This window comes from Sitophilus oryzae, unplaced genomic scaffold (assembly GCF_002938485.1).
Source record: "Sitophilus oryzae breed Bouriz unplaced genomic scaffold, Soryzae_2.0 scaffold_1062_pilon_pilon, whole genome shotgun sequence".
Taxonomy (NCBI): domain Eukaryota; kingdom Metazoa; phylum Arthropoda; class Insecta; order Coleoptera; family Curculionidae; genus Sitophilus; species Sitophilus oryzae.
The window spans coordinates 1,280,535-1,424,713 of record NW_022145685.1 but is presented as its reverse complement, the minus strand read 5'-3'; the positions used below and the strand labels follow the sequence as shown (position 1 = coordinate 1,424,713).

General features: G+C 33.8%; 5 protein-coding genes and 1 long non-coding RNA gene across 7 annotated transcripts in view; 2 read left to right on the top strand and 4 right to left on the bottom strand.

The window, feature by feature from the left end:
• Window positions 1-7,948: 7,948 nt before the first annotated feature.
• On the bottom strand, window positions 7,949-9,144 carry LOC115878269 (mitochondrial inner membrane protease subunit 1). The gene is made up of 3 exons (XM_030894713.1): window positions 8,872-9,144; window positions 8,578-8,739; window positions 7,949-8,261 (listed from the first exon to the last, which is right to left on the bottom strand). Exons 1-3 carry the CDS (start codon window positions 8,971-8,973, stop codon window positions 8,073-8,075), a joined length of 453 nt encoding a protein of 150 aa, XP_030750573.1. The 5' UTR covers window positions 8,974-9,144; the 3' UTR covers window positions 7,949-8,072.
• Window positions 9,145-19,728: 10,584 nt separating this feature from the next.
• On the bottom strand, window positions 19,729-20,036 carry LOC115877720. The gene is made up of 2 exons (XR_004049394.1): window positions 19,889-20,036; window positions 19,729-19,827 (listed from the first exon to the last, which is right to left on the bottom strand). It is a non-coding gene; the product is annotated as an uncharacterized LOC115877720 (long non-coding RNA).
• A 4,327-nt stretch (window positions 20,037-24,363) lies between these two features.
• On the bottom strand, window positions 24,364-28,231 carry LOC115878262 (general transcription factor II-I repeat domain-containing protein 2-like). The gene is made up of 2 exons (XM_030894700.1): window positions 28,014-28,231; window positions 24,364-26,813 (listed from the first exon to the last, which is right to left on the bottom strand). The coding sequence occupies exon 2, from the start codon at window positions 26,644-26,646 to the stop codon at window positions 24,802-24,804; it is 1,845 nt and encodes a 614-aa protein (XP_030750560.1). The 5' UTR covers window positions 26,647-26,813; window positions 28,014-28,231; the 3' UTR covers window positions 24,364-24,801.
• Window positions 28,232-28,350: 119 nt separating this feature from the next.
• LOC115878259 (NEDD8 ultimate buster 1-like) lies at window positions 28,351-86,047 on the top strand. The gene is made up of 10 exons (XM_030894687.1): window positions 28,351-28,594; window positions 28,686-28,945; window positions 29,032-29,233; window positions 67,501-67,658; window positions 71,528-71,724; window positions 71,785-71,946; window positions 72,073-72,211; window positions 82,243-82,474; window positions 82,544-82,676; window positions 85,797-86,047. Exons 1-10 carry the CDS (start codon window positions 28,469-28,471, stop codon window positions 85,973-85,975), a joined length of 1,788 nt encoding a protein of 595 aa, XP_030750547.1. The 5' UTR covers window positions 28,351-28,468; the 3' UTR covers window positions 85,976-86,047.
• Window positions 86,048-90,666: 4,619 nt separating this feature from the next.
• LOC115878135 (cilia- and flagella-associated protein 44) overlaps window positions 90,667-144,179 on the bottom strand; it is a 202,647-nt gene continuing 149,134 nt past the window's right edge. Inside the window, exons 25-35 of one of the 2 annotated variants that reach the window (XM_030894520.1) lie at window positions 142,007-142,187; window positions 140,393-140,564; window positions 140,063-140,201; window positions 130,512-130,702; window positions 117,200-117,476; window positions 113,706-113,973; window positions 111,541-111,733; window positions 98,749-98,998; window positions 97,751-97,916; window positions 90,986-91,161; window positions 90,667-90,889 (exon numbers count right to left, since the gene is read on the bottom strand). In XM_030894520.1, the coding sequence (XP_030750380.1) occupies window positions 90,986-91,161; window positions 97,751-97,916; window positions 98,749-98,998; window positions 111,541-111,733; window positions 113,706-113,973; window positions 117,200-117,476; window positions 130,512-130,702; window positions 140,063-140,201; window positions 140,393-140,564; window positions 142,007-142,187 (2,013 nt within the window). In that variant the 3' untranslated portion in view covers window positions 90,667-90,889. Of the gene's footprint in view, window positions 91,162-97,750; window positions 97,917-98,748; window positions 98,999-111,540; window positions 111,734-113,705; window positions 113,974-117,199; window positions 117,477-130,511; window positions 130,703-140,062; window positions 140,202-140,392; window positions 140,565-142,006; window positions 142,188-144,179 lie in introns of both variants that reach the window. The other variant, XM_030894513.1, reaches the window with a different exon arrangement.
• On the top strand, window positions 101,574-104,561 carry LOC115878148 (protein FAM200A-like). The gene is made up of 2 exons (XM_030894533.1): window positions 101,574-102,009; window positions 102,116-104,561. The coding sequence occupies exon 2, from the start codon at window positions 102,125-102,127 to the stop codon at window positions 104,225-104,227; it is 2,103 nt and encodes a 700-aa protein (XP_030750393.1). The 5' UTR covers window positions 101,574-102,009; window positions 102,116-102,124; the 3' UTR covers window positions 104,228-104,561.

Sequence of the window (144,179 nt, the reverse complement as noted above, 5' to 3'; positions counted from 1 at the left end):
AGCTCGCTTATTCGGGCTATTTTCCAATCGTCCTTCAGCTTCTGCACTGGCTTTGTCCAGATCGACGACATCGGTTGGCGGTGTGTCAGCCAGAAAATGTTGGGAAACCAATAATCTGGAACTTGGTCCATGACGTAACACATTTGGTATGTGAACCAACTCTCGAAAGGATTGTGATTAAATGCGGTCCATGTTTTTTCTTGTTCAGCAGTAACAGTTGCTCAAGCTCCAGCTGTCTCTCTCTCTCTTTAAAATATTCAGAAGGCGGCTCGACATTTGTTGATACATTTCCATTTGAATCTCCAACACACTCCGACGGAACAATGTCTTCTCTTCAATTCCTTTTCGTTCTGAAGGCACTCACAAATTGATTGTTTTATTGTTTATTTTTCCTTTAACGATCACTAATACACAGGAGAAATTATTCTTCTGATAGATCAAAATCGGTATCGTCAGAAATTGGCACATTTCGTCATGTTACGCAATACTGTCTTAATGTTCAAAAACTTCACTTTTCACTACTTTTGGGCAAACTAGGGCATAATCCCACTTCTGATGTTAGATTAGGGACAGATAATTAGTCTTTTTAATTAAATTAAACCACTGTATTCCTCAAAAATACGTTTTATTCCGCTTAAAAGTATGTGAACAGTTCGAAAGACGATCTTAACTGACTAAACTTATAAGAATGATGCAACATTCGCAATATTGCTCCAGCTTTGTTTTTCAAAGAAGGGCTACGCTGCGGCGGTCTCGGAGATCAGGTGTTGTAGCTGACGTAATTTAGACGACGCCAGCTATCATTTATGAAAAGAAAAAATACAAAATACATTTGAACTGAAAGAGGGCACGCCATTGAATAACTGGAAACGGAAATGAAAATTAAGCCATCATGTCCTTATCATGTCAACCTGTCAATTGGAAAATTAGTTCTCCAGACGACAACGAAGGCTTTCGGTGGCGTATCGTGTTTCCACGATTTAACACAGAGTTGACACTTCTTTCTAGTTAATTATTTTATGTTGCCATCTCGTCTTTTCCTGCTACTCGTGTCCTGTTCAGTATTCATATTTAACCATAATTACAAATTAGTACGCAACAAAAACGATACTAAAATTAAACCTTAAAAACTCTCAAAACGATAATATATCGAAAAACTCTGAAAACACACTTTAAAAGGGCAAAAATGTAAGAAAACAACTAATCAGATTTGTATTTGTTTATGTTTAAGCCTGATTGATTAGCACAGCTGATTAGCGTCCTAAAATCATAGGTTAGAATCTTTGTTAGAATAAATAAAATAGGCAGTTGTCAGATTTTCAGATTTTATCTGTTTATCTTTAAGATCGATCAACTTAGTAAAGCTACATTCTAAATCAATTCGCTGGCCGAGTCGTACTTTCGCACGCAAGCTTATCTTATGTACAGGGACATCATTTTAAGTGTCTCACTCGATTTATAATTTTCCTGTTTGGTATTTAAAGATAGTAGAAAGATTTTCTAAAGTAATTTTTCGCGAGGATGCCGATTCTCTACACCAAAATTTTTTAAAACGGCAATTTTGACAGATACGACGCCATCTTGATTTTTTTTAAATGGAAACCCCCACATATTTTAGCATGGTCCGGTAGACATATTTTAGCTAATTTCAAATATATATAGTTTAGTATACTTTTGCTCTTACTGTTTGGGATATACAGTGGATTTAAAATGAATTGTTCCAGAATCATTTTAAGTGTCTCATCCCAATTTAAAATTTTTCCTCTTTCCTATTTTTTAAGATAGTAAAAAGATATTGTAATGTAATTTTTTCGCGAGGATGTCGATTTTCTACACCAAATTTTTTAAATCGTCAATTTTGACAGATACGACGCTATCTTGATTTTTTTTTTAAATGGAACCCCACATATTTTAGCATGGTCCGGTAGACATATTTTAGCTAATTTCAAAATATATAGTTTAGTATACTCAGTGCCCTTACCGTTTTTTGAGATATACAATGGATTTAAAAATGAATTGTTCCAGAATCATTTTAAGTGTCTCACCCAATTTAAAATTTTCTCTTTTTCTATTTTAAGATAGTAAAAAGATATTTTAATGTAATTTTTCGCGAGGATGCCGATTTTCTACACCAAAATTTTTTAAATCGTCAATTTTGACAGATACGACGCCATCTTGATTTTTTTTTAAATGGATATCTCCACTTATTTTAGCATGGTCCGATAGACATATTTTAGCTAATTTCAAAAATATATAGTTTAGTATACTTTGCACTTACTGTTTTCGATATTGGTGGATTTAAAAATGAATTGTTCCAGAAATCATTTTATGTCTCACCCAATTTAAAATTTTCCTCTTTTCTATTTTAAGATAGTAAAAAGATATTTTAATGTAATTTTTTCGATGATTTTCTACACCAAAATTTTTTAAATCGTCAATTTTGACAGATACGACGCCATCTTGATTTTTTTTAAATGGAAACCCCCACTTATTTTAGCATGGTCCGGTAGACATATTTTAGCTAATTTCAAAAATATATAGTTTAGTATACTTTGCTGTTACCGTTTTCTATATACAGTGGATTTAAAAATGAATTGTTCCAGAATCATTTTAAGTGTCTCACCCAATTTAAAATTTTCCTCTTTTCTATTTTAAGATAGTAAAAAGATATTTCAATGTAATTTTTCGCGAGGATACCGATTGTCTACACCAAAATTTTTTAAAACGTCAATTTTGACAGATACGACGCCATCTTGATTTTTTTAATGGAAACCCACACATATTTTAGCATGGTCCGGTAGACATATTTTAGCTAATTTCAAAAATATATAGTTTTGTATACTTTGCACTTACCGTTTTCGATATACAGTGGATTTAAGAATGAATTGTTCCAGAATCATTTTAAGTGTCTCACCCAATTTAAAATTTTCCTCTTTTCTATTTTAAGATAGTAAAAAGATATTTCAATGTAATTTTTCGCGAGGATGCCGATTTTCTACACCAAAATTTTTTAAATCGTCAATTTTGACAGATACGACGCCATCTTGATTTTTTTAAAATGGAAACCCCCACTTATTTTAGCATGGTCCGGTAGACATATTTTAGCTAATTTCAAATATATATAGTTTAGTATACTTTGCTCTTACCGTTTTCTATATACAGGGGATTTAAAAATGAATTGTTCCAGAATCATTTTAAGTGTCTCAATCTAATTTAAAATTTTCCTTCCTATATTTTAAGATAGTAAAAGATATTGTTGTAATTTTTCATGAGGATGTCGATTTTCTACACCAAAATTTTTAAATCGTCAATTTTGACAGATGACGCCATCTTGATTTTTTTAAATGGAAACCCCCACTTATTTTAGCATGGTCCGGTAGACATATTTTAGCTAATTTCAAAAAATATATAGTTTAGTATACTCTTTGCACTTACTGTTTTCGATATACAGTGGATTTAAAATGAATTGTTCCAGAATCATTTTAAGTGTCTCACCCAATTTAAAATTTTCCTCTTTTTATTTTAAGATAGTAAAATATATTTTAATGTAATTTTTCGCGAGGATGCCGATTTTCTACACTGTAACTTTTTAAATCGTCACTTTTGACAGATACGACGCCATCTTGATTTTTTTAAATAGAAACCACATCACTTATTTTAGCATGGTCCGCAGACATTTTAGCTAATTTCAAAATAGGTAGTTTAGTATACTTGCACCTTCGTTTCGATATACAGTGGATTTAAAATGAATTGTTCCAGAATCATTTTAAGTGTCTCACCCAATTTAAAATTTTCCTCTTTTTATTTTAAGATAGTAAAATATATTTTAATGTAATTTTCGCGAGGATGCCGATTTTCTACACCAAACTTTTTAAATCGTCAATTTTGACAGATACGACGCTATCTTGATTTTTTAAACCACATCAAATTTTAACACTGCCCGGTAGACAAATTTTAGCGCTAATTTCAAAATATATAGTTTAGTATACTTTGCATTTACCGTTTTCTATATACAGGAGGTTGAAATCAAGAATTTCTAATTTTTATGCGTATTTGAATATGAATGCCATTCACTTACAACTGAGTGGTATTTGTATCAAATGCATGAAATTTACGTAAATTGAGCTATCTTATGATAAATGACTAGCAGTTTAAAACTAAATTTTCATTTTTTTTATATACAGGGTGGTCCGAACTGTATTCTGGAAACTTCGGCAGCATACTCTGCAGATAAAAATAAGTAAAAAAGTTCGTATAAATATATGTCCTACAATACTTACTTTCGGAGATACAGGGTGTAGAAGTTTCATATTTATTTCGATTTTTTCGAATTAATTTCTGAAGTAACGTCAATATTTGGCTGAAAATTCGTGTCTGGGAGTTTTTTGACATGAGAAACTTGATTCTGATGTCAATATGACTCTTATTTGTAGGGGGCGCCACCTACATGTGTTTTAACTGTTTTGAAAAGTAATAAATTTTCGCCCATACCTGTATAAAACTACTGGGTAAAAAATATACATTTTCTTGACTTTTTACGTAAAAAATGTATCTTGGTAAAAATCACTACGAGCAACCTTTCTCAAGATATTTGGAATGGAAATAGTCAATACATGTCATTATTGACAAAAAAATAAACACGTTGAGTAGAATAGATATTTGGCTGAAATAATAAATGTGGGAAATTTTATTTTTTTTAAATTAATTATAATTTTTTCTGCGGAAAAATGATGATAAAACAGTTTCTGTTGAACTTTTGGCATAAAAACATTTCAAATTTATGATTTCAGTCTAGTAACTCTACATGTTTAATATATGTCAATGATGACAGGTATTGATAATTTCGATTCCCAGTATCTCGAGAACCATTACTCGTAACAATTTTTACCAACAGACCTTTTTTACGTAAAAATCGTTATAAATGAATATTTTTTCACTCAGTAGTACGTATACTCAGTTACGTACGGACGGACGAAAAGTTATTACTCTTCAGAACAGTTAAAACACGTGTATGTGGTGCCCCCTAGAAATTGGATTTATATTGACATCAAAATCAAATTTCTCATTATCAAAAATCTCGACACCAATTTTCATCAAAGTACCGTATGATCGAGAAAAAACGGCGTCAGCGATGGCTATGGAATGAAGATCGCTGTCATTTTATATGTAAATTTATATGGTAATTGTCATCGATGTTCATTTCCCAGCCAATTGGGCGCCGTTTTTTTTCGATCATACGGTATTAACGTTACTTCACAAATTATTTGGAAAAAATCGAAATAAAAATGATACTTCTACACCCTGTATCTCTGAAACTAAGCATGTTAGGACATTTATACGAACTTTTTTACTTATTTTTATCTGCAAAATATGCTGCCAAAGTTTCCGGAATCACCCCGTATGTAAAGGTCATATTGAAGAAGAATCAAAGTATAAATAAATAAAAAAATTTAAGCGTCGTAATTGTCAAATTTGACATTTCTCAAGAATTTTAAAATTGAAAATTGTAAACTCGATGAGTCACTTTAAAATAATTCTAAAGATTTCATTTTTAAATGCACTGTATATCGAAAACGGTAAGTGCCAAGTATACTAAACTATATATTTTTGAAATTAGCTAAAATATGTCTACCGGACCATGCTAAAATATGTGGGGGTTTCCATTTAAAAAAAATCAAGATGGCGTCGTATCTGTCAAAATTGACGTTTTAAAAAATTTTGGTGTAGACAATCGGTATCCTCGCGAAAAATTACATTACAATATCTTTTTACTATCTTAAAATAGGAAAGCGGAAAATTTTAAATTGGGTGAGACACTTAAAATGATTCTGGAACAATTCATTTTTAAATCCACTGTATATCGAAAACGGTAAGTGCAAAGTATACTAAACTATATATTTTTGAAAATAGCTAAAATATGTCTACCGGACCATGCTAAAATATGTGGGGGTTTCCATTTAAAAAAAATCAAGATGGCGTCGTATCTGTCAAAATTGACGTTTTAAAAATTTTGGTGTAGACAATCGGTATCCTCGCGAAAAATTACATTACAATATATTTTACTATCTTAAAATAGGAAAGAGGAAAATTTTAAACTGGGTGAGACACTTAAAATGATTCTGGAACAATTCATTTTTAAATCCACTGTATATCGAAAACGGTAAGTGCAAAGTATACTAAACTATATATTTTTGAAATTAGCTAAAATATGTCTACCGGACCATGCTAAAATATGATGGTGTTTCCATTTTAAAAAAATCAAGATGGCGTCGTATCTGTCAAAATTGACGTTGTAAAAAAATTTAATGTAGAAAATCGGCATCCTCGCGAAAAATTACATTGAAATATCTTTTTACTATCTTAAAATAGAGAAGAGGAAAATTTTAAATTGGGTGAGATCCTTAAAATGATTCTGGAACAATTCATTTTTAAATCCACTGTATATAGAAAACGGTAAGTGCAAAGTATACTAAACTATATATTTTTGAAATTAGCTAAAATATGTCTACCGGACCATGCTAAAATATGTGGGGGTTTCCATTTAAAAAAAATCAAGATGGCGTCGTATCTGTCAAAATTGACGTTTTAAAAAATTTTGGTGTAGACAATCGGTATCCTCGCGAAAAATTACATTACAATATCTTTTTACTATCTTAAAATAGGAAAGCGGAAAATTTTAAATTGGGTGAGACACTTAAAATGATTCTGAACAATTCATTTTTAAATCCACTGTATATCGAAACGGTAAGTGCAAAGTATACTAAACTATATATTTTGAAATTAGCTAAAATATGTCTACTGGACCATGCTAAAATATGTGAGGTTTCCATTAAAAAAATCAAGATGGCGTCGTATCTGTCAAAATTGACGTTTTAAAAAATTTTGGTGTAGACAATCGGTATCCTCGCGAAAAATTACATTAGGAAATCTTTCTATTATCTTTAAATATCAAACAGGAAAATTATAAATCGAGTGAGACACTTAAAATGATGTCCCTGTACTTCAGTGTACTCATTCACAACAAAATTCGACGCCAGAGTGCAAGTTGAAGTTGGATTGAAAGCTTGCAAGCTGCAAACTTCCACTTTAGCACGGAATTTTGGTTTGACAATTATGACAAATTTGACATTTAAATTTTAATAATTATTTTGTTTGTGTCGTTGTTACAAGCCATTTTTCTGTGAAAAGTAAATAATTATTAAAAGAAAAATGAGTGAAGGACGCTATTCTTATTTTATTAGAACTTGTGGCTTTGCTGTTAAAAAAACGGCAATTATTATTGCAGCTCAATAATTAGCTTGACCGAAAACCAAGGGGTTTACCAAAACCCAAAAAATGAGGTGTCCAACCCATATTAATGGCGAGAAAAAGTTTTGGGTGCTTGAACATATTTTAGAAAAAGTAAACCGCTAACAGTATCGACACTTTCATAACATCTTTACGACATCCTTAATGCGAGTCAGGAGTGGCAACTTTCCAAAAGAAAAAACTACTTTTCTTCTACAATGTTTGTAGCATTTTAATTTTATAGCGGTTTCTGATCTAGGGACTTTAGTTTCCGTCAGGAGAACGTTTAAACACGCATGCGCAAAATTCGAATTGAAATTTGTTGTGAATGGTTAATTTCGTGCCGACTTTAACGTCGAAGTGCCACTCGGCCAGCGAATTGATTTCGAATGTAGCTTAATTCTGTTTCTTTGATATTATCAGTACATTGTGAAAAAAGAACCTAAACCAACCTAAACTAAAAATTTATATTTCCGTATTAACATACGTTACTTATATCCTTCTTATATTATTAATTTATTTTCAGAAAACCTTGTTTATTTTTCAAAGAAATATACTTGGCAACAGACAAAATGGGACTTGATGGCAAACTTGATGGGACCTTTAAATTTTAATATATCTGCGTCTCTCCCGCGAAATTCGACTTCTTTGTTCACTGTCGTCTCTTGTCTTATCTACTCTTTGACTAGACTTAATATGTAAAATAATTTTATATGATATATGACCTAAACAATCATATCAATTAACAATTTCTAGAAATGTTTTAATTTTCTAATATACTAACATCAACTACTCAACATAGATATACTTTTCGGCGGCCAGACTTTGCAAACTGCTCTACTTCTAATGAGCCCTAAAGGTACTGGTCCATAACTTCTACTGTCTGTTGAATTATTTTTATTATCACCTTGCAACCATACATGACCAATAGGAACTATTTGATAACTTGCAAAGCCAGTTTTAATTTTTTCACCCTTAAAATGATGAATGTTGGATGAGTGTTAGCCCTGAATAATAGTAATGTGAGATGACATTTATTTCATATTTACAAAGAGATGTCAGAAAACACAGATATTCTATCTATAGTACTATTATTATTATTAATTTATTAAAAATAAGAACATTCTTTCTATGATGCTTTAGAAAATACATTTAATTACATAATTATGTACTGTATAAGAACTGTATTCCTATAGAACATTTTGAAGCTTTACAGCATACAAGAAATTGTAGAAATACTAGAATGATTAGCTTAGTATAGAATGTATTTTATTACGATTTAACTTTTACCTGTATTGCAACAACTCTTTTGCATATTTGCTGTTTCGGATTAGTTGGGCACTTAGCAATTATTATATCACCTTTACTAATACTTTGTGTAAGAGGAGATATGTGTTCAGTGAATAGAACATCATCCGAAAATATTGTTGGTTCCATAGATGGTCCAGAACACTAGAAAGAACACTTTTTTTAAATCTTTTTTAGAGTACCTATTTTATGTAGTATTTTCCAGAATTATTAATTAATTGGCATGCAAATTACTCGAAAATAAAATAATAAATTACTATTGAAAGAGCGACCTACCAGAACAAAATCTCCTATGTATTCAAAAGTACAATGAGCAATGCACCCATACTGAATTACTACACCAATAGAGCTAAATAGTTTTAATATATGTGATTTCATTTCAATATATTACCCTATTATTTTTATTTGGCTAGATTTGCATCCAGTGCCATACTGGCCATACTATAATCTGCTATAATTATGGACACAAGATATTTTTTAATTTAAATTTATTTCTTCTACAGACTACAGGGGCTACAGTTTAGGTTAGGAACATTCAACATGTTTGTCACAGATATGGAGGTTAAAAGCAGGGTTCGGAAAACTACATGTTACTTTTAAAAACTACATAAACTACATCACATGTAGTTAATGTAGTTTATGTAGAAGGTGTAGTTTATGTAATCTATGTATGTAACTTTCAAATGTCAAAGGTTTGAGGTGAGGTTATAATAAGTTGAAGCTTTAAAAACACATAATGTATTTAAGAAAACAGAAGAAATATGGCTTTAAATATAATATCTACATCATATTATCTCTATTACACCTCATACAAAGGAAAAATATTCATAATATCAATACATAGTTTATTAACGTAGTTTTCATGTAGTTAATGAACGGGAAAAGACGTAGTTTTTGAAGAAAAACTACACGTAGTTAATCAGGTAAATTACGTCTTAGTTAACTACTTCCGAACCCTGGTTAAAAGTCACAGACAGGGTTCGGAAAACTACATGTTACTTTTAAAAACTACATAAACTACATTACATGTAGTTAATGTAGTTATGTAGAGGATGTAGTTTATGTAACCTATGTATGTAACTTTCAAATATCAAAGGTTTGAGGCTTTGAATAAGAAGACTAAGGAAGGAGCATAATGCTATCCATGTATTCATGCATGGTGGGCGGAAAAAGCTCTCTAGGGTGGGGATCCTCGACAGTTCTGTTTGACGATTCATTTGACACATTTGAATTTGATTTGAAATTTTGTGGATTTATCAGTCTTTACGGAGCTTATTTTATGTTATTTATTATTTATCCTACTACTTATAGTTGTATAAAGGTAATAAATCTAGATGGAAATTGTGGCAGTACTTAAATCAACAGTGACACTATCGCGATTTATCAATAAGACTCTAAAATAGTTGGTTGTGTAGCGTGCGGTAGATCTCGGCAAAAATTGAGTGAAATAATGGAACAACTTTTCGCTAGTAAGTGTAGTAAACCGATCATTTATGAAATTCACTTAAATTAACTAAATTATATATTTTTCTTGCATTTTAGCTTTTATTTATTACTTGTCAAAGATTAGATGTCAAAGAATTTAGATACGTTAATTTAAGGATTTGACTTACCTGCTTCAGTAGCGTATCGGATGTTTGTGTTTATAAATAGGTACTTATTATAACTTATCTATTTTTATTAGAATTATATATTTTTATAACAATTTTAATAACTACCAACATTTATTCAGAACGTAAAATAAAACAACAAATTATTGAGTCTACCCCACGTCTACCCTACATCATAGTTTTACATTTTTTAAATAAAATTAGAACGACACTGATAAACCGGAATTTAAGTTGGCCATATTTGAGGCCTATCGCGGTGTACCTAAGATTTTGATATGCTCCTTCCTTAGTCTTCTTATTCAAAGGTTTGAGGTGAGGTTATAATAAGTTGAAGCTTTAAAAACACATAATGTATTTAAGAAAACAGAAGAAATATGGCTTTAAATATAATATTTACATCATATTATCTCTATTTCATCTCATACAAAGGAAAATTATTCAGAATATCAATACATAGTTTATTAATGTAGTTTTCATGTAGTTAATGAACGGGAAAAGTCGTAGTTTTTGAAGAAAAACTACACGTAGTTAATCAGGTAAATTACGTCTTAATTAACTACTTTCGAACCCTGGTCACAGATACAGAAGATACAGATATGTCGAATGACCTCTATCTTTAATGTCTTTAATCATCTTTAATCAGTATGAGGAAGCAGTACATATTGGTCGCGTTCATCAGGACGTAGCGCTATCGCCACAGCTACCGCAGCGATCACTAATTTTCTGCTGAACGCGCCGATTAGTTGTGAGCGCTCTGGGATCAGTCGCCATTTTTTCCATAGTCGCGTTCATCAGGACAAGTTGATCAGTGAGCGATGTACCATCGATTGGTTGTCCTGCTGAACGTGCTTTTTAGATCAAAATCATAAGTAATACATATTAAATTGTTTTCACCCATTTTTGGCACAAATCGAGGGGATTAGTCAACCGAGAACAATAAACAAAATGCTTTGTTTTCGTTTTCCAAAACATTTTGTGACATTTGGCGTATGTGACGTTTAATCCATTATCATGCATCGGTAGCGTAGCGTATTTTAAATCTGATGGAAAAAATGGCGACTGATCCCAGAGCGCTCACAACTAATCGGCGCGTTCAGCAGAAAATTAGATAACTTGCAATCTGGCAACATCGAAGATGTGCGTATGCGTAGTGTCTGTGACTATATGCAGCAAAAACTCGTTTCAAGGTCAGCCACCGGATCCACACCAAATCCACACCATTAGGCGTTTACGAAAATTATACCTTCGGTATTTACCGTTACCCAGCGGTAAACATATGTTTTATGTCAAATATGAATCTGGTAGAATATTTTTAAAACGAACTGGTTAATATCTTAAGATTAAATTTAGGTAATGGTGTGGATCCGGTGGCTGACCTTGAAACGAGTTTTTGCTGTATATAGTCACAGACACTACGCAGGCGCACTTCTTCGATGTTGCCAGATTGCAAGTTATTTTGGAATTATTTTCAGTAGAAAACAAATATGTGCTTTTCAGTGTGTTTTGTCAATATATACAGTATGATCGAATAAACAGCGTCTAGTTGGCTAGGAAATGACGATTGAGGACATTTCCCATATAAAATGACAGCGATCTTCATTTCATAGTCATCGCTGACGCTATTTTTTTCAATCATAGTACGCGGTATATTATTTCTATAATAATTTTAATATTTCGCACAACACATGAAACGTGAATGCTTATTATGTATTTTCATAGTCAATAAAATTAAATAGAAATAAAATTCTAGATTCCTATAATTAATCTAATTGCTCTAGATTATAATGCTACGTTTAAAAAGTGCTTTATTCAAAAATTGGGGAAATTAAAAGGGACGTGTCCAAGTTTTTTCTTTTTTTTTAAATTTTTAAATGCTGTAGCTCCATGTCATGTTCATAATAGTTTTTTTAACATTCCATCAAAACTACGGAGGCCTTAAAAGGCATTTTAGCCTCCGTAATTAAAATTGTAGAATCAGCTTCAGCAACATTTACAGTTACCTTGTTTAATCTCTGCTTATACATATATTGCATTATTTTTCTGCTACCTAAGGATTTCTCTATTCTTACACCTAATTTATGTGATTTTCTCTTAGCATAATATGATTTATAGACCATATTTTTCCTAATGGAAGGATGGAATAGGATATGCAAAATTAAGATATTTTAACATTTATTTTCCAGACAAAGCATAATATAGTATTAAGATTAAGACATAACAAATATTATAAGAAAGATCTTAATATAAATCACAAACTAATTACAAACTAATCTTAATTTGGTCTCTGTATAAACACAGGTATAAAACTAATAAGATCAAAACTCAACCTTCACCATATTGTCAAGATTTGGCATTATAGCAAACAAGAAATTACAGTAAATTAAGAAAAGAATGTCAAAGTACACGATATTAAATGCTGTAATGTATTCTTACACACAAACCATCTCCTTCTAAAGAGAAAAAGATAAAACATAAAGCTTATTTTAATCTTATCAACACACTCTTCGATAAAATATATGTCTAAAATTGCTATTAATCCACTAACTTGATATTTTTAAGAAATTATGATACAAACATTACAATCAAAGTATATTATATTAGTAACATTATAGATAAGATGTTACCTCTATCTCCCATTGACATGTATTGTTCTATAAGACTCGTCATGGTAGTACTGCATGATCGAAAAAAACGGCGTCCAGTTGGCTTGGAAATGACGATCCATGCCATTCCCTGTATAATTTTACATATAAAATGACAGCGATCTTCATTTCATAGCCATCGTTGACGTTGTTTTTATCGATTATACGGTATTTCAAAACATCAATACATATAATCAAAACTATTGTTGCCTGTAAATAACTAGAAATTAAATAACTTGAAAGAAATAAAATATTTCTAATAAGTTTAAAACGATCAAGAAAAAATCCGTACATGATAATTTTTAATTCTAATGTAAATATATAAATAAATGTTATTATTATTACAATTTTATATATTCATAATACTGTATTATCACAGTCTTCATTATCCTTCTTACCTTAATTTTGGATATCAAGATAAATCTGAAATTATAAAATTAATTATAGAATTTGTATTATAATTGATTAACACTCAAAAAAAAAATTTTTCAACTGCAAATAATTCGAAAATAAACTGCAATTTGGCAACATCGACCATGTGCGCTTGCGTAGTATCGATGATCAAATGCAGCAAATATGGGCTTCAAGGTCAGCCACCGGATCCACACCTTTACCCGGTTGACTAATCCCCTCGATTTGTGCCAAAAATGGGTGAAAACAATTTAATATGTATTACTTATGATTTTGATCACAGAACAGATTTTGATCACATTTTGATCCAAATATTTGATCTAAAAAGCACGTTCAGCAGGACAACCAATCGATGGTACATCGCCAGAGTACATCGCTCCATAAAATAATTAACTAGAAAGAAGTGTCAACTCTGTGTTAAATCGTGGTAAAGTCCCTAGATATATAAAGTACCGCAATTACCGCCATTTTGGCGCCAAAACTAGCGGCAAATTTAAAAAGGAGGCCAACATTTCACTGTTTCGGCTTTTTAAGCAGCTGGTCGGTCCGGCGCCAATATGGCCGACCAACATTGACAGGCGAGCCGTAAAATAAAATATTTATTAATTGTAATAGAATTACGTTTATTATCTACAGTTTACCTTCATTTTGAACGTAATATCAGGTAGTATATTAATATTCAATTTCATAAATTTAATTTTTTAGGCCTATATATGTTAAGAGGTTGTTACGAATGGTTTCCGTACAAGTGTTTTTCATTTGTATTAGCATTTATTTTATGTTACCTTTTAGCGCAAAGTACGCCAACAGAAGTAAGTTAATAGGTAAGAAGAAATAAAGTTGGAATAACATTTAGCATTTTAGTACTTAATTCAGTCGAAACAATTGGAAAAACTTTGTTTGTTGATGAGAACGAGATACCTAAACCATAAGTAAACTTTCCCTATTATACCAAACTTTCCCTATTATACCAGTTATGCTTGTAGTTAGTTTTGACAAATAAGCATGATTTGCAACGAAAGTCTTTGATACTATGAATAAGCTACAAACTTAAATTTGAAGGCCGGCTTTTATACGAGAAAATTTTGAACCATTGTTGAAACAACTAAATGTAATAATTAAATTGATATGATACATACCTGCTATTTTTGAAATATATTAATATATTGATAGAAAGATTGTTTTAATTAGTATTAGTTCAGGTAGTTTCGGCATTTTAGGTATGTAATTGTGCACTTAATTTAAAATAACTTAGAAAAGAAGTTTGAAATGCATAGGAGCTCTTTTATGTATGCTGTATAATTAAGGTTTGTATGTTATGGAGTGATTTTATACAACAAATTTATTATTAGTTGAATAAAAGCAAGTTAATACCACATAATACAATTAAAATATATTTTGCTCTGCAATTTAATGTTATATTTTTAAAACAAGTGTCATAATGTTTAAGTATCATTATTATAAAAAAGTTATACTGCTATAAATTTAACATTGAAATAAATTAAGTAGGCATAATTTTATCTCGACAATATGTAAAACTTCAAATGAATCTTAACAAATTTATGTCATGTATAAAAATCAAATTTAAATAACACACTTTTATTTATAACTGACAGTATAAGACCAAATTTTTAAATATAACTTTACATGCTGACATTATATTGTTTACTTTTTATTAGTAATTACAATATGAACCCAAAAATATTAATTACTATCAATAAATACATAAAAACTAATCTATTTAAGTCCATGAAAATAACTAGATAGTTAGCATATGCATAAACAACATTCTTGTTATTAGGATCAAATTTATTTGAGCTTTTTTTCATTGTTTTGATTAATATCCCTGTTAGCCCTGACTGGTAAAACCACCTAAAGCGATGTCATCCAAATCTATATAATATGTATCATAACAACTTATTCTTTTAAATGATTATCCTTCCTTTGGTCTGATGATAATATATTGTAGATTTATCTAAACTTCTTACTGCAAAATGTTGAAAACTAAACTACACTAAACATTTTAGGGAATGATTACGTAGAGATTTCACTTACACTCGGCATCCTTTTTAAAAGATATGTATGGTAGTTTGCAAGTAGTGATGGGCAAAACTGTTATTTTTAGATAACAGTTGAAACTGTTATAGTTATTTATAAAAAACAGCTTAAAATAACAGCTTAAAAATAACAGGTTTCTTTATTTTACTACTAAATATCTGAAAGAGTATGAGACGGTCATCGCCAGGCGTATTAACGCAGTTGCAAGTTGCAACAATGACGTGCTCGGTGGTAGTATTTCCAGGGTGTCAAAACATTTCTAAATATCGATTGTTATCTAAAATACCTCTAAAAACGGTGGTTATTTACAAATAAGCGCTGTTTACAAATTGCGATATAAAAAGCCAAAATTCGGCCACTCGTCTATAGTATATACCTACGCCCTGCCCCTCGATCCGCGTAGATCCTGAATTGCGTAGCAGTGTACAGGGTGCATCTCACTCGACGGGCGAGAAGCTCTTAGTTATGATTTTACCATTTGCGGTCAAAAAATAGCAATATAAGAAAATGTGTAGTATATTCTTCATAAGTAAACCAACTACACACTAGAGTTCGAATTAATTTTACACTTAAACTAGCGTGTACCCGCGACTTCGTTCGCGTCGAATTAATAATTTCTAATGGTGATGATAAAGCAAAACAAGAATTTCCATTAACATACAAACTGGATAAAATTTTCTCACATTTGCCAAAAATAAGCTTAACGTCGAGCAGTTTAAGCAGAATCGTGGTTAATCAATTACTCAACTTTTGGAACACCCTGTATGATTTTTTTAAAATTTCAAAATATGTAAAAAAACAAAATAAATTATGCGTGTCCAGGCGTTTTCCCCGAAAGACTCAACTGTTTTTTAAATAACAAATATTGTAATATTTGAGGGCGTTTTCACCCTGTTGGAATTTGAGATTCGAGAAACCCTCCTTATCGAACCTCAACCCCACAGTCAATCCGTTTGCAAAAATCAGCTTTAAACGTCCAGCAGTTTAAGCAGAATAGTGATTACTCAATGGTTTCCGCATATTTATGAAACACCCTGTATATATTTTTAAAAATCTTAAAATATGTTAAACAACATATTAAAATATACGTGTTTTAAGAGTTTTTCCGAAAAACTCACCGGTTTTTAAATAAAAATATTCTAATATTTCAGAGTAGTTACACTCCCCTTAGAATTCGAGTTTCGAAAAATCCTTCTTATCGAACCTCTACACACTAAAGTCAATCCGTTTTCCAAAAATCAGCTTTTTACGTCAAGGGCTTTAAGCAGAATCGTGATTAATCAATGACCAGATTTTTCAAAACACCCTGTATACATTTTTAAAAAATCTTAAAATATTATTCTGAAACTTTTTCAGAATAAATATATACCTAAATATTGAAACTTAATAAGTAAGTACTGAAACATAGAGCGCCATAATATCTCGACCTCCGTCCGTTATTCTCGTAACAGGTTGAAACAGAATGTATCTAAAACAACTGATGCGTTATTCCCCCCAACCTGTTTCGAACCTCCATCGACAATCGACCGATGCAGCAGCGTTCCTTTCCCACACCTATTATCTCGTCCGCCGCCCTGTTATGCTTGTAACAGGTTGAAAAACAACATATCTAAAATGACTGCTTCTCCAACCCGTTGCGAGCCTCCCATCGACAATCGACCGATGCAGCAGCGTTCCTTTCCCCACTCCTTAAGTTATCTCCCCACGCCAGGCGTTATGCCCGCAAATTGTTTCAAAAACCTGCTTCTTTATATCCTATTATTTTAAGCTGTTGTAAATACGACCATTGACGGTATCGACCGAAGACAGCTACGTTCGCCGTAGCGCTTTCCCCACCCGTTGTCTCGCCGCCTGTATCGATGGAGCCGACGAAATAATATGTTTTCCATCCATATTAGTTGTTTTTTGAATTGTTTCGAGCAGCATAGAATTTCGTGGTGATGCAGAGCGCCGACTTCGTTTTTCCTTTCACGAGCGGCCGATCTCTACGTGTCGTTATTTTATATCTGTTATTTTTTAAAAGTAGTAACGGTTGCGTTATGTTATTTATAAATAATTGTTATAAAATAACAGATAGTTAAATAACAACCCATCACTATTTGCAAGTAAGGTCTTTGGCTTGTTCTAGATTAGATTTCTAGAGGTGGATCTCGGCCTAACCCACTGCGACGTTCTCAGATCTATTCTGGTCTTGTCTTGTTCTATAATGAAGTTTTATGTACCAATAGGTTATACTATAAATAAGATTGTTAAAAATATTCACTGGAGAGCAAATAGAATTCAACTAATTACCTAACGTGTATTGAATATCGACGAGTTTATGTACCAATAGGTTACAATTATAAATAAGATTGTTAAAAATATTCACTGAGCATAAATAAATCCAATCCACTACCTAACGTGTATTGAATATCGACGATGTTAGAAAACACATCAAATGTCGGCCTTTTCTTGTAATATACATTTCTTCACTAAATATATCGACGCCTATACATTATTAACTAATAAATTTGTAGCATTTTAGTGGCTTTATAATTATTTTAAAATATGTGGATAAATATTTTTATTCTTAAATTGACAGTTTCTCAACATTTGACATGACAAATTTAGACAAATGTGACATTTAAACAGTCCTACCACTACAGTTTTTCCAGAAATACCCCATAAATCCGCCATTTTGGCGCCAATAACATTGAACTATGGAGTCTAAAAGGAGGAGGCGAATCGAACGCAAAAATTATGGGCCCAGTTTTTGAGATCTAAATGAAGTTCGAAAATCGCCGTTAGGGGCGCTTGTGATGATTGGGATACTAGAAATACACAGCTTCTTATGGCAAGAATAACTATTTTGTTATAAATTATAGAGCCAAGTTAATATTTGGGCATGTATTTTACCAGAGTTAGCTTTTAGAAACGTGGTTTTTTCTAATTGAGCAAATGTGCGTGGCTAAAATTATTGAATACAAAACCTTAAATTTGAGTTTGAAAAGTTAGTTAGGTTATACTAGGATGCCGGTTTAATATATCCTTTTCCTAAGTTGATATTATGAAAAATGTTTCTATTATGTGGTTCTTTTTTAGTGCATACACGACCAGAAGAAACATATAAGCTGCTAAAATAAATCTTCCCTAGAACTGTTGTACAAAAAAAGATAGAAGTTCCAGCAAATAAATTTATCACCAGTTCAACCTTTGATTTGATGTAAACAGTAAATTGTTTCTTGATGAAATGCGAATGAAATAGTTTATGGTGTGATTGTGTTAGTGTTTTTATTAATAGTTTTGTTGATGCAGTTTAAAGGTTCATAGTTTTTCATTAAAACATTTGAAATTGACATGTTTATGCAGTTTAGTGTGATACCATTTTAATAAACATTAAAATCTTTCGAACTAGTAGTGGTTTTATGGCGATTGACAGATTGAATAACGAAAATTAAGAGTATTTTATCAGGAATAACTTAATCATAAAATGGAAACTGAAGACGAACGTTACCATTGCACCCCCTTTGATCGGTGTTATCTATTCCATAACTTTTTATAGCTGAAACTAGAGAGTAGGTATATTGAGCTGAAACGTTTCCTGTGTTCAAAAGCGTTTTTCTTAGCGTTGAATTGTAAGTTTTAATGTCATTAGCAAAGTTTTGCAAATTGTCACTGTTTTCGTAGACAATTAAATTCAAGATATATTATATTCAATGTCACCTAATAATTGTAAAGGTTTTTCTATTGATATTCACTTTATTAATATAAGGTAGGTTTGTAAATAAAATATTAATGAATAAATAATGTACTCAGTTTATTTCAAAAGCCTTTAATGCTGTCATTAGCAAAGTTCTTGCAAATTGTCACTGTTTCGTAGACAATTAAACCAAGATATATTATACTAATGTCACCCAATAATTGTAAAGGTTTTCATTGATATTCAATTTTATTAATATAAGGTAGGTTTGTAAATAAAATATTAATGAATAAATAATGTACTCAGTTTATTTCAAAAGCACAAAAATACAGAGTTGTGAATATGTATATACGCTGACTTATTTCATCATATAAATATTTATATATATTATTATATATATTTATATAAGCTGTTATTTTGAGAATACGATCTTGAAGTATAAATATTTAATATTCACTTTCAATAGCACTGTTCAAACTGTGGTTAATATAGGTACATGTCAACAGGTAATTTTAGCACCTAGTAAGTATTAAATTATTTTAATTTTATAACAAGGCCTCCTAGGTTATGTTATACACATGTTGATTTTAGGCTATATTTCCTATTAATTTGGTTTATAATTTAATCTGTACACTGACAGTATATAATTTTAATGTTTTTCTTAACATCTATCCATAATTTTTATAAATAAATAGTCATACTACTTACATTAGGAGCTTTGAAAAGGCTTGGGTTTCTTTCACCCCGTTCTTTATTTGCCTTGTTTTTATTGGGATTCCCACTTGTACAGCCAGGTACAAAGCAATTTCTACCACGACTCATTGTTGTACTGCTAAAAATTCAGTAAATTAACTATAAATTTTATTAAAAACACAATTAAATCGTATACTAACAATGAAAATGTAGTATCCCAGTCGATCGCAGTGCCTCTGCTGTCAAACCGAGGAAGCTGCTTAAAAGTGGGGACAGAAATTTCAAATTTGCCCATTGCCGATAAATCTCCTTTTTTAAGCCCTCCATACATTGAACAAACCAATGACTAAAGAATATAAGGACATGTAACGCCCCTGTACGGGCTGTAGTAGGATTTGTGACGTTAGACGCCATTCGTTTGATGCCAAACAGTGAGTCATCATCCAGTCACCAGCGACAATTTTAGCGATTTTTAATAGTTTGTTGTGTGTAGTGAACTTTGTATAAACTTTGTTACAATGGTGAATTGTGTAGCTTTCAAGTGTAAAAGCCACAGCGACAAGAAAGAGCCAGGGAGTTACGTTTCATAGGTAAATAAACAGTCCACTCCAACTTTTTAGCGTTTTCTTATTGAATTCGATAATTATTCTTCAATTTCAGTTAACATCTATATGTACTTGATATGTGCTATACGTCGATACTAGTTTTGTATCTTTTGTTAACATTTTAGTACGTTTTTTTCGTAATTAGTTAGGATCAGGGGGGTGACAGTGAAATAGGAAAATTGGAAACAGTCATTAGTGTCATTCCTGTCATTCTCCTCACGACAAGTATGGCCGCCTAGACAAGGACAGCATTGTTTTTGTCTAACTATTGTCTAACTTCACAGTTTAGAATTGACAGATTTCAGTTTCAGAGACAACTTCAGATTTGTTCTAGAACAAATTCGAAAATATCTGACGCCATTTTAATTCATTCCGTTTAGTTTCGTTTTGGAAGTTCAATTTAATATTTCGGCTGAAATTTATAAATATAAAGGTAATAAAGTATATAAAATATATATTACATGAAGAATCCTGAGAGAAAATGACGTTTCTGCAGTAGTAGGTATGTCCCATGTATATGAAAAATAGGTAGTAAATAAACACTGTTTTTACATTTTTTTAGATGCAAGAAAATGGTGTGATAATCTCTTGATCGGCGATTTTTTTGAAAAATGGAAACAATTTACAGCAAGGTAAGATCATTTTTAACTATTGCCAACATTAGTTATCTCCAGTATGTGCGATTTATTGTCAATAATGCAATAAATCGGACTGATAATCTGATTATCCGACTAAAAAGTCTCTTTTTGCTTCTTTTTAAATTTATAAGCCAGGTCTCTTTTGGGAATAATGGACGCTTTTTTAAACAGTATATTTATATTTTATACCTATTTATATTTTTACATTGTTAATTTTAGTATAAAAAAAATTTGTTTTTCTGTTTTCAGGTTTTTGTATAAGGCTCCCGTTTTCATGTCCCTGTGTCCGTTTTCTGTCCTTGAAGTCTGCGAATACGTGTGTTTATTTACAAATTACTGTAAGTCATGCTTATACCTTAACTAATTTACGTTAAAAGTACATATAATTAACTAATTGGTATTGAAACAATACAATCCTCTATATTTTTATATTTATTTAGTCACGTTGTTCCATATTTCAAATAAATATATGTGAATAAATTATTTTTTTGGTTTTATTTATGAAAAGAAAAAATACAAAATACATTTGAACTGAAGGAGGGCCCGCCATTGAATAACCGGAAACGGAAATGAAAATTAAGCCATCATGTCCTTATCATGTCAACCTGTCAATTGGAAAATTAGTTCTCCAGACGACAACGAAGGCTTTCGGTGGCGTATCTTGTTTCCACGATTTAAAGTCCCTAGATATATAAAGTACCGCAATTGGTTTGTTCCAATGACTAAAGAATCCAAGGACAAATAACACCCGACAGCAAATTGTGACGCTGGCATCAAACAGTGCCGTGGCACATATTTTTCTTAACCTAGCTGTTTGAAGCAATATTTATATTTTTTGATAATTGTTTTGACTACGCCTATGGTGTATCATCCTAACCATAAAATAATTAACTAGAAAGAAGTGTCAACTCTGTGTTAAATCGTGGAAACACGATACGCCACCGAAAGCCTTAGTTGTCGTCTGGAGAACTAATTTTCCAATTGACAGGTTGACATGATAAGGACATGATGGCTTAATTTTCATTTCCGTTTCCGGTTATTCAATGGCGGGCCCTCTTTCAGTTCAAATGTATTTTGTATTTTATCTTTTCATAAATAAAACCAAAAAATAATTTATTCACATATATTTATTTGAAATATGGAACAACGTGACTAAATAAATATAAAAATATAGAGGATTGTATTGTTTCAATACCAATTAGTTAATTATATGTACTTTTAACGTAAATTAGTTAAGGTATAAGCATGACTTACAGTAATTTGTAAATAAACACACGGGTAACACACGTATTCGCAGACTTCAAGGACAGAAAACGGACACAGGGACATGAAAAGCGGGAGCCTTATACAAAATAGTCCTGGGTATACTAAAACCTGAAAACAGAAAAAACAAATTTTTATACTAAAATTAACAATGTAAAAAATATCAATATTAAATTTATTTAATATTGATATATTGGGTATAAAAATATAAATATACCTGTTTAAAAAAAAGCGTCCATTATTCCCAAAGAGACCTGGCTTATAAATCAAAAAAAAAGAAGCAAAAGAGACTTTTAGTCGGATAACATAATCAGATTATCAGTCCGATTTGTTGCATTATTGACAATAAATCGCACATACTGGAGATAACTAATGTTGGCTATAGTTAAAAATAATCTTTTAATCTTGCTGTAAATTGTTTCCATTTTTCAAAAAAATCGCCGATCAAAGAGATTATAACACCATTTTCTTGCATCTAAAAAATGTAAAAACTGTTTATTTACTACCTATTTTCATATATACATGGGACATACCTATTACTGCAGAAACGTCATTTTCTCCAGGATTCTTCATGTAATACATATTTTATATACTTTATTACCTTTATAATTATAAATTTCAGCCGAAATATTAAATTGAACTTTCAAAACGAAACTAAACGGAATGAATTAAAATGGCGTCGAATATTTTCGAATTTGTTCTAGAACAAATCTGAAGTTGTCTCTGAAACTGAAATCTGTCAATTCTAAACTGTGAAGTTAGACAAGAGTTAGACAAAAACAATGCTGTCCTTGTCTAGGCGGCCATACTTGTCGTGAGGAGAATGACAGGAATGGCACTAATGACTGTTTCCAATTTTCCTATTTCACTGTCACCCCCCTGCATCGCTCACTGATCAACTTCATGGTACAAAGAATACAAGGTATGATCGATAGCGGCTCCAATTTCGTTCAGTTCGCGCATACCACCTGTGACGTCACCAGGAAAATAATGAATAAATAAAAAATAAAGAAAGTTGACAGGAGATCTGCATTTTTTGGGGTTATGGCTCTGGTTATGGTTAAGAATTGTTTATTTTAAGACTTTTTAGTTCGTTTAATTTAATAATTACTAAAACCAGCAGTTCCAAAAATATATTTAAAAAATAATAATTATCTATTAACATGGATTTGGACGATAGGTAAGAATACTAAATTTATTTCTATATTCGGTATAAAAATTGTTTCATTAGGTTTTAGTTTGCGATGTTTATGGTAAATAATTTTCATTTTCATTGCCTCTGAATTCACATGAGGACAGAGTTGAGGATATCTATGGAAAAGTAACCACAAGAGGAATTGTTGGCATCATTTAAAAAATGTTGGGAAGTTTATTGTTTCACATCGAAAAGTAGAAAATGCCAATGCAGATGAACGTATTGTAATTGTGATAGAAGTAATTCTAAGGGTGAAGTTTATTATAATTAGTGGAAGTAATACACCAAGGGTGAAATTTATTATAATTAGTGACCTGTGCTTCTTTTTATATGTAGATGTTTCTGGTTTTGAGAATAAATCGGTTGAACGACACCCAAAATTTAAAGGAAGTATTTGCATACCCAGAATATGCCCATCAAGGATTATATAGCTCAAATTTCCTTTAATGGTAGGCAATTATTCAATGCAAATTAACTTTTTAAGTGACTGAAATATTAAATAATTTACAATATGGTATATCACTAAAAAATATATTACTTTAGTACAATTAGGGCCCGATATATTTCAAAAGTAGAATATTATTTTATATTAAATGAGGTATTGTACTAACAATCAATTTATATTAATAACGGAGATTAAAAATAACGGAATAAATAGTTCTTTTTTATACTACAAAAAATAAACTATAGAATACAACAGTATTTAAAAAAAATAAATAAAAAGTTATGTCCCGGTGCCGAGATTCGAACTCGGGTCTCTCGCTTCCCTAGCCCGACTCCTCTTACGCACTGCTCCACAGTAACTTGTTTGCAGGATAATTCAATGACGGTATATAAACAAAAAAACAGGTTTATAACAATATCTTGACGATTTGAACTGGCGCGCGGAGCGTGCTGACCAATAGCGCCTGTTATCACCTGTGACGTAGCGACCAACCTGCGCAATATCATACCTTGTATTCTTTGTACCATGGATCAACTTATCCTGATGAACGCGACCTATGTGTCCATCATCTATATCAGCGGTCGCCAACCTCTTCAATGTGTTGAGCTACTATGTTAATTTTGGAATAAACAGTGAGCTACCCACACGGAAGCCACGTAACGCAACGTAAATGAAATAATCCAGAGTTAATTTATCATTATATGTATTTATTTTACTATTTAACTGGTAATACATAATACATGTCATAGGTACTAATAATAAACTAATAACAAAACAACTAATATTACTAGTACGTACTTGTTCATAGCTACATTCCTACCTACCAAACGAAGGTGTTTGAAAAATAAACACAAACTTTTATCCAGCCACAACGGCATGTCACGTAAGATTTAAAAATTGTTATTAATATCAACAAAAAAGTAACGCACTATCATAAACATAAACATTGAGAAATAAAAAAGCACGTTCAATGGGAAGGCTGACACTCAGACTCATCGATAATTTTTTTAATGTTTGCAGTATAATTTGATACAGCCATTCGAATACAATTATCCAAATGTTCATCTGTAAGTCGATTGCGATATTTGTTCTTAATAAACTTCATATTGGAAAAAGAAGATTCACACAAATAGGTTGAACTGAATAATGCTTTCACTTTCAAGGCAACACGGCATAGAACTGAATATTTGTCTTTGCTTACAATAGACCAGATACATTTGGTACTTGAGACTAACGATTTTAAGGCTAAATCATTTTGAAACTCAATTACTTCCATTTCTGTTGCAGCGATGTCTTCGCCAAAGTTCTGCATAACACAAGTTGCAAACTGTTGGATATCAATTTCCATAAAGGGTGAACCAACAAACTGCGCTACTAAAGCCATTTCGTCGAAGTCCTTAAAACGATTTTTGAAGTTATTCTTCAAGGTAGAAACTATTTCTACATGATATTTGCTGTCATAGGGTTCTAATGGATTTTGAGATATCTTTTCTGAAAGAATAGGAAAATGCTTGGCATCGCTGTTAATTAGGTTTTGTTCCCAAAACTCCAGCTTTCTGATAAATGCTTTTATATCAGAAATCATTTCCGCTAGTTCTTTGTCTCTCCCCTGAAGCTGCAAATTAAGTTCGTTTAATTTCTCTGTAATGTCCACGAGAAAACCAAAATCCCGAAGCCAGATTGAATTTTCTAGTTCCGGAATCGGTTCATCGCGTTGTTTGAAAAATTGAACTATGCCAGATAGGACATCATTAAAACGTTTCAGCACTCGTCCTCTACTTAGCCATCGGACTCCAGAGTGAAGGAGTAGGTCCCCGTATTGACAGTCGACTTCATCGGCCAAAGTTTTGAATAATCTTCTTTGTAATGCTTGAGCTCTAATCTTGTTCACAATTTTTACCACCAGTTTCATAACGTTGTTTAGTTTCAGAAAATTTCCACATAATGCTTGCTGATGGATAATGCAGTGGTAAGAGAGAAATTGCGGAAAAGTTTCATCTTTACGACATAACGCCACCAGACCCTTATCACAACCCACCATAGCTGGAGCGCCATCGGTTGTCAAGCCTACCATTTTCGATATTGGAATTTTCTCGGAAGAAATAATATTTTTTAAATGAGAAAACAACTCCTGTCCAGTAGTGTATCCTTTCAGTGGAATAAACTTCAAAAGATCTTCTTTAATCGTAAAATCACTAAAAACCATCCTGACGAACACGGCCATCTGGGCAGTCTCAACCACATCTGTTGATTCATCCAGTTGAAGTGAAAAATAAACACAGTTATCTAAGTCAGTTCTTAACTGTAAAAAAATATCATTGCTCATTACTTCTACACGTCTCATCACTGTATTAGCAGAAAGTTGCATAGATTTTATAGCTGAAAGTATCTCGTCTTTATTTCTAAAGTTGGCAAATAACGAATCAGCAGCTTCTAAAAACGCCTGTTTTATCATTTCCCCGTCTTCATAAGGTTTCTTTTTTTGTGCAATTATCTGGGACACACGGTACGATGCTTCAGTTGCAGCCTTATTTTTGTCGACTGTTCTTAAAAATATTGATTGTTGTCCGATTAACTGATTTTTTAACTGTTTCAGTTTCTCCTTTCTGGCGACAGAATGTAGTGGGAATGATTTTTCAAAATTAGAATGTACAGTTGTATGATGTCTCTCAATATTTCCTTTTTTAGCAACGGAGACCGAAGTATTACATAACAAACACACATTTTTACCTTTAACTTCTGTAAAAAAGTACTGTTCTTCCCATTCCGAATGAAAGTGGTATGTCTTTACCTTCTTACTACTGCTTGCCATAATATTCTTTTTTGTTGTTCTCTACTAACCCAACCGCTGGACGTTGGTTATGCGTTCAGGTTCAGTTTTAAACTAAGCGCAATGTCGCCGCACCGTGCGTATTTATACCGTTCAAAGCAATCCAGACCGTTCTCTCTCGAACACTAACGCGCTGGTCCGGCCGGTCGGTTCTAGCCAGGGGGGTGACAGTGAAATAGGAAAATTGGAAACAGTCATTAGTGTCATTCCTGTCATTCTCCTCACGACAAGTATGGCCGCCTAGACAAGGACAGCATTGTTTTTGTCTAACTATTGTCTAACTTCACAGTTTAGAATTGACAGATTTCAGTTTCAGAGACAACTTCAGATTTGTTCTAGAACAAATTCGAAAATATTCGACGCCATTTTAATTCATTCCGTTTAGTTTCGTTTAGGAAGTTCAGTTTAATATTTCGGCTGAAATTTATAAATATAAAGGTAATAAAGTATATAAAATATGTATTACATGAAGAATCCTGGAGAAAATGACGTTTATGCAGTATGTATGTCCCATGTATATGAAAAATAGGTAAGTAAATAAACACTGCTTTTACATTTTTAGATGCAAGAAAATGGTGTTATAATCTCTTTGATCGGCGATTTTTTTGAAAATGGAAACAATTTACAGCAAGGTAAGATCATTTTTAACTATAGCCAACATTAGTTATCTCCAGTATGTGCGATTTATTGTCAATAATGCAATAAATCGGACTGATAATCTCATTATCTTATCCGACTAAAGTCTCTTTGCATCTTTTTTGATTTATAAGCCAGGTTCTTTGGGAATAATGGACGCTTTTTTTAAACAGTATATTTATATTTTATACCTATTGATATTTTTACATTGTTAATTTTAGTATAAAAAAATTGTTTTTCTGTTTTCAGGTTTTTGTATAAGGCTCCCGTTTTCATATTCCTGTGTCCGTTTTCTGTCCTTGAAGTTTGCGAATGCGTGTGTTTATTTACAAATTACTGTAAGTCATCACCAACTTAACTAATTTACGTTAAAAGTGCATATAATTAACTAATTGGTATTGAAACAATATAATCCTCTATATTTTTATATTTATTTAGTTACGTTGTTCCATATTTCAAATAAATATATGTGAATAAATTATTTTTTGGTTTTATTTATGAAAAGAAAAAATACAAAATACATTTGAACCGAAAGAGGGCCCGCCATTGAATAACCGGAAACGGAAATGAAAATTAAGCCATCATGTCCTTATCATGTCAACCTGTCAATTGGAAAGTTAGTTCTCCAGACGACAACGAAGGCTTTCGGTGGCGTATCGTGTTTCCACGATTTAACACAGAGTTGACACTTCTTTCTAGTTAATTATTTTATGGTTCTAGCCGCTTCTAGCTTGATGGCGTCAGCGGCATCGCTCACCGCAACGTTGCCGCTGTTTATGTTTAATATTATGACAATTACATTTTTTTGTGGAATTTTCGGAAGCTTCTCTGATTTTTGCAGTTTGTGTTTTTAAAATTGTGAGAGCTACCAGAATTGCATCCGCGAGCTACCGGTAGCTCGCGATCGACAGGTTGGCGACCGCTGATCTATATAAACGCTCAACCGTAGGTAGTTAATTCTACCATCCGGCCGGATAGCCCTGGCAGCTGTGGCCATTAAACTAATATACTACTACTACTTAACCTGGCATTTTTCTTTGTTTACTTCAGGTTTACTTATTTAAATTCTGTTAATCATTGTATGATCATTGTTTTGTCTGTTATGTAGAATTTGTGTATGGAATGATATTCAGTTTTACAAATTCGGCCAAAATTTCGCTTTAGAAACATGAATAATTCTGTCGAAAAAGATGATTTATTGATCCAGATTAAAGATATATTGCGTAAACAAGAAGTTAAATTATGGCTTACACCTTATTATACCGACGAAGGGACGTCTGAAGCTAATTTAAAGGTATTTTTATCTAAGTCTCGTCTGCTATTATAAAAGGAATATGATATTATATATAGAAGAATATAATAATCGTATATCTTATACATTACAGAATTTAAGCAAAGTAATAAGCGAAACTTTATCGTTATCAATAGACACTTGCCTTGAAATTGTAAAAGAATTGCAAGTAAATTCGCTGGAAAATTTAAAACAAAGAAATCGCTTTCAAGATTCTGGACTTGCCACCTTAAAAATTAAAATTGTGAGTCAGGGAAAACCACCTAGAATATTAATTAAAGAGATGATGTTAAGCTGTAGAGGATGTGAATTAAGAGAAAAAATATGTCAAGATGTTAGTATTGAGCCAGATAAGTAAGTTTGTTGTACAATTTCATTGATATAACATTTATCTAAAAATTATATTGATTACTAAAAATTAATGTTATCTATCTTTTTAGGATAAAATTAATATCTGCAGGAAAAGTTCTGTTATGTGATGAATGTCTACGAAATCAAGGGGTTAAAAATGGACAACAAATTTTAGCAATTCTTCTATCAGAAACACCTAACGAGGCAGAAAAGAATGAAAATAAAATTAAGGAATTGGAAAGCGTCAAGACAGACTCTCAACTACTAGCATTAGATAATGATTATATGATGGTAAATATAGTTTCATAATATAGATATTGTTACCTGATAACAAAGTTGCAAGCTGACATAAAACTTAACTTTTTTTTTGATTTAAATAATTTTAATGACTTAAGTAATTTTTTGAAAACTGACTTAATACTTAAGAAGATTTAAGTAATTTTCAAAATAAAAGACTTAAGTTGTTAAAAAGAGACTTTAATCTTTTAAAATGTTTAAGTCTTTTTAAAAAGATTTAAGTAAGTCAAATCTAATATTTATATAAAACTCTCGTGTCACAATTTTTGCTACCACACTTCTCCAAAATGGCTGGACTGATTTTGGTGAAATTTTATATGCATATTCAGTAGATCTGAGAATAGGTTGTTGTTGTTATCTATTTTTTATACCCCCAAGTGATAAGGGTGGTTCACCCTAATTTTTTTTTAATTCTTTGTACAAATTTTTTTATTTTTATTTTTTATGATATGGCATTAACAAATATATAGAATCCTAAATTTTTACCCTCTTATCATCAACCCCTATTTTTTAATAGCGATATTAGTAATTCAACAATTTTCAACCTCGATCGATAACTAATCAATTATTATCACTATTACAACGTTTCATGCTTCTTCCACTCATATACAGGGTGTCCCAGGCAGAGCGTGCATTAGAAATTTCTAGAAAACCACAATGTCTAGATCGGAGATTTTTTGCACACCATTGTTTTACAACGAAACCTATTGATTAAAAATATTTTCAATATGGTGGCACATCCGGAAATACCGGAAGTTGACAGCAACTTTCTTATTTTAAATGGGTGCCCCCATTTTTTATTACATACTTAAATTCTCTGGAAAATTCTATGAATATTGGTGTTAAACACTATATCTAACATTAACCACTTTTGAGAAAAAAAATACTATTTAAAATTTTTGGACAAAAAAAACTACCTGTCAAAAAAATTTGAATATCCTAAAAATCAAATTTAGTAATTACCACAGCTACTGTATCATAAAGAGAAGACATGTGGATATCTATTTAAAAAATAAAATTGTTCAAATGTTATATAATAAAGGCGGTAGCTGTCATGGAATTGAGCGATTAAAAAATTATCATAAATCATTTTTTTCAAATAGAAACCAGTAGATAATATATGAGAGATCCTCCTCCTCCTCCCACCACCAATATAATATATGATTCAAAAATATGTTAATTCCCATTACTTTTATCCCCACTACTTTTAACCCTACTATATCTTTACCTAGTCATATATAGTTAGCAAGGTAGATCTTTAGAAGAAAATAAAGTTAATCTCTTTTATTAATTGAGAGAGTGATGCAATATGATAAGAAAAAAATAGCTAATGTTGTTAGAAAGCTGATTCAAAAATATACTGACTTTTGTCAAACTATTTCTCATCAAATAGTTTTAATTAATCAAAAGGATTTATTTTTTCCACTCAAACAAATTTGTCATAGGATAACAGAGTTTTGTACTGATTTTCTGTTACAAAGGATTATTCTTTACAAGTTCATACGTGCATTGGGACATCCATATTTTGCAAGTGAACTAACACACATTGTTCCATACCTGACCAAGAAAACATAGACTTCTTCGTCAATATCATGCTTCAAAATATTTAAAAAACTATATTTTGTTTTAAAGTGAAAAATGTCAAGTGAGAATATTGAACTTATTAGTGCGGTATCATGTATTGGAAAAAAGATGAAAAAAATATATTATGATATGGGGGATTAATAAGTATGAAAAAGGAATGAGTGCGTGTGCCACAATATTATGAAAATTATGATATATGTATTAGAATTATTATCTGTAATGATAGACTTAGGCTTTATAAATCAAATAACATATTTAAATAAATTTGTTAAAAATGGAAGAATACCCTACGAACAAGTAATAAATGATATAAACACTAACATAAATAGTAACTTAGTTAACCAGGATAATTCATCCAATAACTTAGTTGATACAGAAGTATTAATTTAGTATAAAAAATATATTTTAATAATAAAAGATGTAATAAATATTATATAGATTTTTATCCATTCATAAAAAAAAATCATACAAATACAATACATTTATATATGATAATGCACACATACAAATTGACTTAGAATGATAAAAGCGTTTTGGTGTTCTGATAGGCAAAGCTGGTTGTTTGGTTTTCCATCTATTTCAATCACTGGTTTTTTGGAATATTTCTTTACAAATTCTGTTTTTTCAGCTCCTTTGACATAAACATATTCCACTGCTACTTCTTCATTGAGTTTTTCAATTATATTTGAAAAATAATGGTGAGGTGTAAATTCTTCATTCCAGTTGATACAATGATGGTTTTTCATTAGCCATACTGCCTGTCTGTGACATTCTGGTGACAGAAAGTCTAATGGATAGGGTTTCTTAAAGATATAATGTGAGATTCTATGTCCAGAAAAGGCTGCAAGTTCTTTAGGTAAAAAGGTGTTTTTCTCATCTTTAAATCTTTGTATATCCACAATCAACCTCATATTTTTAATTCACTAAACTTTTTAATTAGGTTTTTTTGCCTTGAGTGGTTTGCAATTTGTTCTTTCAATTTTTGTATATTAAAAATAAATTTTTGTATTTTTAGTTGTAGTGTTGAAGACATAATATCTACTACTACTGACACTATGTTTACTTATTTTATATTAAATCTAAACATTAAGAGAGTGGGGGTAAAAGTTTATAATTGTTTAACAATTTTTGTTAAAGGATTGTAACTAAATAATTTATCATGTAAAATAAGACAATAAGCAGATGTGTCTTTTTTAATTGCACTGTTTGTTTTAAACTCAATTCTCATTACAACAGAACCCATTTGAAGCGTTTCCTTTTGGTGAGAACAATCAATATATGCAATTTGAATTTTTCAGTATTAAAAATGGGTTCATTAGAAGTACCATAATAAGAATAGCGAACATTTGCAAACATTTCATATAAAGATGAATATTTGTTCTCTTTGAAATTTAAATATAAGTCATGATAAGGATACCTTTCGGAATTTAAAAAAATATTCTAATATTTGTTAAATCTACATTGTCAAATTGACTCATATCTTTTTTAACATCTCCTTTTCGATTTTCTTGAAAGGCAATTATTACATGACGGGGAGCTTCAAGTTTGCTAGTTGTTTTTACAGACCATGTGTGTCGTGTTGTTTCAGTTAGCGAAGAGTATTCAACAAGTTCCCAGCTTTTAAATCCAATTAGTACATCTTTATTTGACTCCAATATTCTAGTGAGAGCTAGTTGTTGTGGTATATCAACTGAAATATGTGGTACTTTCCAATATATTTTATCGAAAGTAACTTTTGGGGTCTCTACAGTTGTAGTTGGCGGTGTCACATCATCCTTAAAGAAAACTCCATCTAAGTCTTTAATTTATTTAATTATTAGATCTTATAAGAACCAACTCTTGTTTCATATTTATTATATTGTTTCTATAATTTACAAAGAATCCCATTAGCAGATTTAATGGTATAGATACGGAGAATTTTCCATTATCATCAACTAAGATTCTATCCTCTTCTTTTCTGTGTGGAAACCAACCTGCATTTTGCAGTTTTGTACTTTCATTTGTGTTACTTAATAGATAACTTTTTAATGTTGATGCTAGTCCTACATTTTTTAAGGCATCAATAGTAATACCAAAGACATTATAAAGATAGACCGAACATCTCATTCATAAATACTTGTTGGTAGTGTATCAAACATTCCAATGTGTCAAACAAGGACAGAAGAGACAGAGAAGTCTAAAATTTTCGACCCCCGCAACTAGGCGCATTTCGATTGTTCTAATGGCCAGTGGCGTATCGTTTTTTGGAAAGCATTTAATTCGTATAAAGTAAAAGTAATATAATTAGTAAAATTGATACTCCATACTAATATACTACATTAACACTTTTTTGTCAGATGAGTTTTGTTATAAGGTCTAATATAATAATATAATTAATATCCCACATATACCTATGTTGAAACGTTAGTAGGTGGTTTTCGAAAATCGCTCCAACGTCGATTTTCAATTTAAACTTTCAGTTACTTCTATATAAACTTTCAGTTACTTTTGAATATTCACAGGGTGACTCAGGCTTCCAAAACAGTTCTATATTAGGTTTGTGGTTGGTGACTTTTCTTTCAATTTTTTTTCAGAATATGGAGGCAATGGCAAACCACATTTTAGACATTTTTGTGAGCATAGGTGGCCGGAACATATTTTCAAACTAAAGTTGTAGATTTGCCATTAAATTTGCATTCCAGAAATACCTAGGGTTGCCACCTGTCCTTTTTTGAAAAGGACAGTCCTTTTTTAGAATAACTTATCCTTTTGACTTTTTTTTACTTAAAAAGTCATTTTTATTTTCGTATTTTCCCTGAGAAAATTACCTACAGCAAACAGAAATATTCTTTTCGTCCAAATTTAATTAGAGATGTTATAAAACTTATAAATAAATTTTTCTTATTTAGAATAGGCAACATTATTTAGAACTTCCCGTTTAATCTGAAATGATAGTTTAGGTTTTAGTTTTACCATTTTTGATCTTAAAAAGAACTTTAAAATTAGTAATTAGTGACGATTTAGTTAGTTCGCAATCGATAGCTTCCTATGAAGTACTGTGCAATAGTTGTTTAATCTTGTATTATTAATAACTTCCTATACCTAAAATCAATATTTAATGAGAAAATTGAAAATTGATTCATTAAGAGTATCAAACCTGTGTGCTACAGTATGGGATTTCTGTCGCATAATAATGAATTACGTTTGCTTCATCTACGTTACCGTAGATGGAGCTCAAGGCTTGGTAGGGTTTGTATAAATAAACAAAATACAAGAAGCAAAAAATTATTAAGGCCTAACCCCTACATATATGCTTATTATCTGCATTAAGTTCATCAGACTGAAGGGAACAGCCATTCGATGACCGTTTTCGGAGATTTATCTCCATCGTCAGGTCGACTTTGATTTGGCGACCCTCAATCCGACAAACGAAAAGCAGAAAATAACATTTGAGTACAAAACGTACTACTATGGCGAGTGCTAGATGGCGAGAGCAGCTAGTAGTCATAGATAAAAAGCTTTTTGGAGGCCTTGGTCACTCTGTTATATAGGTATGTATAAAACTAGTAGCCTAAGAATTATTTACAGTTCGTCCCATTCTAAAAAAAAGGTAAACACACCGTACAAATAACTCTAGGAAGAGGTATTTGTACAGTGGTAAAAATTGTCTAAACAAGGCCGAAGGGGCAGATATAATAAAGCAATAAAATGTAAAAAAGGTCGGGTAACACCTTTGTTTATTTGTTGAGCAAAATTCCTTTAGAATATCGTATATAATGACCAGAAATGACGCAATTTTAAGAAAAAAATGGCACTTTCTGGCTTATAATAAAATTTCAAATGCAACGTTTATATTCAAATTTATTATGATCTACAACAGTTAGGTAGTCATTGAGACGAATTATAATTCAATTACTTGCTACTACGGTGCTACTACGTTCTTGTTTTAATAGATTAATTACAAATATAATTAGAAATAATTTTGATTGTGAGAGGCTCCCTTGTGGGACGCCTATGTACAATGACGAAAACAATACCCATCTGTGAAAAGACAAATTCGGGTAATTTGAGCTTATTTTTCCACACACTTGACACTGTCGTACCATACTGAATTCGCAGATTCAAAAGTACGTTAAACAAAAACAAAACCACCGAAAACACTGAAAATTCACTTTCGTCTTGATTCCGACTTCAAACACACCGCAAGCTAAACGTAGTACGCTATAACGGACCAAGGGCCGTCGCGAGGGGTGGTGGGACGGACAGCATTTCATTCTGGAAGACTAGCCGCGACGTTGCCAATAGTTCTAGACGTCTCAGCACATTAAACAGTAAACATGTCCTTTAATAGTAACGCATATATCCTCTGGTTAATAACATATTATTACGCATGCTTCTTTAAAAATAAACTATTAATTTAATTAAGAAATTGAGATTTATTGATATCCGGTGAAGGTTTTAAAGTCACCTTTTCTGCAAATCAAACTAAGTAGATAGGCGCAAATTTGATATGTGGCAATGTCGCCTTCTCTATCTCAGTTGGTTTTTACAGTACGTAGTCAACCTCCGATTGTTTGATCGGGTTAAAATGTCTAATGTGATATCTGTTCTTACTAAATATATGAGTAATACCATTCAGTGCCTTCTATAAAAGATCAGCCTACGGGCGGACTTTTGTTTACTTCATCAGCTGTACATACTTAGATATTGGGTTAGATTCTGTATTCATATTTTGTCGGTTGATTTTTGGTATTATTTGTTATTGTAGTGCAAAAAACTAATTATTTTGGTGTTTAAGTGACATAAAGTACTACCAGATATATGGTCACTATGATGGTCACTCTGTTTCTCATAAAAAAACACTAAATATTACACGTTTTGTTAAGTGTTTTAACCTAAAAATGCCCATAAATTTTTTATTTATCGTGATTTTTGTATGTGTTTTTTAAGACTCTAACAATTCATCAATAAAGCTTAAGTGGAGTGTGTTTGGTTTGGTTGTGATTGGTGCTATGCCTCATCTTTGTTGTGTTCCTGGTGGAAAGGATAGTTATACTAGGCAGCCTAAAGTATCCGGAAGAGCAAGAAAAGTGGGTACGAGTTATAAATCAAGACAATTCTATTGAAAATATCTTTAATAAATTTAAAAATAATATTCTCCCAGGATGGTATTAAAGAAAACTGGACAATTATGTGTATTTTATTCAGATTGTGGAATCTCCACTCCAAGTGTTGTTGGTTCAGCTTCGATAGATTCAAACACGTAAGTAGGTATTATGATCTAGGGGAAAATAAAGAATATGTGTATTAAAGATCATGAAAATGATTATTATCTTGAGTTCAAAATTAAAAAAGATTCTTGTAAAGACAAGAATGATAAAGTTTAAAAGAAGAATGTGTTTTTGTTTGATAATATAATGTATGTAAAGCATAACATATATTTGTTCAGTAATTTTTACTGAATAGTGTTGATTATTTATAATACCAAATTAATATCAAATATTTAAGTGATTGCTGAATATAATATGAATAAAATAACAATAAAATTGGTATATTTGCAATACAAAATTAAGTTTTAAGAGTAAAGGTGTTACTAAAAATACTAAGAAATTGATATTTCTTTGTTTTAATTGGTGTAATGCTATGGTCTAATGTTATTTACATTTTATGTAAGAATTATACCGTATCATCGAAAAAAATCGGCGTCTAGTTGGCTTGGAAATGAACATCGATGACATTCCCTAAATAATTGTACACATAAAATAATTAACTAGAATTTTACAATCTTGGAAAATTTGATATTCTTGAACCTTGTTTCTAAATATTCTAAATTTTTTGATTTTCTTGGGATTTAGGTTCGGGAAAAACGCTGATTAAGTTTTCATTTGGTTTTTCATTATTTTTATTTGGTTTAAAAAAAAACGTTTTGGCGTAGAATAATTTTACATATAAAATGCCAGCGATCTTCATTTCATAGCCATCGCTGACGCCTTTTTTTAGATGATATTGTATTATTTGTAAATATAATTTTTCTAACATTGATACTTGCAAAATATAGATATAAATTTTGTGAATGCAAATAATAATACATCAGTATTAGTAGATATTGAATGTTTTTTGTTAAATTAGATCGATTTTCAAACTCCAAAATTTAAAATATATTTACATTTTACCCAATAGCTTATGTACCTAGTACCTATACATTATTTGTATATTGTAAAACATTTGCTGCATTTGTATGGTTCATAGTTTATTTGCCAAAGTATTTATTACTATAAATAGGTATATATGTTGTAGTTATTAACTGTATATTATGTATATTTCATGTAAACTATATCATTTTTAAAATATAAACCAAAAATGTGAGGAATAATTATGTTTTCCATGTATTCTACAACATATTTATTAATCCGTAGTATCTAACTAGCGTGACGTCATAAATCTCGCCCCAAGGCTGTTCTATTAGAGACGGCATTGTACCATTTAACTCATAACGAATTTCTCTAAATAAGAAAGCTATACCATTGTTCGTAAACCGCAATCTCTTTGTATAATTTCCCTCTGTGTTTGTTAACTTTCCTTCGATATAAATTAGACTTTCTGATGGTAGAGTGTAAGCATCAAGTTCTTGAACTGGTATACGTATTTCATCATTATAGTCAAATTTTGAAGAAATGTATGGTTGATAGGTATGCAGTTCTGAGCTGACAATAGAGTTGTCAGTATATAACTTCTCGTTTACATCTAATAGTTCATTATATTAAGACTTTAAAACCTAGCGATTTTAGAAAATTATGATTTTTTCGTGTTAATCGATTGGTGTTGGATTTGACACTGAATAATTTTTGTGTCAGTCTCTTTTTATAAGTTTTGATTTTGTTAGGAATAATAGCTCCAGAATAAGTTATATTACTTCTATTATATCTAACAACCATTTTATAAACCGTTTGTTTTTAAATGTAATCTTACTGTAATAGTCTCACCCCTGAAACTGATAAGATCTCCGTCTTGATCAACTATTTTTACTGCAATGTTGTTAATTGCTTTAATGCTGACTGGAAAATATAATATGGGTAAAGGAGTTTCACCTATTTTATACCCTGGAGCTACAGCAGGATAAAATTGATGAATAATATGAACAGGTTTTCCGTTACTAAATGAACCAACACATATATTACAATCAATACAAATAGCGTTGACTTTACTTATATTAGCAACATTATCTGATTGATCTACTTTATCCACTTTTATGATTCTACTTTTAAAACCTAGTATTTTTCCTATTGAATCATCTTTTGTAAAATCAATTTGTTTGCTACACATTAAGGTACATTTCAGGGTATTAGTATTAGGTTTTAATAAAAAAAAACAACGTTTTCATTTTCAAACACAGTTTTAACTTTGTTTTTTATATATTGTTGCGGACCGGTGTGGACTCGACCTAACCTAACAATATTGCCCGCCCTCGGATGACCTTAACATCGCATAGACACCGCAATGCTTCATTCGAAGATTCGAGAAGGATCGAGTCCCACTGGAATGGAGTAGTACATACGAGAACATTCGAAAACCTTCTCTATGCACCTAACGATCTATGGACTATTCTAGTAAACTTTAACTGTAGGTATAAAAGCCGGCGGCTGTGGCCTAGAGAGGGGACAGTTATAAATATACCTGTGCAGTTGACGCTAAAATTCAAAATAAATTCTTAGTTATAAATCGTTTGTAAATAGTTCTATAAGTCTTTTATCGTTATTGTTTTTGTTAATTAGTGTTAAATAAATAGTGTTTAAATAAATTGTGACTTTCTATCCACACGGAACCGACGAAAAACGAAACAATTGGTGTCAAGTGTGGCGTGTGTGATAGACTAGGAAAATAAAAGACAGACAATGGCTCCGAAAAAATTGTTGAAAGACTTGAAAGTGTCGGAATTAAAATGCGTATTGGAAGAGAGGGAATGCGAAACAGATGGAAAGAAAAGCATTTTACAAGCCAGACTGAGAGACGTTTTGATTGAGGAAGGTGAGGATCCTGACACATTTTGCTTTGAGCTGGAAGGTGACCTTGACTCGTCCTTACAAAAATTAGAACACAGTTTGAATGATAAAATGACAGAGAATTCTCAAAAATTAGACGACAACTTGAACAATTTGAATAGTAAAATAACTGACTTGGAAGTTAATTTAGAAGATAAGATCGCAGAAAATTCTAAAGACATACAGGCCAGCTTCAATAATAAAATATTGAATTTAGAACAAAGTTTATACAACAAGATAACAGAAAACTCCAGGGAATTAGAAGAAAAGATAATAGATACACAAGACAAAATAGCACAGATTGAGGACGATGTTAACAGAAAAATCGAAATTTTAGAAGAAGAAATAGCGAAGTCGAATTCACCAAAATGTCAAGAAACATCGGAGGGACCGAAACTAGTCGAAAATAGGTATACCTCAAAATCAGTTATGAAACCTCCGCGGAAAAACCGCTTGGGCCAATTATTTTTGCCAATTTGAAGCCGCTGCGAGAGCGAACGGCTGGACAATCGCTGAAAAAGCTACTGCTTTGACACTGCGAGGAGATGCGACTGATATCCTGCAGACACTGTCACCATCGGAACATGGAGATTATCAGCAATTGGTACGACATTTAGAAATGAGGTACGGCCAAGCTCATTTGGAACATGTCTATCATTCCCAGCTAAAAAATCGCATTCAAAAGGCAAATGAGTCTCTGCAGGAGTTTGAAGCCGACGTAGCCCGCCTCGTTCGCCTTGCGTACCCTGCTACGCCCGAGAATGTTATGGAGCGGTTGGCAGTACAGGCATTCTCCGACGGCTTACGCGACAACGAGACAAGACAAGCACTTCTCCTAGCCCACCCAACGCACTTGGTGGATGCTTTAGCACGTGCCCTAGAATTTGAGGCCACGAAACAAAGTTCTCGGTCTCTAGTGAGAGTACGGGCGGTCAACCAATGTTCCGAAGAATCCGTGGAAAGCATTGTACGGAAAGTCATGGAGGAGTACATGGGCAAGAAAGGACCGACTTGTTGCTGGAATTGCGGCCAGGCAGGACACGTAAGAAGTCACTGTAAAGAAAAGGACGTGGACCCGGTTTCGCCAAGTGTCGAATCAAAGGGACACATATCGAGCAGTACCCAACAGGTTCCAACGAAAACTGCTCAAGTCGCATCGCTACAACACAAGTTCAACAGCATTTTTGTGGATGGTTTCGTGGATGGAGAGTTACGGACCATGCTTTTGGATACGGGTGCGACCAAAACGATCATCAGGCGGATATCCTTAAAACATCAAAAAGGATTAAAACAACACAATGGCGACTACGTACAGCTACAGGAAGCTCCGCTCTCATCCATGGAGAGGTAGATCTTAATTTTGTTATCGGAAGCACCTGTTTTAATCATCGAGTGTTAGTAGCAGACATCGAAGATGAACTTATTCTCGGAATGGACATCATGACCACTAGAGGTTTTGAGCTAAACCTCAAACAAGGAATTTTGAAAATAAATGAAGAAGAAGTGGTTCTGCATCGAAAATGTGAGGAGACGCTTCGCGTGGTGGTAGCAGAAGATGTTTCGATCCCTGAGCGCTGTGAGATATTTTTGGATGGTTGCCTAGAAGGTAAAATGAATAATGGGAGTATTATTCTGTTGGAGCCAAGGAACCATGACAGCGAAATAGGACGAGGGATCGCTGTTGGAAAAGCCCTGCTACGAGCGAAGAAAACTGTACCGGTGAGAGTAATGAACACGAATTATTATTCTGTATCCTTGAAGAAGGGAACCCTCTTAGGGTACTGTTGTTCGGTCTCCTCAGTCGTTCGAAGCGTGGAAGCCTCCAAAGTTTCGACTTCAAAAATTCCGGACAAAATGGTGAAGGAGTTAGTAAACGTTAAAGGATTATCTCCCGAAAATAGAAGAAAATTGAGAAACCTGATAATCAAGTATCAAGATGTGTTTGATAAAGGAGAAGCAGGACAGAGAGGTCGTACCAATTTAGTACAACACAAAATTGATACCGGAGATGCACGACCAATCAAACAAAATCCGAGAAGACTTCCGCTCGCCAAACGTGAAGAAGCTGATAAAATCCTTCGAGAAATGAAAGAAGAGGGTGTCATCGAACCATCTAACAGCCCGTGGACATCGCCGGTAGTACTAGTAAAGAAGAAAGACGGTACCACCAGGTTCTGTGTTGATTATCGGCAGCTCAATAATGTTACCAAGAAGGATAGTTATCCCCTGCCGAGGATAGACGATACTCTAGACACGCTGGCGGGGTCAACGATATTCTCTACGTTAGATCTGAAAAGTGGATATTGGCAAGTCGACATGGCGTCGAAAGACAGAGAGAAGACAGCGTTCTCGGTGGGCTCCGGACTGTGGCAATTTACCGTCATGCCTTTTGGATTGTGCAACGCGCCAGCTACCTTTGAGAGACTAATGGAGTCTGTGTTAAAGGGACTATCCTGGACTGGCTGGACTACCTGTTTAGTGTACCTGGATGACATCATAGTGGTTGGGAAATCCTTTGACGATCATCTGAAGAATTTGGAAGAAGTTTTCAAGCGACTAGGGAGCTCTGGTTTGAAACTTAGCCCCAAGAAATGTCATCTGTGTCAAGAAAAGGTACACTACTTGGGCCATGTAGTCTCCTCTCAAGGAGTTGCGGTAGATCCACAGAAGACCAAGACAGTGGAAGAGTGGCCAATACCTAAAGATAAACATGAACTACGAAGCTTTTGGGGGACTATGCACATACTATCGCCGCTATGTACAGGGTTTCGCCACCATCGCAAAACCATTGACCAGACTTACCGAAGGCGAGAGGCGTTTCTCTTGGGACTCAGATTCTGACGAGGCATTCCGAAAATTGAAGAAGGCCCTGACTAGTGCGCCCATACTTAGCTACCCTCTTGGCAACGGAAACTTTATATTGGATACCGACGCTAGCAATGTTGCGTTAGGCGCTGTTCTGTCTCAGATCCAGGATGGTCAAGAAAAAGTCATTGGTTATTTTAGTAAGACCTTGTAAAAACCGGAAAGGAACTACTGTGTAACCTGACGAAAATTACTAGCAGTAGTTAAAGCAGTGGAACACTTCTACAAGTATCTCTATGGAAGAAAGTTCTTGTTAAGAACAGACCATGCTGCTTTGAAATGGCTGTTGCAGTTTAAGAACCCTGAAGGGCAGGTAGCTAGATGGATTGAACGATTACAGAGTTTGACTTCGACACAGAACATCGAGCTGGGGCAATCCATCGGAATGCCGACGCACTTTTCAGAAGACCTTGCGTTAAGGACTGTAAGCATTGTTCCCGAGCAGAAGAGAAAGAAGTGAAACTCCTAAGAACAAGTGTGGTTAATGATAGTTGGCAACCCGAAGATCTTGCAAATGACCAAACCAGTGACCCAGAATTAGGTTCAGTAATTAACTGGAAAAACGCAGGCCAAAGACCAACGTGGGAAGAAGTTTGCAGATATTCGCCGAACGTAAAGTCGTACTGGGCCCAGTGGAATTCCTTGGTAATAGCTAACGGACTACTTCGCCGTGTGATCGAGAGACCGGAGGGACAAGAAGAGAGAAGGCAGATCGTCATTCCAAAGAAGAGGGTCCCAGAAGTCTTGGAGGAAGTTCACAATGGAACCAGCGGTGGACATCTGGGTTTTACCAAGACACTTGGCAAGCTGCGTGAACGGTTCTACTGGGTGAACTGCAAAGAAGATGTGAGGGCCTGGTGTAAGAAATGTGACATTTGCGCAGCCATCAATGGGCCACAAAAGCGTGGTAAAGCCCCTATGCGCCAGTACAATGTTGGCAGTCCGATCGACGTGGCTGGTCCTTTCCCGGAGACGAACGATGGCAACAAATACATTGTGGTAGTAATGGATTACTTCAGCAAATGGGTCGAGGCCTACGCGTTGCTAAATCAAGAAGCGTCCACTATTGCTGATGCTCTTGTTAAGGAATGGATCTGCAAGTTTGGTGTTCTCATGGAGCTGCATTCAGATCAGGGAAGAAATTTTGAGTCCAATCTGTTCCAAGGCGTCTGTGAGGTCCTTAACATCCGCAAGACCAGGACGACTGCTCTGCATCCACAATCCGATTGGATGGTTGAACGCATGAACAGAACCATCAACCGTTATTTGGCCAAAGTAGTCTCTGACCACCAAAGAGACTGGGACAAATTTCTTCACCTGTTCCTGTTGGCCTATCATTCATCCGTCCAAGAATCCACAGGGCAAACTCCAGCCAGCATCGTTATGGGACGGGAAGTGCGCCTACCTTGTGACCTGAAGTTTGGTTGCCGACCGGGAGAAGATGTCGCCGGAGAAGATTATGTCCATAGACTACGCCAAAGGATGGACGACATTCATCAGCGAGTCCGCCTAAATATTCAAAGCGCTAGTGACCGAATGAAGGAGCACTACGACATTCAAGCTGAACATGGAGGGTACCAACCAGGGAATTTGGTGTGGCTGTACAACCCGCAGAGACGTCGTGGATTATCTCCGAAGCTACAATCCTCGTGGGAAGGCCCATACGAAGTCATGGATAGGATTAATGACGTCGTATACCGTATCAAAAAATTGCCAAAAGGAAAACCGAGGATAGTTTATTTCGACCGTTTGAGCCCCTACCAAGGCGAAATAGAAGATCGTGCTGGGACCGTGAGAACCTGCAGCTTTGATCCCCCTGATTCGGAGATATCCTTTGACGATTTCATGGCCCGATACAACAGCAGTGAGAAGGCCCGCTATGGTGTAACCAAAGAAGATCAACGAGGCCTCTTTTCCGTGCCTCCTGATTATTCGTTCGCTCATTGTGTGGCCCGAGATTTGCGGATGTCCAGGGGAATCGCTGCGACGTTCAATGAGAAGTTTGGGCGTGTCGGAGAACTACGCCGACAGGATCCAGAGGTTGGAAGCGTCTTGTGGCTAACCGACAATGGACATGATCAAGCAAGGCACATTTTCTACCTAGTCACCAAGGAATGGTCCCCAAGTAAGCCGACTTATCTCAATCTATGGAAGACCCTGATTGAACTGAGAGAAGCCCTGCTAAACAACAACATTACACGATTAGCCATTCCGAAGCTGGCTTGTGGACTCGATGGTTTGAGTTGGCGTACAATCCGGAACATGATTGAAGTCTTGTTCAGATTTACGGGAATCGAGATCCTCGTTTGCTGCTACAACCCAAAGCTGAGATCGGGAGAGAAAACTGTAGACTGCTATTTCTACCAGACTTCTCACTGTACCAGGGGCCAGCTTTGCAAATACCTTCATTCACCGTGTACATCTCGGGACGAGCATGTACCTAAGAAGGGGGCAGTGTTGCGGACCGGTGTGGACTCGACCTAACCTAACAATATGGCCCGCCCTCGGATGACCTTAACATCGCATAGACACCGCAATGCTTCATTCGAAGATTCGAGTCCCACTGGAATGGAGTAGTACATACGAGAACATTCGAAAACCTTCTCTATGCACCTAACGATCTATGGACTATTCTAGTAAACTTTAACTGTAGGTATAAAAGCCGGCGGCTGTGGCCTAGAGAGGGCAGTTATAAATTTACCAGTGCAGTTGACGCGCTAAAATTCAAAATAAATTCTTAGTTATAAATCGTTTGTAAATAGTTCTATAAGTCTTTTATCGTTATTGTTTTTGTTAATTAGTGTTAAATAAATAGTGTTTAAATAAATTGTGACTTTCTATCCACACGGAACCGACGAAAAACGTAACAATATGTTTCTATATCAATTATATCATAAGTTCCATCTGGAATAACAATCACTTTATCACCTATATAAAGTTTATTGTGACCCTTTTCTATATTGGGTATAGTCATAAACGTTTCAAAATCTGCTAAACCTAAGTAATATTGTTTTTTATCATCCAAATATATAGGTGGATTGAAATCAGCTGATAAAACTCTACTGTTTCCTGATATTGCTATTGTTGTAGATATTGTGTAAATGCTATTTTATTACATGTTGTTAGCTTATATATTATTTATCGTAAATACGTTTAATGAGTACTTTAGCGAAATTGGTTCGAAGTTGGCCTCTAAAATTAATGTTCCAACAGAAAAAATGTATCAGGTTACAAACATTTCACATTCTTTTGTATTATTGGAGACTGATGTAAACGAAGTCGGAAACGAAATATTTAATTTAAAAAAGAACAAATCTCCAGGATTTGACGGTATTCGGGCAAACACACTACAACAAATAAAAGAATTTATTGTTAAACCTTTAACGTACATTTATAATTTATCTCTAAATAATGGCACTTTTTCAGATATATTTAAAATATCTGTTGTTAAACCTGTGTTTAAATCAGAAGAAAACACAAATGTGTCAAATTATAGACCAGTTTCGCTATTAAGTAACTTTTCCAAAATTCTTGAGAAACTTATTAAAAAAAGAATGTGTTTGATTCTGAAATATTTTAAAAAAATTTCCGAAAATCAATATGGATTCGTGGAGTCCAAATCCGCAAGTGATGCTATTATAAAACTATCAGAATTGGCTTCAGAGGCACTTGATGCATCCGAGGTTTCTTTGTGTGTTTTTGTAGATTTAGCAAAAGCGTTCGATACAGTTCACCATGAAATCCTGTTATACACACTTAGTAATATGGGTTTTAGAGGAAGGACCAACGATCTATTTAGAAGCTATCTAAATAACCGACAGCAAAGCGTGTCCATCCAGGCTGTTAAAAGCGAGAAAAGGGTGGTCAACTATGGTGTACCTCAGGGTACTGTACTGGGCCCTGTACTTTTTTGTATATACATTATTGAGTTACTAAACTTGAAACTCGATGCACACATTTTGAGTTATGCTGATGATACAGCAATTTTCTTCAGATCAACGTGTTGGAATCAATTGAAAGCAAAAGTAGAAAAATCAATGGAAATAGTGTGCAATTTCTTTAATAATAATCTTCTTACTGTTAACTTTAAGAAAACTTTCTTCTTACCTTTTGCCTGGTATTCAGATACTCTTCCAAAATTCAATTTAGATATAACTTATTGTTACGTTTTTCGTCGGTTCCGTGTGGATAGAAAGTCACAATTTATTTAAACACTATTTATTTAACACTAATTAACAAAAACAATAACGATAAAAGACTTATAGAACTATTTACAAACGATTTATGACTAAGAATTTATTTTGAATTTTAGCGCGTCAACTGCACTGGTATATTTATAATTGCCCCCTGTAGGCCACCGCCGCCGGCTTTTATACCGACAGGTAAAGAACTCAAGAATAGTCCATAGATCGTTAGGTGCGTAGAGAAGGTTTTCGAACGTTCTCGTATGTACTAGTCCATTCCAGTGGGACTCGATTCTTCTCGAACGAATGAATCATTACGGTGTCTATCTTTAATGCGATGTTAAGGTCATCCGAGGGCGGGACATATAGTTAGGTTAGGTCGAGTCCACACGGGTCCGCAACACTGCCCCCTTCTTAGGCACATGCTCGTCCCGAGATGTACACGGTGAATGAAGGTATTTGCAAAGCTGGCCCCTGGTACATTGCGAAGTCTGGTAGAAATAGCAGTCTACAGTTTTCTCTCCCGATCTCAGCTTTGGGTTGTAGCAGCAAACGAGGATCTCGATTCCCGTAAATCTGAACAAGACTTCAATCATGTTCCGGATTGTACGCCAACTCAAACCATCGAGTCCACACGCCAGCTTCGGAATGGCTAATCGTGCAATGTTGTTGTTTAGCAGGGCTTCTCTCAGTTCAATCAGGGTCTTCCATAGATTGAGATAAGTCGGCTTACTCGGGGACCATTCCTTGGTGACCAGGTAGAAGATGTGCCTTGCTTGACCATGTGCATTGTCGGTTAGCCTCAAGACGCTTCCAACCTCTGGATCCTGTCGGCGTAGTTCTCCGACACGCCCAAACTTCTCATTGAACGTCGCAGCGATTCCTCTGGACATCCGCAAATCTCGAGCCACACAATGAGCGAGCGAATAATCAGGAGGCACGGAAAAGAGGTCTCGTTGATCTTCTTTGGTTACACCATAGCGAGCCTTCTCACTGCTGTTGTATCGGGCCATGAAATCGTCAAAGGACATCTCCGAATCAGGGGGATCAAAGCTGCAGGTTCTCACGGTCCCAGCACGATCTTCTATTTCGCCTTGGTAGGGGCTCAAACGGTTGAAATGGACTACCCTCGGTTTTCCTTTTGGCAATTTTCTGATACGGTATACGACGTCATTAATTCTATCCATGACTTCGTATGGCCCTTCCCACGAGGATTGTAGCTTCGGAGATAACCCACGACGTCTCTGCGGGTTATATAGCCACACCAACTTCCCTGGTTGGTATCCTCCATGCTCAGCTTGAATGTCGTAGTGTTCCTTCATTCGGTCACTAGCACTTTGAATATTTAGGCGGACTCTCTGATGAATGTCGTCCATCCTTTGACGTAGTGTGTGGACATAATCTTCTCCGGCGACTTCTTCTCCCGGTCGGCAACCAAATTTCAGATCACAGGGTAGGCGCACTTCCCGTCCCATAACGATGCTGGCTGGAGTTTGCCCTGTAGATTCTTGGACGGATGAACGGTAGGCCAACAGGAACAGGTGAAGAAATTTGTCCCAGTCTCTTTGGTGGTCAGAGACTACTTTGGCCAGATAACGGTTGATAGTTCTGTTCATGCGTTCAACCATCCCATCGGATTGTGGATGTAGAGCAGTCGTCCTGGTCTTGCGGATGTTCAGGACTTCACAGACGCCTTGGAACAGATTGGACTCAAAGTTTCTTCCCTGATCTGAATGAAGCTCCATGGGAACACCAAACCTGCAGATCCATTCTTTAACAAGGGCATCAGCAATCGTGGACGCTTCTTGATTTGGCAACGCGTAGGCCTCGACCCATTTGCTGAAGTAATCCATTACTACCACAATGTATTTGTTGCCATCGTTCGTCTCCGGGAAAGGACCAGCCACGTCGATCGCTATTCGTTCGAAGGGACTACCAACATTGTACTGGCGCATAGGGGCTTTACCACGCTTTTGTGGCCCATTAATGGCTGCGCAAATGTCACATTTCTTACACCAGGCCCTCACATCTTCTTTGCAGTTCACCCAGTAGAACCGTTCACGCAGCTTGCCAAGTGTCTTGGTAACACCAAGATGTCCACCGCTGGTTCCATTGTGAACTTCCTCCAAGACTTCTGGGACCCTCTTCTTTGGAATGACGATCTGCCTTCTTTCTTCTTGTCCCTCCGGTCTCTCGATCACACGGCGAAGTAGTCCGTTATCTATTACCACTGAGCCCAGTACGACTTTACGTTCGGCGAATATCTGCAAACTTCTTCCCACGTTGGTCTTTGGCCTGCGTTTTTCCAGTTAATTACTAAACCTAATTCTGGGTCACTGGTTTGGTCATTTGCAAGATCTTCGGGTTGCCAACTATCATTAACCACAGTTGTTCTTAGGAGTTTCACTTCTTTCTCTTCTGCTCGGGAACAATGCTTACAGTCCTTAGCGCAAGGTCTTCTGGAAAGTGCGTCGGCATTTCGATGGATTACCCAAGCTCGATGTTCTGTGTCGAAGTCAAATTCTTGTAATCGTTCAATCCATCTAGCTACCTGCCCTTCAGGATTCTTAAACTGCAACAGCCATTTCAAAGCAGCATGGTCTGTTCTTAACAAGAACTTTCTTCCATAGAGATACTTGTAGAAGTGTTCCACTGCTTTAACTACTGCTAGTAATTCTCGTCTGGTTACACAGTAGTTCCTTTCCGGTTTTGACAAGGTCTTACTAAAATAACCAATGACTTTTTCTTGACCATCCTGGATCTGAGACAGAACAGCGCCTAATGCAACATTGCTAGCGTCGGTATCCAATATAAAGTTTCCGTTGCCAAGAGGGTAGCTAAGTATGGGCGCACTAGTCAGGGCCTTCTTCAATTTTCGGAATGCCTCGTCAGAATCTGAGTCCCAAGAGAAACGCCTCTCGCCTTCGGTAAGTCTGGTCAATGGTTTTGCGATGGTGGCGAAACCCTGTACATAGCGTCGATAGTATGTGCATAGTCCCAAAAAGCTTCGTAGTTCATGTTTATCTTTAGGTATCGGCCACTCTTCCACTGTCTTGGTCTTCTGTGGATCTACCGCAACTCCTTGGGAGGAGACTACATGGCCCAAGTAGTGTACCTTTTCTTGACACAGATGACATTTCTTGGGGCTAAGTTTCAAACCAGAACTACGTAGTCGCTTGAAAACTTCTTCCAAATTCTTCAGATGATGGTCAAAGGATTTCCCAACCACTATGATGTCATCCAGGTACACTAAACAGGTAGTCCAGGATAGTCCCTTTAACACAGACTCCATTAGTGTCTCAAAGGTAGCTGGCGCGTTGCACAATCCAAAAGGCATGACGGTAAATTGCCACAGTCCGGAGCCCACCGAGAACGCTGTCTTCTCTCTGTCTTTCGGCGCCATGTCGACTTGCCAATATCCACTCTTCAGATCTAACGTAGAGAATATCGTTGACCCCGCCAGTGTGTCTAGAGTATCGTCTATCCTCGGCAGGGGATAGCTATCCTTCTTGGTACCATTATTGAGCTGCCGATAATCAACACAGAATCTGGTGGTACCGTCTTTCTTCTTTACTAGTACTACCGGCGATGTCCACGGGCTGTTAGATGGTTCGATGACACCCTCTTCTTTCATTTCTCGAAGGATTTTATCAGCTTCTTCACGTTTGGCGAGCGGAAGTCTTCTCGGATTTTGTTTGATTGGTCGTGCTTCTCCGGTATCAATTTTATGTTGTACTAAATTGGTACGACCTCTGTGTCCTGCTTCTCCTTTATCAAACACATCTTGATACTTGATTATCAGGTTTCCCAATTTTCTACTATTTTCGGGAGATAATCCCTTAACGTTTACTAACTCCTTCACCATTTTGTCCGGAATTTTTGAAGTCGAAACTTTGGAGGCTTCCACGCTTCGAATGACTGAGGAGACCGAACAACAGTACCCTAACAGGGTTCCCTTCTTCAAGGATACAGAATAATAATTCGTATTCATTACTCTCACCGGTACAGTTTTCTTCGCTCGTAGCAGGGCTTTTCCAACAGCGATCCCTCGTCCTATTTCGCTGTCATGGTTCCTTGGCTCCAACAGAATAATACTCCCATTATTCATTTTACCTTCCAGGCAACCATCCAAAAATACCTCACAGCGCTCAGGGATCGAAACATCTTCTGCTACTACCACGCGAAGCGTCTCCTCACATTTTCGATGTAGAACCACTTATTCCTCATTTATTTTCAAAATTCCCTCTTTGAAGTTTAGGTCAAAACCTTTAGTGGTCATGATGTTCATTCCGAGAATAAGTTCATCTTCGATATCTGCTACTAACACTGGATGTTCAAAACTGGTGCTCCCAATAACAAAATTAAGATTTACTTCTCCATGGACAGCAGCGGAGCCCCCCGTAGCAGTACGTAGTCGCCATTGTGTTGTTTTAACCTTCTTCGATGTTTTAAGAATGTCCGGTCTGATAATAGTTTTCGTCGCTCCTGTATCCAACAGCATAGTCCGGAACTCTCCATCAACAAAACCATCCACAAACATGCTGTTGAATTTGTGTTGTAGCGAGGCGACTCGAGCAGTTTTCGTTGGGGCATGTTGGGTACAGGTCGACGTGTGCCCCTTCATTTCGACCCTTAGTAGTTTTCCGACCTCGACGAAGCCGGTTCTTCGTTCTTCTCCTTACAACGGCTTCGCACGTGTCCTACCTGTCCGCAGTTCCAGCAATGAATCAGTCCCTTCTTGCCCATGTACTGGTCCATTACTTTCCAAACAATCCCTTCCACGGATTCGTCGGAACATTCGTCGATGGCCCGTACTTTTCCTAAAGACCGAGAACTTTGTTTCGCGGCCTCGAATTCTAGGGCACGTGCTAAAGCATCCACCAAGTGCGTTGGGTGGGCTAGGACAAGTGCTTGTCTTGTCTCGTTGTCACGTAAGCCATCGGAGAATGCCTGTACTGCCAACCGCTCCATAACATTCTCGGGCGTAGCAGGGTACGCAAAGCGAACGAGGCGGGCTACGTCGGCTTCAAACTCCTGCAGAGACTCATTTGACTTTTGAATGCGATTTTTTAGTTGGGAATGATAGACATGTTCCAAATGAGCTTGGCCGTACCTCATTTCTAAATGTCGTACCAATTGCTGATAATCTCCCTGTTCCGATGGTGACAGTGTCTGCAGGATATCAGTCGCATCTCCCCGCAGTGCGATAGTCAAAGCGGTAGCTTTTTTCAGCGATTGTCCAGCCGTTTGCTCTCGCAGCGGCTTCAAATTGGCAAAAGTAGTTGGCCCAAGCGGTTTTTCCGTCAAACTGCGGAGGTTTCATAACTGATTTTGAGGTATACCTATTTTCGACTAGTTTCGGTCCCTCCGATGTTTCTTGACATTTTGGTGAATTTGACTTCGCTATTTCTTCTTTTAAAATTTCGATTTTTCTATTTACATCTTCCTCAATCTCTGTTATTTTATCTTGTGTATCTATTATCTTTTCTTCTAATTCCTGTATTTTATTATTAAAGCTGGCCTGTATATCTTTAGAATTTTCTGCGATCTTATCTTCTAAAATATTAATTAAATCCTGGGAATTTTTCATCATTTTATCACTGATTTTATCTTCTAAATTATTCAAATTGCCGTTTAAATTGTCTTGCAATTCTCGGGAATTTTCTGTAATTTTGTCATTCAAACTGTCTTCTAATTTTTGTAGGCACGAGTCAAGGTCACCTTCCAACTCAAAGCAAAATGTGTCAGGATCCTCACCTTCCTCAATCAAAACGTCTCTCAGTTTGGCTTGCAAAATGCTTTTCTTTACATCTGTCTCGCATTCCCTCTCTTCTAGTATGCATTTTAATTCCGACACTTTCAGGCCTTTCAATAATTTTTTCGGAGCCATCGTTAGTCTTTTTATTTTTCTAGTTTATCACACACGCCACACTTGACACCAATTGTTACGTTTTTCGTCGGTTCCGTGTGGATAGAAAGTCACAATTTATTTAAACACTATTTATTTAACACTAATTAACAAAAACAATAACGATAAAAGACTTATAGAACTATTTACAAACGATTTATAACTAAGAATTTATTTTGAATTTTAGCGCGTCAACTGCACTGGTATATTTATAACTGCCCCCTGTAGGCCACCGCCGCCGGCTTTTATACCGACAGGTAAAGAACTCTAGAATAGTCCATAGATCGTTAGGTGCGCAGAGAAGGTTTTCGAATGTTCTCGTATGTACTAGTCCATTCCAGTGGGACTCGATTCTTCTCGAACGAATGAATCATTACTGTGTCTATTCTTTAATGCGATGTTAAGGTCATCTGAGGGCGGGACATATAGTTAGGTTAGGTCGAGTCCACACGGGTCCGCAACATTATAACAATAAGCTAGTGACAATAAGCTCAACAAACAAATTTAAGTATCTTGAAGTAATATTTGATAACCACATGAAATGGAATTATCATATTCAGTTTGTGACTAAAAAGTTAAGATCACTTATTGTAATATTTAAGTTTTTAAAAAGTATAATTCCTATAGAATTACTAAGAAATGTGTATTTTGCTTTAGCTCAGAGCCATTTACAATACGGTATTGTGGCCTGGGGCTCAGCAAGCAAAAATCAATTATCAAGTGTAAATATAGTTCAGAAATGGTTGCTGAAAATAATATACAATAAAAACTATAGATATCCCTCTGATGCCTTATACAAAGAAGCAGCCATTTTTGACGCTAAACAATTATTTTGGTTTAATACCTACATTATCTATAACATTCAGCAATAGAAGTAAAAATAATCTAATCCCACTTTCATACTCACTACGTCGACGCGAATTAACTATTAATGTACCTCGGATAGATAAAACTATCGGACAAAAAAGTCATTTATATGTAGGACCTAAAATATTTAATGTTTTACGTAAAGAAATTGTTAATTGCCAAAGCATTAATATTTTTAAAAAAAGATTAAAAGAATGGGTACTTGGTAGAACATTAACCGAAATGCATACATTTATACTCTCTTGCTATAGCAAAATGTGAAATATTAAAAACCATTCACAATAAATATAATATTTGAAAAAAAAATGTAATCTTATATGCCTTAGAACTTCTACCCTATGTCAATACGAAATCTACCCAATGTCAATATCTGACCTCTGTGTAATAACTTGTTTTTTAGCGTGCTTAAGTGTTGGACAATGAAATAAATTAATTTGATACATTTAGATATAGTTTAAGAATTTAGAATAAAATATTGTAGTTATTGTTGTAGAAATAAAACTCCTCAGTCAAGGTTCTACCTTAAGAGGATATTATGTTTATTCACTATTTTGTATTCGTAAGTTATGTATAAGTCTTGTATATACTTTGTAATAGGATCAGTTTGAATAAACATTATTTATTTATTATTATTATATTATTATCAAAGTTTGACAGACACACATGATTATCGTTTTTAATGTATGAAGTCCAGTGTGATCCTTTATTTTGCTTCTCCTGTCTAAATTAACAACACCACACTCTTTTAAAGATATTGTATTTGGAAGTTCATCAAGCATAAATACATCCCTGAAATTGGGAATTTTCATTACCTTTGCATTTTTAATAATGTCAATATTTGTAAGCGGTCTACGTGGAAAACTTATGTTAATCTTTTGGTCTTTTTCCTCCATTGCAATATTAGATTTTGCAAATGAATTAGAAACATCCTCCATTGCAATATTATGTCTATGCATTTCTTCTATGTGTTGTTTATTCACTGCTTTGATAATTCCTGCCGCACCTCCGTCTAGTGCACCTAACGCTCCCAATATTGGGAGCAAAAGTGGTAAAAATGTCCCAATTTTTTCAGGTGTTCGATTTTTTTCCTTTTTCCCATTCCAAGCTTTCGTTTTCCCTTCATTATGGTAGCAACAGTTAATGGAGCTACTTTTTTCACCGAGAGAAGAATCCTTAGCTTTTACTCTATTCCAAGCCTGATCTCCTAACAATTTATCAGATACGTGTATTTTTAATAAATCTTCAGATTGAGAGTATGCTATATCATGCTGTTTACAAGCAGCATCCAATGGATTTATACCAATATCCCCTCTGGCTATTCTCTTCTCCAGTTTTGTACCCGGTCCACAGTAGCTATATTCTGGTATGTGAAATTCGAAGGGAAGTTTGGTAATTAATTTGTTTACTAAACCAAAACCTTTTTTCGTCTCCTATTTATAGTTTTGTTAATACCAGAGCGACACTCTGCACAATCATTAAAACATATTTAAATACTAAAAATAAACTATTGCCGCTAGGGTATAAACACTTTTACACACAATGGAATATATTAGTAATTTTAAGAATGAAGATCGAAAAACAAAAATTCTCTTTACCTATTAAGAACCATGATGAAAAAGTTTCACACAGACAATTTAGGAAACATGGTGCTTTGTTTGGTGGTGGCTCGAAAAGAGGATTAATTGTTGGTTGTAGTAGAAGTGGTGGTATGAAATAACTCCGGAAACTGGGAAAACTCCTATATTACCACCTGAAACTCCATCATTTTTTAACAGATCAACAGAATCTGTAAGTCAGATTCCCAATATACAAGAAACAAGTATTAACCTAACCAAACCAAACTAATGTTATGCCACGACATATAAATCACACGGCAGGCTAACTCGCTTTGGCGGGAACGTTACGCGCATATCCTCGCGCACGCCGCCATTTGCGTTTCCATCAACAGAAAGTAACCAGTGTAGTAGTTTTTTCAGCGACAACACACAGTTACGGCAGATTTGAGTCAGTAGCGTGCGGTTTAATTTATTTTGATTTTTTCTTGAGTGATATACTTTGTTTTTGTTGTTTTGTTTTTGTTTATTATGTGATATATTTGGTTTTCTAGTTTTATTTTCGTTTCTTATGTAATATAATTGCCAATAGGTGCCCGGTGGCGTAGAGGTACAAGCTCTCGTCTACCAATCTCAAGGTAGTGGGTTCGAATCCCACACCCGGCATTTCATCAGCCGACAATTTTTATTAAAATAAAAATAGTTTGGGTACCTAGGTCGACTCAGTCTTAAATGAGTACTTGGGATTCACAATCCTGAGGTAATAATAGACGGTTGAAGCGTAGTGCTAGCCACATTACCTTCCTTTGTATACGGAACGGCTCTAGTACGACAAGCTGTACCTTGCTACTCCCAAGGTGTCAAACGCTATATACGGGAGCTATTATTATTATGAAATATAATTTGTTTTAGTAGTTTTATTTTTGTTGTTCAATAAAAGTTTCTTTCTGTTTCCTAGAGATCCTATTAGGTATGTATATATGTGATTAATTATTTTAACATATTTTAGTTGTGAAAAAAAAAACAGTAGTATACATATTAGGACATTCAGCTAAATAGGAAGATCTAATTAAAAATCTTAACAAACTTTAATACTGTGTGATTAAAAAAAACGGCGTCCAGTTGGCTAGGAAATGACGATCGATGACATTTTCCATATAAATTTACATATAAAATGACAGCGACCTTCATTTCATGGCCGTCGCTGACGCCGTTTTTTCTCGATCATACGGTATTAGTAAGATTTAATATTAAATATTTAGTAAAATTTAATGTTGTATCTAGACATTAAAAATTAAATTTAAAAATAATTATACTATTAATTTAAATATAATTATAAAAGCAAATAAAATGAGTATATCGAAAATAAGTTAACAATACATTTTTAGGGCAAGAACATGGGCAATTGCAGCTAATAGAGAAGACTTGATTGAAGATATAAATAAGGCCCACAAAAGGTACAAGTTGCGTTCTTTTCATTTTGAATTTAAAATGTTTACCAATTCACTTTGTAACCGTATAAAATACAATGCGGTACCTACTTTGTTTCCTGCCATGAAAAAAATAGAAGTTTCTCAAAAAAATTGTGGATTTATTAATTTGTGAAATTTGAATATTAATAAAATTTGCTACGCCCATTGATGGGCATAATTTGTACGTAGCCTCTTTATATTGTTCAATAAATATTTTATTGGTATTTCTTTAATTCTTGTTTGTAACTCCTGGCATGTTGTTAGTTGCATGTTTTTTAATTTTAATTGTCTATTCTCTACAGTGAAATATTTAATTGATTTTTTCATTTTTACTTTTCGAGAAGTATGTGCGGTTAACGATTCATTTGTTTGGACAAAAGTATTGTGTAAATAAAATTCAGTTTCAGTCAATTACAGTATTTTTTTAATACGACTCTGTCGTATTTTATGAGAAATTTTTTGATAAGTTTTAATCCGGCCCTGACTAGGAAACGATAATGGCGCCGTCAAGGTCAAATTTTATAGAAATTTTAAACAATGGAATCTGAGCAGAGTTGGCGTGCCGTGGTTATGCTAACATTGCTTGAACATCCTAATGGTATTAGGTTCGAAAATGTTTATATATATTCAAAATGATTAGATCAACCGAAATATAAATATTTAAGACAACTTTTAGAACCTATGAAAGAAATTGGATATTTTGAATATGACAATGATGAAAATGTTATTTTACCTCATAAAATAAAACCAAATTCTTTTATTATCTTCGACGATATTCCTTGTCACAATCAATCAATTATTCGAGATTATTTTACACATGGTAGACATACAAACACAGATACTACTACTACTCTTCTATTCTTAAACAACTAATTCGTGAAAATTCAAATTTATTGATTTTATTTAAACATTCTTCAAGTTTAAAACACATATATAATGATCATTGTATGATAGATATGACATTTGATCAGTTTAAAAATATTTGTGCTAAATGTTGGAAGGAACCCTATGGATTTCTTGTAATTGATAAAGATTGTCAATTAAATAATGGTAGATATAGAAATAAATTTGATTCCTATATTTATATATAAGTCGAGTTTTGTGATTTTTCCTCATTTAAAAATTATCTAACATGGATAAACGTTTAGCTAAAGAGTCAATAAAGTCAAGACAAGCAGTAAAAAAAGTATCATATGCTAAAATCAGCAGCATTTACAACACAAGCAGAGTTAGAGCAGACTTACAAACCAATAACACAACCTCTACAAGAACTAGTCTCATCTATTGGAAAATCGGAACATTTACACATAAAAGAAGAAACCGTTGACTTACAAGAAGAATATTTTAAAACTTAAAATAACTTAAATAACTCCGAGAACTGGGAAAACTCCTATATTACCACCTGAAACTCCATCATTTTTTAACAGATCAACAGAATCTCTAAGTCAGATTCCCAATATACAAGAAACAAGTATTATTGCAGAAACATTGCCTTCACAATTTAACCATTCAGAAAATAGAAATTTATCAGATATATTAGAACATACAAGACAAACTGTTCAAACATATGTTGGGAGTTCGGGATATGATGATTGGTTGAATGCTTTCCATGAATTGCCATATCGTCCTATTGCTGCCAAAAGTCACTAACTTACTTTTGTTACTTCCAAGAAAAACGCATAGAAAAACGCGTCTAAAGGTTAATTACATTGCATAAAGTTGTTGTTAGAGACTAATCGGTATTAAAATACAGCATAAATAGCCAGAAATCGTAGTTAATGACTTTTTCAATCGATTCTTCGCTTCAAAATATAGTTAGTTATTGGATTTTCAGGTTATTCGGAAAAATATTAGTTTAATGACTTTTGGAAGCAATAGGACGATATATATAGCTTTTTCGTTTTCCTGTTATTACCGATTCTGAACCGTCCTAGAACTCTGCAGCGCATGCGCAAATGAAATAATGTCTTCATATTTCCTTCTGCGCATACGCATCACAGTTCTAGGACGGTTCAGAATCGGTAATAACAGGAAAACGAAAAAAGCTATAGATGAAGGTGTGAGATACAAAGTTTAAGTTTGATCATAATTATGGAATAGTCCATGATCTCGAAACGGATAATTTTTTTTTTGGGTTTAACACAAAAACCTGTGGAAATAATTGGTAAACATATTCATGTGGAAAGTATAAAATACCCCTTCGGGAGTAAGGGTTGGTTTATATGAATTACTTTTTAAAAAAAAACCTGTTGGATATAAAAATGAAGATTTAGAAAATTATATGGATATATTAAAAAAAAACTAATGCATATCGTAGAAATTTTGATCCCAACGAGCAAGTGCAAGGAAATAGTTCACATAAATATAATAACGATAATTGGACTTTACTTGCAACGAAAGGGTATTACAAAAACTAAAACAATAACATCATTGGAAAGGTTGACTGAAGCTTTTGCTAAACCGAAAGCTCAATTTAGAACTAGTAGCACAACTGCTGTCCAGAAAGGGAAAGGTTTAACTTTAAAAATAAATAAATCAAATACAGATTATGTGTATTGGGATAATATAAATGAACTTGTGGACCGACTTCGTCTTTTACTAGCATCTTCAGATGATGGCAATACAGCCCACAACAATGAAATATTATCTATAATTGAGGAATTAAGGGAGGCTAAAGTTATATTATAAATAAGAATTGACAGTTATAAACAAATCAATTGTTTACCAATATCAAACCATGTCTATTGATAAATTTGGTTGTCATATTTCTAAACGTAACATTGTAAATACAACAACCTTGGAAAATACAGTCTTATCAAATGTCGAAAATAAAATTTTAAATAGATTTAAGACAGATGTAAAATATATGGAAAATAAAGTAATTGAAGGTTTTCAAAGTAGTATAGACAATACAAATAAGAGATTAAGTGAAAATTAATCAAACTATAATAATTTTGCAAAGAAAATTAAGTTTTTTGATGAAAAAATTACAAAACATGAAGAGAAAATTATACAATTTAATGATAATATAAAAACAATTAATAATTTAAAAACTGAAATAGAACAAATTAAGATTTAATTAACGATACATACATATTAATTAATTAATTAAGATTCCATTAACGATACATCACAGATTGAATCAATCAAAAGAAATCTTAAAAGTGACATTAAAACAAAATTTGAAAATTTCGCACAAAACTTTTACGAAAGAGTTAATCAAGAAGTAGCTTATTTTAAGAAGATTCATGATAAAATTGACAGAACTGAAAAAATTACAGCGACGGCATTAAATATACACATATAGTTAACCATAAAAAAGACACAGAAGAACTACAAAATCTAAGATCAACAATTTAATAATACATTAGCTGAAATTACAAAATTAAAATCAGAAAAAATTTTGGAAGGTGAAGATAGAAATAAAAGTAAAGATGAAATTTTTGCAATAAAATCCACTTTAGAGAAGTTAGATTTAAAATTGGATGAACTTAATGTAAGTCTAGAATCATTGAAAGAGTATGTAAAAGAAGAAAATAAAAATATTAATGCTGATATTGATGAAATCAATAAGACCATGAACACTCAAATTAGAGAAGTGATAATTAAAAATCAAAAAGAAAGAATTAAACATCTAAGAGATGATATTGATAATATTGATCAAACTAAAAGTAAACTTATAAACGATACTCTTAGTGGTAAATAATTAGCTGTCTTTAGACAGTAGACGATATATACAAAGTCTTTCACAAATTATATCAAATATCTCTAAAAAATTGGAAGAAGAACTAACAAAAATAGAAACGCAAGCAGAAAATTCTGCAAATAATACAACAGATTTTCTATTAACAACAGTTAAAGAATATCTAGATAACCTAGTCAAAGAAATAGTTAAAATTAATGAAATTTTTATTGAAACTAATAGGGATGAACAAATACAAAAATTAAAAGAATGGGAAGAGATGTATAAAAGCTTTGTGGACAACTACGTTCAAAAACAAAATACCTTTTGGTAAAATTTCAAAAGTATGACAACCATTAAGGAACAAGTAGTTAATAGTTACATAAACCTGCAAGAAAAAAATGTATGCGAAGAAGGGTAATTGTTAAAGGACCAAATGATCTTTTACAGGCAGATCTGGTTGAAATTCAACCATATTCCAAATTTAACAGGGGTTATAGATATATTTTAGTTGTTATAAATGTGTTTTCAAAATATGTTTGGGCAGAACCTGTAAAAACAAAATCTGGTTGCCACAGCAATGAAAACCATATTACTTACTTTAAAAACCAACTCACAAAATTTGCAAACGGATAGAGGTACAGAATTTTTCAACCAACATTTCCAAAGACTGATGGAACAATTTTAAATTAATCATTATAGTACTTTTTCCAATTTAAAAGCAAGTGTAGTAGACAGAGTAAACCGAACATTAAAAACCAGAATATGGAAAATGTTTAGTTTGCAAGGAAATTATAGATGGCTTAATATTTTACAAGATATCGTTAAGGATTACAACAACACCAAACTTTCAACAATTGGAATGAAACCAAACCAAATAAATAAACAAAATGAAAAGAAAATTTTAAGATCAATCTTTACTCATGCTACAACAGTAGATTCAAAACTTGCCAAATTTAAAGATGCAGATCATATGCGATTAAGCAAGTATCGCGAGGCATTTTCCAAAGGTTATACTCCAAATTGGTTAAATGAAATATTTAGAATTAAAAAAGTTAAGATGACAAGTCCCAGAACATATGTAATTGAAGATGAAAGAAATGTGGAAATTCAGGGTGGATTTTATTGGCGCACCTCATTCGCCTCGGTTGATTATACGAAAACGGAAAGATGTAGAAACAAAATATTTTATGGGTATATGTAATATCTGACAAACGAATCTAAAACAGCGGAAGGAATTCGGGCAAAAAAAGTCGATGTTGTCACGTTTAATTATAGAAAACCAAAGTTGCTCGATATTACCTATAAATTGAATATATTTTAGTTCATTTCAGCATACATAATTATATATATGCTAATATGTTGACATAGTTCTTATTGTAATAATGTATATTTATCTAATTAACTGATTTTGTTCATTCTGCCTATTATAAAAGGTAAAGTTTCCTTAAGATAACGTCCGCTTAGGGTAAGTTGGCAACGCTGACAAAATTCATCATGGCATCCCGGATTCAACCAGTCTGATTGGTCGAGATTCTCGCACGTCTTGTCGCCATTACCCTCAACTTTATGCCCCTCTCTAGGAATAGTAGAAACAGTCACTACTATTGAAAAATCCAGTGGCGGTATTATTGTATTGTGTTTTATCTCTCTAACTTGATTTGTGTTTATTGTAATTAGTACACGCGTTTTAACAAATATTATTATATTTGGCAAATGACTAAACAAAATGTAGGTACATTTAAAGTAAAATAATATTATAAACTTGGAAATATTATAAAAATTCCTGATATATTTTTATGAAACCCCGCACGCTCGTGGATATTTTATGAATGAGATCGGTCATGATTTTAGAAAATTGCGATCCCCTTGCCGTTGCCCCGTTGTTTCAGATCCGTTTGTCAGACTGTAGGAAGGCAATGTGCATAATTTAAAATTATTTTGAAATGTACAGGGTCTGTCAGAACTAAGATCCATACCAAAGTCATATTTTTTCTTATGGAATATATACCCTGTATTTTATTTGATTTTTGGATTCTTGGGCATAAAATGAGACATTTATTATAATGCTTTAATATGTTTAAATGCTTTGGTTTTTGAGATATTTAAAGATATTTAAATATGCATGCTATAATAAAAAAGTTTGTCAACACCCTGTAAATTACTTTTAAGAGTTAATTCTTGTGACTTTGAAGCCAGTGAAATAAACTTTACTAAAAAATGTATTGCTTTCTTAAACGAATACAGGGGTATCAAAAATTGCTGGTCTATTTTAAATATTTATTTTCAATAAAAACTTCGTTATTTTAAATACAACACTATGTATTTTTTTGTCGAAGCAGATTTAAATGCTCTTTCAAATTATATTAGGGTTTCCTATACCTATCTGGCTCAGATTTTAAATAAAAACCGATTTTTCAACGAAATGACAATCAAGATGGTTGGTGTCGCCATGGCAATTTGCTAGTGACAGTTAGTAGCTATTTTCAAAATCGACATTAGTTTATGGACTTTATTTAACGGTTTGGTTTGGTTTGGTTTGGTAATTAAATAAAAGTATTTAATTTACCTACAATAGTTTAATAAGTAAGTATTTATTATTTTATCAAGAAAAATAAAGAAGTAGCTCTTTGATTTATATTACGATGACTTGTAAATATATTGGATTTTCTATAAAAGAGCCAATTAAGGCAAATTTATTTTCTTCACTTCCAATGACAGGTTTCTGCCTAATAGGTTTTTCATATACCACACTATCAGCTCTGCGAAATAGGAAAAGTAGTTTTTCAAAGGAAGAAAATTCCTATTTGGATATCTTTGAGCATAAACCCTTCAGGCCAACAAGCAATTGTCCTCACAAAATAAAATCACTAGTAACATATCCATTCCTTCCGCCATGCGCCAGCAGATACTGCTTCATTTTTCTTGATAAAATGAAGAATACTTACTTATTAACCTTATTGTAGGGAAATTAAATAAAAATAAGCTGTTATAAATTAAAAGTCCACAAACTAATGTCGATTTTGAAAATAGCTACTAATTGTCACTAGAAAATTGCCATGGCAACACCAGCCATCTTGATTATAATTTTATTGAAAAATCGCTTTTTATTTAAAATCTGAGCCAGATAGGTATAGGAAACCCTAATATAGTTTGAAAGAGCATTTAAATCTGCTTCGACTTATTCAAAAAATACATAGTGTTGTATTTAAAATAACGAAGTTTTTATGTAAAGTAAATATTTAAAATAGACCAGCAATTTTTGATACCCCTGTATACATTTAAGGAAGGAATATTTTTTTTAGTAAAGTTTATTTCACTGGCTTCAAAGTCAGCACAAGAATTAACTCTGAAAAGTAATGTAGGGGGGTGTTGACAAACATTTTTATTATAGCATGCATATTTAAATATCTTTAAATATTTAAAAAACTAAAGCTTTTAAACATATTAAACCCTTATAATAAATTTCTTATTTTATGTCCAAGAATCCAAAAATGAAATAAAATATCGGGTGTTCCATAAGAAAAAATATAACTTTGGTATGGATCTTAGTTCTGACACACTCTGTACATTTTAAAATAATTTTAAATTATGCACATTACCTCTCTACGTATACCCATAAAATATTTTCTTTCTAAATCCTTCGGTTTTTGTATAATCAACCGAGGCGAATGAGGTGCGCCACCCTGTATTTTACTTATTTAACAAAATTATATGAGTCACTACAGTCTAAAAATACATTATTACCTAGATTACCATTTAACATGTAAAACTAAAATACATAAAAATATATTTGTTCCTCTAACTCTATAACTAATATCTATAAATTATGACAAGTTTAAAACATTCTGAAAGGGAATTTTAAATTAACTTTAAATCATATTCTAAAATGTATTATTACCTAGATTACTATTTAATATGTAAACTAAAATATATAAAAATATATTTGTTCCTGTATTACTCTATATCTAATATCTGTAAATTATTACAAGTTTAAAACATTCTAAAGGGGAATTATAAACTAAATTTAAATCATTCCAGAGGGAATGTTATTTATGTTTGTTTTAATAAGTATTTAATACATTATATTTTTAATAAGTATAAGTTCAACTTTTCATAATCAATTGTATAAAGTCTGATGTTGCATACCATTAAAGAGTTTTATACTAAATATTAAACTAAAAATAAATATATTATATTATTCAAAAAATATATTGAGGTTTGGATTATCTGCGTTCCATTGGTAAAATGAAATATCATGATGACCCCAAGCAAGTGTTTTAAAATCATGTGGAATTTGATATCTTTTACTATCTTCCGAATTCAATGCAATTTTATGTATTAATTCGGTAAAAATTGAATGTAGTCTAGAACGAAAAACATACATGGAGCAAAAAAAATTAGAATTATTTTCTACTACATCTTTAGAATGAATAAAATCTAATTGATTCAATGGGTTCACCAGCATATTCATCCTTAAATTTACCAACCACTGATTGTGTTAAGGTGCGTATTCATTATCCGAACGAACGAACGAACGAACCAATGAAAGTGCGGTATATTTAGACGGGGACCGAACGCATGCGGCCGTTCGTTCGTTCGTTCGCTCGACCATCCGTTTCGAGTCGGTACATCAAACGCATTCGCGTCCGGTCTCTCGTGCGGTTCTATCGTACGGTCCCCGTCCATACCACTAGCGAACATTCGTTCGTTCGTTCGGATAATGAATACGCACCTTTATAGGCATCTCATGTATATTATTTGGCAAATAATTGGAGGTATCAAAATTTATGAATATTTTTGTGCATATCATGATAAACATTATTTGTTGTAATTTCAAGTATAAATGAATCAGTGTCTGCATACAGAAGAGATACATTATCTTTATACAAAGGTTTTAAAAAATTGTAATAGAAATCATACATAACCGTTTTTGAAATATCTAGTATGGAAAAGCCAACATATATTGGTTTGTTGTATGTAATCAATATTTTTTGCATTTGGATGGCTACCAAATTTTCTGAGAAAATAGTTAAATCTTTAAAATACGGCTTTGCAATGAGATTTTCAGCTCCATCTTTTCTTTTGTTTTTTCCCATTCTGTAACAAGTCTTACATCAACTCTCCTATCCACATTTTCCATTATTTTTCCATATATACTATGGTTTGCTAATTTAAACGTGTGACGATCAAATTCATTTTTAGACTCATTACGTAACTTTGTGTTTAAATCTATAATTTTTTTCAACCAAGCAGATTGAGAAAATTGTATCACACTATGGATTTTAGTTAACTTAAGTCCGTTTTACAAACATTGTTTTAATAATTGGTAATGAATTACATATTTTGATTTATTGTTCAAATTTGATATTAATTTTGCAGATTTTGAATTAGGTGGTTGATAATTTTCTGGACAGAAAGGAAAATCGTTATGACAGTCATGAAGATGTTCAGGATAATCAACTTCTAGAACATATCCTTTGCTAGATGTATTAGAAATTGAAAAAATATCTAGATCTGTTAACCATACAAAATCACCTGTTGGAAGATGTTGGGACATTGCAAAACCGTACAAATTTGTTGCATCATAGTACATTATATATTTATTAGGTTTTGTTGCATCAAACTTTGAAAGAAAGGGATTATTTGTCTCAGATTTTCTAGTAATGCATGAACTTACACCACCACGAACACTATTTTTGAAAAAATGTATCATATCTGGATCTATCAGTAATTCCAATTCTATACCTGTATAACGTAAACAAGCTTCCCATGATAAACCGGGAAATGTGTAAAAGTGTGAACCGGGGTGTAAAAGTGAAAACCGGGAAATGTGTAAAAGTAAACTTAATCTATTCCAAAGGGTCTAGTTTATATGTAGACAAACATGTTTTTCGAAAATTTTTGAAAATATCAGCTAAAAGCAATGTGTCAGACAGCAAATATATATCTGAATAATGTCCTATACATTCACATTCAAATAATTACCAAACTTTAAGAGCTCTTTCATATTCCTGGTTAGAAATATGTTCATCTGTTAAATGCTATAAATAATAAAATAAAATATTTTCCATATGGCGGTACTTCCGGAAATACCTAAAGTCAACTTCCGGTATTTCCGGAAGTACCGCCATATTGAAAATATTTTTAATCGATAGATCTCGTTACGAAACATTAATGTGCAAAAAATCTCCGATCTAGTTATTGTAGTTCTCTAGAAACTTCTAATGCACGCTCAACCTGGGACACCCTGTATGTATACCATATCCTCACACACTGACAATAAGTTAGTTATTTGTCAAGTGAAACTTCTTTACGCGCGTTGGGAGTAAAAATTCAAGGCCGTGACACACGAGCTAACGTCACGACACGCGTCACGAAAAGTGGTAACGATCGAAAAATGGTAAGCCAATGAAAAACTTGAGATGGGACTTTGGAGCGTCGCGTCGTAACTCGGGCCCTATGTGTGCTAGGGGGCTGAAACTCGAATGTAGATGGGGCTTGAACTATTTGGTATGTGAATAGATTGGACCAAGGCTAACTTGACCGTTTGTGACAGTTAGGTTTGACGTAAACAACGTCAAAAGTTGATGTCGTCCGATCGCGACTAAATTTGGCGACGGTGCACATGGTCCCACCATGCAAAGTTGGATACGACGCGCGACGTTTCGTTTACATCTTAATCAGGGTGGGATTAAGGATTTGATATTGAAGAAAGATATGGGTCGATTTCGGCATAATCGGGGACGGGCTACAGGATGAATCGAACCGATGATGCCTCTAATTGGACGAAATCATCAGGATTTTTCTTAACTATGGGTCGATTTGAACCAAACTCGGCATGGATAGAGGTATAGTATTTACGAGCCCCGTTCTCAGAACATCGGTATTGTCGAGCGACACGTCAAAAGAACCAATGAGCTTTGCACAAAATTCAAAATTGACAGCTGTTTGAATTTTGTACGAATCTCATTGGTTCATTTGATGTGTTGTGTCGCTGGCGACATTCGCTGTTCTGAGAACCGTTCTCAGAATATGTATTAATGGCTTTAATTCATTTCTCCAGCCTATGCCGACAAAGACAGTGCCGAAATGAAGACCCTTAATCTATTCCAACTGACTTCAGAAGAATACCCCAATGGAGTCCTCAGACGGACAGACGGTCATTTTAATACAAATTTTGTGAAACTGAATCAAGTTATTTATTAATTTTTAATTTATTACTTTTTCAACATCTGGTCCAAAATTGGTCCAACTGGTCTTCAAACTGGTCCTTCAAATCCTTCAATTTAATAGATGTTAGTAAAAAGTTTCACTTCAAATAACACTCAATGCACATAGTGCACCCACAATTTTTTTTCTACTAAAATAATCTTAGGAATAATCCTAGGAATAATTTATTTGGCATAACAACGTTTGTCTTGTCAGCTAGTTCTTCATAATATATTTTTATGACGAATTTTTTAATAGTAGCATTTCCTTTTGAATTGTCAGGCCGACATCCAGCCAGCAAATCAAAAGCACCAACCTACTCCAGTCAGCTTGAATTATGCCATAGACATATTGCATAGTGATCAAAACATATCACCACCACATCTAAATTGTAATGGATAGATGAAAGATACTACAGAATCGTTATGTTCGTTAATTGTTATGTTCTTATTACTCATATTTTTTAATTCTTTTTGTTTGTAGTTATTCTGAAAATAATCCGTTTTTTTAAGTGGTTTGTCTCATCTGTACCTAAAATAAATTAGTAATATAGGTAATAAATTAACAATTCGTAGTATACGAGAAAATTTATATTAACATTTAAAAAATACGTAGTTAAATTGTATTTTGACTATCTCGCCTTGGCGGTAATTATACTGATTTAAGTCTTTATGAATATGACTTGACTTGAAAGAAAATGATTAAGTCAAAGACTTAAGATAACGTCATACTGAAATTGACTTAATATTTAAATCTTTTTGATTTTACAAATGACTTAAGATTTAGGTCTTTTTGAAACTGACTTGTTGCAGCTCTGCTTGATAATCTATTCATTATGTGTATCCATTTACGTATGTGAGATTAGGGTTATTATTAATTTTATTAGATATTTAATACATATTTATATTGGTTTTAGTTAGAAGATCAGTTTGGTAATCCAATTAAAATACCTAATAATGAAAGGAAAGCTTTGATAGTGGCAATGACTTTACATGAAAAGGGAAGAGCTGCATTAAAAAGAGAAGATTATTCTACAGCTTTAGTTTTCTATCTTGAAGCTGACCATGAATTTAGGTAATAATTAAGGATCCTCAGACTAACGCTATACGGCGCACATTGGTGGATTTGAATTCAATCGTGACATAAATAACAGTTACGCGTTTTGTTTTATTAAACATTTAAAATATCAACATAATTTACCTAATTATATAAACAGAATTAGTTTTATTTTCATATTTAACAGAAATTTGTCAATTGTCAACAGTTGATCATTTTATGGAAAGAAAATCTGTCGTCAGTGGAGTTGGAAAATATTTATACTAAAATCTATTTAGGGGTAGGGGTAGTTTTCACCTTTCCCCTACATTTTCTTGATTTTTGTGAAAGCCATTTGTTAAAGCACTTAGCAAAGCATAGGCATCTCATTTAAATCGGACTAACGGTTCTTAAAATATCTGAACAAATGTTTTTACGTTTTTAAAGTTTGATGCCCTCTAGTGGACAAACGAAGCGCTTTTATATAGAGGTAAATTGTGTCCAACAAACTTATTTTGGTTCCAAAAATACATAATAGTGTAAATATATAGTAGTGTAAATACATAGTATTCGGAATATTGGGACACCCTGTATTTGACGTCACTAAAACGTTTCTTTCAGAATGTATTTAAAAAAAAATTCTGTCAAAATAAACTTGTAAAAAATAAAAACGAAAACCGGAAATTTAATTTTTTTCGTCATATTTCCGGAAACGAGAAAGATAAATTTAATTACTAAATGGATTTTCATTGGCCTCATTAACAGGCAATTTTGGCCCATTTTAAGCCACCTTTTATCTCTGACCATTTCGGAGAGTGAGGAGCATAAATCATAATAAAAGAAGAATTGATGGATGAGAAAATGGATTAGCTACAGTCTACTTATTATGGCGCATCTAATAATTTAATACCTAAGCTATGGTTAGGAGATTCTAAAGAATACAGAAATGTTTTAAGGACGGGTGCAAACTAATTTATTTTTTTTTGTTGGAAAAAGCTGCACCCAAAATTAAAAAACAAGATACATGCGTAACGCCATTTCTACTCGGGCTTAAGCTAGAAATTTTCACTACCTTGTCGTTGCTGCATCTCATTGTCTACCTCCCACCACGCAATAGATCACAGATCGAATTGACTAATTCGATGAATGTATTATCACAGTTTAAAGAATACATACCAGTTGGCCCACTGTAAGGAATTCTATTGTTATTTTGACTTCAAAGGCGGCCCGTGACCCTTCGAGGTGACCAGAAATTTATACGTTTATCGGGTCCAGCGGAAGTGATATTTTATCAGTCAGAACGCTGGCCGTATACGAGGGATCAACTAAAAATACTAAAGAATTTTAATATAGCAAGTAGAAAAATAAAAATACAGTACTAGTTTTATTGATTAACAGCATATCTGTGGGATCCTATAAATCCTAAGGCACTTTTCCAGGCTCAACACCTACAAGTTATTTTCCTTAGCAGACTCTACTTATACATATTATGGTGAATACATTAATATTAAAATATTAGATATATTATTCTATCCTAATTCTTTAGAATACGGAAAAAGTCAGTAGGGTAATTGTTATTAATAATTATTATGGAAACCCCATATGAAAAATGTATACTAAATAAATATAATAAGTTGATATTTTTAATATATATAATAATAATTTGCATATTTCTTTAATTATAGCATGTTTTGCTTGTTGTTTGCATTTTACTTTAATTACCTACCCGGAAAGCTCAAATTTTATCGTAAGGTAATAAAAGTACCTTTTCATACAACTTGTGTTGCCATTGTCAATTTTTTTGGATTTTTTTCTAAATGTTATGATTATCATGAACAGTAATTATGATTGTGAGTAGTTAATTGTGTAAATTTTTTTTCTGTTACATAAAATTTAGTAAAAACTCTAAAAAACTTAGCAGTAATAGCGTCAATAGCAGAACAAGTTGTATGCACGTATTTTTATTACCTGACGATAAAATTTGGACTTTCCAGGTAGGTAGTTAAAGTTGAATACAAACATCTAAAAAGTAAAACATGCTATTTAAAAAAAATGCAAATATCTTAAAAAATAATTTAATATGCACTTTGCAAACCGGTAAATACTGCAAAATCCAAAACATAATAGTAAAGTATTTACTACATACTACACTAAAATATCTACTAAAATAATAAACTAATTGTTAAAAATAAATATTTTGTGCATATTTCGAGTAAAATCTTTTCTTAATTTATATGTATGTTTTTAAAACAATTTATTCATAGTTAGGTTTCCATAATTATAATATACTTAATATGTCTAATACTTTAATTATTATATACTTAATATACTATATAAACACATAACTTCCTTCATCTTTTGGGCACCTAAAGAACGATATATTGTCTGTCATTCTACTTTCACAACCATCCACTGCACAAATATTTCTAGTAGACATTTTATTCACAATTCGAACAAAACTAAAACACTATTTTTGGTTCACCCTATGCGTCGGACCGAAAACAAAACTAAAATAAACTTGGAACGCTGTGTACACGTCTAGCAACGGATGTAGACTGGCCCAAGTCTACAAGACAGGCGCGGAGCGGCGGGAGGAATTTTGATACGGGCGAAGAGTGGGTCAACTGATATATTTATATTCTTTAAACTGTGGTATTATACAGGGTGGTCCGAACTGTATTCCGGAAACTTCGGCAGCAGATTCTGCAGATAAAAATAAGTAAAAAAGTTCTTATAAATGTATGTCCTAAAATGCTTACTTTCAGAGATACAGGGTGTAGAAGTTTCATTTTTATTTCGATTTTTTCTAAATAATTTCTGAAGTAATGTCAATATTTGGATGAAAATTGGTGTCTGGGAGTTTTTTGACATGAGAAATTTGATTTTAGTGTCAATATGACTCCTACTAGTAGAGGGCGCCACCTACATGTGTTTTAACTGTTTTGAAGCGTAATAACTTTTTGTTCGTACCTGTATAAAACTACCGAGCGAAAAAATATACATTTGTGTGACTTTTTACGTAAAAAATATCTCTTTGTAAAAATCGCTACGAGCAGCCGTTCTTAAGATATTTAGAATGGAAATAGACAATACATGGCATTGTTGACGAAAAATAAACACGTTGAGTAGATAGTTATTTCACTGAAATAGTAGATTTGGGAAATTTTTATTTTTTTTTATTAATCATAAGTTTCTCTAAAAAATGATGATAAAACAGTTTCTATTGAACTTTTGGCACAAAAACCTTTCAAATTTATGATTTCAGTCTAATAACTATTTAGTATCAACATGTTTAATTTATGTCAATGATGACAGGTATTGATAATTTTGATTTCAAATATCTCGAAAACCATTACTCGTAGCGATTTTTACCAAGAGACCTTTTTCACGTAAAAAACGTCGTAAATGTATATTTTTTACTCAGTAGTTTTATACAGGTACGGACGAAAACTTATTACTCTTCAAACCAGTTAAAAAATATGTAGGTGGCGCCCTCTACTAGTAGGAGTCATATTGACATCAAAATCAAATTTCTCATGTCAAAAAACTCCCAGACACCAATTTTCATCCAAATTAAAACTTACTTGAAACGTTACTTCAGAAATTATTTGGAAAAAATCGAAATAAAAATGAAACTTTTACACCCTGTATCTCCGAAAGTAAGTATTTTAGGACATATAGTTATACGAACTTTTTTACTTATTTTTTTTCCACAGAATATGCTGCCGAAGTTTCCGGAATACAATTCTGACCACCCTGTATACTGTTTGTTGTACTCTAATTTGTCATTGTCAGGTCTCCACACATACTAAATTAATTCAAGTGACTCGATCAGTTGACTGGACTGACGTAAACGCGCCTGTTACTTTATTCTGCACAACATAAATTCCCTAATATTTAATTTTCAGAAATTGCAGCTCAGGTTTGTTGAGTTCTGTGGATAATTATGCCTTGTTAGACCTAGATATTGCTTGGTGTTACTTATGTCTTCAGAGTTTTTCGCATCTTCCCGAAGCCGAAGAAAGATTACAGAAATGCCACGAGAAATTTCAGAAAACATACGGCTCCAATATGGAAAGACTTATTGCTGTTAAGGGTTCATCAGGTTAGGAACTTTTTTGAAAGAAATTGTGTTATATAGTTTTCATGTCAAATTTTGTAATAGGCAATGAAGCATGTTTGTTGGCCAGATTGCATCTCTTACAAGCAGTCGTACTATACCACCAAAATAAAAGATCTGAATCTCTAGTATTATTAAAAGCAGTACAGCAAGAACTGTTAAAGTTAAAAGTAGATGAAAACAGTATTACAGCTTTGATAGAACTAGGTAGGTATATTTTTTAGTACAAAAGGTATAAAAGATAATATTATGTAATTTATTTATGTTTTTATAAACAACTTTAGTCATTTTAAAACCTGTTATATTCTTAATATTAAATTTAAAAGCATTCAGGATATTCAACTGCCGAGGCTCGAGTTGGATTGAGAGCTGTTGGAGGTGATGTCAACTTGGCTGCAAATTATATTGATGAAAACAGACAAAAAAGATATGAAAGTAGAAAAAAGGCTAAAGCAGAGAAAATTCTTGAAAAGTAAGTTTTTTAAGTAATGCCCAGATGGAATGTCTAGGGGCAATGGAACTTTTTTTGATCATTTAAATAAATTTAAGCAACTATAAGAATGGTATATTTTAAGGAATTACGGGATGGCGTCAGGCTATTAGCTAAAACTTCTAAATATATATATATATATATATAAGAGCTGGAAGTGCTTTAACGCAAAGAAAGAATGAGAGGAAGGTTTGGTAAAACAATACAGGGGTATCGCAATGGGCCCAAGGCCTCCGAGTGAGGGATCAAATATGATCCCAAACCCCAGCAACCTAACCTAACCTAACCTAACCTAGTATATGATAAATTAGGATTGATTAACGTATTCAATTGTTTTTGGTCACTTTCCTGTTTTAATTTTACAACTTTTGATTTTTAAATGACACCCTTAGTATTTTTTTTTACTTTATTCGATAGAAAATGATACTCTGAATAATTAATTAATATTATAATAATAAATTATATGTCAACTTTTGACTTCATAACGATAATTTGACTCGAAATACCAAGTGTGGAGTATCAAATTATTCGTAAAAAAATGCTTTTTCCGAATACGCTAATGAGCCACCCTTGTTCCATTTGAAAAAATTGAGATATGATTAAAAATACGATTTGGGCATCTTTTAACCTGCCAGGACAAAACACGAAAACATTAGACGATCAAATCTACTTTTCCAAGTCTCCTTGGTTAAAAGCCATATGGGCACCCTAGATTGAAATTTAAAATACGATTTTTTTAAGCGAAAATGTTAAAAGTTAACATGTGATATGTCATTCTATTCATAGTGACATTTTCTACTGAATAAAGTAAAAATATACTACAGGTGCCATTTAAAAATCAAAAGCTGTAGTCATTTCCGGTGAAACAGGTGGTGACCAAAAACAATTGAATACGTCAATCAATCCTAATTTATGTCATGTACTAACATAACAAATTTCGTCTTTTTATCTATAAAAATAAAAAAGTTATAGGGGTGAGCCACTTTTGAGACGCACCCGGTATATTAACCTTAATAATTGTGGAGGTGCCTTATTAATATGTGTTTGGTGACGAACTTCACCGGTATTTTCTCTTGTTGACTAATGATAATGAATAAAACTAACTTTCTAAATATGGACTGTATTTACTAATTGAGGAACTTGTACATTCAACATGGACGCTTAGCTCGGCGGCTGGTGTCGATTCGTATCTCGTAGGAATATAGTGCGCGTCAACTGTTCCAACGTTGCCACTGTTGCCACGTATTTTTAAATCCGACCATAACCGCCGGCCTTGAAAGATTAACTTTTCAAAACATAAAACTACTACAACTAATGGTTTTACAAACAACATATCAATTAACACTAGATATGTAAACATCTTAAATATTGTATAAAAAAAATATATATAGCTAAATTGAGGCTAACAATGATAAGATAATTAATTAAGCCTCTGTTGGTTCGCACTAAGCCTATGAGATGGTTTTAGAAGGGTCGACCTCGATTGGAAGAGCGCATAACTTTTGTACCGACCTCTTTATCACTCCGGCACTAGTACGCACACTAACAACTCGCACTAATCCATCCTGTCCTGGGTGAAGCTCGACGATCCGTCCAAGCTTCCAATTCAGCGGTGCGGCGTTTTCTTCCCTCAGAATGACCATAGTGCCCACTTCCAAGTTCTGACAGGACTTCTTCCACTTCATACGTTGCTGTAGAACCGCTAGATACTCTGATGACCACCTTGACCAAAACTGCTGGTACATCTTTTGAATCAAATGGTATTGATCTAGACGATTTGACAACTCTTCTTTCACACATCGTTGTGGGAGTGCGTTTAATGCGTCTCCGATGAGGAAATGACCAGGCGTAAGAGCAAGGAAGTCATTTGGATTAGAGGATAGAGGGGTTAGGGGTCGGGAATTTAGAACCGCCTCTTCTGTGTAAGCACGGTGCTCATGTCTTCAAAAGTTAAAATTGTATTACCTATAACCCGCGCTATATGATGTTTTGCTGATTTAATAGCGGATTCCCAGAGACCTCCGTGATGAGGTGATCGAGGAGGAATATACCGCCAGTCAATGTGGGATTGCTGACAAAATTTATAAAATTCTTTATCTTGTCCCACGGATTTTAAAAAGTTTTCTACTTTTTTCAGCTCGTTATTCGCCCCAACAAAATTAGTTGCATTGTCGGAATACATTCGAGTACATATACCTCGTCTTGACACAAACCTTTTTAGACAATTTAAAAATGAACTACTGCTTAAATCGCCTGCGAGCTCTATATGCACTGCCTTGGTCGACAAGCATACGAATAAGCACATATAACTCTTTATAATAGCGCGATTTCGTAGTTTACCGTCTTTTAGATTGAACGGACCTGCAAAATCGACGCCTGAAACTAGAAAAGGTCTACTAGACCTTACTCGGTCTTCTGGCAGATCAGCCATTTTTTGCTTAATACTGCCAGGCTTGACTCGAAAGCAGGTTACGCATCTCGCTAACATACTTCGAACCACACGTCTTCCGTTTATCGGCCAGAACGCTGTCGTAAAGAGGCTAAAATTAGTTGTGGCCCTGCGTGCAATTGTTTGTGATGCTGATCTAATACTATCAGTCTAGTCAATGGATGTCTTTGAGGTAAAAGTATGGGAAATTTGACATCGTACGTTTCGTTGGAATTGCGAAGTCTCCCACCCACGCGCGAAATACCCGCTGCATCGATAAAGGGATCAAGTGACCTAAGCGTACTTTGTTTTGGTAAATCGTTAGATCTATGTATAGCTAGTATTTCGTCTTTGAACTCTTGGGCTTGCATAACCTTTATCAAAGCTAACAATGCTTCGTCAAATTCTGTATTTGATATGTCACCAAAATTCCTGTTACCTACCGTACACCTGGAGTTTTTACTAAATCTAAAGCATAATGCTACAATCCGAACTAATTTATATAATGAAGAATACCGTGTAAAAATTTCAGAATCGATAAGTACGCTGGTAAAAGTAAACTTAACATTTCGTTGTTCAGGAATAGAACTTGTATACATATTATGCTCAGTTTTTGGCCATTTGTCTAGATTATCTCTAAGCCATGGAGGTCCTAACCACCACAAATCTAAGTTTTTAAGCAATATAGGTTGTGTGCCTCTCGATATGATGTCAGCTGGATTGTCGGCAGATTCAACGTGTTTCCAATAATAACCTGTAGTGAGTTCTTGTATCTCTGCGACTCTATTAGCCACGAAAACCTTCCACCTACTTGGCTGTTCCGCAATCCACCCCAGCACAATTGTAGAGTCTGTCCACAAATATATATCATCAGGACTTATATCTAACGCAGCAATAACCTTTTTTGTTAAACGAGCTAATATCACAGCTCCGCATAGTTCCAAACGCGGTAAACTAATCTGCTTTATCGGAGCTACACGAGACTTGGCACAAATCAGACGTACTAGAATGTTACCAGCTGCATTAATGGAACGAAGATACAAACAGGCACCATAAGCTTGCTCACTGGCATCAGAAAACCCATGAATCTCAAATCTAACAGCATCTAATATTGCAATTTGCCTGGGAATCCTGATTTCATTAAGACATGCAAATTGCTTATAAAATTCATTCCATGTTGTAGCCAAATCTATCGGAATTGTTTCGTCCCAAGTAATTTCAACTGCCAAAATCTTTGTAGCAAAATCTTTTGTTCTTATGATGACAGGACTCAGTAAGCCTAACGGATCAAATATTTGTGATGTTATCGACAATATCACACGCTTTGTTACATCAGCATAATTCATAAATCGTTTCTCCACTACATATTGCAACGCATCAGAATTTGCTCTCCAAAATATTCCCAATGTTTTATTGCATTCATTGTCTGCTATAATATACCCCATATTATCTGCTTTTTCAAAGGGAAGACCATCCAGTACTTCTCTATAGTTGGAAGACCATTTTCGTAATGGAAACCCGTATTTACTAAGTTCTTCATAAATGCATTTTGCTATCTCTATAGCCTTTTCAACTGACTCTACACTTAAGATTAAGTCATCTACATAAAACTGTTTTCTTATTATCTTGCTTATCTCTGGTAATCTATCTTCAATATCTAAGGCAATCTGCACGAGGCATCTAGTCGCTAAAAAGGCCGCAGGTGCAGTACCATACGTTAATGTATTTAGTCTATAATGTTCAAGCTCTGAATCAGAATCCGCGCGCCACAATATTCTTTGTAAGTCACGCTGCTGAACATCAACATTCACCTGTCGGTACATTTTTGTAATATCTGCTGTCAATACTACACTATGTTGTCGAAATCTAATCAAGATATCAAACAGATCATCTTGAATACATGGCCCAACCATCAATACATCATTTAATGAAAAATTGCTAGAGGTTTTTGAACTAGCATCAAACACCACACGTAGCTTTGTAGTAGTACTACCTTCATTTATGACACCGTGATGTGGTAAATAGCATATATTATTTAGAGAATCATTCTGAATCTCAATTTTACTCATGTGTCCCAAATCGATATATTCTTGAATAAATGCTGAATATTCTTCTTTGAGGACTGCATTTTTCGCAAACTTCTTCTCTAAAGAGTAAAATCTACTTTTAGCATTTTCTAAAGAATTACCTAACTTGCTGCTATTATCTTTCAGCGGCAAAGTTACACAAAATCTACCAGAACAGTCCCGAGTGACTCTATCTACAAAGTGTTGCTCGCAATCTGATTCCTCTTTTGAATAATGCGATGCTGTGGCTACTTCCTCGATATGCCAAAATTTCTCCAATTGTTCTTGTACATCTTGAGAGGCTAACAAATGAAACGACTGAGCAGCTGTGCTTGATTTATCATGAACTAAACGTCCTGATATGATCCAACCGAAAACGCTTTTTTGTAACAGCGGTTTCCCCATACCTAACCTAATTTGCCCTACACAGAGTAAGTTAAAAAATAAGTCAGCCCCTATTAAAACATCTATTTTTGCCGACATGTTAAACTCTGGGTCCGCTAATTTTAAATTAGACGGTATATTTATAGCTGACGCCTCAAAAGATTGTACCGGAATATTATATGTGATATTTTTTAGAACCAGAAAAGACAGAGTTGCTGTAAAGTTATTATAACATGATTTGATAATAGATTCTGTTTGACTGTCGATTTTGGTAAGCATTTGATTAACTCCTGAAATAGGTATATCTATTGTATTTGTCTTTAATTTTAGTTTTCTTACCAACTCACTAGAAATAAAATTCATTTGAGAGCCACTGTCTAACAACGCTCTGCACTTTACATAGTTATCTTTATTATCTTTTATGTAAATAAGCGCAGTAGACAAAATAGTTTGACTAGCCTCTTTTGGATTACTGTAAGAAGTTGCAGCTACGAACTGCTCCTCTGTTGCTTCCACCCCGTCTACACACGCATGTACCGTGTCCGCTTCTTCCGGTTTGTTTTTTCTCCCTGACTCTATATCTTTATTCACTAACCGTCCGTTCCCAAAATTTTGATTTATTTGCTTTTCTAGATGTAATAAGCTATTATGCCGACCCCGACACCTTTTACAACCACTTGCCCGACATTCGCTCGCTGTATGACTAGATCGTAAACAATTGAAACAGAGTTTAAGTTTTTTAATTTCCCTGAGTCTCTCCGAAACCGAAAGTGCTAACAATTTTTGACAAAAGTATACAAAGTGTGATCCCTTGCAAAACTCGCACTTTACATTGGATCCTCCTACTGCCGCGTAAGCCCCACGAGAATTTTGACTACCGCTATAACCTTGTTTAATAGTCCCCTTTGTATTACTCTCAACAGTTTCTAAAATATGACATTTATTGTTTAAAAAATTAATAAAATTAGATAGTTGTGGAACACCTTTAAAATCTGATATGCTTTTTTGTTCCCATTCCTTTTTTGTTTCTATATCTAATTTCTTGCTCATTAGAAAAATAAGCAATCTATCCCATGTGTCTACCGGTTCTCCTAATGTTTTCAGGGCCCGAATGTGCTTTTCAATAGAATCACTTAAATTTCTTAGTAACTGGGAAGATTCCCTACTTACAATCGGCATATCCACCAGGGCTTTAATATGGTTCTTAATAATTACAGGTTTATTTTGAAATCGTTTTTTCAATAAGTCTAAAGCTACTTCGTAGTTGTCATTTGTTATTTCCAGACAATCCAAAATTTTTCTGGCCTCGCCTTCCAGGCAATCCAATAAGTAATAAAATTTTTGTATGTTATCCAAACATGGATTATTGTGAACTAGCGTCTGAAAACCCTCAAAAAACTGCAACCACTTCTCAAAATCACCCCTAAATTTAGGTAAACCTAAGCTCGGCAGCTTAGCCCCGCCCACTATGAACGAGTTGTTATCTATCCCACTACTACCCTGACTATTTTGAATTAATGACGGATTAGTTAAACTCTGATTGTGCTCTGCCTTTAATTGATATTGCGAAATGTGCCCCTTGGCCGTAGCCAACAACGAATAGAATTGTGATTCGAAGCTTTCATACTCCAAGTTGCCATCTGCTTCAGAGTCAAGAATTTCTATTTCTATTTGAATTTCTTCAAATCGGTCCAACAGTGGCTCTATTTTTTCGGTACGGACTTGAAGCTCCTTTATTTGGCTCAAATTAAACGTGTCTACGAATTCTGCAAACCGATTTAAGGTTTCTTTTATTCTATTCCGCCTAACGACTAATTTTGCTAGTTCCGAATTTCTATCTTCCGAGCTTTGACTCATCTTAACACGCTTACGTCTCAATATAGAACTATCTAAAAAACTATCTATCTATTAGAAACTCGATGACTAAAATGTTTTATTCTATAAATTAGAACGTCGATGGTTGTGACGTACCATCGAAAGTTGCCGACAAAGGATAATGTTTTTCTATTAACGATACTGCTCGAAAGTTTCTTATTTACAAATTAAAATGTCTACAATCCCCACTAACTATAGGTACGCACTTAATAATCTTTAATTTCTATTTATTATTTTTACTGGTCTAAATTTCAAAATATGTCTAATATAATAAATATCTATAACACTAGTCTGCGATTTTTTATGAAACCAACTACTTACACAAATAGAGAGATACTATAAGGAGAAATAGGACATTAACTATAATGGAACAAAGGACGGAGACTTACCAAGAAAGCAACGCCGGCCATGCAGCTCTAACAACTCTCATATGAAACACTGGCTTTTTCTCCACTATCCGGCTCGAAGGACCATTATGTTTGGTGACGAACTTCACCGGTATTTTCTCTTGTTGACTAATGATAATGAATAAAACTAACTTTCTAAATATGGACTGTATTTACTAATTGAGGAACTTGTACATTCAACATGGACGCTTAGCTCGGCGGCTGGTGTCGATTCGTATCTCGTAGGAATATAGTGCGCGCGTCAACTGTTCCAACGTTGCCACTGTTGCCACGTATTTTTAAATCCGACCAATATGTTAACATTGATGTTAGTTTTATCGAATTTTGATAACTTTAAAAAGCAAGAATATGTGTGGCATATTTTTGAAATCAGAAAGAAAATGTGCATTGTAATACACTTAAAAAATACACGGGGTTCCTTTTAAAAAAATATTCTTTATACCAATAATTGTGACATTTGACAGCCAGGGATGTTTGGTAATATATAATAAAACATGATGAGTAAGAACCATACGGATAGTTCGCTTTTTTAATGCATGTTCTATATCATTCTATATACTCAAAAATAAAAAAAAGTTATCAGAAAAAGTGAGAAAAAATGCTAACACTGACTGTGCTGCAAAAATGGAAGAAAAATATGTCTTTATAATATACTGATAATCAGAATTGAAATTACATTTTGAATAAAAAGACTAAGGAAGAAGTCTAATATTATTTGTATAGTCGTGCATTAGATGCGGAAACGACATTATCATTTTTGACAGTTTTGTTTGGCATTTCAATTTCATTTGATATTTTGCAGATTCTTTGGGTTTTTCTGGACTTGTTTTATGTTACTTATTATTAATTGTACGATTGGTTTTGTTCAGAGGCCAATCCTAGAAGAATATTATGTCAGAACTTAAATTAACAGTGGTCTTATTGCAAATCTTAGAAGGATATTATGTTGGAACTTAAATTAACAATGATATTATTGCAAATAGGGTACCCGGTGGCGTAGAGGTACAGCTCTCGTCTACCAATCCAAAGGTTGTGGGTTCGAATCCTACAGCCGGCATTTCACCAGCCGACTATTTTTATTAAAATAAAAATGGTTTGGGTACCTAGGTCGACTAAGCCTTTAATGAGTACTTGGGATTCACAATCCTGAGGTAATAATAGGCGGTTGAAGCGTAGTGCTAGCCACATTACCTTCCTTGTATACCGAACGGCTCTAGTATGGAAAGCTGTACATTGCTACTTCCAAGGCGGTAAACGCTATATACGGGAGCTATTATTATATTATTATTGCAAATTCCAGAAAAAAAATCTAAAATAGTTGTGTAGCGTGCGTTAGAACTTGGGAGAAAAAAGTTTATATCTTTTCGCGAGTAAGTCACTACATAATATACTTTACATGTAGTAAACTAATCAATAATGAAATTAACTTAGAATCAACTAATTATTTATATATTCTTCGTGTATTTATGATTTTATATACTGCTTGTCAAAAATAATTGGGATGCGTAAATTTTATTTGGTGTTTCGGTATGTAGTGTTTTTATTATTAAATAATTATTATAACTTGTCTATTTATATTAGAAACCAGCAAATTATTGAGTCTGCCTTACATTATATTTTCACACGTTTTAAATAAAATTATAACAGCACTTAAAAAACGAAATTTAAGTCAGCCATATTTATCCCCCATGGCGCTCGACCTAAGTTTGTTGATATGCTCCATCCTACATCCTTAATCTTTTTATTCAGATATCTTACAGCTTTATCCACGAAAGTTTATGTGTACGATTTAGAGCTGGACTATAAACAGTTCATGTTTACGTAAACTGTAATAAAAATTGTGTCGTGTTTTTTAAGCTCCCCATACACTTCGGTTTTTTGACCGGTTTTAACCGGACGGGCAGGACCCGCAGGGCTGTACAGTTAAAAACGCTAGTGTATGAGTGTGTTTAGTTCAATTTTACTTGTTCGTTCCGTATCTGTCTTCACCAGATATTTTAACTATACGGTTCGACCTGTTGGTTCCTACTCGTTAGTGTATGGACATAAGCCGCGCAGTTTTATTTGTCAGTGACGTCAACACTTTTTAGTTATTAATATATTGTTTTGGTGCTTGCGTCCGACAAAAATGACTATTAACCAACTACTAACACTAAATTATTTACTATTGGATTTATTGAGTTATGTTTCCCTTTTACCATGCTTATTGAAAATTAAATATGCAGACTATATATAAATTAAAGAGCACACGGGAAAAACAACTGACGGGAAGTCGGAATTTGAATTATTGTATTGAAAGTTTGAATTATTAAAAAACGCTTTTCTGGACATTAATCCCCCGTTTTTGGATACTCATCGTTTTTCCCGTGTGCTCTTAAAATGAACAGCAAAATACCAAGATATACCTAGACTCTCGAGCAAACAAAGTGTAATGGACATAAGCTGCGATAAGCATCAAGAGAATTGATTCTTTAAGGGGATGTTTCCACAAAAAAATTAAAAACGTAATGATTTTTGAGGGAAGCTCAATAAATTAATATGCACAAATTGTTGCCGCTTAAGTAGCCAACTTTTGTACCATTTTTTTCCATTTCTTTTTTGGGTTTCCTTTACAGCAAACAGTGCCTCAGCTGCTAACAGTTTCTTTCTCGAATCCATCGTTTTTACCTATGACGCGTATAAAACAAACTGGGCAAAATGAGGCAGTGTATGGAAATTGCTTGCCCCTGAATTCTATCCGCGACTTTTTAACTGCACGGTTAAAACCGAGCAAAATAACTGAAGTGTATGGGGGCCTTTAGAAATTACTTAAATGTATTTATACAAACATTTTGACAAACTTCTAACTTTTAGAGAGAGAAAAAAACTTGGCTTATGTGCTGATGGGAAACAATATGTTGATCCGAATTTCATGAAAATTTTGGTCAATATGGGTTATAATAAAGAGGTGGCTAGAATTGCTCTGAAAAAATGCAATAATGTAATATCAGACAGCATACAACATATACAGGAGAATCCAGTACCTGGACCCAGCGAGTCTAAAAGTATGGAATTTTTAGCATTAATAGAAGATTTAGTACCGCAGGTGAACTAATCATTTAGCTTGTTTAATGCTATCTTTCAATACAAATTATTACTGTTTTTTATATTCTAGTTAGTCGAGGCCGGATTTGATCCACGAATGGCTAAAATAGCCCTTCTAAGACATAATGGTGATATAACGAAATCAGCAGAAGAATTATTACTTAATGATGGTGTCGTGCCTGGTGACTTATCCGAGTTTAATAGTAAGTGAAGCTGTATCTTCAGCTGACTATTTTAGCATTATTATTTCAGTTCTAATCGTCTGTTGATGATGCTCACATGGTTAGCGAAACATACTTTCAGAGTTTAAATAAGATGTTTTAATGTATTTAACTTTAACTAAACCTTTAACTGTTATCGTCCGTGGTTAAAACGTACTGTTGATTCAGTGGTGTAAATAAAAGCGGAGATGTAGCTACGCCACTGTTAGCCCAAGGACAGATTAGGACATTGTCATGTAGTCAAGGTGTATTGGTCTTTCATCACTTGTCGTAGATCGCGTCGTTGGCCATTAGTAGTCGAGTAGCAGGCGGAGCAAATGAAGTTGCCACATGCAGTTGTCCCAATGTTTTATTGGAGCGCTAGCTATACTACTGGATAGGCTCATGTGTAGCATTAAAACCTAGATTATATATATTTTCGTGGACATATCAACGCATAAAGGGGTGGCATTAAAAGGGGCGTCTCCATCATCGCGACATGCCATTTTCATACATTGGCTATTGCACTTATAAAGCGTTCGGGATGTAAGGGGAATTGAACCAATACATAATCTGTTAGGCTATAGCCTAGCTTACCCAAAAGTCAACCTCACCTTCACGTGGTACCCCTTATTTACACAAACGAGGCTCTGACGTCCGAGTATAGGCGGTACAGCCTTATACACCCTAGACCTGCCATCTTTCTGGGGAAATGGAGTAGTAGAGTACTCCTAGCCGGTCGAGAACGTAGCACAAAGAAACTATCGTCTTAGTCGATACATAATCTGTTAGGCTATAGCCTAGCTTACCCAAAAGTCAACCTCACCTTCACGTGGTACACCTTATTTACACAAACGATGCTCTTACGTCCGAGTATAGGCGGTACAACCTTATACACCCAAGACCTGCCATCTTTCTGGGGAAATGGAGTAGTAGAGTACTCCCAGCCGGTCGAGAACGTAGCACAAATGAACTATAGTCTCAGTCCCCACTGTGCCATAGCCATATCGTGCTACAGTTGCAGCCAAACTGTGCGGCAGCGTAACCGTCACAACTGAATCTCTTTACGCAGCTAACACTTATCCAAAGATGGAACGTTCGAGTGGGACAAAATCATCATCCAGAGGTAAAATGCCCCCTCGATCGGAACCGGGAGGGGGTTGGGTTTGCATCTTTAGCATAGTGGAACGCCTGCACTCTACTGGACAAGACGAACTCCAATCGACTAGAGAGAGAACGGCACTGGTCTCACAGGAACTCCACCAGCTAAATATAGATGTTGCCGCTCTTAGCGAAACTCGCTTTGCATATGAAGGTAGTCTGACTGAGGAGCATTACACCTCCTTTTGGAAGGGTCACTCTGCAACACACAGTCGAATTCATGGCGTAGGCATTGCAGTCAAAAACGAAATCGCCACCAGTTTAACAGAAGTACCCATAGGAGTCTCCGAACGTCTTATGACACTAAGGTACCCCATATCATATAAAACTTACGTCAACATCATTAGTTCCTACGCTCCTACCCTCGACGCTAAAGTTGAGGATAAGAGTAATTTAACTAAGATCTGCAAAATGCTCTCCAACGAATTCCAAAGCAGGAGCGATAATATATTTAAGAACAAAGGAAGTGCATCAGATTGAGGAAACTGCCGGGGAACTTCACTGCTGGCGGAGGAAAAGTTCTTGCAAAAATTATGTCAAACCGCCTGCACCTACATTTAGAAAAAATCCTCCCCGAATGACGGTACCGTTAAATCCTTATCCTCCGTCCGCTAACTATAGGAAAAAGTAAAGGAGCAGCAGAGTAAACTTTATGTTGCATTCATCGACCTAACAAAAGCCTTCGATTTTGTAAAGAGAAATGCACTTTGGGCAATTATGCAAAAGTTTGAAGTACCCAACTAATTTCTTACAGTATAAAAGCCTCCATAACAACAAGTAAAGAGTGTCACATCATGGATCACTCAGCGGTCCCTTCCTAAAAAATACAGGAGTTAGGCAGGGATGTGTATTAGCTCCCCCCCCCCCCAACGAATTCATGGCAACGCTCTCTATTATACTATAATTAAAGGACATCAAACAGCAGAAAATAGGAAAGGGCATTAGATACAGATACGCTGATGACTGCACTCTAGTTGCAAAAACGTTACAGCAATTATAAGAAATGCTGAACACATATACCTGGGCATACGAGGCTTTGGGCCTTAAGCTGAATATCGATAAACTTAAAATCATGTGCACTCCCCCGGAAAATCACAACAATGATATAAAAATCGGAGAAGAACTATTGTAATATGAAGCAATATGAAGCGGAAATCAATAACCTCGGCAGTTTGATTTCGGAAAAGGCCAATAATCGACTCTGAAATTCAACACAGAATTAGCAGCGCCTCAAGAGTATTTTGTAAAGTCAAAGATAGGGTTTTCTACAATCATGACGAGCACAAAAACAAAACTTGTAGTGTGGTTGCAGTGTACCGAGCAACAATAATTCCCACTATGTTATATGGAAGCGAAACCTGGGTGCCGTACCTCCGGCACATGAACGTATTAAACAAGTTGCAACAGAGACTTAGACAACTGTTAAGAATAAAATGGTACCACCACCTCTCAAAACGTATCGGTCCTTGAAAAAGTTAGCTGCGAGAGCGCTGAAGTCATGATTACTAAATCCCCCTTAAAGTGGGCTGGTCACGTATGCAGGATGCAAGAAAACCGCCTACCGAAATATCTTTATTACGGTGAGCTTGTAGACGGTAAGAGGAAACCGAGTAGACGACTCAAAAGGTACAAGGATATTTTCCACTAAAATCTAAGGGGATAAGCATGCAGAACCAGTGGCAGGAAGCAGCGCACAATAGAACGTAATGGAGAAGAATTGTAAAGTCAGTTAACAACGACAACCGAAAAGTAAAGAGGCAACAAAGTAATGAGATTTTTGAATGTCTTGCGTAACCATCTTCTGATGCATGTCAGATACTCGTCAGCGAGTAATGACAGCAGTAGAAGTAGTATAAAGCGTTCAATAGATTTATCCTTTTCGATGACCTTATTGAAACACTATGACCACAGTTGAAATATTATAATTTTTTATATTTTCTCATTATTAAATTTGCATTTCAGTTAGTTCAGAAAGCATAGAACAGATTAAGAAAAGAAAGATAGAGGAAGAAGAAAAAGAAAGAGCTTTTGAAAGGCTAAAGGAAGACATTTCAATAGTAGATGATGACCACCTAGACATTAACTTGGCACAGGAAGAGTTATTTCTTAATCAGTATTTGTCTTTGTTAGAAAGAAAGTAAACAAACGATATTGTTGATCAACTGCAAAAAGTACTGTCTGTATTGTCCATATATAAAATGATATAAAATATGTTTAGATTTTTTTTCATTCCTCAGTCATAATCGTGTTTCCAGGGTCGAAATGCAAGGTGGCGTACCTCATCGCCTCGGTTGATTATACGAAAACGGAAAGATGCAGAAACAAAATATTTTATGGGAATATGTGGGAAGGCAATGTGCATAATTTAAAATTATTTTGAAATGTACAGGGTGTGTCAGAACTAAGATCCATATCAAAGTTATATTTTTTCTTATGGAACACCCGGTATTTTATTTCATTTTTGGATTCTTGGACATAAAATAAGGCATTTATTGTAAGGGTTTAATATGTTTAAAATCTTTGATTTTTGAGATATTTAAAGGTATTTAAATATGCATGCTATAATAAAACAGTTTGTCAACACATTGTGTGTACATTACTTTTCAGAATTAATTCTTGTACTGACTTTCAAGCCAGAGAAGTAAACTTTACTAAAAAATTGATTGCTTCCTTAAATGTATACAGGGGTATCAAAAATTGCTGGTCTATTTTAAATATTTATTTTACATAACTTCGTTATTTCAAATGCAACACTATGTATTTTTTAAATAAGTCAAAGCAGATTTAAATGCTCTTTCAAACTATATTAGGGTTTCCTATTCCTATACCTATCTGAGAGCACCTCATAGCATGCATATTTAAATATCTTCAAATATCTCAAAAACCAAAGCATTTAAACATATTGAACCCTTATAATAAATACCTTATTTTATGCCCAAGGATCAAAAATGAAATAAAATACCGGGTGTTCCATAAGAAAAAATATAACTTTGGTAATGGATCTTAGTTCTGACACAACCTATACATTTCAAAATAATTTTAAATTATGCACATTGCCTTTCTACATATAGCTATAAAAATTTTGTATCTACATCTTTCCGTTTTCGTATAATCAACCAAGGCGAATGAGGTGCGCTACTACTACCCCTAAAAATATTTGCACTTATTTAAGACCCACCCTGTATAATCGAAAAAACAAAGACGTCAGAGTTGGCTTGGAAACTAATACCACTGTTCTTTGTAAAATTAATGGGGAGTATCATCGATCGTCATTTCCAAGTCAACAGATCGGTGATTTTTTTTTATTAGAAGGTACAATGATAAACACACAACTCACACTCAAATCATAAAAATTACTTTCCTAAAATATAAGATAATCATATCGAGCCTAAAACAAGTGCACATATTTTTAGGGGTGGTATATTTAGATCCAGTGGCGGCTCGTCAGGGTAGGCAAGGTAGGCGGCGCCTACCCTAAGATTTTGGCAGAATTTAAGCGGTTTATTACATCACATTATTTATTATTGATGTTGCCAATACATAAAAATACGGTTAATACACGGAAGTGTGTTTTAATAATCAATATTATTTTAATATTTGTGGTCTTGTATCTTAAAATATTCACTACAGCTGGCGTACGCTGACTGTGCCGCTGTGTTAGAAAACAAAATAATTTTGATTTGAATAATTTGTTGGAGTGCCTTTGTTCGGCGATTTCTACATCGCCTACTATCAGAGTCGATGTACGACGTACGGCAGTCTTTGGTCTCTGTCTAACTCATCGTGCGGCAGCGACGCAACGTAAGTCGGAGTTGTATTATTAAGGCGGGGCTTAGGCGAAATCTCCGATCGCCTTCGCATGAAGTCGTGGAGGCTCGGTAGGCTTAGAAGTTAAGGGGATATTCCCGATATTTCATAAGGGGATATATCACATTTCGTTAAGGGGATATTTTCATATGATTCATTATACGTACCCTTTAAAATTTTTGTATGAAAATGCAAAAAACGTTTAAAGATATAATATATGTATTTCAGAACACGCCACAGAAATAAAAGAATCCGAAATAAAAAAGCGCATTATTTCATTCGGTGCAAGAAGACGATACAACAGATATTACAGAAAAGTCTCAGTGTGTTATTTCAATTTGATATGTTAATATAAGCAGCTAAGTCAAATATCTTTGCGAATTTTATTTTATGAAATATTAGATAACATTTTGTTATACATTTAGAAATAAGGTTTGCAGATAGGTACTCGTATGTCTCAATTATTTTTATTTATCTCTTGCGGATCCGAAATTTAAAGAATCCTATAAAAAATGTCCAACGCATTTAACATCTGATTTAACAAACTTGATTGATACATTTCCAACACATTTAATAGTGATTTAACAAACAAAAAATGTTATTGACCAACAGAAATTAATGAATAAATTGCAGGTATACTCTGTTTTTTTCTCAGGTAAGATTTCGACAGACGATGACAGAAGAAAAGCAGATGACGTTCCATACCAATCTATTTATTTTACTAAAAAAAGTTTCTAAAAATTTTTAAGTTAACTATGGATGGGTTTAAATATAAATCCGTCATGCGTCGTGTCTTGTTGTTTTTAACCAGTTTTATTGGTTTATTTAAAAAATGACAGATCGTATTTCAATTTTATTGGTTTGACGGAACGATGAACGACAAACGAACGCCGATGCGTATGAGGGTGCAGCCACACTATCCTAAAAACGGCGTATCGGCGTAACGGCGTAATGACCTTGAATCGATTTCCAGTAATTCTATTGGCTGAAATTTTTGACAGATGAATTTGACAGATAAAATTTCTGACAGATGAATGTTTCAGCCAATAGAATTACTGGAAATCGATTCAAGGTCATTACGCCGTTACGCCGATACGCCGTTTTTAGGATAGTGTGGCTGCACCCTGAACTCGCCTTTAGATTTTTGTCATTTTTGACGCTTGTCAAAGTCTTGCCAAATTATAGGTTATAATTTTGTGTCAACTTTTGTTAAATACCCTGCGTTTTGGAAGATGATGCATTTTGATTCGTATTATTACGTGTGTTTTGTGTCTTTTGAAGTCAAGTGGAGGAAAAATCTAGTGAAAATTAACTGTAGACCCAGATCACAGTTGTTAATACTCGCTGCCCAGGCAGAAAGTCTTATACACCAATGAAGTTGCCATCGATAAAGTTTGTATACCATTTCGTCGTAGATAAGTGCATCTCGTATATGGTAGAAGGATCAAACTAAACACATACTAAAAACTGGAGTAGCTGTAAAATAAATATCGACATCACACGATAGGTAGGTAAATAATGGATTTTAGTACTGCAGAAAAATAATGTCAAAAGTTATCTACTGGTTTAAAAGAATTAAGATTAAAGTTAATTAATCAACCTTTAAGGTATAAAATTTGGTAGGTGTTATTATTAATAAAATAGTTTGTTTTATTTACCTATGTTGTTTTATTTATTCCTGTGGAATATTACAAATTTGTATTTGTACATAAGTTATATTGATAAATATAATCATAAATGCGGGTAGTTTCATAAAGCTTGAAAGTAAATAATAGTTCTTTTTATATTTTTTTGGTATGTAGTGTCTTGTTCTTGTTTGTTTTGTATTAACACATACCGTTTTTATTAAATAAAATAACTCAATTACATTTTTTCAGTTTTATACAGTTTTTTTCACAATATTTTGAAGTAATCACTTGTCATCTTGTCAATCAAATTTTAAATATATCCTGCTATGCGTTCCAGTTGTACCAACTTATTTCTTTGTAAAATAAATAAACTACTTTGAAATTAAAATGACAGACACAACTATCACTGTCAAGGATCTTCTCGTTGGACAGACTATATTAATAATAGATATGTATAATATGTATGATTTGATAATATGTATAATTTAAGGAGAATAATACTGGAAATATATTTCCAGAGGCTTTCAAATTGTTTGTTTTGTTTGTTACTACACCATTTAGAAGTACTTGGGTTGAGAGACATTTTTCATGTTTGAAATGCATTAAAATTTATAGTAGAGATTCCATGAAAAATAAACGTTTTTCGCCACTTGCCTTACTTTCAATCTAAAAAGATCTTTTCACAGCTCTTCAACAATCTGATGATTTTACTGATATAATATAATAATAAATAACTTTTCTTTATTAAGAGACCGACTCATCAATTTAATATATAAAACATAATTATCCTTTCTCTCAATACTACCAATTTTTAAGTTTGAGTAAATAAATAAAAATAAAATTCTATGATGTACTTCATAGTGACTCCATAGTAATACATATACTTGTACATTGTGTCAATCATTATGTCATTACGTTGAATGCTGTTATTTTTGCTTTAGTTTTATTCTAAATATTATTGAGCTATGTTTTTAACCCAGAGATAACATATATTTACAAACTGGGTTAGAGTATTATGTAAATTGGTTTGGTTTGGTTGGAAAACGGAAAGAGAAAACATGTTTCTGTTGTCGAAATCTACTAGCTCTGTGATTCGATGAAAATATGTGCACTTGTTTAAGACTCACTCTGTATATCTAGAATTATATTTTGAAATAATCTTATATCCACATACATAGAGTGAGTGTTAAATAAGTGCAACTATTTTCGGTGCGGGTAGATCTCGATTTTCTTTTTATCGTTTTTCAAAAACGGAATATTTTACTTTGAAAATTAAAAAAAAATGATTTTTCGATTAAATTTTGAAAACTGCTGGTTCTTTTCTGGGTCTTCTTTCTTGTAAATTTAATCTACTACATATGTTGCTATATTATAAAGATATTGTTATGTTATTATATTCAGCGTTCTAAAATAAAGGAATATAATTTTAATATAATGGAACAAGAACAAACAACTCTAGGTTGTTACGTCACGCCCAAACTGATTGTCGTCTTCAATACCTGAACGCTGTATATTAATTCTCCTGTCATTTCTTGAATGTCGTCTGTGAAGAGTAATATATTCTCTCTGCTCTGGTTATATACTTAATTCTTTATTAATGTATATTATTAAAAAAACAGTCTACAAAAATTGTAATTCTATTATTTATCTATATTGTGTGTGTATATTTATGTATTGTTAATATACATAATTCATAATTAAACAAAACTACAATACCTATTTTTTAGGTATAACGTATAAGTAATCTATTCCAGTACCATAAACTTGTTCTATGATGAAATTAACAACATCTAAAATTTCATTTTTCTCAGCGCTTGGTAATCTATCCAGTGATTTACTAAATTCTTGTTTATCTAATGGTATATCTTGTATAGATTCCTTGATTTGCAAAACTAAAATATATATTTTTTTTAAATTGTTCTGTTAGGGTCAAGTGGTGTAAAAATGAAACACGCCATATTTAGGTAAAAAATGAGACATTCAAATAAAACTACTGAAAACTTATATTCACTCAGTTTTCTTGTTAGGAACATTTAACAATAATTGTTAACTTTTGAAACTGACTTATAAACTTTTGTCTGAGGATATCAGTATGAAGTAGTAAGCGTTCGACACGTCGTCGCGTGCTTAGATAGTTTATGGTATATGGTCTAGAAAGGTATGTCCGTTTAAATTAAGTCCTGTTGGTATGAGAAGCTATTTTTTTGGAAGGGTAAACATGAGACATACAGGGTGGCGCCTCTCATACGTCGCGGAAGCTCCAAGGAGAACGGTAGTTTATATCGACATGAAATTTTGGCAGCATGTGTAGGTTAACTGAAAGCATTTTATAAAAATATATACAATTATATAGGGTGTCCCCAAAAAGAGTTACACATCAAAGTTGTGTTTTTTCTAATCTCTATTTCCCTATATATTAATTGATTTTCGGATTTTAGGAAAAAAATAAAGATGAGTTTTATTAAAGAAGCATATACCTAAAATCTAACGATTTTGACATATTTCACATTTTGTGAAAATGAAGAGTAAATTTTAAATTTCGATAAGATGCGAGCTACCTAAATTTTAGTTGACCTTCTATAGCCTGCTATTTAATTACAATTTTTTTTGAATTGATGACATTTTTTTATTATTTGTATATATGTTTTTGTGCTTTTTTGTTTTGTAAATGCTTTGTCGATGAAGCTATTTTGGCTTTTTGTACAATAAAGCGTTGTTTATTATTATTATTTATTACAGTAATCATTGTACGATAAACCAAACTGAAATTTGACCCGAAAAGTTATAGAGGGTGAGACAAAATTAATATGGAACATTAGTCACTTTTAAAAGCAAGTTACTGCTTTATTTTAAATGGAACACCCTGAATATTTTTTCCGGTGTTCAATGGGGAATTTACATATCTTCAAAATATTATTAAGGTTGCCTACCCGTCAGACAGAGATTTTCCTAGATATTTTATTTTTTATGATTTTGCGTCAGTAGATCTTTATTATTTCAAAAAAATCTAGGTGGTTGTGTGATATACCTTTTGTTAATTTAACAAAAATTAAAGATTGTAAAGTAAAATACTCAACGGTAATAAAAAGATACACGTTTAAAACATATTTTAATTATCACAAAATTAAAACTAGATATAAACCTATAATTATGTGACAAAAATTAGCTAGATGTGTGATAAAAAATTACCTAGTGGGAAAGACCTTTTATGATTTTAAATCGTTTTTTTCTGAGAATGTATGTCTGAGTGATTTCAATGTTTAATTTATGAGTTTTTATTTTTTTTATATAAGTTTACATTTTATTATCAATGTATCTATGTTTAAGTGACAAATGTGTAATGATTGTCTAAATTTTGTATTTTTATATTATTGACGTGTGTGTATATTTATTATTGTCACCAATAAACTTGATTTGATTTGATTAGATGAAATCAAATGCTCAAAATGCTTCCTTTCCTGTTAACTGCATAAAATGATTGTCTTTTCAAAAGGATCTTTTCATTTTAAAAGGCATATGTGGAGTTCTACCTCAACAAGCAGCTACACTTGGAATTTTATAAAAAGAAAAATAAAACGCTACACACTAATTTCTCTCATGTTGTTGACAATAGTTGGTCGATAAAAAAACCCAGACTAGACAAAATCAGAAGCATTTAAGTATTCTATTATTTGGTGAATGCAGTGTGCAACTGTGTGTGATAACCACGGGGGTGTCACTTGTATGGGAAAACAGGCAACAGTCAAATTTAAACGTGCCAGGACCAATGACAAAGAAAGCAACATCTGCCAGGCATTGGCTTTCTTTGTCACTCACATTGCTTAAATCATGATACCGCGGCCATTTTGTCAACAAAGAAGCTGGCCGGGCTGTCCTGGCAAGTGATTTAAAACAATTTTGCTTTTTTACAATATTAAATTACCATTTGGATGTATTTAATGCGATTATTCAGTTAACTGGTAAGTCAGAAATTACACACAAATACTTTATTCGTAAATACAACTAAGATGTAAACGTATTTTTAGATTTCAACTTTTGCAAAGACCCGCCGATAGAACTTGCCTGGCAGCGTACCTGTTTAACTAAACGTATTATTTCCTGATAATAATATCAAAACACGTAAGTACCTCTATAATTTATGATGAAAAATGATTTTGATTATGTTTTATATTATTTAAATACTTTCTAACCTCAAATAATAGTAAGATCCTTGTTTATATCGCACAGCCCGTTCAAAACTGTATTGTCTTCAAAAAATGTTTACAAAACAAACAATTATTACAAAAACAATGTCCTTTTAATCTGATTTATACCTCAGAAGGATGCCAGTAAAATTTTATTAAATCAACATTATATTATTTGGCCATTAATATGCAAAAAGGAGCATATTGCCTTAACTTAAATTTTCTTTTACTCCTCCTGACAATGTTCTCTATATTCTCTATTTTGAGTTAGTAAACTTTTGAACGGGATGTGCGATATATAAAATACATAATATAAACAAGGGTATGATCTAGTATGATCTGATAAAAGTATTTTTTGATGCATTTTTTGGTTATTTATGCACATTGGCTTGGTTTATGTTTTATTCAGCTTATATTTATTTGGTATAACAGTTTTTTTTGCCTTTGGAATGGCATGCATTGAGGCTAGATAGTGTTTCATTAGATCATTAAAGGAATTTAAAGTAGCATATATTTTTTGTGATATTAGTGTGTTATCATGATACAGGTAGTTGTATCATAGTGCCTTATGCATGTTATTTACCTATTATATACTTATGTATTATCAGTAAATAGATGATAATATACTACTAAAATGTCTTTTTAATAGTATGTTTATCTTTCCAATTCACTAGTTATTTGCAAAATATATTTTGAACTAATTTAAGTAATTAATTGATCATCTTTCTTTTTCAGGTTCCGGGATATTCTTTTTCATTGTTAAAAAAATATATATATTTCAATATTATTGTAATATAAATCGCAGCTCTAAAAAATAAATGATATTGTTTACTAATGTGTAATTTATTTACTATGAATTTTCTCTGAAAATAATAAGCCTTTAATAATATCATTGATTTGCTGTGTAAAGTTAATAGACATATTTTTTAATACATTAAATTATATTAAAGTAATAAAAAATATGTTTGTTAACTTTAAACAGTAAGTCAGTGATACTTATAAAAATATTTTTTTAAAAATTTCCCCTTTTTTAAGGCCCGCCCCTCCAATTCCCCTCAATTTAGCTAGTACTGCCAGGCGACACCAGGTGGCGTCTGTTTCCATTTTTTAACATGAAGTTAGCATTTCTTTAATGTATCTATTCTCTGGTGATAACCAATAGAATCATATCAATTCTCTCTGATGTCGGATAAGCTTGCATTTTTGGAAAATTTCTGAGAAATTTTTTTGTTTTAACTGACACCAAATGATAACTAGTTGTTAAAGTTGAACCAATTAGATAGCTATGTTGAAGTAACGTCAGATATATCACAACCATCTAGATTTTATCAAATAAAGATTTCTCAGATCAAATTATGTAAATGAAAATATCTAGGAAAATCTTTTGTTTGTTAGGCAACCTTAATAGTATTTTGAAGAGACATGAATAATTCTCCATTGAATTTCGGAATAATACACTGGGTGTTCCATTTAAAATAAAAGAGTAACATGCTTTTAAAGGTGACCAATGTTTAATATTAACTATGTCTCACCCTGTATAACTTTTTGGATCAAGTTTTAATTTGATTTGTACTTGTTTGTACTTAGTTTGATTGTACAATAGTTAATTTAACTACATATTAGGCTATGCCGGGTAAATATCAATTTAGGTAGCCTTTATTGTAATTTAAAAATTGTTCTTTATTTCTAGAAAATGTTAAATATGTCAATAACCTTGCATTTTAGTCATATACTTCTCTAATTAAACTCACCTTTATTTTTCTCCCAGAATCCGAAAATCAATTAATATATAGGATGTTTCGTTACAAAAAACACAACTTTGATATGTAACTTTTTTGGGGACACTCTGTAGAACTCTCTATATTTTTAAAAAATCCTCTGAATTAACCTACATATGCTCACAAAATTTTATTTCAATACAAACTGTCGTTCTCCTTGGAGCCTCCGCGGCGTATGAGATGCGCCACCCTGTACACAGGGGTAAAAATGAGACAACGTGTACGTAACCCAAACCATGTATATTTTTAAATTAAAAAATGTAAAGAAATCGAACAAGTATAAAAAAAGATCTTAAAAAGGCTTCTAAGTTAGTCAGCAGCGGAGATGTAACGCAACCAACAAACTCTTCATATTGATCAAATCTGTATTAGTTACTAAGATAAATACTGTTTCAAAGAAAGACACTGTTTTAAAATTACCACCATCAAATTTGCAAGGTTTGCTTTGGTTTGGATGGATTTTGAGGAATATTTATTTCGTTAATTAGTATATTAGTTTTTTTTTTGTTCCACTCTTTAAGTGACACTTTTAATATTTTAATGTCACTTATTAACTACATATTTTTCTTCATTTTTAATTTAATATAATTGTTTTACACTTTGAGTTTATAAATGTTTTGCGGCGGTGTAATTTTACTGAATTTTGATTTGAATTATATGTAGGTGTTCTTTATTAGTTTAGATTTTTTTATTTGAGTTATAATAAAAAAGATAAATTTCTCTGTCTAATTTCTACCTTTCTACTCTCACCTTTACTTCAACATTTAATATAAGCGATATCAGGGCCTTTAAACGTACTTTTGTGACTGTCTCCTTTTTAACCCAGCATGTCTCATTTTTAGACTTTTTATGGGTTAAATATGAGACACACTTTTCTGCCAACTGACTATTTTAGGGGTACTTTTGGTATATTTGTACTTTTGCAATAGTTTCGTTACTCGTTACCACCAAATGCTTTTAAAGAAGAAATACTGTTGTATTTAAAGGGTTGTAACTAAGAAAAAAAAACTAAACGTTTTAAAAAAAGTCTCATTTTTACACAACTTGACCCTATACATGGTGGTCCGAATTGTATTCCGGAAACTTCGGCAGCATATTCTGTAGATGAAAATAAGTTAAAAAGTTCGTAATATTTCGATTTTTTCCAAATAATTTCTGAAGTAACGTCAATATTTGGAAGAAAATTGGTGTCTAGAAGTTTTCTGACATGAGAAATTTGATTTTGATGTCAATATGACTCCTACTGGTAGACGGCGCCACCTACATGTGTTTTAACTGTTTTGAAGCGTAATAACTTTTTGTCCATACCTGTATAAAACTACCGAGAGAAAAAATATACATCTCTGGAACTTTTTACGTAAAAAAATATCTCTTTGTAAAAATCGCTACGAGCAACCGTTCTCAAGATTTTTAGAATGGAAATAGTCAATACATGTCATTATTGACGAAAAATAAGCACGTTGAGTAGATAGTTATTTCACTGAAATAATAAATTTGGGAAATTTTAATTTTTTTAAATTAATCATAAAATTTTCTGCAAAAAATGACGATAAAACTGTTTCTGTTGAATTTTTGGCACAAAAACTTTCAAATTTATGATCTCAGTCTAATAACTATTTAGTCAACATGTTTAATTTATGTTAGGCTGTTATTTTATGTACTAATCTAAAAGTTAATAAAGTTTATTATTATTTTTTTGGTTTTGCTTTCTCAGCTAATGCTGGTTCAATTTACTATGTGGCAGAGAAAAACTTCATTTTATTCTGCTACACATTTAGAAATTTTCTCGTTATTGTACAGGTTTGGAGGAGTACACTTTTTTGCATCAGACTGCTGAGTTCTTTACACAATCCGAGCCGGTCTATATTTTTCCTTAAGTTAGCAGTCATAACCCCGCATGCCGATATTACAATTAGTATTATTTCTACTGTGCTCAATTGCCATTTCTACTGTGCTCAATTACACATATTATTATTATTATTATTATTATTATGTCAATGATGACAGGTATTGATAATTTCGATTCCAAATATCTCGAAAACCAATACTCGTAGCGATTTTTACCAAGAGACATTTTTTACGTAAAAAGCGTCTTAAATGTATATTTTTAAACTCATTAGTTTTATACAGGTACGGACGAAAAGTTATTACTCTTCAAAACTCAGTTAAAAAATATGTAGGTGGCGCCCCCTACAAGCAGGAGTCATATTGATATCAAAATAAAATTTCTCATGTCAAAAAAACCCCAGACACCAATTTTCATCCAAATATTGACGTTACTTCAGAAATTATTTGGAAAAAATCGAAATAAAAATGAAACTTTTACACCCTGTATCTCCGAAACTAAACATTTTAGGACATATATTTATATGAACTTTTTTATTTATTTTTATGTGTAGAATATGCTGCCGAAGTTTCCGGAATACAGTTCGGACCACCCTGTATAATCAATTTAATTATTATTATTGGTTGTAGTTGATTGCATTAAGAGCAATGAATTTAAAATAATTTAATGTTACCTATTTCAGCCATTATTTTTTCGCTAGAAATTATTTCTATTGGGAGTGCGTCTAATAGTCTCTCTATTATGGTAGGTATTAAATAATGTGGATCATGACATAGGACTTCGCTTATTGTTTCATCAAGAATTTCTTTTACACAATTCATTATACGCTCTTCGCTGGTCTAAAATTTAAAACATAAAATTATATTTGGTATTATATTTGGTAAAATGGATGATGTTTAAAACTGATCCATCGGAAAATAATGCATACAAAACTTAGTACTGTGAGAGTGTTCTTGTTAGGAATACTATCTACGACAACAACGAATACTATGCTCCAACAAAAATACCGTAAGATGAATTAAAAACTTATTATTTTAAAATAATGATACGTCTCAAAAGTGGCTCACACCTATAACTTATTTTTTTCAGATAAAACAAAGAGATTTGGTATGTTAGTATATGACATAAGTTGGGATTGATTGACATATTCAATTGTTTTCTGTTACTTCCTGTTTCACCGGAAATGACTACAACTTTTGATTTTTAAATGGCACCCTCGGTATTTTTTTCCTTTATCGATAGAAAATGAAACTCTGAATAGAATGACATATCATATGTCAACTTTTGACCTTTTCGCATATGGTTTATTTGAAATTGTAACATGCGGTTCATAACGAAAATTTGACTCAAAATACCAGGTGTACGGTATCAAATTATTCGTAAAAAAATGCTTTTTCAAAATATGCTAATGAGCCACCCTCGTTCCATTTGAAAAAATAAAAAAGTTATAGGGGTGAGCCACTTTTGAGACGCACCCGGTATATTATGGTAAAAACTAGTGCCCTATAAACCAGAGTCTTATAAACTAGAGTCTACGGCGAAATTGATTCCGTATCTCGATAATGTATTTTTTAATTAGTTATTTTGATAAATTAAGATGTTCAGTAACACACAATGCGTGTTTTTTTTTATTGATAAGTTATTGATTTTTATAAAGAAGTTATACATTACCACTGGCTCTTGCAAAATAAATAGCTTTTCTGCACTATCGCCAACACTTTGGCGTTGTTTTTCATCTAGCTCAATAGGAATATTATCGAGTATTTGTCCAATAATGTCTTGAATACTAATGCACTTCATCATTCCAGTTAAAATATTCTGAACCATTATATGGGTACTTCTCTGCTTTAGACTGTCTCCAACATCCTGCATTAGGTTTTCTACCAACTCAGTAATAATATCTTCGGCTTGCGTCGAATAACTGAAATGGTAATATAGTGTGTTAAAAAATATTTAGATATAAGCGAAACCAATTAAACTTTTAGTTACGTAATCGAGAGCGCGATTTTTATATTCATTGTTGCCAACCTTGGACATATTCGGCGCCGGGCTGGCTAAGTGGAATTTACATTTCCCGCTGGGGATTCAGGTGGTAATCTGCTGTAAAAAACGGCAAGTTGCCACATTTATTTGTTTATTTCCTGACATTGTCATTCGTTTTGACACTTTAGTTTTGTATTACGTGTTTTTGGTTTAAATCAATAATTGTGTTGTGATACTTTAAGCTTAAAATTTTTTACTAGCAAACCTTGGGGTCGGTCTAGTTTGCCCCCCGTACTAGAGGAAATTCAAAAATAGATATATCATTATTTTCCACACATTTTGCACAATTTTGCACACCATAAATGATATTTTGCACACTTACCTAAGAGAAACCAAAGCAGTTTTTTAAACGGGGGGGGCAAACTTACCGTTTCCCCCATTTGTTACGAAATTGATTTATTTCTATGTACATCGCGATTCGGCTAATTTTGCACAATTTTGCACACCTATTTTTAAATTTTGCACACCCTCCTGACGAAAGTTATAAAGGGTTTTGAAATTCCCCCCCCCCATCTGTTACTAAATTAAATTTTGTTTATATCAAACGAATCAGATAATTTTGCACACCTGTTTTTGAATTTTGCATACCATCCTGATTAAAGTTATGAGGGTTTGAAAATTTGCAATTCCCCCCCCCCCCATCAGCTACGAAATTGAATTTTGTTTATATCAAACAAATTGGCTAATTTTGCACAATTTTGCACACTCTCCTGATAAAAGTTATAAAAGTTTGAATATTTGAATTTTGTCCCATTGTGTGTGAATTGTCCCATTTAAAGAAACATAAGTATGAGTCATCTTTGAAAATGATAGATCTCAGCCACGTGGAAAACTGTACGGAACCCAGACTTCACCTTTTCGATAAGTTATAGGATAACCGAGACATGAGGGTTGTCGAAAAATGCAAAATACAAGAGGGCTAGGACAAATCTGTGTGTAGAATCTTAGTTTCATAAATATGTTCTTCTATGCAAGCTATAAATTATCGAAAAGGTGAAATCTAAGTTTCGTGGAGTTTTTCACGTCACTGAGATCTATCACTTTCGAAATATGACTCATACCAAAGAATATCTTAATACCCTAGAAGTCTCGTCTCGCATCAAAATCTGACCTGTCGATGGGGCCTCGCTTTGGCGAGCGAGGCCCCAACTTCGTGGGGCCTCGCTATTTTGCTCGGGATTGAACTGTTACGTTTTTCGTCGGTTCCGTGTGGATAGAAAGTCACAATTTATTTAAACACTATTTATTTAACACTAATTAACAAAAACAATAACGATAAAAGACTTATAGAACTATTTACAAACGATTTATAACTAAGAATTTATTTTGAACTTTAGCGCGTCAACTGTACTGTTTATTTATAACCCTCTGTAGGCCACAGCCGCCGGCTTTTATACCGACAGGTAAAGAACACTAGAATAGTCCATAGATCGTTAGGTGCGTAGAGAAGGTTTTCGAATGTTCTCGTATGTACTAGTCCATTCCAGTGGGACTCGATTCTTCTCGAACCAATGAATCATTACCGTGTCTATTCTTTAATGCGATGTTAAGGTCATCTGAGGGCGGGACATATAGTTAGGTTAGGTCGAGTTCACACGGGTCCGCAACACTGCCCCCTTCTTAGGCACATGCTCGTCCCGAGATGTACACGGTGAATGAAGGTATTTGCAAAGCTGGCCCCTGGTACATTGCGAAGTCTGGTAGAAATAGCAGTCTACAGTTTTCTCTCCCGATCTCAGCTTTGGGTTGTAGGAGCAAACGAGGATCTCGATTCCCGTAAATCTGAATAAGACTTCAATCATGTTCCGGATTGTACGCCAACTCAAACCATCGAGTCCACACGCCAGCTTCGGAATGGCTAATCGTGCAATGTTGTTGTTTAGCTGGGGCTTCTCTCAGTTCAATCAGGGTCTTCATAGATTTGAGATAAGTCGGCTTACTCGGGGACCATTCCTTGGTGACTAGGTAGAAAATGTGCCTTGCTTGACCATGTTCATTGTCGAGTTAGCCTCAAGACGCTCCCAACCTCTGGATCCTGTCGGCGTAGTTCTCCGACACGCCCAAACTTCTCATTGAACGTCGCAGCGATTCCTCTGGACATCCGCAAATCTCAGGGCCACACAATGAGCGAGCGAATAATCAGGAGGCACGGAAAAGAGGTCTCGTTGATCTTCTTTGGTTACACCATAGCGAGCCTTCTCACTGCTGTTGTATCGTGCCATGAAATCGTCAAAGGACATCTCCGAATCAGGGGGATCAAAGCTGCAGGTTCTCACGGTCCCAGCACGATCTTCTATTTCGCCTTGGTAGGGGCTCAAACGGTTGAAATGGACTACCCTCGGTTTTCCTTTTGGCAATTTTCTGATACGGTATACGACGTCATTAATCCTATCCATGACTTCGTATGGTCCTTCCCACGAGGATTGTAGCTTCGGAGATAAGCCAGTGTTGCCAACCGTAGCGGAATTCCGCTACGCATAGCGGAATTTACCGTCAAGAGCGGTGTAGCGGCGGCGGAACCAAATGACAGTAAGACGTAGCGGAATATTTTAATTCTCTTAGACGCGTGTAATGACGTCAACATTCTAAAACAGATTATTTATCATAAGTATTATGAGCAGTAAGAAGTTATGTGTTTTATTATATATTAATCTTATTTATTATTAACTAAAACTCAAATCAACAAGGCAGCGACATCTATCAATCAATCAATCAACCGGCACTGTGGCGTGCCAGGTAAAATGTGTTAGAGAGCGCCGGGAGCGGTAGAGGGCTCTAGGCTCTAGTGCGCTGATCGCTATTTACTAGTTCTCGGTGGTTCCCAAAATCTTTTAAAGTAAACAAAACAAAAGCAATGTAGGTTGTACGTGTATTTAGTATTATAAAAAGGTATGCTAATATGATTTATACATATATACATGCATTCAAGCAGAATACATATCTAAATATGCATAAATACCACAATAAAAAATTACATAATTTGCACTCATTTCAGGGGCGCAATATGTCTGAGTTATCTGATTCTGATATAGGAAAAAGCGGATCATCTACTCCGAAAAAGAAAAGGGCAATGAGGCACGAACTGGCCAGAGATGAAAAGAAAAGCCGAAAACAACTTTTTTCCAGAAAGTGGATGGAAGAAGATATTTTTAAGCGATGGCTACTACCAACTGAAGATCCAGCTAAAGCTAAGTGTAAAGTATGCCAGTTGAATTTAGGGACCAAAAGAAGTGATTTGTTAAGCCATGGGAAAAGTCAGAAACATTTAAAAAATATGAACTTAACGCAAATAACTAGACCAATTACTGAAATATTTCAGTCTTCTAAACAAGATAAAAATCTAATAATAGCAGATATCAGATTTACTTTGTTAGCTGCATCTCATAATTTTAGTTTTAGTTCTATTGACCATGTAACCGACACTTGTAAATTAAGTTTTAGTGATTCGAAAATCGCAAAAAATATGCAATTAAGGCGTACAAAATGCACAAGCATTTTAAAAAACGTACTTGCATCTACAATTAAAGAGGCATTGTGTGGTGAACTGAAGAATAACAGTTTTTCTATTCTTGTAGATGAAAGTACAGACATCAGCAATTATCGGTACCTGTGTATTTTAGTTAGATATATTTATGAAAACAAAATCAAAACCGAATTATTAGACTTAATTCCCATCAAGGCTGATGAGGGGTCAGCAAAAGGTCTCTATTCCCTGTTTAAAAAATGTCTGACTGATTTTAATTTAAGCGTGAATAATATTGTGGGTTATTGCTCTGATAACGCCAGTGTCATGATGGGGAACAAAGAATCATTTAAGACTTATCTCTTAAACGAAAATCACCATATTGTTGTAAATGGATGTGTGTGTCACTCGGCTCATTTAATTGCTGCTGCCGCTAGCCAAGAATTGCCAAGTAATATAGAAGCATTATTGCAAAATATCTCCAATTATTTTTCTAGAAGTCCAAAGAGACAGTCAGTTTTAGAAGAATTTCAACAATTTATGCGGGCAGCTCAACTTAAAATTATAAGCCCCAGCAAAACCAGATGGTTGGCACTATCAAATTGTGTTGAAAGGCTAATTGATCAGTGGGATGTTCTTTTAGAAGTCTTCCGAGTAGCTGCCTTTGAAGATAAAAATCAAGTAGGCAATATGATATTTAATGAAATGCAAAATCCCTATGTCAAAGCTTATCTTCTATTTTTAAAACACGTTCTTCCGATCTTTAATTCATTTAATGCTATGTTTCAGTCTTCCAAAGTCCTTGTAGATAAAATGTATGTAGAGAGTAGAAGATTTGTGAAGATACTATGTGTAAACTTTGTCAAACCCTCCTGTTATACGAGTGAGGTTGAACTTGATCTATTAAATGTATTTGATCCAAATGTGTTGCTTCCGGTGGAAGAAATTAATGTGGGTTTGAATACCATGAATTTACTCAAAGATTGTATCAAAGCTGATAACGAACAATTTAAACTTAAGTGTTTGAAATTTTATCAAGTAGCCGTTGCCCAAGCATTTAAAAGATTGCCTACTAAAGATAAATTTTATAAAAATATTACATTTGTACAACCGCAAAATGCTCTGAATGTAAATCTAAAACATGATATTGATGAAATTTGTAACACATTTAAAAATAAAATAGACCCCGTAAAAGCTATAACTGAATATAATAATATAAAAATATATTTTTCTGAAGAAGAAAAAGAAAGTCTAACATGCGATGATGTAATTACGTTCTGGACAACTTTGTTGGACATGAAAAATTTTAACGATGAGCATTTATTTAGAAATATCAGCATAGTTGCTCTGATCATCCTTACTTTAACTCACGGCAACGCGGACGTGGAAAGAGTGTTTTCAATAATGACTGATGTTAAGTCAAAAAAAAGAAATCGCCTTTCACCTGATACTCTGAGTGATATTCTCAGAGTAAAAATTGATTTAGCAACCAAAAATAAATGCTGCACGAGTTATGCAATTAGCGAAAGCCATTTTCAAAAATTTAATCAGTTCATGTACCAATTTAAAACCAAAAATGAGGCAACTAGGTCCACCGCCCCCAAAGAAAATGTTTGTGACACTGACACGTCTGATTCAGATTAGAGCACGATTAGAGTTAGTTAATTTAAGTGTATGTTTATCTTTTAAAGAGAAAATATATTTTTGATTTATTTTCCATTTTTCCAGATAAGGATTTATTTGTGATTTATTGTTTATATTTATATGTTTACAAAATAAAAGTGCTTATTTTGCTGTAATTTTTTTTATATTGAAAAAAATCAATTGCCAAATGGTATCTATATAAATCATAATTCCAAAATAGACTAGATTTGTAGTGAAATTAGAAATGACACGACCGTAGCGGGGAGTAGCGGAATTTGTGTAGTGACGTAGCGATATTCGTAGTTTTCTGGTTGGCAACACTGAGATAAGCCACGACGTCTCTGCGGGTTGTATAGCCACACCAACTTCCCTGGTTGGTATCCTCCATGCTCAGCTTGAATGTCGTAGTGTTCCTTCATTCGATCACTAGCACTTTGAATATTGAGGCGGACTCTCTGATGAATGTCGTCGATCCTTTGACGTAGTGTGTGGACATAATCTTCTCCGGCGACTTCTTCTCCCGGTCGGCAACCAAATTTCAGATCACAGGGTAGGCGCACTTCCCGTCCCATAACGATGCTGGCTGGAGTTTGCCCCGTAGATTCTTGGAGGGATGAACGGTAGGCCAACAGGAACAGGTGAAGAAATTTGTCCCAGTCTCTTTGGTGGTCAGAGACTACTTTGGCCAGATAACGGTTGATAGTTCTGTTCATGCGTTCAACCATCCCATCGGATTGTGGATGTAGAGCAGTCGTCCTGGTTTTGCGGATGTTCAGGACTTCACAGACGCCTTGGAACAGATTGGACTCAAAGTTTCTTCCCTGATCTGAATGAAGCTCCATGGGAACACCAAACCTGCAGATCCATTCTTTAACAAGGGCATCAGCAATCGTGGACGCTTCTTGATTTGGCAACGCGTAGGCCTCGACCCATTTGCGGAGTAATCCATTACTACCACAATATATTTGTTGACATCGTTCGACTCTGGGAAAGGACCAACCACGTCGATCGCTATTCGTTCGAAGGGACTGCCTACATTGTACTGGCGCATTGGGGCTTTACCGCGCTTTTGTGGTCCATTGATGGCGGCGCAAACGTCACATTTCTTGCACCATTTCCTCACATCTCCTTTGCAGTTCACCCAATAGAACCGTTCCCGCAGCTTGCAAGTGTCTTGGTAACACCGAGATGTCCACCGCTGGTTCCATTGTGAACTTCCTCCAAGACTTCCGGGATCCTCTTCTTTGGAATGACGATCTGCCTTCTCTCTTCTTGTCCCTCCGGTCTCTCGATCACACGGCGAAGTAGTCCGTTATCTATTACCAAGGAATTCCACTGAGCCCAGTACGACTTTACGTTCGGCGAATATCTGCAAACTTCTTCCCACGTTGGTCTTAGGTCTGCATTTTTCTAGTTAATTACTAAACCTAATTCTGGGTCACTGGTTTGGTCATTTGCAAGATCTTCGGGTTGCCAAGTATCATTAACCACAGTTGTTCTTACGAGTTTCGCTTCTTTCTCTTCTGCTCGGGAACAATGCTTACAGTCCTTATCGCAAGGTCTTCTGGAAAGTGCGCCGGCATTTCGATGGATTGCCCCAGCTCGATGTTCTGTGTCGAAGTCAAATTCTTGTAATCGTTCGATCCATCTAGCTACCTGCCCTTCAGGATTCTTAAACTGCAACAGCCATTTCAAAGCAGCATGGTCTGTTCTTAACAAGAACTTTCTTCCATAGAGATACTTGTAGAAGTGTTCCACTGCTTTAACTACGGCTAGTAATTCTCGTCTGGTCACGCAGTAGTTCCTTTCCAGTTTTGACAAGGTCTTACTAAAATAACCAATTACTTTTTCTTGACCATCCTGGATCTGAGACAGAACAGCGCCTAACGCAACATTGCTAGCGTCGGTATCCAATATAAAGTTTCCGTTGCCAAGAGGGTAGCTAAGTATGGGCGCACTAGTCAGGGCCTTCTTCAATTTTCGGAATGTCTCGTCAGAATCTGAGTCCGATCTATTCTTTAATGCGATGTTAAGGTCATCTGAGGGCGGGACATATAGTTAGGTTAGGTCGAGTTCACACGGGTCCCCAACAGAACGAACAGACGCGCGGCGTTGCCTTGTTTTGTGTGTACTTTCTTGAATAGTTTTAAATTATAGTTTTAAATTTCATCTATTGCTATAATCAGTCTTTCCGCTCTCCGCTCTCCGCTCTTCGCACTCCGCAGTTTTCATATAATATTATCTATATAATTCCCGTGTTACAGTTTTGGGTGGTTTTGGTTACCGTACTCCTCCGAAACGGCTTGACCGATTTTGATGAAATTTTATATGTATATTCAGTAGGTCTGAGAATAGGTAGTTATATATTTTTTATACCCTTAAGCGAGGGGTGTCTCACTACTGGAATTACATGTACATTTTCTTGGCAGTCGCTGGCAGTCGCTGGCAGTCATTGGCAGTCTTACGGTAGTCACCTATAATAATTACATGGCTGTCATAGGCAGTCTTCTTGGCTGTGATTGGCAGTCGTTTGGTAGAAAGATGATATTTTGGCAGTACATGTACATTTTTTACCCAAGTGAGACACCCCTCGCCCTTAAGTGATAAGGGTAGTCCACCCCAATTTTTTTATTTTGTGAATTTTTTTTTTTTATTTGGCATTAAAAAATACAAACAACCCTAAATTTTCACCGTTCTACCTTCATCCCCTATTTTTTAATAGGGGTTGTTTTTTAATTTTTTGTTACCATCTCCGAAACGGCTTGACCGATTTTGATAAAATTTTATATGTATATTCAGTACGTCTAAGAATAGGTTGTTATCTATTTTTATACCCTTAACTGATAAGGGTAGCCGAGAGGGTAGCCCACCCTCATTTTTTTAGTTTTTGAAAAGAAAAAAATGTTTTTATTTTTTTATTTGGCATTAAGAAATACAAACAACCCTAAATTTTCACCGTTCTGCTATCATCCCCTATTTTTAATAGGGTTTGTTTTTATATTTTTTTTTGTTGCCATCTCCGAAACGGCTTGGCCGATTTTGATGAAATTTTATATGTATATTCAGTACGTCTAAGAATAGGTTGTTATCTATTTTTTATACCCTTATGTGGTAAGGGTAGCTCACCCTCATTTTTTATTTTTTGAAAAGAAAAAAATGTTTTTATTTTTTTAGTTGGCATTAATAAATACATATAACCCTAAATTTTCACCGTTCCACCATCATCCCCTATATTTTAATAGGGGTTGTTTTTTTTTTAATTTTTTGTTACCATCTCCGAAACGGCTAGACCGATTTTGATGAAATTTTATATGTATATTCAGTAGGTCTGGTTTGGTTTGGTTTGGTCACAACCTATTCCTAGGTTGTTATCTATTTTTTATACCCCTAGGTGATAAGAGTGGCCCACCCCAACTTTTTTTTTATTTTTTAGACAAATTTTTTATTTTAATTGTTTTATAGGGAGTGCTTATTTTTTTAGGGGGTGCATGTCCAAAATTTTCTTCTGGGTACACACTTTCATCACTTAAGGGACCTCTGTACAAAATTGCATACTCCTAGTCCTAGAACGGATTTTACATAAAAATTTTTACCCTTAGTTTTACCCCCTTAAGGAATGAATTCCAAAAATCGCTCTAATTATTCAATTACGCTACATAATAAACCTCTGTGCAAATCATCATATATAATCATCATCATATTCCTTGAACAGAATTTATTGTTCCAGAACGTTCAACCCCTCATTTCACACCCTTAGAGGGCGAATTTCCAAAAATTGCTTCTTAGTGCTAAATTACGTTAAATAAGGAACGTCTGCAAAATTCATACTTCTACAACCGATTTTAACAAATTTTTGTACAAATTTTCATCCCTTATTTTTCAGGGGATGCATGCCTAAAATTCGCTTCTAGGTACTCACTTTCATCATTTAAGGGACCTCTGAACAGAATTTTATACTCCTAGTCCTAGAACGGATTTTACATAAAAAATTATACAAATTTTCACCTAGTTTTACCCCCTTAAGGAATGAATTCCAAAAATCACTCTAATTATTCAATTACGCTACATAAGGAACCTCTGTGCAAATTCTCATATTCCTTGAACAGAATTTATTGTTCCAGAACGTTCAACCCCTCATTTCACACCCTTAGAGGGCGAATTTCCAAAAATTGCTTCTTAGTGCTAAATTACGTTACATAAGGAACGTCTGCAAAATTCATACTTCTAAAACCGATTTTAACAAATTTTTGTACAAATTTTCACCCCTAGTTTTACCCCCTTAAGGAATGAATTCCAAAAATCACTCTAATTATTCAATTACGCTACATAAGGAACCTCTGTGCAAATTCTCATATTCCTTGAACAGAATTTATTGTTCCAGAACGTTCAACCCCTCATTTCACACCCTTAGAGGGCGAATTTCCAAAAATTGCTTCTTAGTGCTAAATTACGTTACATAAGAAACGTCTGCAAAAATCATACTTTTAAAACCGATTTTAACAAATTTTTGTACAAATTTTCACCCCTAGTTTTACCCCTTAAGGAATGAATTCCAAAATCACTCTAATTATTCAATTACGCTTACATAAGGAACCTCTGTGCAAATTCTCATATTCCTTGAACAGAATTTATTGTTCCAGAACGTTCAACCCCTCATTTCACACCCTTAGAGGGCGAATTTCCAAAAATTGCTTCTTAGTGCTAAATTACGTTACATAAGGAACGTCTGCAAAATTCATACTTCTAAAACCGATGTTAACAAAATTTTTGTACAAATTTTCATCCCTTATTTTTAGGGGATGCATGCCTAAAATTCGCTTCTAGGTACTCACTTTCATCATTTAAGGGACCTCTGAACAGAATTTCATACTCCTAGTCCTAGAACGGATTTTACATAAAAAATTATACAAATTTTCACCCCTTGTTTTACCCCCTTAAGGAATGAATTCCAAAAATCACTCTAATTATTCAATTACGCTACATAAGGAACCTCTGTACAAATTCCCATATTCCTTGAACAGAATTTATTGTTCCAGAACGTTCAACCCCTCATTTCACACCCTTAGAGGGCGAATTTCCAAAAATTGCTTCTTAGTGCTAAATTACGTTACATAAGAAACGTCTGCAAAAATCATACTTTTAAAACCGATTTTAACAAATTTTTGTACAAATTTTCACCCCTAGTTTTACTCCCTTAAGGAATGAATTCCAAAAATCACTCTAATTATTCAATTACGCTACATAAGGAACCTCTGTGCAAATTCTCATATTCCTTGAACAGAATTTATTGTTCCAGAACGTTCAACCCCTCATTTCACACCCTTAGAGGGCGAATTTCCAAAAATTGCTTCTTAATGCTAAATTACGTTACATAAGGAACGTCTGCAAAATTCATACTTCTAAAACCGATTTTAACCTTTTGTACAAATTTTTATCCCTTATTTCTAAGGGATGAATGTCAAAAATTAGCTTCTAGGTACTCACTTTCGTCACTTAAGGAAACTCTGTACAAAATTTCATACTCCTAGAACTAACATTTTTTGTACAAAATTTCACCCCCCAGTTTCACTACCCTTAGGCTATACATTTCCAAAAATCGCTTATCAATGTTCAAATGCGCCACATCTGTGCAAAAGTTCATACTCCTCTGAAAAATCTGTACCTACGTACAGATTTTTTTTTTGTATAATTACATCCCTTTATCTAATTACACCCCCTTATGGGTCGAATTTTAAAAAATTACTTAGTAGTGCTCATCTTAGGGAACGAATTAATATTCTCCGTATTTACTCCAGTTTCCTAATACTAGCACAGATAACACATAATCATACTAGTTAATTTTTTATTGGAATAGAAGTAATTTTTATTAGAAGGTACAAAAAAAAATTAAAAATCTAAAATTTTATTTTCATAGCTACGTTTTTTTTCATAGCCTTAGGATGCCTCATGTTCTATCGAATATACGAAATATATAATCAATACATATTTCTTTAAATATCAAGAAATAAAATATGTTTGGCAACACCGTACGAAATATCGCCGCGCGTAGTCCTCAAAATTTAAAATATTAGCATTTTCAGGCTTCGATTATGTTCAAAAGCGCCACCGTATGACAAATCACTAAAGCTTCCACACGAGAGTTCTTAAAACTATAATATTTTTTGCTCATACTTATGTTTTTTTTAAATGGGACATTTCACACACAATGGGACAAATTTCAAATATTCAAATTCTTATAACTTTTGTCAGGAGAGTGTGCAAAATTCGAAAATAGCTGTGCAAAATTGTGCAAAATTAGCCGATTCGTTTGATATACACAAAATTCAATTTCGTGACAGATGGGGGGAAATTGCAAATTTTCAAACCTTCATAACTTTAATCAGGATGGTGTGCAAAATTCAAAAATAGGCGTGCAAAATTGTGCAAAATTAGACGATTCATTTGATATAAACAAAATTCAATTTAGTCACAGATGGGGGGAAATTTCAAATTTTCAACCCCTTATAACTTTCGTCAAAAGGGTGTGCAAAATTTAAAAATAGGTGTGCAAAATTTAAAAATAGGTGTGCAAAATTAGCCGAATCGATGTACATAGAAATAAATCAATTTCGTAACAAATGGGGGGGAACGACCAAGTTTGCCCCCCGTTTAAAAAACGGCTCTGGTTTCTCTTAGGTAAGTGTGCAAAATATCATTTATGGTGTGCAAAATTGTGCAAAATGTGTGCAAAATAGTGGTATATTTATTTTTCAATTTTCTCTAATACGGGGGGCAAACTTGACCGACCTAACCTTGCAGTCGAATATTGTTCTTTTTAAATCCTCTTTTAGTGCGAGGTGTACAAGATAGCCTATTAGCCGTTGTAAAAAAACTCATCGCACGCAACCTTATTAAAATATTTTTAACGGGAAAGCGGTAATGACGGCCCTTTATGTCCCTTAAGTGCTGTTAAGGAGGTGAGTTTTGTTGATGTAAATAATAACTGTTTATATATATTTATAATTAATTTATTTTTGTTTTCTAAAATATTTTGATTAAAAGAAAGCTTAATCACGTGACTAAAGGTTTATTTGGTATGATCTATATTATATAAGTTCCTCATATTTTTTTAATATTTAGAAAGTATTTGTAGTATTGGGTCTATGGTCTATAATGAAAGTGGTGACTATACTTTGTGGTGACTATATACTAAAGTGGTGACTATACTTTGGCGTCTATTTGTTTTAATTATTGAATTTCTTTTGAAAAATTTTGAATGCTAAGTAGAATTACGATCGACATAAATAACTGAAAAGAAAGAAAATTATACTTACTAGCCCGGTATACTTATACGTTTTTTAATTTGTTCTTTGTCTTCCTCGTCCTCTGTCTCTTGTTCACTGACATACTCATCATACTGAATCCATTGTTTTATTTCTTCCTCTTCGGTTTTTGAAACTGGTTTACCAGTCGTCCTTTCTCGTTCTTTTATTGTTTCTTTACGTTTTAACACCTCCTGTGCCATTCCTAGTTTACACTTTTTAATATTTATTTGATACAGATAATAATTATTACTTCTATAAGAATGAACACTACAAGGGTTTCGCAAATCAGAAGAGATGCAAAGATTAATCATCTTAATTAAAGAAATGTTGCGCCTTACAACATTATATCGTTATATTTCAAAATCTATAAATAACGATTACTTTCGAAGATATTTCGGATATCGTTATATTTCAAAATCTATAAATAACGATTACTTTCGAAAATATTTCGGAAAACCGAATTTTCCGGATTAATACATAATCATAGTGATCTCCACAGACTTACTTATCTCTATTTAATTATATGTGTGTTATCTAAGTTAATTTGTGGTACCTATATCCGTCTTTCTCCAATACATTAATTTTGTGGGAATCAGTCCCGGATCTACAATTTTTTTTAACCGTTGCAAATATTTGATAGTGCATACCCCTTGTCCGGTTTTGGTGCTTTGTGGAGCAAGTTTTTTTTATTTTCAATCCCATAGGAATTATATTATGATTTTGGTGCCCCCTGAAACTGCCGCCCTTGGCACGTGCCTCAGTTTGCCCCCTCCCCTCCCCTAGATTCGGTACTCTTACTCTCTATCCGATGGGAATATTCTTTATTATACAGGGTGAGTCTTAAATAAGTGCAAATATTTTTAGGGGTAGTATATTTCGATCCCAGAAACACGATTATAAGTTTTTTTTCGAAAAAAAATTTGAAAATTTGGAATTTTTTGATTATACATGGATTTTTTTAGCTTTTAGTTAAAAAATATAATTTCTTGATAATATGGCAACATAGGTAGTAGATTGAATTTAGAAAAAAGAAAATCCAGAACAGATCCAGTAGTTCTCAAAATTTTAGCAAAAATATTTTTTATTTGGAAATTTTCGAAGTGAAATTAGTCGGTTATTTTGGATTTATTTTAAAAACGGTAAATAGAAAATATGTTTCTTTTATCGAGATCTACCAATCCTGAAAATATTTGCATTTATTTAAGTCTCACCCTGTATATTGTTTAGCCTAGTGTGCTACCGCAATGTATTTGGGATCTCATAAGCTTTAAAAAAAACTGAAAAAATTCAGCGTCCTATTTAAGAAAATAACATTGATGATGGTTGTTAGGAAAGGAAACGTCAGTTGAAACCTTAATAATATCAAATTATAGTCATAGATAAAGGAAACGAGTTTAGATTGGAATGCTCGGCTTGCTGCCAAAACTTATAATTGTTTTGGAGCGCATATGCTGTAGGGCGCTGCCATAGCGGTTGCTAAGAATAACCGCAAACAAGAACTCCCATACAAGAACAGAAATAATTTTCTCTTGTCAAAGTGAGAATCTTCAAAAATTATAAAGTCTTTCAAAATCACAGTTCAAAATTTAAACCGCCCCCATTGAAAAAATACCGAAAACCGTTTAAAGCATCCATTTGCAAAGTAATTATTGCTATCTTGTGAGTGTAATTTATATTTTATTTATTCAAAGCTGTGATAATTGTAAAATTAAAAACTTAAAAAGCTGTGTGAACTGTGAACTGCAAAAACCATCGTGGATCGTGGCATAACGTCGGTTTCTAATGTTTCATAAGTTTAATGTTTGTAAATAGTTTCATAAGTATTTCATACATTTCCTTATATAAAATAGAGTTTCTTATATACAACACACTGTATTTTATTTAAAAAATTAATAGAAAATAATAATAAATTTGAATAAATAATATTTGGCGACATAATTCCGGAAAAAGCCGAACCGCTCCGAAATTATCAAAAGCCTTGGAGAGTGACAAATAGTATTTACATTGTCCTTATGGGCACTTTCCAAATTCAAAATAAAATCGAAATAGAAAGAAGGAAGATTCGGTTGCCATTGAAAGGTTCAGCAACGCGTAAAGTTGTTATGAGACAGTTGCTAATATTTATATGAGCAATTTTTTATTGTAATACTATAAAAATCGGAATATTATGCTACCTTTGGTTTTCAATAATTTTATTTCTTCTCTAAGATCTTGTAATGTTCGTTGCTGATCTGCTGCAATCTCTTCTAGTTTTTTCATATCCTTCATAAAATCTTTATGTATAGTTTCAATATATTGAAGTTTTTCTTTTTTCCTTTGCTGAGAATCAACAAATTTTGCCAGTTCTTTTTTCTCTTTATTCATTACTGTTAATAGCTCCAAACGCTTAGTATTTTCTTTCAACTCCTTGGCCAGGTCTATTTGGCACTGTACAATTTTTCTCTATAAATGAAATAATTTTTAGTTATAACCCCTAAGTTTTGGTATGAGAACACTCCCAATACACTAAAACACTTTACTCTGGACGCAATGTCTAACTAACCATTAGCTTCATTAAAGGTAAGTTATTATTCGCAAATTGAATCTTATTTTATTTTTCAGATAAAGGAATGATATTTGGTACGTTTTTTTATGATATAAATGAGGGATTGATTGACGTATTCAGTTAATTTTGGTCGATTCTACCGGAAATGACTTGATATTTAACCGCTACCCTCGGTATTATTGTTATTCGATAGAAAATGGCATTCACATTTTCACTTAAAAAATAGTATTTTAAATCTCAATCTAGAGAGCCACGGCCGTAAATGTAACGCCAGGTTTGACTCGAAATTACACTCGAAATATTAAGTATGCGGTACCAATTTATGTTTCAAGTAAAAAAAATGAGTTATGATTGAAAATAAGATTTAGGCATTTTTTAACCGGCCAGGAAAAGACACTAAGACAATCAAATTTGTTATTTTTTTAGTTAAAAATTTGAAAAGTTGACATAATATGAAATGTAATTATTTTCAAAATGTCATTTTCTGTCCAATAAAGCAAAACAAAAACACCCAGAGTACCATTTACAAATCAAAAGTTGTAGTCATTTCCGGTGAGTTGAGTTTAAATATCTTTGGATGAAACAGTGAAAGTTACCGAAACTAATTGAATACGTCAATCAATCCCCATTTATGTCATATACTGACATGCCAAATTTTATTTTTTATTAAAAAAGAAATAAAAAACTTATAGGGGTGAGCCACTTTTGTAAAACACTCGGTAGAACATATGAGTTCCTTTCCTTTTTATTCTTTTATACTGTTGATATATTTCCGTTAATATATTGTTGCGCTAAGCTGGTTCTGTTGGGCTTCTTTAATTTACGTTATACTCGTAGTTACGCCCTTGTAAAGAATGCCAATCAAGTGTCTTAGAGTTTTGTTTTAATGATATGCTGATGAAGCCCACATGGTTAGACAAACGCGTGTCCAGATTTCAAAGTTAACTGTTTTCGTGTATATTCTAGTAAAGAAGTTATACAATACGATCGAAAAAAAAACAGCGTCAACGATGGTTATGGAGTGAAGATCGCTGTCATCTTAGGTATGTCCCGGGTGGTCGACTAAGAATGGCTGTATCTCAGAAACTACTTATCGTATCACTTTAAAGGAAAATTGTAATAAGTAAATCGGCTAAGAGAAATCGTTGGAAATTATTTTCAAGTTCGAAAAATCGCGCATCTGTTCGAAAAATCGCGCAAAAAGGGCGCATCTGTGATGGCTAGTCAGAAAACAGGATTTTCCTCAAGAATAAAATATGCAGGTGGAGAGGTATTTTATATATTGCTATTATGTCAATCAATAGGAAATTTGTATTTTTTCTATACCAGGTGCGTGTCAAAAGTGGCTCACTCCTATAACTTTTTTATTTTTTCAGATAAAAAAACGAGATTTGGTATGTTAGTATATGACATAAATTAGGATTGATTGGCATATTCAGCTGTTTTTGGTCACTTCCTGTTTCACCGGAAATGACTACAACTTTTGATTTTTAATTGGCACTCTCGGTATTTTTTTTATTTTATGTGATAAAAAGTGACATTCTGAATAGAATGACATAATATCATATGTCAACTTTTGATATTTTCGCTTATTAAAAAATCGTGTTTTAAATTTCAATCTAGAGTGCCATGGCTATGTTAAAAATACTAATTTATAATCAATAAGCCTTGAAAAAATAGATTTGATCGTCTAATGTGTCTAGTCTCTTGTCCTGGCCGGTTAAAAGATGCCCAAATCGTATTTTTAATCATATCTCAATTTTTTCAAATGGAACGAGGGTGGCTCATTAGCATATTCGGAAAAATATTTTTTTTACGAATAATTTGATACCAAACACATGATATTTGAGTCACATTTTTGTTATGAACCGCATGTTATAATTTCAAATAAACCATATGCGAAAATTTCAAAAGTTGACATAATATGATATGTCGTTCTATTCCGAGTGTTATTTTCTATCGAATAAAGTAAAAAAATACAGAAGGTGTAATTTAAAAATCAAAAGTTGTAGTTATTTCCGGTGAAAGAGGAAGTGACCGAAAATAATTGAATACGTCAATCATTCCTAATTTATGTTATATCCTAACATACCAAATCTCATTTTTTAACTGAAAAAATAAAAAAAAGTTATAGGGGTGAGCCACTTTTGAGACGCACTCGGTATAGCGTATTTTTCTAGGTATTTTGCTATCCCGTTTATTCTTTTCCAAATTTCCATACCGTTTTAGAGAAAATTAAAAAAAACATAAAACATGAAGTTCAATAACAATCTATCAAAGAATGAAAACGAAATTACATTTCCATAGAAACGCTCTTTGATTTTTAGGAAAAAATTCAACCATATTTTCATGTTTTTCTAATTTTCTCAAAAACGGTATGGAAAATTAAAAAAGTATAAACGAGATTAAACTGTGCATAAAGAATGCATTTATCTCAAAATGTCAATAATTATATACGTTTATACTTTTCCAAATTTCCATACCGTTTTAGAGAAAATAAAAAAAAAATATGAAACATATGAAGTTCTAAAAATCAAAGGGCGTTTATATGATAATATAATTTGCATTTCATTCTTTGATGGTTATTATTAATTTTGATTAACGTGGTATTTTTTGCTGTTGTTAAAGTATCACATTTTCCGATACCTATTATAGCCCTTTCAGTAGTATTGAAGTAAATAAATTTTATGCTTTTTTAAATTTTAAAACTGCAAAAAATATGACGTTAATAAACATTGTATCAATAAAAAGATCAATAACAATCTATCAAAGAATGCCCTTTGATTTTTAGGAAAAAATTCAACCATATTTTCATGTTTTTCCTAATTTTCTCTTAAACGGTATGGAAATTTGAAAAAGTATAAACGGGATTAAACTATTTTAGAATAAGCAAAAGTTTTTCTGAAGAATGCATTTTTCTCAAAATGTCAATAATAAAAAAGTTTTTCCTCTTGTAAAGACAATCCAGGGACTGTAAATTGTCCCGTTCGAGATTATATATTGTATTGAAACACTATTCTAGAATGATATAAGTACATAATTAATTATTTATGTATAAGAAGATAAATCATGCGTAGGAAGATACTACTAACACAGATAACACATCTACTAATAAAAATTTACCTGCCAATGCTCGAGTTCATCTATGTATAACCCTTTGACGTCAGTCATTTTAATTCTTAAATCGTAAACCATTTTCTTCAATAAAACTTCCTCTAACTCGTTGACGTAATTTTTTTGAAATGATCGTTGCAATATTGCTCTTTCAAGTTCATTTATGTCCACAACTTTTCCAAACTTTTCCTTCAAAAGACTAACTATTTCCATCTTCAAATGGCTCACTTTTCGTTTCATGTATATTAAGTCCTTATGTAGACGCATTAAATGTGTTAAATATGTGCTACAATACATTAATGCCCACTTGCACCGTTTGTATAAACTTTGTTTAAAGGCTAAACAGTGATTAACTATACATATTTTATTATAGTTAATCACTGTTTAGCCTTTAAACAAAGTTTATACAAACGGTGCAAGTGGGCATAAGTGTTAGTTTCTACAGATAAAACAAAATTGAAATTAAATTCCATCCCCAAAATATTTTCTGGTATTACTTATCTATATTCGATCCCAATTAAACTTTTAGTTACGTAATCGAGGACGCGATTTTTAAAATTATTGTTTCCAACCCAAGGTGCGATGAGTTTTTATTATAGAGGGTGGTTCAAAAACATGTGCCATCTCTCGTGGGGAGATACCTCACGTAAAAATAAGATTTTTTTTATATCAACATATAGGTCCGATTCTGCTTTGTTTCGTAGCTACAGGGTGTTAAAGTCTTAATATTCTTTTGATTTATTATAATTTTCTTCCAAACACTTTTACCGTTTCGAATGAAATTTTGATGGTAAAAATAACTATAAATGCGACATATTTTAAAGCTAAAAAAGTGTCGACATATTCACCAGGGACGTGCATATGGGTTATCACTGGAATATTTCTCTAAAAAAAGCATGTACGCCACTGAGTTTTTTTTCTCTTGTTAACAAAATAGTGTAAGCAGTTTAATGCTAATTAAAAGTTGTCTCTTGATATTTTGTCGATTTTGGCCGCCTTGATGAGATAAACGCAATTTTATTAACTTGCCTTGATCCAAGAAACAACCTTTATAGTTATAAATGATACAAGTTCGATACGAATATCATAATGAAACGCGTGTAACGTTAAGGCTTAGTTACACTTTCATTAAAAAGTTCGTACCGAACGTGTATTATTCAAAATTTAATCTACGACGCGACACGAGGGTCGATCCAAAGAGATTTGATTTAATTTAAAATATTAGAGATATCCTCATAAAAATTAAAATTCAAAATTATCAGGTGCCCATATTAGTCGACGCCGTGGTAACCGTGCTTGTTGTTTGTTTCCATTTTGACTTTGCCAACTCAATTATTGATGTTCAATTTTGTGTTAAACGTTCAGTTTTAGCATGGTTTTAGCAAAAAGCATAAAATAATATTATGGGTGATTCTGATTCTGAAAGTGTCCCTTCGGATATGAAGGCGTTGCGCAAAACGTTGTCGATTCCCTACTTCCCAAAAAATCAAGACAAAGGTACGAGCAAGCCTATGTAAAACTTGAAGATTGGTGTAAAGGGAAAGGAATTAAGAATAGTAGTAACGAAAAAGTTCTCATGGCATATTTTGAACATCTTTCAAAACATAGGAAGGCTTCATCACTTTGGGTATGTTATTCCATGCTATATACGTTCAGTTATATCAGTGAAGAGAAATACAGATATTGGTAAGTACGTCCATTTAATTGCATTTCTAAAAAGAAAATCGGAAGGATTTCGGTCAAAAAAAATCGAGAATTTTAAGAAAAGAAGACATAACTCGTTTTTTTGTGGGAAGCCGAAAGCCGATGATAAAACTTATTTCCTGACAAAAGTTTCATTGATAGTGGATAGTGGGACTTGCCGGAGCCTGCCAGCGTATCGAGTTAACAAATCTGCAGCTGCAAAATGTTACAGATGAAGGACAATGCATTCATGTCATTATTCCATTTACGAAAACAAAGATATCACGAGATTTTTTTTATAACGAAACGGAATGTTGAAGGAATAAATATGGTGGAAATGGTTCGAAGATATATAGCTATGCGGCCAAGCAACACAGAGCATACTCGATTTTTTGTGGGGTACAGAAATGGAAAATGTATTAAGCAACCCGTTGGCATTAATATTTTAGGGAAAATGTCGTATAAAATAGCATTTTTCGTAAAGCTTGATTTTCATGCATCCGTTGTCCGACGATACGTTGATACGATATTAATTTTATTGGTAGAATTTAAAGACTTTGATTGGTTAGAAAATAATGCAGTTTTTAAATGTATTGCATTTTCATGCCTCCGTTTATCGGATATACGTTGGTGTTATTTTATATTTTCGTTTCCATAACGATTTTGCTATTTTACTGATATTTTTATTAAGGTTAGATTAGATTTGTCAAAAAAGTGTCAAAACGTCCGTTATCGTATGAACCTTTGAATAAGAAGACTAAGGAAGGAGCATATCAAAAATCTTAGGTACACCGCGATCGGCCTCAAATATGGCCGACTTAAATTCCGGTTTATCAGTGTCGTTCTAATTTTATTTAAAAAATGTAAAACTATGATGTAGGGTAGACGTGGGGTAGACTCAATAATTTGTTGTTTTATTTTACGTTGTGAATAAATGTTGGTAGTTATTAAAATTGTTATAAAATATATAATTCTAATAAAAAATAGATAAGTTATAATAAGTATTTATTAACACAAACATCCGATACGCTACTGAAGCAGGTAAGTCAAATTAACGTATCTAAATTCTTTGACATCTAATCTTTGACAAGTAATAAATAAAAGCTAAAATGCAAGCAAAATATATAATTTAGTTAATTTAAGTGAATTTCATAAATGATCGGTTTACTACACGTATGTATATTATATAGTCACTTACTAGCGAAAAGTTGTACCATTATTTCACTCAATTTTAACCGAGATCTACCGCACGCTACACAACCAACTATTTTAGAGTCTTTTTCGATAAATCGCGATAGTGTCACTGTTAATTTAAGTTCTGCCACAATTTCCATCTAGATTTACTACCTTTATACAACTATCAGTAGTAGAATAAATAATAAATAACATAAAATAAGCTCCGTAAAGACTGACAAATCCACAAAATTTCAAATCAAATTCAAATGTGTCAAATGAATCGTCAAACAGAACTGTCAAGGATCCCCACCCTAGAGAGCTTTTATGGTGCCTTTTCCGCCCACCATGCATGAATACATGGATAGCATTATGCTCCCTCCTTAGTCTTCTTATTCAAAGGTATGAACGGGTCCGTTGACGGGCTGAAGTAAAATATTTACGGATGAAAAGTGGCGCGAAAACGCTATGACCAATCAGAGCACCGTCGGACCATCGTATCAACGTATAACGGATGCATGAAAATCAAGCTAAGTCTTCAAAATCCATACATACATACATATATATACAGCCGTTACTCGCTGACGAGTATTCGACACACATAAAGAAAATGGTCACGCAAGGCGTTTTCTTTCATGAGCTTTTCTGTGACTGAAAAGCCCGATACGTGATGTTATCTGCCTACCGCACTCCGGACATTCAAAAATCTCATTGCTTTGTTGCCTCTCTACTTTTGGTTGCCGCTGTTAACTGAGTTTACAACCCTTCTCCATTGAGTTCTATTGTGAGCTGCTTTTTCCCACTCATTCTGCATGTTAATTCCCTTTAAATTTTCGTGGAAAATGTCCTTGTATCTTTTCAGTTGTCCACCCGGCCTCCTCTTACCGTCCACAAGCTCACCGTAAAGCAGAGATTTTGGTATGCGGTTTTCTTGCATTCTGCATACGTGACCAGCCCATCTTAAGCGGGATTTTGTGACCATGACTTCAATTTTTGTGGAAACTTCAAATTTTCGTGGAAAATGTCCTTGTATCTTTTCAGTTGTCCACCCGGCCTCCTCTTACCGTCCACAAGCTCACCGTAAAGCAGAGATTTTGGTATGCGGTTTTCTTGCATTCTGCATACGTGACCAGCCCATCTTAAGCGGGATTTTGTGACCATGACTTCAATACTCTAGCAGTTAGATTTTTCAAGGACCGATACGTTTGAGACATGATGGAACCACCGGACTCTTAAGAGTTGTCTAAGGTGTCTCTGTTGCAACTTGTCCAATGCGTTCATGTGTCGGCGGTAAGGCACCCAGGTTTCGCTCCCATATATCATGGTGGGGATTATAATTGCTCGGTATATTGCAAGTTTTGTTTTTGTACTCAAGTCATGATTGTAGAAAACCCTGTCTTTTAATTTCCAGAATGCTCTTGAGGCGCTACTAATCCTGTGCTGAATTTCAGAGTCAATATTGGTCTTTTCCGAAATCAAACTGCCAAGGTAATTGAATTCCGCCACATATTCGAATAGTTCTTCTCCGATTTTTATAGCATTGTTGTGATCTTCCGGGGGGGAGTGCACATGATTTTAGTTTTGCCGATGTTCAGCTTAAGGCCCAAAGCCTCGTATGCCCAGGTATATGTGTTCAACATTTCTTGTAATTGTTGTACCGTGTTTGCAACTAGAGCGCAGTCGTCAGCGTATTGAAGTTCTGTGATAAATTTTGTACGTGTTTTTGCCCTGAGTCTTTTTATGTTGAACAGACCGCCGTCATATCTGTTTCTAATGCCCATCCTGCAGTTTGCTGTCCACTATAATGGAGAGCGCTGCCATGAATATGTTGAATAGGAGAGGCGCTAAGACACATCCCTGCCTAACTCCTGTATTTGTTAGGAATGGGTCGCTCAGTGATCCATGATGTGACACTCTTGACTTGTTGTTGTTATGGAGGCTTTTACACACTGTAAGAAATTTGTTGGGTACACCGAACTTTTCCATAATTGCCCAAAGCGCATCTCTGTTCACAGAGTCGAAGGCTTTTGTTAGATCGATGAATGCAACATAAAGTTTAGACTGCTGCTCTTTTTTTTCCTGTAGTTGACGGATGGAAAATATGGAATCGATTTGTGCCGCGCGGTTGGTACGAAAACCCGTTTGCGATTCTGGAAGAATTTTTTCTATATGTGGGTGCAGGCGGTTTGACATTATTTTTTGCAAGAATTTTTCCGCCGATAGCCAATAGCGAAATTCCCCGGTAATTTCCGCAGTCTGATGCACTTCCTTTGTTCTTAAATATATTCACTATATTCGCATTGTGAAAATCCTGAGGTACCTCTCCGCTTTCCCATACGACATCAAAGAGAGCCTTAAGATGACCAATAAGTTCTTTACTTGCACACTTATAGATTTCCGCCGGAATATCGTCACAGCCAGCTGATTTGTTGTTTTAAGCTGTTTTATGGAGGTCTTTATTTCTTGTTCTGTTATTGGGATGTCTAATACATCGAGGCTGTTATACTGAGGTATTGTGTTTAATGCTTCCATATTGGGGTTGTTTTCTTGGTTAAGGATATGGGTGTAATGTTCTTTTCCAGCGATTTCTAATTTGTTCTTCCTCTCTTTTAGAAGTTCGCCATTTTGAGCCATGATTGGGCAGCTTACCTTCTTAGTTGGGCCGTATACTTCTTTTACAGCCTCGAAGAATTTACGATAATCGTGATGCGTGGCGTACTCTTGAATCTGATTCGCTTTTTGTGTGTTGTTGGCTGCTTTAAAGTTGTCTACCAGTCTTGGATTATGTGGATTTGCAGTGACGGCTTGATATGCTCTATGCTTTTGTTCCAACAAAGCCTGTATATGCGGTTGATTTTCGTCAAACCAGTCTGGTTGTTTCTTTTTTGTTCGACTTTCCCAGTACTGCTTCGCTGGTTTTATGAATCGCATCCCTTAATTGTGTCCAGCCTTGTTCAGCTTCCAATACTGAGATTGAAGTTATCGGTGGAAGTGATTCTTTGATGGCTTCCCGGAGGGCGTCGGCGGTATTGTTGTTTTCTAGGCCCCGTACGTTCAATCTGGTCATGTTGTTTTGCTTTTTACAGCGTGGATGTTTGGGTTTTAACTGGATTTTCATTTTTGAAATTAAAAGTCGGTGGTCAGTGCCGCATTCGGCATCTACTCTAGCTTTGTGAGCCTAACATCTTTTAGATGCGTCCTTCGAACGATTATGTGGTCCAATTGATGCCAGTGGCCTGATCTAGGATGTTTCCAGGTACCTTTAAACTTGTCCTTCAACATGAACCACGTATTGGTGATGCAAAGATTATACTCTGCGCATGTTGTTAATAAGCGTTCACCATTGCTATTTGCGTTTCCCATTCCATGTTTTCCCAATACGTCAGGCCATATTTCCTGTTGTTTGCCTACACGGGCATTAAAGTCACCTAGCAAGATGATTCGTTCGTGCTTTGGAATTCGTTGAAGGGCATTTTGTAAAGCTTGGTAAAATTTATCCTTATCTTCAATTTTAGCGTCAAGGGTGGGAGCGTAGGCACTAATGATGTTGACGTAAGTTTTGTCTGATATGGGGTACCTTAGGGTCATAAGACGTTCGGAGACACCAATAGGTACTTCTGTTAACTTGGTGGCGATTTCGTTTTTGATCGCAATGCCTACACCATGAATTCTCCTGTGTGTTGCGGGATGACCTTTCCAAAAGAAGGTGTAATGCTCCTCAGTGAGACTACCTTCATCTGCAAAGCGTGTTTCGCTTAGAGCGGCAACATCTATATTTAATCGGTGGAGTTCCTGTGAGACCAGTGCTGTTCTTCTCTCTGGTCGATTTGAATTTATCTTGTCCAGTAGAGTGCGGACGTTCCACTCCGCGAACGTGAAACATTGATGTTTTTTGTTTCTCCGATGATACGCTCGAGTAGGCACCCCGTCCCGGAGATCCGATTGAGGGGGTATTTTACCTCCGGACGATAATTTTGTCCCACTCGAATGTTCCATCATTGCTGTGTGTAAGCTGCGTGAAAAGGTTTAACTGTGGCGGTTACGCTGCCGCACAGTTTTGGCTGCAACTGTAGCACGGGATGGCTATGGCACAGTGAGGACTGCGACGATAGTTCCCTTGTGCTACGTTCTCGGCCGGCTAGGTGTATCAAAATCCACAACAATACACTGGGCATTGTTTCCGTAGATCGTCTGCGTCGTTGCTTGCAGATTCAGGAGTGGATTTATTAACTGTTAAAAGACATGGTGGTTGGCGCTCTAACACAGTGTCAGAGAGCTATATAGAAAATTCCAAAGAAAATAAGAAAAAAGTGTCATGTAATATTTTGGGTAACATTTCTGGCAATGATGGGTCTTCAACAAGTTCAAGCACTGAGGAAATAAATTTACTTTCTAAAAATTCAACTCACCTGTCATCGTCTGGAATTCATTTAACCAATTGTACTGATATAATTAATGTTTACAATAAATAAACGTAGGTACCTTTTTTTGCTTGTTTCTTATTTTAAAATTTGTGTATTATTATGAAAGCCATAATGACATCCAAATGACAATGTTAAATGTGTTATAATGACATTGTCGTAGAATAAACAATTTAATATCATTAACTTGCGAAAGTTTTAAATAAGTACTCAATGATTCCTCATCAATATGAAAAACAGTTCCTATAAACATGGGTATGGAAATGCATAGTTTTAAAGTTACAGGATGTTAAAACTTTTTAAATTTTTTTTTAATTATCTTAAATACCATTCTTTTTTTATTTGAAATTGTTGTATGTTGGACTAATAGTAAAAATAACTAATAGTAATAATATTTAATAATAAATTAGGTAAAATGTATAATTTATTAATTTTATTTTTATTTTAATTTTATTAATTGTGATTAATAAAATTGCGTTTATCTAATCTAGGAGGCCGAATTGAACAACGTGATACACAATTTTGGTATCAAAAGAAAAAAAGTTAGTGGCGCACAGGTTTTTTTTTGAAAAATATTCCAGTATGTATCCCATATGTACGTCCCTGATGAGTTTATTGAGACTTTTTTAGCATTAAAATATGTAACACTTTTACCCCCAAAATTTTATTCAAAGCACTAAAAGTACTTGGAAGAAAATTATAATGAATCAAAATATTATTAAGACACCCTGTAGCTACGAAACAAAGCAGAATCGGACCTATTTTGATATGAAAAATAAGTCTTATTTTTACGCGAGGATGGCACATGTTTTTTGAATCATCCTGTATATTTTATTATACAGGGTGTCCCAGAAATAAGTGCAAGTATTTTAACTGGTAGTATAGTTCAACCCCAGAAATACGCCTATGAGTTTTTTTTGGAATTTTTTTTAGTTTTTATTAAAAAAAATAATTTCTTGATAATATGGCAACATAGGTAGTAGATTAAATTTACAAGGAAGAAAATCCAGAAAATCCAGTGGTTCTCAAAATTTTAGAAAAAATTTTTTTTTTGGAAATTTTCAAAGTAAAATAACAACGTGTATTTTGGACTTATTTGAAAAACGATAAAGAGAAAATATGTTTCTTTCATCGAGATCTACCACCCCTTAAAATATTTGCCCTTATTTCTGGGACACCCTGTATTTATCTTTGTTATACTTTATAAAAGCTCATCGCAACTTTATTAGAATATTTTGATCGGGAAAGCGGTAGTAATGGCCCTGTATGTCCTTTAAGCCGGCCAAGCTTAATCACGTGACAAAAAGTTATAGCCTAGGAATTGGCCTTTTCCAGATTTTTTAATTTGTTCGTAAGAGGAGCAGCGGCGCGCTGTGAAATTTTTAGAAGAGGAAGCGACTCGACTATATAAGGTAATAAAAAATACCGCAGAAATGTGCAGATATTTTAAGGGGTGGTAGATCTCGATAAACGAAACATATTTTCTCTTTAACGTTTTTCAAATAAGTCCAAAATAACTGAATTATTTAACTTTTTTAGAAATTTTCGAAAAAATTATTTTTTGCGTAAATTTGAGAACCTACCAGTTAAAGTATCTGTACTTATTTCTGGGACACCCTGTATATGTTATGTCATAGGACTATCTAAGGACTGTATAGTATATATTCTAAAGAACTGTTCGATCGCGTCAAGTCGCCGCTGTCGTAGTCGCCGTGGAATGCTACGTCACGCGCTGACCAGCGCTCCACAGTGAGGCGGATGGTTATTCTAGCGGGACAAAATCTCAAGAGCAATGTTTGGGACTTAAAATCTAAGAACGTAGCAAATGGTTTAATATATAGCAACTATTATTTATTTATTAACAACTTAATTTATTAATAAATAAATACAAGATAATAAAACTATGATATTATTATTCGTACATGACACACAAAAACCGTATTGTAAACTATTACCAAATACATAAAATTATGATATCAGGTGAAATACTTACAAAAAACTCTTTAGCAGTTATTTTTTAATTACTTTGTAATCTTCTCATATTTTATTTTAAAAAATTATATTTTATTTTAAAAATATTAAGATAGATATTTTAATTTTAATTTTAACACTCGGTAATTGTAAATTCATATATAGTAAGTATCTAAGACAATTTTTTAAACTCAGTGCCTTTTGATGAAGTTGTTTACTGTTTTTATACTATCCGATTGAAATGAAACTTTTTGGGCATTCACCTGTTAAGCTTGAACTCCCTGTGACTGTGACTACCTGTGTTGGTAACTATTGGTAACTCAAAAGATCTGCATCATTCAATATATCGATATTTGAAAAAAAGTGAAAGTTTGATATCTGCAGAACAAAGGCACGAAGGATTTTAACAAATAATATACGTACAGTAGAAAAGTACATACCTTTGGCAATCTTCAACATAATTTGGCTTTGGAATAAAATATAAGCAGTTGTAAATATTTTGTTTTCGTATTGTTACGTTTTTCGTCGGTTCCGTGTGGATAGAAAGTCACAATTTATTTAATGTAAGGCTGAGTTCACACGGCACGGGTCCGCAACAGTATGATCTCTGCCTTGCTGAGCAGAAAACGACCAAATTTGGTAGATAAAAATGTATCGAAATACAAAGAATATTCATGCATTTTTATATCAATTGGAATGTCTACTATTTATTCTTACAGTACACATTTTTTGGCTTATTTCTAATCAAACGCTTTTGTCCCGCTAAATTTATCTTCCAACGCACTGTGCGCTCGTCCGTCAAATGCAAAAATACTTAGACAAGAAAAGAGAGGGGACAGGTAACACGGCAGCCGAAAGTGAGGCAAGTTGTCACCACGCGAAATTCTCCAATGGCGTAGCATCAGAAATTAGCTTGTACCTAGACGGTACAAAATATTTATTAAAACGTAAACTAATATATCGTTCATTTTTGAGTAATGCATATACAATTTTGTATTTTATAGTCTCACCTTTATAATATTAGAATATCTAAGTCGATAATGCAAAATTTATTTAACAGTCACAGTGGACTGATTATCAAGACAATTATTTATTTATTAACGTGTGTATAATGTATAATTAAATAAAAAATAATGTAATAACATATGTTTTAAACGTATATACATATATATATATATGAGCTTCAACAGTATATATATATATATATATATATATATATATATATATATATATATATATATATATATATATATATATATATATATATATATACTGTATGATCGAAAAAAACGGCGTCTTGTTTGTTTGGAAATGACAATTTCACAAATGAATATTAAAAATTACATTATTCATTGAATCCGTAAGCGAGTGTGAAGGGAATTGACTAGATTTATTATTATACCGTATAATCGAAAATAAACGACGTCCAGTTGGCTTGTAAATTACGATCGATGATATTCCCCATATAATTCTACATATAAAATGACATAAAAACTATACAAAACGACATCGAAAAAAGACGGCGTCAGCGATAGCTATGAAATGAAGATCGCTGTCATTTTACATGTAAAATTATATGGGGAATGTCGTCGATCGTCATTTACAAGCCAACTGGACGTCGTTTTTTTTCGACCATACGGTATAATAATGAATCTAGCCATTCCCCTTTACACTTGCGTATGGATTCAACGAATAATGTAATTTTTAATATTTGTTACCTTCAATCATAAGAATATCCTAATTTTCCACAAAAAAATAAACAATTCTAGAAGCTTTGTGTTATTTTATTTATTTTTAAATTTTTATTAATTACTCACTGAGACTATTATTATACACCTAAATTAGCAAATTTTTTGAAAGAATATTTAAAAAGATATATGTAGTAACAAGTAGCCCACCACAAGTTTGTCCACCCCCAGCAAATCTTGGCAGGTAAATTTAAGTTTTATATAACAACTATACATACATATAGATTTTTTATCACTACAATTTTTAATTTTTTTTATAGTTTACAATTATTTTACTTATTTGATAACAATACTTTATACATTTTTTTACATGTAAAATATATAAAAAAAGTTTATTGCAGAAATTGTATTTCTCTGATTATAATTCCCTACGCCACTGGAGAAATCCATGCTGAGTAGCATTATTTATAGTTTTAAACATTAATTATAATAAAGGATATTGAAAATACTACTTGGAATTATTAAAAATAGTTTGGTTTGGATGTGGTACAAAACATATTAAAAGCATTTTAAATATTTTACTGCTATAATGAAAAAATTTACATTTTATGACTACATAGCAAAAGTTGTGTATCGATTTTTACCTGTGAAATGTAATTCCAGCCACTTTTTTCTCGCTTCGGCCTTTGCAGCCATACGCTGAACATCTCACCATACTAAACAATACAGTTTATAAATTTAAAACAAAACAGTTGTCACAAAAAACATAAAAATTCTTTCGGTGTCACCTCGAAATCTTGTCACCAAAGTATGGCCGCCTATCGAATTTTGGCCTCACTAACCGATCACGGGAGAATATGCGTGTTAGCCGTCCCCTCTCTTTCCTTGTCTAAGCAAAAATAACTGTCACTGTCAATCTTTAGCGCCAACTTCAACTCGGTCCCCAGATGACGTATAAAAACTGACAGTGCAGGAAGATAGGAATCGAACTATCCTTATCTCTATAGTATACTTGACGATAGGGATGTCGCAAAAATAAAATAAATCGATATTTTGAATCGATTCAAGATCGGACATAACAAGATCGATCCAGAAAAAAATCGGTAACCAAAGATCGATCTTATTAAATATCGATATTCGATTCTGAGGGTGCAGCCACACTATCCTAAAAACGGCGTATCGGCGTAACGGCGTAATGACCTTGAATAGATTTCCAGTAATTCTATTGGCTGAAACATTCATCTGTCAGAAATTTTATCTGTCAAATTCATCTGTCAAAAATTTCAGCCAATAGAATAACTGGAAATCGATTCAAGGTCGTTACGCCGTTACGCCGTTTTTAGGATAGTGTGGCTGCAACCTGAATGTATCGGTGTACTGGTATAATAAAAATACGATATAATCATAAAAAAATTAGATACATAAAAATCGTAAAACCGTTTATTAACACATTTAAAATTGAAACTGAATAACAGTCATCCCAAACTGAATCAGAAACACCCACAAACCGAGACATACTTGTAAAAATTAAAAATACTATAACAATGTTAAAATATAATTATTCGGCTTTTTGCATGCTTATGATGATTTTGACACAGAATTTGTAAATTCTGTAATTTTGATATATCAGTCGGTTGGAAAGAAGCTAAAATCAAAAAATATTCTGTTATCTAAAATATAAAAATATGGGAATCACCGACAAAAATCTGACACCTAATATCAAAGTGGTAAACAGACCTCGGCGCATGCGGTATCGAGCACTTACACTTAATTTTTCATTGCTAGATGGCGGAATTTTGGAGTTGTTATTAGAGATGCACCGGAATCAAATATTCAAGCAAAACTAAAGTTTTTTTTTATTCTAACAAATAAATAAACCTGTAAAAATGTATAAATAAAATCGATCTTCGATGTTGAAAAAAAATCGATTCTACCAAAAGATCGTTTGATAAAAATCGATCGATTTTAATCGATATTTTCGGCAAAAAGATCGATCTTCGATTAAAATCGATTCGAATCATGCATCCCTACTTGACGACTATCAACAAACAAATATATAATAAATAAGTTATTATTATATACATATTATGGTTTCAAGATTTATGTATCTAGAAACTTTTAAATACTGATTTTAGACAAAAGTGTCAATTTTTTAAATATGAATCGGACCAACAAAAATGATCATGGATTGTCATTTTCAAAAGAAATTTGACGGGGACTTATTTTTCAATCGTATAATATAACACTACGATTAATAAGCCAGGATCAAACGCCATTTAAATCATAAAGAAAGTTATAGTAGGTAATTTTTTTAACTGTCAAATTTTGTAACTTTGTAATCAGCCAAAGAATTTGGTCATAGGGATAGCTTATGATAGTACTTACTCATGTTTACTTTGTTCATCTAAAGCTTCCGACTGTAATAATCCAACTCTGTTATATAAACTTGTAAGTTTTGATTTGGGAAATACCAAAAAGTCAGATATGTCACTCGATTCGGGATTAAAGCCATAAATTTGGTCAATATGCAGAACAACTGTACATCTTACATTATTCAGTTTCTTTTGTTTTTCTCTCTAAATTTATAAGGTAAAAAATAAAGTAAAGCCGTTTAATATTTTTTTAATACATATAGAAAAATCAATAGAAGGTGGCACGTACGTCATCAAAGACATCGAAACTATTACGAAATTAAATTTCCAACAAATAAAAATTCGTTTCAAACTTCGAGCTTACTTTTTTCTTTTTCTTATAATCTTATATCCTAGTCTTTGATCCTAGTTATAAAGACAGCACGCTGTAGCATCAAGTAATCGAATTGGCCTAAGAAAAGGCTTTATGTTGGTAGCCATGGCAAATGTCGCTTGTCATGAGATTTTTCTTAGCAAATCTGACATTTGTTTTTTCGATTTTATTAATTTTTCTGATCTGCGATTTGCCATTTTCAATTTTATTCCGAGTTTTCTCTGACAAGTTCGAATTTAAATCTGCGGTTTTTTTAGTTAAAATCGAAATTTGCTTTATTAAAACGCCAAAAATATTGCCAAATAAAGTCGCTAAATAGAATCGGCAACTTGTTTCATTTCTACTCAATTATCTTGAGCAGGAAAGAGATCATGATTAGCCCTTTACCATTAAACTGCGTGCAATGATGTAAATATGGATATAGGTTTTGCGGCTTTTGAAAATATAAAGAAAATACAAAACGATCTTTCAGCGTATTTCAGTTGCGCTCAATATCAGTTTATGGACTCTGAGTAGAATAAAAAAGTGAAGAATAAATTAAGTATTCTACCAATTAGAACTTTATATACATTTTTCAGCTTTCATTCGGAAAACTTGCTAATTTTCAACTTCATTTAAACAGAATTTGCTTGTGTAATAATCATAGACAACGCATCAACAACATAAAATGTAAAAAAGTCCAAGTAAAACCAAGTTTATTTTATTTAGTTTCTGTTGAAGCACCTATTGAGAAATTTTGTTATAATTTTTTTTGTTTTTATATTCGGTATCAATATTAGACATCTTCATTTCTGTAATAATTAGAATGACATAGCTATTGCACGATATGATATTCCACTACAAGTTGGCTTGGAAATGAATATGGATGATATCTATACTAATATATAAAATCCTTAAGTGACTGACATACTGATTAATCACGATCCTGCTGAAACCACTCAACGTAAGAAGCTCAATTTTGGCATACAGGTTGATTCTAGGGTGTAGAGGTTCGATAAGAAGGGATTTTTCGAAATTCCAGTTCCAAGAGGGTGAAACCACCCCTCAAATATTACAATATTTTTTATTTAAAAAACGGTCAAGTTCGTATGTTTATTTATGTAATGTTCTTTAAAATCAAAGAAGCGATTGCCATACATTACTAACATCTACAGATGCATGAGCAATACATTTACTTTTATTAGATTGAATTAAAAAAGAAAAGTGAAAAACATCAAGAAATGGCAAACGATTACCTCTCTCTACTTCTAAAGTAAATTTTATGGTAGGTTCGCGAGAATTTACATAAATAAACATAACATACGTAAAATTTAAAAATAATCATACAGAAAGTTTGGGCTTTTTGGTTTTACCTTATTAAGTAATTATCAGGTAGTAATTGTTAATTTTGAAGTTTAACTTAATATAATGTCATTTTAACAGAACGTCAACGATTTCTTGTAGACGTATCTGTTTTAAAAAATAAAGTGTTCTCGAATAGTTCAATTTAAATATTTTAAATAGTTTTTTTCTTGATTCTTTATATTTTTTTGCTTCCGACGACGGAAAGAGAAAACTTTCCGAAACGTTAAGCATTTTTTTCTTTGTTAGGCAAATTTTTATTACTGTAAACACAACTTCTGACAAGCAGCGTCCGTTTAGGTTTAACGCACAAGTGTTTACAAAAAATAACTATTTTATTTTGTAGATTTTTCTTGCAGTGCAGTGGCGAAAAACCCATAAGGATTTTTTTTGGATAGAAGAATTTCATTCATTCATTTTCAGTTTTTTTACATATTTTGAATTTTTTTAAAAAATCATACAGGGTGTTCCAAAAAGTTGGGTAATGGATTAACCACGATTCTGCTTAAACTGCTTGACGTAAAAAGCTTATTTTTGGCAAACGGATTTTTCGAAAGTAAAATTCCAACGAGATGAAACTACCCGTCAAATATTACCAAGTTATATAATAATATCCCCATATTGTTTTTTCTCATGCTGACATAAATGTGAGAAAATTTTATCCAGTTTGTACGTTAATGGAAATTCTTGCTTTGCTTTATCATCACCATTACAAATGATTAATTCGACGCGAACGAAGTCGCTGGTACACGCTGGTTTTTTTATAATTATGGTGTCGTGCAATTGTCAAGTCATTATAATTATCACAGAAATAAAGATGTTTACTATTGTAACTTAATTTATAACAAAACTGTTGAATAGGTGTTTCAATAGAAACTAGTGGCAGGCAAACCCGTTATTTTTAAATAACAGTTGAAACTCTTACTGTTATTTATATATGACATCTTAAAATAACAGGTTTCCGTTATTTCTTTACTTTAATCTTAAACATCTAAAAGAGCATACACATTGTCAAAGTCCAAATTGTAGTAAAATCATAAAAATTTTCATATTTATTTCTTTTTTTCATTTTTATTTTTTTTTATTCATAAGTTGATTTATTCATAATAACTACGGTTAATATTATGCATATTATTAGATCGCACACTGAAATTTCAAATTCACAATAAAAAAAGTTAAAAATAATATTTTTAAATTGCTGACTTGAATATTATTTTTTGAATCAATCAGTTGGCTCAAATTTCCTTATTCAATGTTAATTAAAGCTGATCAATATTGTTGCGATGAATATAATCAGATTAAATAATTTAAAAACCAGAGTCGAACTTGAAATAATTTTAAATAATAATTAAATACACTACTCAAAACAATTATCGCATATTTGAAAAAAAATAATTATTACATATTTCTAAATGAAGCATGCATTTTTCTGCCTTTCTCTTGTGAGTTTTTTTTTAGGATAATTAAGGTACGCACTGACATGTAATTTTTAGTCGGCCGACTATTTAGTTGCAAAAGTGAAAATAATATATAAATAAAAATAAAAAACATTCATTCTTATGGAGCCGATCGGCCCAATATTTGTGAAATGTAATCAAATTTTTAATCGGCCGAATATTTAGTTCAATATTTGTAACCAATATATCTTTATGGAGTCGCGCTCACATGCAATCAAATAGTCCGCCGATTGACTTCATAAGTATGTATTGTTTTTACTTTTGCAACTAAATAGTCGGCCGACTAAAAATTAGATGTCGCGCGCAGGCTTGTTGTATGGAATTTCCCTTCACAATATCCATACTATTTAAAATCGTAAGTCAGGGAATTCAAAGTGTCTTGTTTTTCAAATTAATATTTTTTTTAGAAAATATGCGATAATTGTTTTGAGTAGTGTAGTTTTGTTCTTGTTAAGGTACCCAAAACAAAAAATATATAAAGTGTGGCATATCATTGTACTCAAAAGACCGAGTTATTTCAAAAACTGAAATAAAAATGCAGGTCCGTATTTAAAAAAAAATAAATTAGCCTCTGTATCTCACAAATTATCAGCTAATTTGAAAATCTAAAAATATTATCAGATAGCCTTAATAAAGTGGCTAGGAGAATGTGCAATCCTTGAAATTTTTAAAACTTTTTTGATGCATCTTGGTGAACATCCCAAAGCGCAACTCTGCCCTAATTTAACCATGTTCGTATCTATTTTCTATTATTTTAACCTATTGCGGCTATACAGGGTGCTACAAATTCGAGGTACGAGCATTGGTATCTCGGTAACCGTAATAGATACGAACATGGTTAAATTAGGGCAGAGCATAACAATATATATATATATATATATATATATATATATATATATATATATATATATATATATATATATATATATATATATATATATATATATATATATATATATATATATATATATATATATATATATATATATATATATATATATATATATATATATATATATATATATACCGCCAGTGTCCACTGTCATTCGGATTCTCCTACCATTGACCTTCCGTCGATCACTAAACTGTCGGCGGTTCTTCCCCAGACTCCTAATGGAAAAAAATGGGGGGCTCTGTTCTCCCCAGTCAATACTCGCCCCTTAGTATTGACTGATTTTAGTTTTCCTGGTGCCTACGTTATATATATATATATATATATATATATATATATATATATATATATATATATATATATATATATATATATATATATATATATATATATATATATATATATATATATATATATATATATATATATATATATATATATATATATATATATATATATATATATATTATATATATATATATATATATATATATATATATATATATTGTTACAGATTCCGGGGGGTCCACTATTTAAACTCACGATAAAATACTTAACGAATTTATTTGTCTCACTCTGTACACATAACTTATACTATTTACAACACAATTTATGCAACTACTATACTCTAACGGTATTTCGCGGTATTATCAAACTTCAGACTTCAGACTATCTTCAGACTGGTCCAACTGTCAAAGCGCGGGCCTTATATACCCCCTGGCGATGGTTTCTGGAATTTTCTAAAGAATTCTGTAATTTTCTTTTACTTTCTGTCGAATTCGACAGGTTCCTCAATGCACATTGCGGTTATGTAGCAGTAATGCAGTTATGCAACCAGTAATACACCTTGACCTTAACATTGCCCCCTTCTCAAATTTGATCGTCCCGATCAAGGTTTCCTGTCTGGTATCTCTTCAATCGATCCAGATGAACTACTTTCATCTTACTTCTAGGGCTGCATTGAATCCGGTACAAAACATCATTTATCCTCTTGATGACTGTATAAAGACCTTCCCTTGCTGGAGTTAACTTAGGGGACCTTCCTTTCTTGCGCTGTGGGTTATACAACCATACCCTATCGTCCTGTTGAAATCCCGTAGAATTAGCTCTGAGGTCGTAAAGAGCTTTCATCCGGTCACTGGCTAGCGCAATCTTACTTCTAACGGTCTGATGAATTTCCAATAACCTTTCCTTCAGTTCATCCGCGTAGTCCTCTACGTTTGTGGTGCCGTCGTCTGGTGATCCGAACGCCAAGTCACACACCAAGGCAACCGTAATTCTCGACCAAACAAAATCTTCGATGGTGAAAGTCCGGTGGTGTTGTGAACTGCACTTCTATACGCCATTAGGAATAGCGGTATGTGCTGATCCCAATCTCTTTGATGTTCGTCCACCATTTTCGAGATGTGTTCTTCAATGGTCTTATTGAATCTTTCGACCATCCCATCAGACTGCGGATGTAAAGCTGTTGTCCTAGTCTTGTGAATACCAAGCAGATCACACATCTTCTGACAGGGTCTTCTGGACAAACCGTCTGCGTTACCATGCATCTTTCCAGCACGATGTTGGATGGTAAAGTGATACTGCTGGAGCTTCTCGAGCCATCGCGCTATTTGACCTTCAGGTTGTTTCATCTCCATAAGCCACTTGAGAGCCGCATGATCTGTCCTAATTAAAAATTCTTGGCTATACAGTTATTTATGGAAATGATCAACTGCCTTTACAATTGCTAGCAGCTCCTTCCGGGTAACGCAGTAATTCCTTTCTGGTTTGGATAGAACTCGACTGTAATATTCTATCACTCGTTCTTCGCCATCTTGCACTTGTGATAGCACTGCACCTATGCCGATATTGCTGGCGTCGGTATCCAGGATATACCTCCCTTGTTGTTGCGGGTAGGCTAGAATAGGACTTGAACATAAAGCCGCCTTAAGTCTTCCAAAGGCTACATCACAATCGGTGTTCCATTCGTAGCCGACTTCATCACCTGTAAGTCTATGTAAGGGTGCAGCTATATTGGCAAATCCCTTGACAAATCTTCTGTAATAGGTGCATAAACCCAGAAAACTTCTAAGTTCATGTTTGTCGCGAGGTTTAGGCCAATCCTTGATCGCAGCGATTTTCTTCTGGTCGGTGTAAATTCCGTCTGCCGAGACTACATGACCCAAGAATTCCACTTGTCGCTGGAATAAGCTACACTTCTTCGGGTTCAAGTACAGGTGAGCATTCCGTATGCGGCCGAAGACTTCTCCTAAATTTCGCAAGTGCTCCTCAAAAGTTCTTCCCATAACCAATACATCGTCGAGGTAAACCAAGCACGTTTTCCAAGTTAATCCTCTTAACACCACCTCCATGAGACGTTCGAAAGTAGCTGGAGCATTGCATAACCCAAACGGCATGACCTTGAATTGGTATAGTCCGTTTCCTGTAGAAAAAACCGTCTTTTCTTTGTCTTCCTCGTCCAGGCCAACTTGCCAGTATCCACCAGCACGAACCTGCCAGTGTGGTTAACGTGTCGTCTATACGTGGCAGTGGGTAGCTGTCCTTCTTAGTGACGTCATTGAGCTTCCGATAGTCCACGCAGAATCGTGTACTACCATCTTTCTTCGTCACCAAAACAACAGGAGATGACCATGGACTCGATGATTCTTCGATAACTCCATCTTCTAGCATCTTATCTACCATTGTCTCCATTTCTTGTTGTTTGGACAGGGGCAACCTTCTAGGACGTTGTCGAATCGGCTGAGCATGATCAGTATTACTCCGGTGCTTCACAAAATCTGTTCTTCCACTGTTGTTCTTCTCAAAAATACTGCCATGCTTTAGCAGGAACTGCTTAGCCTTCTGTTTCTCCTCAGATGTTAGGTGATCCCATGGGTGCTCTAGATGTTTTAGTGTTTCTTTGGATGCCATTTGTGTAACAGCTGACGGCACTTCATCACATCGGGTGACACTTCTTACAGGTTCGCAGATGGCTATCTTGTCACCTTTTTGAATCTTGACACAATTCGGGAAAACATTCGCAATTCTGATCGGTATATTCTTGTCGGTGTTCACCCATGACTTTCCTACTAAGTACCTATCTTGTTTGTTGTCGCTACTTTGTACCAGTCCAACACAGCACCCAGCGATTTTCTCCACTTTACCGAATACGATCTTCTCGGTATTACCAGGTATCACCACAGTTTCCGCTGATCTTACATCCATTCTTCCTGGTCCCTCGTCTGGAGATAACATAAACTCTTCATTTCCGATATTCAGGATATTTCTCTGGTGATCGAACGAAAATCCATGTTGACGAATCACATCCATGCCCAAGATGAAGTCATCTTCAATATCTGCCACTAAAACGCTATGCTGGAACTTCAAATTTCCTAACTTCAGTTCGACGATAGCCTCTCCCCGTACAACGGCCATTTCCCCCGTAACTGTACGTAAACACACTCTTCTTCTCAGAGGCATCAGCTTCAATCCTTGCACTGAGTTAGCCCGCACCAACGATACCATAGCGCCAGTGTCCACTGTCATTCGGATTCCCTTTCCATTGACTTTCCCGTCGATCACTAAACTGTCAGCGGTTCTTCCCAGACTCCTAATGGAAAAAATCCTGGGGGCTCTGTTCTCCCCAGTCAATACTCGCCCCTTAGTATTGACTGATTTTAGTTTTCCTGGTGCCTACGTTCTCTGGATGGTGAACGGGATCGCATTTGGACACGGCAATCCCGTTTAATGTGGCCATTCCTGCCACATCTATAGCACCTTATTTCCTGGGATCTTCTATGATTCTCTGTCTGGGTGTTGTTGCTACTCTTGTTCACTAGTAACTCACATAGTTTACTAAACATCTCCTCCAAACGTATGTGAGAACTTCCGGGCTGTTCCTCGACCGTTACAGATCTTATCTTCGGTCTAGGGATGGCGCTAAAAGCAGCTTCGATTTCCAGCGCCCTGACCAGTGCTTCGCTGCTTGTAGAAAATCGGGATATTTGCAGCGCCCTCTGTAACTCGTTGTCCTTTAATCCACTGATAAAGCACTGAGCAGCGAGTTCCTCCCTAAATCCTTCCGGAGCTTCTGGATATGCCAGATGTACCAGCCGACGTAAGTCTGCTTCAAATTCCTGCAGACTCTCTCCGGACCTCTGCAGGCGTGTCTTGATCTGAGTCTGGTAAAGTTGGCATCGATGTTGGTCGCCATATCTTCTGTCCAGTGCAGCGACCAACGTTTGGTATTCCTGCTGTTGGGCTGCAGGAATAGTTTGCAGCAGTTTCAGGGCAGGGCCACGCAGCGCGATGACAAGTGCTGCTGCTTTCTCTTGGTCAGTCCATCCATTGGCAGCAGCCGCTGCTTCAAACTGGCGGTGGTACATCGTCCAGGTGGTTTGTCCATCGTAGGTCGGGGCCTTAAGGTTCGCAGTTCCTTGAACGCCAGGTGTTCTTACTTGTGCCTTGGTCTTCTGTAGGTCCATCTCTAATTTTTCCATTTTCTGCTGAAGGCGCTTCTCCAGATCTTCTACGGCTTCTTGAAGGTGGTTCTGCTGTCTTCTTTCCGAATTTTCGAGACTTTTCTGCATGCGGTCTTGATCTTCAATTTTGTCCTTCTGGCGACGTACTTCTAAATCTTCAACAATTTTCTCCAACCGTTCTTGTCTAATTTCTTGATTTTCTAGAATTTTCTGAAGCCGGTCCTGTTCTTTTTGTTTGTCGTGCTGTCGTTGAACTTTGAAATCTTCGAAAATTTTCTGAAGCCGGTCCTGTTCTTCATGTTTGTCATGCTGTCCTTGAGCTTTTAAATCTTCGAGAATTTTCTCAAGCCGGTCGTGTTCTTCTTGTTTTTCTTGTTGTCGTTGAATTTTCAAATCTTCAAAAATTTTCTCAAGCCGGTCCTGTTCTTCTTGACGGCGTAATTTTTCTTCGTCTTTTTCTTCTGCTTTCTCTCTTCTCATATTCTCCATAAAATCGCCCAATAATTTGCTTACTTCCTCCATTTTCTTCGCTTGCTCCCTTGTACCAACCATAAAAATACTCTGATTCGGTCTAAAAATCTTCCAATCAACTTAATTTCTTCTTAAAATCTTCTTGAATCGTACTTCCGACACCAATTGTTACGGATTCCCTGGGTCCACTATTTAAACTCACGATAAAATACTTAACGAATTTATTTGTCTCACTCTGTACAAACAACTTATACTATTTACAACACAATTTATGCAACTACTATTACTCTAACGGTATTTCGCGGTATTATCAAACTTCAGACTTCAGACTATCTTCAGACTATCTTCAGACTGGTCCAACTGTCAAAGCGCGGACCTTATATACCCCCTGGCGATGGTTTCTGGAATTTTCTAAAGAATTCTGTAATTTTCTTTTACTTTCTGTTGAATTCGCCAGGTTTGGCTCAATGCACGTTGCGGTTATGTAGTATGTGTAATGCAGTTATGCAACCAGTAATACACCTTGACCTTAACAATATATGTATATTCATAAAGGTAACGACTTACTCGAAATTCCTCCAATGTGTTTACACATTCTTGGTACTCCACACGTACTTTTGCCATTTTTTTATTCTGTATATCAATATTCTTTTTGGTTATTTCCATTAATGTAACTTCTTCTCTTTCGGTTTGTTCAATTTCATGTCTAAATGTATACAGAATTAACCGTATGGTTAGTAATAATAATAAATAAATTTAAATTTTGCAGTATTATCTCCTATTTAAACAAAAAAAAATTCTAAGAAAAAAAAATCGCAACATTGTTTTTTAGAGGGAGTCTAATATCGTGTACAAAATTATTTATTCATGTTGTGTGTTTATACGAATAAGACATACCTTGTGGTCCTTAGTTCTACTGTTAAATTAAATAGAGCTGGTTCACATCCCTTAGGACATACGTTAATATCTTGCTTCATAAAGCCAAAGTCGCGTGAATCGATGCTACCTTCGTCTTCTTCATAATCAGATTCCTCAGAACTTGAAGATGATGAGGATGAAGTTTGTTCATCTAGACGAATATTTTATTTGTTAATACATATTCATAATGATAAACGTTAGTTCAGTATAATATAGTACAATAATAGTAGTTCTCATAAATTATTTAGTGTTTCTGGTTTCTTGATTTTTTTTATTTCTCCATGTACGATAATTCTCGACAAATTTTTCCATTTTATTTTCATCTCGAGTATCATGTTAATTTTAAAATTTTGCTTATTACAAATTAAACTAATAGGCGATCAATTAAATGAAATGGTAATTGAACAACGAACAAACAAAGCGGAGCGTCGAAATACCGACTGGAGATGGTTCGCCGCTAGTTGTTTGCACGCGGAGCGCGCGCAACTTGAAAACACGTACCAATAGGTACGAATTGGTGCGCGCGTGCCGCGCGTTCGCGGCGCAGCGCGCCAATGTATAAATACCATTACGTGGGCATTTCCCCCACGAGAGATGGCACATGCTTTTTTGAAACATCCTGTTGGTAATTATAAAAACTTATAACAAAACTAACATTTTGCTACCATCTTAAACTAAAAATGCCTTCTATATTTATAAACTATTGTGCTAATAACGTCGAGTTTTTCGATTAAACAAATAATAATTAATTTTCAATACTGTTTTTCAATTTGAGCATAGTATGCCCATATACATATAACTAAAATACACTCAGTGTTCCCTATTTAACCCCGGGTGCTGTTTTCGTGCCGTAAGAAAAAGACAACATAACTCAGCTCCATATTAATGCTGCATAAGTCTATTTCACACGGATATTGATTGAACTGCGATTGCGCCAAACTCCGATTGATTGTTGTTTTAGTTCTATTTGGATTACTTTTTATTTGTGTGCGTAAAAGAGTGATTTTGTTTAGTTTATTGTTTCCAATCATTTTTTGATATTTTTCCAACTCCACGATAATGTGTTATAAATAATAAAAATATAAATAAAATTGAAGGTTAGGTGAAATGTCAGCACTTCATTTTCACGACACTTCCATTTAAAAACACCGACCAATGAAAACTTCTTCAGGTAAGGCATGCGCAGTTAAAAGAATATCCGGGTGAAATAGACTTATGCAAAATTCCATATTTCTCTTTCATTGTTTGGGCTTCACTTTTTGGAGATTAGGCTGAGTATATTTTAGTTATATGTATATGAGTATGCCAACTAAAACTAACCAGTAACCCGAAAAAAATCATCAACAAAGAAATAACATTTTAATTGAAAGCCTTTTCCGGTGATGCAATGCTATATTTTAGACACGTCACGTGTTATATGAGGTTTCTAGAGCGCACGGGATTGACTTGTCCAGTTTTTGAGTTGTTGATTTTTTCTCCATCACAAATAAAGGAAAAATTTTCGATAATTCTTTAGCAGAAACCTTAGTACCTTATAAAGAAATAATAAAGAAATGAAGAATACTTATTTTTCATTAAACAAAATTTATTTACCATCTGTTTTCATCTTGGGAGGTCGATATTTCTTTCTGAATACCTTTTTCAAAAAATCGAAGAATTTGTTATTTTCAGCGGCCATTTTAAACCTTTCGTGTATTTTTAATTCGTCAGATTTTAAATTTTCAATTTTTTTTTCACAGCCCTCTTTCTTTGCTTTCATAGTATCCAAAATGTCCTAAAATTAAAAGGATACATAAGGTTGTAAACAGACAATAACTAACTAACCTAACCCAAACCAAAAATGTATTATTTTGATAAATATAAAATATTGCGTTAAATAATTAAGTTAATGTAAATTATTTTATTATTATTATTTTTTTATTACATAAAATATGCGTTTAGCTGGATCCAGTAATAGATATTATTGCAGCATAATTGAAGTATACATGATAGACATTCTTTTATATTTAATGTTTATGATGTCATAATTTATGACATCAAATTGAGATGAACCGCCTATTTAAAAATAGACATATTTATTTAAATTCAAAACATAACCTATTCTCCTCAAATTTCCTAAAATATTGCTTCTGTCGAGGCGCATCCGAGGTAATCGCAAAAAAAAAATATTTAACACAACGTAGGTTCCTTTCTTTCATTTAAATTTCTTGTTATACAGTTGGCCAAAATATTACCTCTTCAACTTTGTTGACGAATTTGGATTGTTACACTACAAAATATACTCTAATAATAAATTTCAAGATGTATTTATTGTAAATATAGAAAACCAGTCGGAAACCTATATCGGATTAGAACATCTTCCAGAAAAGTTTCTAATATTTTTAAAGTTAACTGTGGATGGGTGTATATTATGTAAATCCATCATATGTCGACTCTTGTTGTTTTTAACCAGTCTTATTGGTTTATAGACATGACATCTTTCAATAATGTTGCGGACCCGTGTGGACTCGGCCTAACCTGACTAATATGCCCCGTTCCCATGATAGAAAGAATACAAGGTATGATATTGCGCAGGTTGTTCACTACGTCACAGGTGATAAACGGCACCATTGGTCGGCAAGCTCCGCGCGCCAATTTCAAACTGTCAAACAGATGACACAATAGCTTTGTTCGGGTTCTTGTTATTACCGATTCTGAACCATCCTAGAACTCCGCAGCGCATGCGCAAGTGAAATAATGTCTTCATATTTCCTTCTGCGCATACGCATCACAGTTCTAGGACGGTTCAGAATCGGTAATAAGAGAAACCCGAAGTAAGCTAATAAATGTGAAAATAATTTTTCAAATGTCATGCTAGATGATTTGACATAACTTTTGGGGTTATGTCCTAATTCTTCCCTATTTTAGGTTTTTTTTATTAGTGGCAATTTAACAATATGCATATTTTTTTGTATGGCGTATGACGTCACAGGTGGTATGCGCAAACTTAGCGAAATTGGAGCCGCTATCGATCATACCTTGTTTTCTTTGTATCATGCCCCGCTCCCATTCAAGGGCGGATACAGAAATTTATTTTAGGGGGGCCCAAATAAAAAATAATGCCAAATATGCCTTTTAGGGCGCCATTTTTAACCCAAAAGCCAGGAGATTTTAGGGGGGCACGGCCCCCCCCCCCTCTGTATCCGCCACTGCTCCCATTCGAAAGCGAATGGAATAATTCGGAGAAACAGAGAACGGCGACCAGACATAAACAGAAAATTCGACTAAGATCTAGACTGTCTGTTTCTCTCATACATAAAACCTGGGGCCTGAGGAGGGAAAAAACAAACAGCTTCGGTCGATGCGTACAATTGCCGCGCTAAATTCAAAATAAATTCCTTTAAGTTAAATAATTGTAAATAAGTTATAAATAGTTCTTCAAGTAGTTTTATCGTTATTGTTTTTATTACTTAGTGTAAAATAAATTGTGTTTAAATAAATTAGACTTTCTGTCCACACAGAACCAACGAAAAACATAACAATATGATTGGAGTGACTATACGCGAAGGAACACGGACGCAGATGCGTGCATGAATTCGACTTGATATTTTTGAGACTTGTCAAACTCTTCCGACTTCCGACTTCGATTGGTTAGAAACGGTTAACCAATCGAAGCCTTTCAATTCAACCAATAAAATTAATATCGTATCATCGTAACGTCGGACAACGGATGCATGAAAATCAAGTTTAAACGGTGGTTAAATACAGCACAGAACAGGGAAAATGA

What these genes read in the sequence shown, in the direction of transcription:
- LOC115878269 (XM_030894713.1), bottom strand. Translation starts at nt 8,973, where the DNA reads ATGAAATCACATATATTAAAACTATTTAGCTCTATTGGTGTAGTAATT. An exon ending in ACATAGGAGATTTTGTTCTG is followed by an intron (nt 8,740 to 8,871) that starts GTAGGTCGCTCT and finishes TGTTCTTTCTAG; the next exon opens with TGTTCTGGACCATCTATGGA. An exon ending in AAAGAGTTGTTGCAATACAG is followed by an intron (nt 8,262 to 8,577) that starts GTAAAAGTTAAA and finishes CATCATTTTAAG; the next exon opens with GGTGAAAAAATTAAAACTGG.
- LOC115878262 (XM_030894700.1), bottom strand. Translation starts at nt 26,646, where the DNA reads ATGGCAAGCAGTAGTAAGAAGGTAAAGACATACCACTTTCATTCGGAA.
- LOC115878259 (XM_030894687.1), top strand. Translation starts at nt 28,469, where the DNA reads ATGAATAATTCTGTCGAAAAAGATGATTTATTGATCCAGATTAAAGAT. An exon ending in TAGATAATGATTATATGATG is followed by an intron (nt 29,234 to 67,500) that starts GTAAATATAGTT and finishes TATTGGTTTTAG; the next exon opens with TTAGAAGATCAGTTTGGTAA. An exon ending in TAGAAGATTTAGTACCGCAG is followed by an intron (nt 82,475 to 82,543) that starts GTGAACTAATCA and finishes TTTATATTCTAG; the next exon opens with TTAGTCGAGGCCGGATTTGA.
- LOC115878148 (XM_030894533.1), top strand. Translation starts at nt 102,125, where the DNA reads ATGTCTGAGTTATCTGATTCTGATATAGGAAAAAGCGGATCATCTACT.